At 40.9% G+C, this 143,339-nt stretch overlaps 9 protein-coding genes across 12 annotated transcripts; 4 read left to right on the top strand and 5 right to left on the bottom strand.

Moving 5' to 3' along the window:
* Positions 1–23,413: 23,413 nt before the first annotated feature.
* On the bottom strand, positions 23,414–24,934 carry ascl1b (achaete-scute family bHLH transcription factor 1b). The gene has a single exon (XM_072435398.1). It carries the CDS (start codon positions 24,546–24,548, stop codon positions 23,979–23,981), a length of 570 nt encoding a protein of 189 aa, XP_072291499.1. The 5' UTR covers positions 24,549–24,934; the 3' UTR covers positions 23,414–23,978.
* A 2,708-nt stretch (positions 24,935–27,642) lies between these two features.
* irf7 (interferon regulatory factor 7) lies at positions 27,643–31,893 on the top strand. Its single transcript, XM_072435397.1, has 10 exons — positions 27,643–27,732; positions 27,914–28,064; positions 28,664–28,835; positions 28,902–28,975; positions 29,104–29,155; positions 29,241–29,375; positions 29,460–29,659; positions 30,419–30,620; positions 30,701–30,816; positions 31,427–31,893. Exons 1-10 carry the CDS (start codon positions 27,725–27,727, stop codon positions 31,595–31,597), a joined length of 1,281 nt encoding a protein of 426 aa, XP_072291498.1. The 5' UTR covers positions 27,643–27,724; the 3' UTR covers positions 31,598–31,893.
* A 709-nt stretch (positions 31,894–32,602) lies between these two features.
* phrf1 (PHD and ring finger domains 1) lies at positions 32,603–44,457 on the bottom strand. 2 transcript variants are annotated; one of them, XM_072436004.1, is made up of 20 exons: positions 44,348–44,457; positions 43,736–43,906; positions 43,079–43,195; positions 42,160–42,353; positions 41,996–42,079; positions 41,788–41,921; positions 41,553–41,644; positions 41,290–41,468; positions 40,971–41,094; positions 40,775–40,893; positions 40,511–40,704; positions 40,153–40,269; positions 38,729–38,883; positions 37,270–38,634; positions 36,357–37,212; positions 35,059–36,176; positions 34,701–34,771; positions 34,240–34,374; positions 34,023–34,154; positions 32,603–33,939 (listed from the first exon to the last, which is right to left on the bottom strand). In XM_072436004.1, the coding sequence occupies exons 2-20, from the start codon at positions 43,818–43,820 to the stop codon at positions 33,802–33,804; spliced, it is 5,409 nt and encodes a 1,802-aa protein (XP_072292105.1). In that variant the 5' UTR covers positions 43,821–43,906; positions 44,348–44,457; the 3' UTR covers positions 32,603–33,801. The 2 variants fall into 2 exon arrangements, with proteins under 2 accessions (XP_072292105.1, XP_072292104.1); XM_072436003.1 differs by having other exon boundaries at positions 36,357–38,634.
* A 4,596-nt stretch (positions 44,458–49,053) lies between these two features.
* Positions 49,054–87,810, bottom strand: rassf7a (Ras association domain family member 7a). Of its 3 annotated transcripts, XM_072434498.1 has the most exons (9): positions 87,766–87,805; positions 85,989–86,090; positions 83,942–84,027; positions 75,237–75,409; positions 55,513–55,714; positions 53,557–54,461; positions 51,597–51,759; positions 50,633–50,740; positions 49,054–49,327 (listed from the first exon to the last, which is right to left on the bottom strand). In XM_072434498.1, exons 5-9 carry the CDS (start codon positions 55,613–55,615, stop codon positions 49,296–49,298), a joined length of 1,311 nt encoding a protein of 436 aa, XP_072290599.1. In that variant the 5' UTR covers positions 55,616–55,714; positions 75,237–75,409; positions 83,942–84,027; positions 85,989–86,090; positions 87,766–87,805; the 3' UTR covers positions 49,054–49,295. The 3 variants fall into 3 exon arrangements, with proteins under 3 accessions (XP_072290599.1, XP_072290600.1, XP_072290601.1); XM_072434499.1 differs by lacking the exon at positions 83,942–84,027 and having other exon boundaries at positions 87,766–87,810; XM_072434500.1 differs by lacking the exons at positions 75,237–75,409; positions 83,942–84,027; positions 85,989–86,090; positions 87,766–87,805 and adding an exon at positions 56,451–56,646.
* A 3,065-nt stretch (positions 87,811–90,875) lies between these two features.
* lrrc56 (leucine rich repeat containing 56) lies at positions 90,876–102,705 on the bottom strand. The gene is made up of 13 exons (XM_072435629.1): positions 102,572–102,705; positions 102,177–102,344; positions 101,660–101,747; positions 101,335–101,395; positions 101,135–101,231; positions 100,575–100,772; positions 98,256–98,433; positions 97,961–98,173; positions 97,460–97,527; positions 97,056–97,198; positions 95,874–96,058; positions 95,518–95,797; positions 90,876–91,098 (listed from the first exon to the last, which is right to left on the bottom strand). Exons 2-13 carry the CDS (start codon positions 102,333–102,335, stop codon positions 90,933–90,935), a joined length of 1,836 nt encoding a protein of 611 aa, XP_072291730.1. The 5' UTR covers positions 102,336–102,344; positions 102,572–102,705; the 3' UTR covers positions 90,876–90,932.
* A 10,108-nt stretch (positions 102,706–112,813) lies between these two features.
* On the top strand, positions 112,814–118,523 carry LOC140349218 (GTPase HRas). The gene is made up of 5 exons (XM_072435488.1): positions 112,814–112,975; positions 114,381–114,559; positions 116,804–116,963; positions 117,448–117,572; positions 117,969–118,523. Exons 1-4 carry the CDS (start codon positions 112,865–112,867, stop codon positions 117,565–117,567), a joined length of 570 nt encoding a protein of 189 aa, XP_072291589.1. The 5' UTR covers positions 112,814–112,864; the 3' UTR covers positions 117,568–117,572; positions 117,969–118,523.
* A 3,034-nt stretch (positions 118,524–121,557) lies between these two features.
* On the top strand, positions 121,558–122,678 carry LOC140349217 (tumor susceptibility gene 101 protein). Its single transcript, XM_072435487.1, has 6 exons — positions 121,558–121,662; positions 121,727–121,811; positions 121,891–121,956; positions 122,040–122,203; positions 122,301–122,403; positions 122,479–122,678. The coding sequence occupies exons 1-6, from the start codon at positions 121,624–121,626 to the stop codon at positions 122,592–122,594; spliced, it is 573 nt and encodes a 190-aa protein (XP_072291588.1). The 5' UTR covers positions 121,558–121,623; the 3' UTR covers positions 122,595–122,678.
* A 1,640-nt stretch (positions 122,679–124,318) lies between these two features.
* On the top strand, positions 124,319–129,496 carry tsg101a (tumor susceptibility 101a). Its single transcript, XM_072435480.1, has 10 exons — positions 124,319–124,655; positions 124,924–125,011; positions 125,074–125,139; positions 125,536–125,699; positions 125,765–125,891; positions 126,285–126,342; positions 127,361–127,455; positions 128,134–128,336; positions 128,409–128,648; positions 128,724–129,496. Exons 1-10 carry the CDS (start codon positions 124,614–124,616, stop codon positions 128,811–128,813), a joined length of 1,173 nt encoding a protein of 390 aa, XP_072291581.1. The 5' UTR covers positions 124,319–124,613; the 3' UTR covers positions 128,814–129,496.
* A 114-nt stretch (positions 129,497–129,610) lies between these two features.
* On the bottom strand, positions 129,611–134,065 carry ldha (lactate dehydrogenase A4). The gene is made up of 8 exons (XM_072435486.1): positions 133,974–134,065; positions 132,457–132,582; positions 131,828–131,945; positions 131,571–131,744; positions 131,322–131,495; positions 131,122–131,239; positions 130,664–130,787; positions 129,611–130,587 (listed from the first exon to the last, which is right to left on the bottom strand). Exons 2-8 carry the CDS (start codon positions 132,580–132,582, stop codon positions 130,423–130,425), a joined length of 999 nt encoding a protein of 332 aa, XP_072291587.1. The 5' UTR covers positions 133,974–134,065; the 3' UTR covers positions 129,611–130,422.
* Between the last annotated feature and the right edge of the window lie 9,274 nt (positions 134,066–143,339).

Below are 143,339 nucleotides of genomic sequence, written 5' to 3'. Positions count from 1 at the left end.
ATGCACAGATGGTATTTATTTCTGCAATAAAAACACCCATATCTGTTTAAATGGGAAACATAGGCAAAAAGACTCAACCTTGCCACACATGCTTGTCAATGCCTGATATCGTTAGATTTAAGAAGCTAAGCAGGATGAGGCCTGGTTAGTTCTGATTTTCCCTGAGACGTCAGACTAAAATCACCCGCAATTCAAACAAAGCTGTTTCTGAACCCTTTGGAGCGCAAACAATTGTCTGGACTCTTTGTGAAGCTGAGACCTTGTCGTTTTTGGCTCTGATGTCTGATTTACTCATTGTGAGTGGTAGCAAGCTCTGTAGAGAGAAAAATCAGATTTCAACTCCCGCCTAGATTTTCTTTGATAAATATAAAAAGTAAAGCTGCTGTCTGGAGAAGTAGGCTCATCGACACTAGATTATGCATTTGTTGGGTTTTGATAATTGCTCTTTCAAGACTAAAGCCAATTTCACAAAAAAAATTGCTGTAGGGAATGCCTGTTCATTTTTAATACGGAAATGTGTTTGACTGAAAATGAGTGGGTTAGGGTTAGGTAATTCCAATTCAGCCTTAGATTTGAGCTTCATAAACCAACCTCTATGCAAATGTGCGTACGGAGCAGATACAATGCGGTGACAAGGGTTGTGGGGAGGATTCCTATGAATCAACATTACGTTACATTACGTCACAGAACGACTGTTGGCCAGTAGTTTTGCATGCACTCATTCAGCAGTTATGTGCATTGTACGTCTGTGTCATGTATTTACTTAGTGGACAAGGTGAGGTCATTGAAGCTGAAAGGTGTGGCTTGTTTGGTTATTATATGTCTTCTATAACACGGAAGCTCAAGTTGTTATAGTTCCGTGGAAAGTCCCTTTTCAGTTAGTACGATGCCTGCTTGCTGGTACTTTAAGTGGCAAACTGTGTCTCTATGGGAGGAAAATGCCTTTGAATTTATAATATCCCACATAAATGTATTGATGCACGGGGATTAAATTAAATAATACAACACTTTTTTAAATCATATTCGACAATTTTGTAGTTGCCACATGAAAGCCGACTCTATATGTTGAGAGAACAAACAGAGACAATGGAAATCATTCCCCAAATTAATGCAGAAACACTTTTGTAGCTTTAATAATGTGAGGCTTAATTTATAACAACTACTTTATTCACAGAAATCCACTTCTTTCATCAATCTGGAGCTTTGTAAACCTGGTCAAATATTCTGACTTTCTTCCCTACGCACAAAAACAACCCACAATCTCTGCAAGTCTAAAACATTTGTTAATTGTGGTTGACGCCGTTTGTTTCAATGCAAATTTCCACTCTTGTCTTTTCAAAGCTTAAAATTAAGGGGTACAGTCACACATCTGTTTTTGTCATCTCTGGGCAAAAATCTATATGGTTCACTCAGAAATGAAGGAGAAACTATTTTGAAGTATAAATATAAGATATAGATAATCCTTTATTGTCCACACATGGGGAAATGTCATTGTTGCAACGCAGGTAGATACAGAGGAAAAGGACAGATAACTTATAGGAAGTTTAAAAAACACTCTTAATAGAAGAACTCTTATTAACAACAACTCTTATAAACAAAAACTCCTAATGACAAAACCTCTCATTTCCTTAAAAGGAATGGAGGGGGAAATAAATAAAGATAAAATAAAAATAAAAATAAAAAAACAGCTAGCGTAAGACAAGATAATACTAATAATAATGGTAAGATAAACACTCTATTTTCATCAGTTATATGCACATGAATATGACACTATTGCACATGGTTAAGTCACTAATGTACACATAAAGCACTATAGGGTCTAAGATTGAGCACGAGGAAAAGGAATCTCCTGCTCTCAGTCAAGGCACTCATGTAAGTCAATGGTCTACCCTTTAATAACATGGAAGCCTAGCATATGTGCGTGTGTGTGGAGGTATCCCTAAAAGGCAGGAGGAGGGAATATTCTTGGCCTGCCCACCACTCTGATGAATAGGACTGTGGCTCGGTGCCACAATACCCCTTACTTCATTACTGTCACAGGGAACAGATGGTGCCTTTCAAGCCCAGAATCGCACCCTCGCTCTTTCTGGGGATTCCGTCGCAGTCAAGTCCGATGTGCAAGCAAGACTTAACGAATTCCCCTTCACACATATTAATTTACCGGGTCTGAAAAGCAACCAAACCCAAAATGAGATCAAGAGTACCAGGAGCTAAGACAAACTATCCAGGGCTGATTGAACCAAACACGTAAATAAACAGAAAACGCTCTGCCAGAAATGAAATACAATTGGCATGATTGCGGTTCAAAATAATCACAAGATGTTTGAGGGAATGTTCTTGGTGAGCATTTTTTCCAAAACCAAAGTGGCATCAAAATTCAGGGCAAACAAAATAGGGAGTTTGTAAATAGGTGGTAAACACATTTGCTAAATTAAACATGTAGAATGCCAAATGCCACAACAGATGAAGTCCCAATTTTTATGGTCGGAAGGAAATGGCATGCACATATATTAACTTAAAATTATACTTTAAAATCCCCTGGGATAGCCATGTGGTAGGGAGACATATTAAAAAGGTAGAGCGAATCCTTAATTATTCTCCATGCTTTAAAGCTATTCTTACTACCACTACTATTAACACTACTACTACCACTACTTCTACTACTACTACTACTACTACTACTACTACTACTGAAACTTATAGGTTGGGCTCATCAAAACACTTTGATACAGTTTAAAATCGAGCTCAAGGGAAGGTCAAAAATATAGATTCAAAATTTACGTTCAGAATATGCAAGAATGTGGTTAAAATACCTGTAATTACTGGGTTGATCCATACAAAATTAAAACACTTCCATTCCATGACAAAAACAAACTGATGAAATTGGTGTAGGCAGAATTTGATTATAAAGCCAATGTGACTGTTGCTAGTTAAAAATACGACCTGATATGTGTATCACTCTGAATTTAGTTCTACAAATGTATCATCTGGAGAGGCTCACACTGAAAGCGATCGAGGCGTTCAAATACTTCACACAGAATGGTAGAAGTGTCACAATTGTGGAAAAAGCGAAGAAATCAAACTTGTCTCATTGTTGAAAGAAAAACACAGACGTCCAGTCCACAAATGCACAAAGTGATGCTTGTTATTCAAAAATAAAAAAGTTATTTTGGTTCATTTGGGCGCTTCACCTTAGGCTTCCGCTCAAACCACAATGTCCTATGATTGGTCCTGTCCATTCACAACAATGGCAGTTTCAAAGTTTAGACTCACAACATTACAATAATTTGATCAAATTTACAGATGAATGCCCCAATATTTAGCATAGTGCCAATATTTATGTGTGGAGTAGTTTGTTTGTTTGTTTGTTTGTTTGTTTGTTTGTTTGTTTGTTTGTTTGTGTGAGACTGAGAAGCCTTAGTGCACCTGAATGCAGCTCCACAGTGATACTGTTTGTGTGCACTCTGACCATTCATGGCTCTGACTGAGGCAGCACTGGGTGTAATAATACTCTGAACTCAGCCACTCACTCAAGAATAAAAGTTAACGCAAACATAAATCACACCAGTAATATTACTTTATTAATATTACTGGTGTGATTTATTTTATACACTTTGTAATATTATTTTTTTACAAAGTGTAAGTGTGGAGGAAAGACTGGACTGTCGCCATGGACAACACACAACACACACTGCAGTTTTCAACATGCTGGATTATATTCACTACAGACAAATTGTTTGGAGTCAAGATTAAAATAAATCTTATTTGTGAAGAGTTGGGATCTGGGGTCTGAGTGGAGAGTGTGTGAAGTCATTCACTTCAATTAGCGCTTAGCATATTAATTGCTATAGCGCACACACATATTAATTAGGCACATACAGTATGTCTGTCAGAAAGAATGAGGTCTGTCAGAAAGAATGTCATGCAAACATACTGTAGCTTTTAAAATCAACTGAGGCAGTAAATGGCATCTACTAATAAAGCCTGATAGTTTTATAATGCTGCCTATAAACTATTTATTTTTACATTATAAACTGTATCAGCCTATATATCGGCTATCTGAACCTCCAACTTATTTTTATATCTGTATCAGCCCCAAAAACTCCAAATCGGTCTGGACCTACTCTAAATACATACTCTTTAGTTCTGTCTGCAGAATACAGTGTCAATAAAAGTAGCTTCTTATGGCTGAACTGGAACAAAGAACTACAGCCTTGCAGTTTCCTATTTGTTGTAGGCTGCTACAACAAAAGAGCAAAGAACTGGAAATTTGATCTATTGTAAGTCCACATAAGACTACGTTTGCGGAGTAATTCCTCCTCTAAACCCCACCTGCATTGGGCGCTTGTAAACACCACTGGAACACATCTAACATTATCTAACTGAACATCAGAGATCTGAGTCTTATCTGCAGCAGGAGTGAGGTCTGGGCCATCTTATCTTATTGGTTTAACACTGAGCAAATTGAGGCAGCACACTGGGCCACCCGCCTTCCCAGTTCCTCTGCACTTTATCTACTTTACTTTTATCATATTTACTCTTCGCTGCTGCTGCTGCTATCTGAAGGGAGCCATTAGAAGCATCTCTGTTTGCAAAAGTGTCTGAAGGCGCTCAAACATGGCCAAGAAGAAGAAGTGAGTTTGAGGAAGAACCAAGATTTATCAGGGACAAGAGTTTAGCTGATAAGGACTTAGTAAATACATAGTCCATTACTTTTTCACTAGAAATTGGAGTTTATCCCGAACAGAAGAATAAAAAGTGAGCATTTGGGTCAGATATATGATGTTTATGTTTATGTGGAAATGCAGGACAATTTGGAAAACCTCTCACCCACCTTGACCTTGAACATTCCAAAAAGTGGCTAAATATGCACTCTTCTAACATTTTTGTGCTGGCTGTGACGATTATCTGTGTGTCCTTCCATCTCTCGTCCCCTTTTCACGCTGCAATGTCCAGGGGCGATGTAGGCCTACATGTTGTCTTTTTCTTACACAGAAAGAGTGTATTAAAGGTATAACATTTCCCAGACTTCTCTCAACTTGCTTTCGACTTTGCCTTTGAACTTGGACATGTATTCTGTATAATTTTGAAAATGTTTGAACACACTGTCTTTTAGTGAGGCTATTTTTAAAATTTAGAATAAGTAAAAGAAATACAAAAGCAATACAATGAGCAATGTTGGAAAGCAAATGAACATGCCTGAAAGTTATGGAAATGATGTTGTTTTGAAACTAAGTTTGTGCACAAACATTATCACTTTATTCTACACGCCAATGTAAAGATAAGTCTCCATTTAATATTATCCATAAGAGTTTTTAATTTATTTACTTTTTAATGGGCTTTAAATGAGAGTGGTACTTAATTTAAGACAAGTGAAGCCATCATTCTCTACATTGATTGGGAACTGTTTAAAACTATTTTGAATTGCGTGTTTATTTACCAAGCCTTTTGAGTAGTTAAATTTATATCCTGACAAAAAAAACACATTCGAGAAAGCTAAGGAATATTTGAAGAATACTTTTAGCTGGTTGAGTAACAGAGTAGCAGATAATCTGCATATAAAGAGACGTTATAATGAAAATGGTGTATGTGATTTTTAATGGTGATACAGACAAACTGCACAGATAATAAAGACATACACTAATCCAAGCAGAAAATCCCCAATAAATCAAGTGATTCATCCATAGTCATATGTTAACACATTGGTGTATCTTATTATGCAGACAATGGCTGGCTGAATTGTTGAAGTAATAGTCTCAGTGGGCACCAGATGCAAAGCAACCGTCCAACCATGTAACAATAGCCAGCGGTCAGCACTGTCCATCCATCTGTATCTGCCCCAGTACAGTGCAAACAAACTGGTTTTCTTCTGCCGCCTATTGTCCCACCACTTTCACCGCCTTGCATCAGAGCCAGCACAATGCACCTAATTGATCCAAACTCATCGCGAAAGAGAAGGCTAGGAAAGAACTTTGATGGATTACACAAAAAATGGGTGCAGGATTTCCCCGGCGCACTTCCTTTAGCGATGGACTAGCATGTGAAAGGTTAACTCAATTAATTGCAGCTCGCCTGTGGTCTCACTCCGGCAGCGCGTGATGGAGAGGCGGTCCTGGGAGGTCGCGCCCATAACGACCAAGAGGTTCATGGGGCTACTGTTGTTCTGGGAGGTCGGAGAGGTGAGTGATGTTAACCCCACCACACACAAACACACACAGGAGGTGACAGCCTGGGCCACATTCCAGCCCCAGTGTAACAGAGTTGGTTGTCACTGTAAAGATGTAAGAGGTCAGAGGTCAAAGATACCTGCTATGAACAGGACCTACAGTATCAAGTATAATATACCTTCTAAACGAGAGGTTTTAGTTTTGGAGATATGAGATTTGGAGGTGTTTTTCTTTTTGAGATTTTGGAAATAGTTCAGTGGTAAAAAAAGTCAAATTTTAGTTAAACTACATTTTTGAGCTTTTAATGATGTGATAACTTAGAAAGGAGCACTATGTACGTTTCCAGACCTTCATAATAAAAGTGCATGTTTTTAAGGTATTTTTGAGCAATAAAAACTAATTGTATGAATCCAAATAAACAACTTTTTCATCATTTCATGCAGGCAAAGCAAAAACCCTCCATGGAGACGAGCAGATGACACACACACCCTCCACCAGAAAACGTACATAGTGCATCTTTAATACCAATACATGTGGACGACTGCAGAGAGTTTACAATGAACAAGTTCTGTATTTCACGATTACACAACTGTAAAAACTAAGAACAGCACCTTTAACAACATCTGGTTCAAATGTTTTCAATAAACGCTTTTGTGCATTTGTAGCATGTGGTCATATGCATACAGTCAATAATGTTCAGAATCAGAAAAGGAATATTGCCATTGCCAATGAACAAAATTCACAAACATAGAAACTTGCCTTGGTGCAACATAAAACAACGAACAACGATGAAACGTATATAAAATCAAAAAGGGCATGCATTAAAGAAAAACAATTTGAATCTGCTATAGGATAAAACATAAAAATAGGCTTACTATACACAAAATTCACAGTTAAATTGACATATGTGGTGCAGAAAGTGAACAGTGCAGTGAGTGATTGATTAAATTAAAGTGACAGGTGTTAGGAAGTGTTCACGTGTCCAATGGCAGAGGGAAAGACGCTGTTCTTATGGTGGAAGGTTGTGACTGTAGCCTCCTGCCTGAGGGGAGTGGCTCAAATAGTCCGTGTCCAGGGTGAGAATGATGGATGAAAACTCATGATCGCAGAAATACTCAGTTAACCCTAAATCACATTCAATTGGTGCTTTGTCTATAATACACAGACAGCCATTCATCTTTCCTCAGTATGGGGCAATTTTAGAGTCACCAATTCTCCTGCCACATCCAGTGTTGTATGTCTTGGGAAGCAATAAGGTAATGTGACAGGTAGGATGTCTTGAAAGAACAGTTTCACAATGCAAAGGGACCTTCACCAGTTTGGTCATGAGCGCCCACTGAGCAGAAGCCACAGGCAGCTCATATTAACCAAGTTAGCCTTTCACATGCTAGTGCGCCTGTAATAGAACTGAGCCAGAACCCATTTGTACTGTGATCCATCAAAGTCGCTCTGTCACTCTGCCCATGCATCAATTAGGTTTGTATTGTCTTCACAATATGCAAAAGAACCCAAAGTCATCAAATGGGCCTTAGGCTTTGGTAGCGTCTGGAGATGTTTCAGCAAACTTTTTTTGACACTTTGACAATGTGTGTATTTTCTCTTTTATTATTTTATTTTATTAAAAAGGAAAAAAGAATGTGTATTTTCAACTCAAAATTGTATTGTATTTAATATTTCCTAGTATTTACTAATTTATCGAGAACAATCTAAATCAGGAAAGGTCCAATCTTATTTTTTTTTTATTTATTTCAGTGTGGGTACTTCAAATTAGTATCTGGTTCTGATATTTATTCATCCATCCATCCATCCATTTTCTACCGCTTGGTCCTTTTCGGGGTCGCGGGTGACATTTTTATTGATAGCATCTTTTATCTTAGTATTCTTAGTTCTGTTGACAACACTTCACTAAATATAAAAAATAGCAATACACATTTTAATAACTGGCAAAGGAGTTTACTGACAGTGGTTCGCTGGTCAATATTGCAATGAATGACTTAATTTGTCAATTTTCACCTCTACAGCAAAACATACTGAAGACAGAAAAAAAGAAAAACATATTGTGCGTGTTTTAGCCATCCTGGACTCTGGTCACAACACACACGAGCCGGGTCCTTTATTGGTCATAAAATGCAGACATTGGCGTGCAGTAAAAAGCCGCGGACACCTGCCGCATGTTGACTTCTTTAACTTTATCTCCCATATCTAACCCTCAGTCTATTTCCCCTGATAAATGAGCTCATGTCGGAATTCACCCCTGCCCTGCCACCTTCCAGCCCCAGAGTCCCAGGTGCCTGTTTGCAGATCGAGTAAAGTGCTATGTGCATTTATTCACACATATAGGATCATGTGGTTAATGCTTAAACGTACTGTTAGTCCTTTAGGGGATTGAGCTGGTGCTATAGTGCTGTAGCGCTTGGGCTTTAATACCAAAAAGCTTGTTTGACACAATCTGCCCTAAACGATCATAGAGCTGCTGATACGTGGTGAAACAACCCAATAAACTGCTGGGTCACTACTGGTAAATATATCTATCATTCTAGTGTCAGAATACTTTGGAATTAACACTAAATCTAGCCTCCTAAATTAAAGTTTATTTGAGTGTGGCAGCCTGGACGACAACTCTGCATCAGACGGTAGTGGATAATAATTAGGCGTGAGAGAACACATATTCAGGTTTGTAGTGATGAGGTAACATGGTAAAACGCCCAACAAAGTCAATGTGTTGTGAAGTACAAAGAGGATGAAAGCAGCCTTGGATGAGTGACAAAGGGCTACAAACACAAAAGCATCAGATCTGCCTTAAGACAGACACATCATGTACTTCAAAGTTAAAGGATTATACTGTTAATCTGGGGTTTGAATGACAGGAATCGTGTGTCCCGTGCACAATAACGGTCTAAACGTGGAGAAAAGAGAGCACACATTGAAGTGAAAGGACATGCTTATAAATATTGACATAGTCTGTTGCCTGAAACAATTTTGTGGCGTGCCCATTATTCAAAAAGGAGCAAGGTGAAGACAGGTAAAAACAGACCACCGAGGACAGAAAATCTCCAACATCCAAGGGTACGTTCTGACTACTTCTGTCTACCATATATTGTAGCAAGTATACTTTAGTAAACTGTCACTGAACATCCAGAACGCAGCATGACAAATCCGTGCAACAAGACTAAAGCCGTGTTGTGGTAGTGCCCTGGTCGGTCATAGTTCAGTCTGACAGTAATTGGGATGAGTTGTTACATCAGGGCCTTCGGGACAACTCGGCTGTACCTGTGCCACTGTCAGGGGAGGTCAAATCCACAAATGCATTTTAGAACGCTCCAAAAATAAACATTCTGGTGTCAGGTCCAGTTCCATCAGACACCGTAAGGAATGTTTACGGGAAACCAGTTATTCCAAAGTAAGATGGATTCTTGCAATGATTTTGAGTTCACAAATGCTTGGATCGCTCAATCTGCTACGATTTAGCAAATCTACCAGTGGATTTGCCCGATCAGATCAGTTGGAAGCCAAAAAAAAACCCACAATAAACAACTGTGCTAACAGACCTCCACAGGCTTCAATTGTGTCTACCTTAGCAGAAATATTGACTACTTTGTTTGGTTAAAAAAGGGGGAAACGTTGGCGCAATAAAAAGCTCAAAATAAAGCACTTTGAGAATGTTAATAGGAGCTATAGAGTCAAATCCAAGGAATTGTGATAATTATATGTGTGCCTGCAAACAATTTCAGATAGTTGCAACTGTTGTTCCTTATCTGTACACTGTTAATGTGAACCAAACGTCGCTTTTATGATGTAAATAAATCACTCTCCCTTTCACCATTTTTCACAATGTGCAATTCCCTTTGATAGCTTTTACAGCATTCTTTTAAAAGAACGTTAATGCTGCGTAATTACTTTTCTTACCCATGTGTGACCCCTCTGCCTCACAGTGTGCACCAGGGCTGTTTGCTTACTTATCTCCAAGCACTGCAATTAACAGGGACACGCACCACTCAGAAGCTGCCCACACAGCAGGATTGCAGAGTAGGCAGTAGATAGGGGCTGTTAGAAGGACAATGGACGTCATGTAGGCACATACTGGGACACCAGATAAAAACAGATAGGGAAGATGTGAAAGACCTCCTACTTAGAGACCTGAACATTAGGGAACCCTTCAAACCTTGCATTATTTATTATCTGTCTTCAGTCAATCTGGACATACTTTGGCCTGGTCAAGTTGTTCTGGTTTGGGTTAAGGAATGGGCCTGATATCTAATTCAAGTTAGACAAATAGCTCGACGAGTCATGCAGCGTCTGCAGCGATGCGGTCGCTGCATCGGACTGTTGTGGTAAAGAAGGAGCTGAGTCGAAAGACAAAACTCTCGATTTGCCGGTCGGTCTACGTTCCTACCCTCACCTATGGTCATGAGCTTTGGGTAACGACCGAAAGATTGTGGATACAAAATGAGTTTCCTCTGCAGAGTGGCTGGGAGCTCCCTTAGAGAAACGGTGAGGAGCTCAGTCACCCGGATGGAGCTCGGAGTAGAGCCGCTGCTCCTCAACGTTGAGAGGAGCCAGCTGAGGTGGCTCGGGCATCTGTTCCGGATGCCTCCTGGGCGCCTCCCTGGGGAGGTGTCTCGAGCATTTCCCACCAGGAAGAGGCCCCGGGGAAGACCCAGGACACGCTGGAGGGACTATGTCTCTCGGCTGGCCTGGGAACGCCTCTGAATCCCCCTGGAGGAGTTGGGGGAAGTGTCTGGGAAGAGGAAAGTCCAGAACTCCCTGCTTAGACTGCTGCCAAGAATATGGATGGATGACCTAATTTGTTGATAATTTGTAATAATGACCATAAAATCCTTCAGTATTTGAATCTGCCAGTGACAAAAGAACTAATGTGATCCTGCTATTAAGAAAATACAAACTTGGACCCACAAAGATACTGATAGAAAATCTATTTAATTTCAAATATAACAAAAATTAGAGTTTACTCCAAATGACTTTGTTTGATTTTAACATCTACATTAAAACATGCAAACTAGGCAAACAGTAGCGTTCAGGGATCATAGTTCAGTTTACCCATGCATTGGTTGAGGGATGGATAAAATGCATAGGACACATTTCTTAGCGGAACATTACAATTGTGATTAGCTCTTGCATTGAATTGTTTGTTTTCTGGGAGCAATGTAACCAACATGCCAACCACAACAACAACTGTCCTCTATTTACTACTGGACATCTCCAAATGGGATAACCCTACCATTCCACATTTAATCTCCATAATGTTTCTTGCCCACCTCACTCTAGCGTACAAAGCCGCGCTGATGAGCCTGACTTGAGCCCACTCTTCAGGACCAGTAATAATCTACCTTTAGGAGGCCTGAGAGGTCTGAAGTGAGCCGTAAGAACCCACTTTGTCAGCTTTAACCAGCGCGCAGAAAGAAAAAGTCATAATTATAGTGCTCTTTCTCTGGGGAGAATTTAAATAAAGCTTCCTGGACCTGGGCCCCTATAGACACACACATACACACTCTATTTTTTCCCCTTAAATAAAGAGCCACTAATCAATCAGGGGTTCCCTTAGCTGTGGCTGCCCCTTCTGAATGAATAGAGTGACAGCCCTCAACCTCCCCGCATTGTCAGACAGGACTGATTAGTGCTTGTGGCTGGCTACCTCCGCCACCCGCTCCAAAAGCCCAGAGGTTAAAGGGTCTCCATTTGAGATCGACGAGCTCTGAAAAACTTCTGGACACCTGCCTTTTTTTAAAGTGATGCTTGTCCCCGCTGCTCCTGTCCTCTCTGTTTTGTTCACGGTGCAATTTGAGGGAGAGCGCTCCAGGGATTGAAATGAAGGGTGTGTGGTTTAAGTTTTTTAAACTGGGGGTGGTGCTGGGGGGGCCGGGGGCGAAAGGAGGTGTTGGCAAAAGGCCCAAAGCTGGAACAAAGAGGGGACACTCTTTACATGCATAGCCAGACAGAGTGTGCAGGCCAGTGGTGAGCCAAATGTAAGGTATGAAAGCAGTGTAAGAGTCAAGGATGATCGACTACTAACTTGTTGTGTAAGGTCATCAAGACTGTCATCACGTTGGGCAAATTTTACTTACGCTATACATTGTTAATTTCAAAGAGTGCTGCACAATCAACTATATTATATACGCTGAAATTTTGGTTGAAGTTGTTAACAATTTGCACTTTGAAAAAATAATGTTATATTTTGTAAAATGTCTACTGTGATTGAGGTCCACAACGCAATATCTTGACGCAAGACAATAAACTAAGGGCAATCTGCGGCGTCAAAAGAATCATCGGGCCACCTTGTCGAGCACTAATGAATTGGACTGGCAATATGCTTATAAGCTGCTTAGGTTTTATTGTGTTTACCCTCAATATGGAACAGCGTGCCTGGAGTAAACGAAAGCTATCCCTTTGCAAACAGCCGCAAGATGAGCAAATAAAGGCAATGAGAGGCAAGGGGACAGGTGGATCCAGGCGACACAAGCAGAGCCCTGCACAGCTTGGTTGACATCAGGAACTATGTCATATGCGTGTAAGATGTACAACTTTTTACAGGTCTATATAAAGGTCCTATAAAGATCCTAGAAAGTTGAAATTAGTGGTCTTCAGAAAACAAAACGTTTTCTGAAATGTACATAAAAATAAATGTGAATAGCCTGGTCCCTTTTGTTTTCCACATCCCTTTTCTTTGCATCTTAACCATTAACTCTATTTAACTCTTCTAAACAAAGAAGATGCTCTCTCTGTCCTTTTTCCTGCAATTAGCTTCAACCTCCGCTTCGCTTCCACCACGCCAAAGAAACTAACCAATCCACTCTAAAACAAAAGTACACCCGTCAACAACAGGGCCACGAGGGCGGACCCCCACAACCAACCAATCAACCACCACCACCGACAACAGCAGCAGCAGTATTGCCCACTCCACTGCCTACCACTGGCGACTGGTAAATGCCACTTTGAATCCCTCGCCCCTTTCTCGACTGCCCCTTGAATGGATGTGTTAAGTATTGTGCTGTGTGGAGATGGGGGGGGGTGGAAGGCAAGGATCATAAAAAGCACACCCAGCCTTTGGCCAGATCAAAATAATTAACTGGGGAGGTCACAAGCTAATCAAATGAGAAAGGGCCTCGCTGAAAGGAGCCCTAAATGGTGCACGCTAATCCCTCCTTTACCTTGTCTTATATAGGAGTGAGGGAGGGAGGGGGCGTGGGGGGCAGGGTTGGGCACCGATGCGCCGAAAAGGTTGAAGGGCGATGGATTAGGTGCTGGTTGAGAAGTAAGGGATACTTGAATTTTTTTTTTTTTTGTACATATATTGTACATATATTGACTAGTCTGTTGGTTTAATTAGATTTTAGTCATTCAGAATTGTGTATTTATGTTGGCATGTGACATACTTTTTAATGTATTTTCTTTCTTTCTTTCTTTTTCATTTTTTTCATTGAGATTTTTAATAGCTACGATTAGACTGGTCCTGGATCCCCAGACCGGTTCATTTTGGGGCGTCTCGCTTCAGTTAATAGTTATGCTTATGTCACTCTACGACGTGTTTTGATGTCTCTTTATGAAATGTGTTCGCCATTAGGTTTGGATTTAGTTAGATGAGTTATGCACTGGAAATATAATATTTCCGGTCTTAATGCAAGTGCTATACGTCGATAAACAGGAAACAGCTGATGCTAATGTTAGTTAGCTTTGCTTTGCTAAGTTTGTCGGGTCAACAAATACACATATAATTACTGGAAATTTCACAAGTTCGAATCTGCATCTTCAAAATGGGCTTTTTTGCCATTTGTGCCATTTGTGTTCTATCTTGTCCAATCATCTTGTGCTAAAGAGTTCTGGGAGCCAAAAGTACGACTTGCAACCCCTTCTGGACCTCTTAATGTGCCAGTACGGTGGAGACGCTTTGGGACGGTCCCTATCATTCCAAAGTGAACCAGTTGAAACGTGGCTAATTATACTACTAAATGTAGCTTGAATGTCACCAAAACAAAGCTCTAACCAAATTGCTTTTATATTCCATGCTTTCACCTCCCAATACTTTTGGTTTTGAATAGAGTTGCTATTTTGGTGTCTTATATTCTCTCTTCCGTCTGTGTTGGTATGCAGCATACTCTCTAACTACAAGTGCCTTGGGATAAATTGTGGCTGGGTGAAGTGTCTTGCCCAATGACAAAACCATGCAAATAGTGAGGAATTGGATTTCCAGCTTTTGGGTGAGTTGGCATCCCAATCAACTGAGCTATTGTCTTTCAAGTGGACATACTGAGCTAACATTGCTGTACTTTATTTTATATGCTCCTTTGATTTGCCATTTTACAGAAATACAATATCCTTTCACCAATTCAATCATCCCATGACTCTCGAACCAACATCAATAGATTAAAACAGCTCAAGTCTGTGGTTTAACTTGTGTTTCTAACTTGTGTTCAGCCTAATCCAGCTTGTTCTTTCATGTCTTCAGCTTTCATGACCTGAAGCTAACGCACACCATTCTTCAACATCATAAAGCCAACTTTCCTATTGTGTAAAGCCAGATATTCACAAGATGCATAAAAGAAATATCTAAGTGTCCGCTTGTCTGTACACCTGAGACAATGGAAGAAAGAGGAGCACAGCTGAGGGCGATGCACGTCAAAAGCGCATGAATCCACTTTGTGACAGTGCGAACAGGTTCTCCGGGGGCACGCTGCGACCTGCACAGGGAGGGACAACAGAAACATGAGAAAAAGAACTTTGAAGTATGGTGACCTTTGACGCACAAATAGACAACTTTTAAGGGGACCAGGTCATGTTGAGTGAAGGAATGCACCTGATATAACTACAGACAAGCACGTTTTTAGAAAGAAAAATAAATGCTAAGAAGACAGAAACTGAAGATTGGAGCTGCTGCGCAATTATTATCATACATATAAAAAGGTCCAAAGGATTCTGACATAAATCTGTATGCCTTACTGTACTTTTGTTCCTTTTGTGTCCTATTAAAGTTCTTTTTTGACATTTTCAGAATCAGAAAAGGTTTATTGCCTTTGTCAATGAACAGAATTCACAAACATAGGAACTTGCTTTGGTGATTCGGTGCAACATAAAACAAGGAACAATGATAAAACAACCTATATAAGTCAAAAAGTAAAACAATTCAAATCTGCCATAGGATAAAAAATAAATAAATAGGCTATAAGATAAAATATAAAAATAAAAAATAGGCTTACTATGTACACAAATTCACAGTTGAATTTCCATATGTGGTGCAGAAAGGGAACAGTGCAATGGGTGATTTCATATTGTCCAATTGAAAGCCTTAAAAGTTAGTGTTAGCTTGGTGTTTGGCAAACAAACCCATGTCGCATCATTGTGTCATTGGTTCCATTTTTCAGAAAACATGCACATACTAACATTATGCAACAATTCAACAGGTCAGAAGAGAAAATGTGTTGGCTACAATTGGATAAATATTGTGTGGACGTTAGTATATCTTGTACTTCACTGTTTTTTGTACAATTTTACCATACCCACCCCACCTCTGTCTGAAAAACCTTCCGATAATACACAATGCTGCCTAATTTATTTGAATCCCTAAATTGTCCACTACTCTGCAGCCTTAATTCCCCACCACTCTCCCATCTCGGCACAGTCCACTCCAGCCCCGCACCATCATTACCGTCATCAGGCCCAAATAATCTCTGTAACACAGGAGTGCACCAGCATCTAGTTTAACCCAGCACAATTAGCACATCCGTTGGGTTGAATTACGATGTAAAACGAGAATGACGTGGACAAAAGAGGCAGTAGAGTTGTATTTGAAAAAAAAAAAAAAAAGTGGGGGTCTAAGAGTGAGAGAAAGGGAGAGAGAGGAGGAGAAGTAACAGGACAGGCAGAGATTAAAATTGTTTGAATCGAGTCCACGCTTGGCCCATTCATTCGGCTTTCTGCTTAAATCAGGCCTTTTGTCCGGACTGGCGTAAAGTAGTGTCAATCATCTCGACCTGGTTTTGTAGAATGGGGGAAATTTATTATGAATTTGCTCTTGCACATAATGAGGACTACCCCCTGCCTGCTCTGCACCCCTCCTCGCTACCAAACGCTCAACTAGGACCCCTCCACCGCCTATCGGAACAGTGCAATGGAGAGTGAAGTTAGCAATCTCAAGGCTACTCGCACCCTGGACCAACATCAAAGTGACAGAGACGTCCAATCAGATTTGTCTTACAGGCATTACATGATGAATATGGTGAGGCCGGCGTACAAAAGGGTCTTTGTGTCGCCCCCAGAGCCGAGACTATTCACAGCTCTGCTGCACCCAGCCAGAGTGGAAGTAAATGGCCAAAAGGGTCCCGGGCCAGAAAAAAAAGCACCCAAACTTGTATGACACAATGGAGCATGCAAATGAGTCGCCCCCGCCTCTGCACCCGTCCCTCCAACCCGCACGCTCTCCTCCACACATGAGTTCAGTTCTTTTGAAATGAGTCCGAGGTGCGACTTTAAAGTTTTGGGCTGCACAGAAAACCATCACTTTTTGTTCTATATGCAGTTGAAAAGGAGTAAGGTTTGACGGAAAGAAGGAGAAGAGAGGAATGACAGAGTGTTTTGTCCCTAAATTGATACGTCTGCGAGAGGCCTATCAGTGCGACCAGTGAAAAGTAGAGTTAGTTTAGCAAAACACCAGGCACGCACCCATTCAGTGTAGATCAGTGAGAGTACCAAGAGCGGGCAAAACAAAATACTTATTATCAAGCAAGTGCAGAGACCGGTAGAGGGGAGTAGAGCACAGCTCTGCTCTTTCAGAAAGAAATGTTTTCAAAGATAGCAAGGACACTGTTTGTTTGTTTGTTTGTTTGTATGTATTATTATATGTATAATATTGACATTGGAATTAATAACAGTAGTGCCAGTGAACGCATGCCCAAGAATTCCTTAAAATGAGTTTGTATTTCCTGAAGTCAACAAATAGTTGCTGCAAAGTGGGAGGACATTCATGCAAATAGAATCAAGCACTGAGCAAAGGATTTAGTACAAGGCCAAGAAGACCAACCAATCAACCAACAGGTCACTCTCAGGTCACTCTCAGGACACTCTCAGGACACTCTCAGGTCACTCTCAGGTCACTCTCAGGACACTCTCAGGTCACTCTCAGGTCACTCTCAGGTCACTCTCAGGACACTCTCAGGACCCTCTCAGGTCACTCTCAGGACACTCTCAGGACACTCTCAGGTCACTCTCAGGTCACTCTCAGGACACTCTCAGGTCACTCTCAGGTCACTCTCAGGACACTCTCAGGACACTCTCAGGTCACTCTCAGGTCACTCTCAGGACACTCTCAGGTCACTCTCAGGTCACTCTCAGGTCACTCTCAGGTCACTCTCAGGACACTCTCAGGTCACTCTCAGGTCACTCTCAGGACACTCTCAGGACACTCTCAGGACACTCTCAGGTCACTCTCAGGTCACTCTCAGGACACTCTCAGGACACTCTCAGGTCACTCTCAGGTCACTCTCAGGACACTCTCAGGTCACTCTCAGGTCACTCTCAGGACACTCTCAGGTCACTCGCAGGTCACTCTCAGTTCACTCTTATGTCACTCTCAGGTCACTCTCAGGTCACTCTCAGGTCACTCTCAGGACACTCTCAGTATACTCTCAGGTCACTCTCAGGTCACTCTCAGGACACTCTCAGGTCACTCTCAGGTCACTCTCAGGACACTCTCAGTACACTCTCAGGTCACTCTCAGGTCACTCTCAGGTCACTCTCAGGTCACTCTCAGGACACTGTCAGGTCACTCTCAGGTCACTCTCAGGACACTCTCAGTTCACTCTTATGTCACTCTCAGGTCACTCTCAGGTCACTCTCAGGTCACTCACTCTCAGGTCACTCTCAGGTCACTCTCAGGTCACTCTCAGGTCACTCCCAGGACACTCTCAGGTCACTCTCAGGACACTCTCAGGACACTCAGGTCACTCTCAGTTCACTCTCGGGTCACTCTCAGTTCACTTTCATGTCACTCTCAGGTCACTCTCAGGACACTCTCAGGTCACTCTCAGGACACTCTCAGGACACTCTCAGGTCACTCTCAGGTCACTCATTCTCAGGACACTCTCAGGACACTCTCAGGACACTCTCAGGTCACTCTCAGGTCACTCTCAGGTCACTCCCAGGACACTCTCAGGTCACTCTCAGGACACTCTCAGGTCACTCTCAGAACACTCTCAGGACACTCTCAGGTCACTCTCAGGACACTTTCAGGACACTCTCAGGTCACTCTCAGGTCACTCTCAGGTCACTCACTCTCAGGTCACTCTCAGGACACTCTCAGGTCACTCTCAGGTCACTCCCAGGACACTCTCAGGTCACTCTCAGGTCACTCTCAGGACACTCTCAGGAGACTCTCAGGACACCCTCGGGTCACTCTCAGGTCACTCTCAGGACACTCTCAGGACACTCTCAGGACACTCTCAGGTCACTCTCAGGTCACTCTCAGGACACTCTCAGGACACTCTCAGGTCACTCTCAGGACCCTCTCAGGTCACTCTCAGGACACTCTCAGGTCACTCTCAGGTCACTCTCAGGACACTCTCAGGTCACTCTCAGGTCACTCTCAGGACACTCTCAGGTCACTCTCAGGTCACTCTCAGGTCACTCTCAGGACACTCTCAGGTCACTCTCAGGACACTCTCAGGACACTCTCAGGACACTCTCAGGTCACTCTCAGGTCACTCTCAGGACACTCTCAGGACACTCTCAGGTCACTCTCAGGTCACTCTCAGGACACTCTCAGGACATTCTCAGGTCACTCTCAGGACCCTCTCAGGTCACTCTCAGGACACTCTCAGGACACTCTCAGGTCACTCTCAGGTCACTCTCAGGACACTCTCAGGTCACTCTCAGGTCACTCTCAGTTCACTCTTATGTCACTCTCAGGTCACTCTCAGGTCACTCTCAGGACACTCTCAGTATACTCTCAGGTCACTCTCAGGTCACTCTCAGGACACTCTCAGGTCACTCTCAGGTCACTCTCAGGTCACTCTCAGGACACTCTCAGGTCACTCTCAGGACACTCTCAGTACACTCTCAGGTCACTCTCAGGTCACTCTCAGGTCACTCTCAGGTCACTCTCAGGACACTGTCAGGTCACTCTCAGGTCACTCTCAGGACACTCTCAGTTCACTCTTATGTCACTCTCAGGTCACTCTCAGGTCACTCTCAGGTCACTCTCAGGTCACTCACTCTCAGGTCACTCTCAGGTCACTCTCAGGTCACTCTCAGGTCACTCCCAGGACACTCTCAGGTCACTCTCAGGACACTCTCAGGACACTCAGGTCACTCTCAGTTCACTCTCGGGTCACTCTCAGTTCACTTTCATGTCACTCTCAGGTCACTCTCAGGACACTCTCAGGTCACTCTCAGGACACTCTCAGGACACTCTCAGGTCACTCTCAGGTCACTCACTCTCAGGACACTCTCAGGACACTCTCAGGACACTCTCAGGTCACTCTCAGGTCACTCTCAGGTCACTCCCAGGACACTCTCAGGTCACTCTCAGGACACTCTCAGGTCACTCTCAGAACACTCTCAGGACACTCTCAGGTCACTCTCAGGACACTTTCAGGACACTCTCAGGTCACTCTCAGGTCACTCTCAGGTCACTCACTCTCAGGTCACTCTCAGGACACTCTCAGGTCACTCTCAGGTCACTCCCAGGACACTCTCAGGTCACTCTCAGGTCACTCTCAGGACACTCTCAGGAGACTCTCAGGACACCCTCTGGTCACTCTCAGGTCACTCTCAGGACACTCTCAGGACACCCTCGGGTCACTCTCAGGTCACTCTCAGGACACTCTCAGGTCACTCTCAGGTCACTCTCAGTTCACTCTCAGGTCACTCTCAGGTCACTCTCAGGACACTCTCAGGACACCCTCGGGTCACTCTCAGGTCACTCTCAGGACACTCTCAGGTCACTCTCAGGACACTCTCAGGAGACTCTCAGGACACCCTCGAGTCACTCTCAGGTCACTCTCAGGACACTCTCAGGACACTCTCATGTGGCCTGCACTAAGGAAATGCTTCAAACACATCATAAAGCAAAGCACAGCTCCATGATCTCCTGAGGTAGAAAAACACAAGTGAGGAGGTCATAATGATACAATCACATACATAAAACAATGCATTATTATACATATTTTATTTGCAAATGAAAAATATAAATCCATTTTAGAGACACATTTAGATTTGTGAGTGTCATGTGACCAGCCTCATCTGTTATCCATAAAGACACAGTGTGAAACCAGTATAACAGCCACTTCAGACGGAAACTGATGGAAACTTTAAACCAGAAAAAGGATAAGGGGATATGGAATAATTCATAATCTGTTATTCCTTGACATAATATAATTTCTAAATGTAAAAACGGAGTTTTATTATTAATTAAAGTTATTTTTTTATTATATAAAGTTATTTTTTACACTTTATAGTCCTGTTCTAGATAGTTTTACTGTGTAACAAAATTCGGCGTTAATGTGCATTATACAACAATGAATAATACTAAGAGCAAAATATATCAAATAAAAAGCATGCATAAAATTAAGAATTTTATAAAATAAGACATAGTCTGAGTATATACAGAACAACATTTACAGCTGGTCAGAGAATAGTGCAAATAGTTGTTGATTTATATCATTGTTAAAGTGACAGGGGTTATAAAGTGTTCATGAGTCCAACAGCAGAGGGAGTGAAACTTTTGTGACTGTAGGTTCTGGTCCGGATGGACCGTCGCTTTCCTGCCTCAGGGGAGTGGCTCAAATAGTCCATGTCCAGGGGGAGAAGGGTCAGCTGTGCTCTAACCTGCTATTTTTGTTTTACAATCAATTTATGTTTTGATAAAAAAGATCAGATAAAAGAATACCATAGGTGACATCAATATTATAAGGAAATCCAACATCTACCGTAATCACATTTATTAAATTGAAAACAACTTTCAGGACCAGACAGTCATTTTCTATTTCAACTTTTCTTATTTACAGCCCAACTGGGACTTGCTGAAAGTAAAATTCTTATTTTCTGGACAATATGAGGCTGTATAATCCCATTATAACATGTTATGCCCTAACCTGATGTGACATATATAACACAACAGATTTCAGACACTAGGGGGTGTGGTCCATTTAGTCTGTGTCATGCTTCCCATAATATTCCTTATAAGGATTTATGGGCTAACACCTCTGTAGGCACAACTTAAGGTTGAACCTATGAGGATAAATCCCACAACAATATTTCTGATGTAGAAGCCCTGACAATCCAGAATATCAATATAAATAAAACAGAAACTTAAGGAAAAAGTCTCAAACCACTTTATCAAACCCTTTATATTTAGGTCAAACAATGTATTAAATTGATTCACTCATTTGCCCTCATTATGATCAATTTTCCTCCTATAGATTCCATCTTCTATTCAAACATCAGATTACTTTATTTTTATGTCACTCTAGAAGATGAATTAGTTGTCTGGAGTGTGTCTCAATGGACATTTTAAAGTTGCAATGTTGTATTTTTTATTATATCTTATTCATACACGATAGTAACTATCACAAAGCCAGAGGTGTTTTTTAAATGAAATGTTGTGTCTCCATAAAACCTGCTGTTGCGGGTCATTGGCTGATAAACGTATTTTGCCTGTGATGTCAAAACTTGACAGGCTTGCTGAGCGTTTGGTATAAATATATCAGGTTCAGCATGAATGGAGAGTGGCCCTATTTCTGATGCAAAACAGCAATAAGAAGCCAAAGTGCACTCTGGTGGCTTGGCTCAGGGCAGCACATGACCTCTCCCCACTCTTTTCACCCCTCTGGCCAATTTAGCAAGGTTTGATTCATGCGTAAAAGGCGCACTCCAATTTCCATACCAGATCCATACATCATGACGCATGCGTAAATGAGGCGTATGCAATAGCTGTAGATGGCCGTAATTAACGCTGCCCATGGGCTTTGTCAGTGTGAAAATGACCCGTGGACATAATGACAAGGGCAAATTTATCCCCGTATAAACCGCGGCGCTTATTCATCTCCTGAACGCTCCTCTGCGCTATAGACTCTGGCCTCTGTCTGACTCCAAAGAACACAGAAAGCCCATTTCAACTTGGTTATAATGGAACAGCGGGGTAGAGGTCCACCAACATTGATTTGTCTTTTTGGAGATCCCTATGACGTATGTGAGTATAATGCCAGCCATAATTAATGTAATTTATCACAGATTTGAGAACGTCACTTGCTCATAGAGCGCGCACAAGTACGCGAGTCTCCAGCCAATGGGAAAGCAGGACGCTTTGTCAAAGAGCGCAGGCACGTGGCTCGTTCACACCTGCAGGCTGCAGCAGTGTGTCACCGAGACAAATACGTCAAGAAGAAAGAGCGCACTTGTGGCACACTTTCCGTAGCACCAACACACAGACACACACACACACACGCGCACACACACACACACGCACACGCACACACACACGCGCGCGCGCGCACACACACACACACACGCACATGCACACACACATTCCATTTACGAGCTTAATAACGTGCATTGAGATATATACGTGTTTAAATACATATTCTCTGTGATGCTGCTCTTGTCTAAGCCTTTTTGTATCAACTTGGAAGAGTGTTTGGCCTGTTTTCATTAGATAATATGCCATAATTCGCATGATGAGGTGAAAAGGGGTACAATGCCTCTCACAATGGGATGTTGTGCTCCCCATGCTACAGGGGGTGTGCTTTTTTATTATTATGCCATGACAAACACGGCCAGGGTTGCAAACAGCCATCAAGTGCTTTTTTAATTTTTTTTTTATTTTAGATTCATCAAAATCCACCAATAAGAATTTTAACCTCTGCCATTGTGCACCCGACTGTCCCCGGGCCGTATTTCAAAGTGTCTATGGCCTTTCAGAGTTGGTGAATTGCACCCCTTCCTCCTCCCCTTTCTCCCTCAAGGGCTTTTGGGTAAAAGCAGAGTAAGAAACAATGCAACGCATGAAACGTAATATTAATCTCACCGTCCCCAATGCGCACAAAGCGCTGGAGAAGCTGTGCGTCTCCAATGGTTATTGAGTGTTCAACCCAGCTGCGTAATTTACCCCGCGCACCCAAGCAACTCAGGAAAAGGTCATCTAGGGGCTCTGAATAGAAACGCACAGTTTGCTCAATTACCGTTACTAATACACCCCCTCTCCGACTGACCCTGATGTGAAAAAGCAACCCAGAACCACTGTGTTAATATAAATAGAGTCATTTTATTTATAACAAAATACACAAAATAGATCTGTTAAAATTGTTTACATAGGCTACAGCAGATGGAGAACAAGTGCATACATTAAAGAGTATCTCCGTACCACCTATTTAAAAACTACAGTCTGTCACAGGTAGTAGCTGTATTATTGCTGTTTTGTCACTCACTGGCCACTGACAGCCAGCTCTCAGCACGCGCACCAACGACAGTGACAACCTCGTGTCATGTATAAAAATAAGTCCTCGTGTTAAAGAGTCTTTATGATACAAGTTTGATGTACATCACTTAAGAGTGCATCATCTTTGTTTTATCTCCGTCCCACTGACGCTGAAGAAGATGTCCAAGACTCTGCGTAAAGTCCAGCTCCAGCACGTCTCTGCAGAGCCCGCTGCTGCGTGTGGTAATTGCACTTTTGTCAAACACCGTCCCGCGTCATCAGCTTACTCCCTCTGCAACAAGCTCAGCTTGTCTGTTGCTCCAGGAGGTCTCAGACTGTCCCTGCGCAGAGGGACTGCTATGTGCCACAGTCTTCACAAGACCAACAGGCGCTCAGTATCTGTCAAACCAGGTGGTAAAGTCCAGCAGTTCTTGTTCCTCGGAGCTCAACGGCTCATAGCTGCCTTCATCTGAAGAGTACGTGGAATGCGGTGACTCGGGGTCCGCGGAGTAACTGTTGGACAAAGTTGGCGAGGGCAGCCCGCACTGGAAGGCGGCGGATACTGCATCATGCTCGTCCAGGAGCTGCTGGAGCGCCCTGATGTACTCCACTGCGGACCGGAGTGTCTCAACTTTGCTCATCTTCTTGTTGGCAGCGCCATTCGGGACGTGCTGGCGTAGCGTCTGGAAGCCCATGTTGACCTGCTTGACCCGGTTCCGCTCGCGCTCGTTGCGACGGGCCACTGCCACGGGCTGCTGCTGCGGGATGGAGTAGCCCAGACCGTTGAAGCTCAGGCGCCGCTTGCAGCGCAGGAGCTCGGGCGAGCTGGAGCGCTGTCTCTTCAGCACCTTGTTCTTGCTCTGGAAGCCGGGCACAGTGGCACCGGCGGTGGGCTCTTGTGCCTCGGTGTGTAGGGTAAGTCCAAAGGTGAAGGCACCCTGTGTGCTGCTGCTGGTGTCCATTTCATACAGCGGGGCAAGTGATGCGTGCAGTGAATGGACACAGGGAGAGGCAGAACTGGCAGTGAACAGCTCTCGTGTCCTTCGCGTGGGGACCGTGTGGCTAACTCCAAGTCTCTCTTGACTGCTTACTCCACGAGCCGATCTGACCCAAACTTTGGCAGCACTCCTCTTTTTCAACACGCGCCCCGCACACACCCCACCCACCCCTTTTCTTTTGCACTTTTTTGGGACGCACGCTCTGCGCCGAGGCCCCGCCCCGGCTGTGTGATTCTTGCGCTCGCCGACTCCCCCGGGCCAGGCGCGTGGCTCCGGTAGCTCAATAAACAATCCCGAGCTTTCACTGCGCCGGGAGCACGCGCTGAGCTCATTTACATTCCAATGTCCAAAACTTGCAGAGCCATTGGTGGATTTAAACGGCCTGCCACCGAGCGAAGAGAAAGACGCGTAAGGAGAGGCAGAAGAAGAAGAAAAAAGAAGGGGAAAGAAGAAAAAAAAGGGGATAGAATAGAATAGAAAAGTGAATGGGTTGGTTTTTGAAATGCCTTTTGAATTTGACAATGTACCCCTGGCATATCTTCAAATTGCCAGTGTCCCCCCTCAGCAATTGCACTCCTCCAACTCTTTACACTCACAAATACCACGGACACCACGCGCTGTATCCCGGCTACAAACACTTTGTATAATAAGCGTGTCTGCCGCACAATCACGGCCTATCAGAGCGCGCTGAGGTGGGACGCCATTCATTGGAAAGTAAATATGCTGGTTCTGATATGAGCGCGCGGGGATTTCATAGTCCACTTTGCAAGATGCTGCCAGAGTTAAACGCGCACTGACCCCGACTCGTGTATATGTCATGTGAAGCTGGGTTGGTCTGAAAACATACGTGTTAAAGACGTGCATATGTTATGAAATGTAAGATAGCTCATATGAGACTTACTGACCAATAGGCTATGGTCTCTGTCCACACAAACGTGGTGCTGAAGTTGAATTGTGAATGGTGACCAGGGGGAGGGGGGGAGGATCGGAGCCGTGTGCACAAAATAACTGGTCTCGCGAGCTGCTTATAGAAATATGAAACACTTGCGCTCTCTGCTGGTGAAAAGCAGTCATTACAACCCAAAACAAGCTCGAGTCTGATTTATATTACGAGCAGGTTGAGATGAAAGTAGAAAAAACAGTTTGTATTGAACCATGGTATTTTGACCACCCACAACCATAATATGCAAATCAGGTGTCGCTGGTTCATTCCTGAAATGCTTTCATTTTTGGCTCTTGAGTAGAACTAAAGAAGTCACATTTGGCTTTGTCACACTTGGCATATCAAGTGTTATGTTGCAATAGAGCACAAATCAATGATCAGTCCACTGTTGGAAATATAGGCAACAACAACAGCCGTTCTTCTGTTTGGCCAGCAGAGGACGCAAAACATCATCAAACGTATTTCAGTGATTCTGACATGATGGCATTGACTTTGTATATTTTTTTATAAGGGAATTCCCATTCGAATTTGTTGGCACAACATAGTTTCTTACACAAGTGCCTCCAAGTGACAGTTTGGGTTTCACTATAGGCTACAACAATAAGATCTTTGAAATACTATTTTAAAATCCCTGTCTTAGTCATCACAGAGGCTGTGTCTGATCAGAATCAAACTGTTTATTTGCAACACTTAGCCCATAGACAAGCTGTCATAAACCTCAAAGTTTGTTTAAATAATGATAATCATAATCATATAAAATTAAGTTATAATAATTCAATCAACAAGTTACGATAATATGTAATTATACACGGGAAGGGTGAAGTGCCTTGCTCAATGACTCTGCAGTGGGCGTCACAATGCCAGGCTTTTGGTTATGGACACTCATCGTTTATTCCACAGACGTGTCTAAACCCTGTAATACTTATATGGACTTCCGTGTTTGTCCATGAGAATGGAAGTGAGTGTCTTCCTCAGACTGTAAAGACCTCAATATGACCGAGCTACTTCCATTAGTCCTGAAAAGAGAAGTGCTTTAGCAGGGCTTGTCTCATTTCCCTGTCCAAGCCACGCAATGTATGTAAATTATTTCTGATTTATTCCTTAAAATACACCAGTGACAACCATGTAGCCTGTGGTGTACTGACACAGACTTTGAACTTTTAGAGTTTATTGACCTTAAGCTCATAATAATAGCATGAATAAACAAACAAACAAACAAATTAAGCTAAAAATGGGTCAGGACACCGCGGTTAAGTGCATGGTCTGACATTTATGAGGCGATGTTAATTTGGCCCGCACAAGAAAAGCTCTTGAGCATTTTGCCTTCATTACGGTAATCGGTCTTCCGGCTGACTCCCCGTTAAAAGTTAAATCCAACAACAACAAACAAATTAATGGAGAGTGAAATGAAATTTAGACAAATATACTACATATTCTTATAAAACAACTTTTTTTTTATTATCTTAATAGTCAAATATGCATTGTTCAGATGTGGTTATTAGCCAAAATAATTAGTACCACTGCTGTTATTACACATCCTAAAACAACTTGTTAGAATGAATGCAAGCTGGCCGTGCAATGTGGTTTTTAGATGAAAAGGGGAAACACAGAGACAACGTTAAACCTAGAGTAAAGTCCTGATCAAGGATTTCCCCAGTGCACTCTCAGGCAAGCTATTTTTATGATCATTTAACTGCTTTGTAACACCTGCGGGATTCTAGTTGACTAAGCTGACGGCATTGGTGATTGTGTGTGAGTAGAATAAAGGTACATTTATGACACTATAGTAGTAAAATAAATTACAGGGCTCGTAAATCGTTGATGTTGTGATGTATAGGGCACTTTAGGACAGACAGGTCAAAGTACACAAAAGCCAGAACCGTTCACACACAACCGAGTGTTGTGTGTGAATCTGTGCTTGGTTATTGCTTTTTAATGGAGTGATGAAACGGGAAGGAGCCAGTGTTTGCCTTCACACTTTCAGTTTCAATTTACTATTTTCTACAGTCAGCCGAAACCACTAGAGCGCGCGCGCCCGGGGTGCGGTGGTATGAGGAAGTGAGGCTCCCGTCGACCAATCACAGTCGTCCAGACGCGCACAACAGCGTCACGAGCCTTGCGTCAGAGACACCCCTTTAAATAAGACACTCGGGAAGACGACTGGAGAGGACAGTAGCTGCAAAGGACCAAATAAGAGATGCAAAGGTAGGAGACGTGTGGCTGGTGTTTGAAAGAAAGGGACGAGTGAGGTCTTTGTCTTAGGTCTTAGTTTATTATTGTTGGAATGGAATGTTACGATTGTTTTGATGTCATTATGTTAGAAAATCGCATTATTTTCTTATTCCTGCAGCTTAAGTTTGTCTTTTACTTCCTTCTTCCTCCTCAGTCCAAAGCCACAGTTTGCCCACTGGCTCATCGAGCAGGTGCGGACGGGCCAATACACTGGACTCCACTATGTTGGCCCCAACAGGTTCAGAGTCCCCTGGAAACACAACTCCAGGAAAGATTGCAACGATGAAGACTGGAAAACATTCAAGGTAGTTGCTGGAATCGGTGGCATTAGGAAAGCAGAAAGATTACGAATAAAGACTGGCTAAAAACATAAGATAGTATGCAGTCAAAGCAGCCACAGTGACGTGATCATATAAACTATAAGAGTGGTGCATAGGCCGAGTGGTCTCATTATTCTGTCCTTGGATGTGAGCACCATGCGTAACATGGCCAATGGCTCATGTAATGTGCTCTATAACTGGAAGATCAATGAATAACTTGATAACTTTCCGAGGCTACTGTAAAAGCATTCTCAAGAAGAACTTGCAGTGGCTGTATAGGTGATTGACACATAATGGCATTGCAATGCATTCAATTTATACAGCATTTTTGGACACTCAAGGTGCTCTACATTGCATTATTCTTTCATTCCACACCCAGGGATGGTAAGCTTCTGTAGCCACAGCTGCCTTGACAGACGCGCTCGTGCCAATCTGCACAAGTCATCCTCTCAACCTGGAATAACTCACACACTTTCATATATAGTGGAGGAAGTGACTTGTACAAGGACACAACGTTAGCTCTGGTCAAAGCTGGAGAGAGGATTATCACTACTATAATAGACTGTCGCTTTTCTGTCTGACAGGCCTGGGCAGTGGCTAGTGGTAAAATCAACGAGTTCCCAAACGACAAGGCACGGTGGAAAACCAACTTTCGCTGTGCTCTCAACAACCTTCGAGGTCGATTCAAGCTGGTCGAAAACAACTCCAAGAACACAGATGATCCTCACAAGATCTACGAGATTATTGGCACTGACGGTAAGTAAGTCCCATGGGTCAAAACGTTTTCACTGAATGATACTAAAGTCATGTCGATGGATTTAGGTCTTCTTATGCAGAACTCACAGGAAGACTCTGATTTGACTCCCGACATCTACTGCTCCCCCACTGGCTGTGAGGTAGGCACTCACACTTTCACTTCCGCTGGCACTCACAATAGGAGCTGGGTGATTCAGGGGATTCCTTTCATGTTCATAATTGTGCAAGAGTCTATTCATTAAAATAATGCCGATGCTTTCTTTTTCAGATAAATCTTCTGAACACTTTTAAGGCATTGGATATCAGCAGCAACATGGCCGGTGCGACTCACTTATCTGTGCCGATTGTTCACTGTGGGTTTTATTGAGTGCGTGGCATTAATAACCTGCTGCATTTTTTTTGTAGCAGGAGAAAATATCTGGGTCAATGACGATTACATCATTCCTCAGTCAAATCCTGCTGTTGCTGTTCCGAACTATCCTGCGCCAGCCCCTGCAAATAACATTGAAATTAGACCTGAGCCCAATTGTTATTTTGAACGTAAGTAATGAAATTAATTTATCATTGCAACTGTTCCTTGTCACTACAGTATGTACATCATTGCACTTTGTTTTGTTTTTTCAGCACTGCCCCCTCAATATCAACCACAGCTTCCATTGTATGACCTCGAGATATCCATTTTCTACAGGAAAAGAGAAATGCTAAAGGAGACCATCATAAACTGTCAACTTCTACAACTGCATTACCCACAAGAGACTCAGGAGCCCGATGTCAATCATACAATCTGCTTCCCAGCTACCGACAAACTCAAAGACCACAAACAGGTATTATGACATTACTATATCAGTCATAAAGTTGGTCACCTACAGGTTGAATGATTAAGTAAATAGAGTTTCACTGTTGTGGTCATAGTGACAAACATCATAAATGAGTGTTCAATCTTCCTTCTCACAGTAATCATAAAACAAACAGATACTGTGACATCCCTATATCCCAATGTTGAATCAACCTCTCGTGACGAACAACCGAAGTCCAGACTTGAGAAGTTTCAATGCAAAATAGAGTCTTTATTGATGAGCCACACAAGATGACAGAACACCAACAAGACCCGGACAGTTTCTGCAGGAAAAAGCCGCTGCTCCGACATTTATACGCCATTATATGCCCTCTTGGTTAATGAATACTGGGCCCAGACACGCCCCTCGTAAGATAACCTTATCCTCGAGACTCCTTAGAGATGGGCACGTTTGCTGTTGTTCTGGTTTTCCCCTTGTTAAGCTCCACCTCTGTCGACTGACCTCACCACTGCAGCTCCACAATATGAACTCAACTCAGCTTGTATTGTGACCGTGAGTTCACCCCGCTGGTCATGTCTAGTCTATAACATTTCCCTTGTGGCAGCCCCAGGTGGCATCTTATAGTAGTTTTCAAACTGTGAGATATAGATATAGAAGACTTGCCTACTGCATGAACTATAATGCACAATTACCCTCGATGTTACACACTAATGTTATTATAATGCTTCATACATTTGTGAGGCTTTTGGAAATGCTTCATCACAATTCTGAACTTGTTTTGTTTAGATTGATTTCACCAATCGCATCCTGAACAGCATCCAGAGAGGCCTACTGCTGAAAGTGACAGAGGAAGGTATTTTTGCCTGCAGACAGGACAGGTGCCATGTGTTCGCAAGCACCAGTGATGTGAATGTGGCTCAACCAAACCCCGAGAAACTGCCCCTGAACACGTGGGTGCCGCTACTGAGCTTTGGCAACTTTTTACACGGTAAGGGCAAATAACCATAAAACTAGAGGCAGAAATATTTAGTTTAATTGTAAATAAAATTAACTTTTTACATTCCTCAGAGCTGAAAAACTACAGCGAAACCAACTGCCGCTCACCAGAATACACCATCAACATGTGTTTTGGGGAGAAATTTCCAGATGGCAAAGCTTTGGAGAGCAAACTTATTGCTGTAAAGGTACTATTTTTTTTTTTCCACTTTAAAAGGTGCACTATGCAACATTTCTCTTGGATGGTTCACCGTGTTGATCTGCATAAAGATGTCTTCGAATTGGCTCGCTCTCTTTTACGGTATAGCGTAAAAAATACTTGTATGAAGTGCACACTTCACACTTCATACTGTATGAAGACGTACAACTACAGTAGGTAGTGGTAAATGTACCTTTTCAGTTGGCTGCCGACCGCCATTAAAAGTAACACAACATGTCTTTGCATTACCTTGAATTAAACTTATCCATCTCCAAAAAAGACAAGCAGGTGACCCCAACAGGCCAAGTTGTACAGGTTAGATCTGCAAATGGGCAAGCCTCCTCACAGTGAGAATTCATGTTTTTCAGGGTATTTTTATAGCAATATAAACACATGTTGAGTACATGTTAAGTTTTAGATCATATTTTGCCTGGAACATTTTAAGACTCAAATGAAGAGAACCTTACTTTGTCCCACAATGGGGCAATTCCAGTGTCCCAACGCTCACTTCAAGAACAGCAGGAAAATTGAAAAACATCTGAATGGAGAGCAGCAAGTAGTGAAATTCCTGCCTCATTCTCTTCATGCTTTTGTCGTAGGTGACCCCACTGATCTGCAGGCAATTGCACGAGCATGCTCAAATGAGCGGGGCGTCGTCTCTTCAAAGCTCTAACATCAGCCTGCAGACTTCGTGCAACAGTCTGATGGACCTCATCAACAGCGTCATCGGCCTGCCCACCATGGAGGATCCCGTTAACATGATCCAATAACCACAATAATACTTACAACTCCATAGATGACGTTAGCACTTGACATTTCTTGCAAGAGTTTATAGCACTACACTGTTTGAAAAGGTTTTCACTAAAAATGCGCTATGGTTTTAAAGGTCTAAATGGGTGTGGAATATTTATATGCCGCTCCCGTATGGGAGCCGCAACAGCAAACAAAGCTTTTAGCAGACCAACATAGGCATAAACAATAAATCAAATGTACAAATTAAATGGGTTATCTGTACTGTGTTTGTTATAGTTACATTTAAATGTTTGTTTTTATATACTTTGTAACTTTTCTAGCCTTTGAATAAAGTTATTTAAAAGCATCCACGTCCACTTGTTTTGTTGATGATGTATGTAGAAACAAATCACTGGCGCTTGTATCTAGTGCATTGTACTCTTGATATACATAATAGTACATATGTAAAGTTATTCTGAATATTAAAATGAAAGTGACATGTTTGTTCATAACACCATAACATGTCAAAGTGCACATTATTCAAAAGGACAGTCCAACTGCTGGAGAAACTGGCCGCCAGGAGGCAAACCACTACCATGTTTTTTGGGACAGCCCAGTCGCTCAGAAAAATTAGCCTGAGATCAATAAAGCGCCGCAGAGCGTTTGTGACATCATTGTCCCACTGCATTTGAACACTGGGGCGTACTCCAGGCAGTGGTGACAAACGCCCTCGGGGGGGAAAAAAATGGATGACACAAATCGCACCAACAATAAAGCTGACTGATATTATAGTGGTCATCACAAAATGGAAAAAAAAAGGTACATTTTGACTTGATTTGAAGGACAGATTGAACAGACTGTGGACTCTGGTCTTGTTTTGTTTCTTTGTGGGTTTTTAAATGTTATATATACTTTTATATTTGGGGAAAAATGTTAGCCAACACAAGCTTCTATAGTTTTTTTTTATTGTTATCACTTCCAGAAATCACAACCAAAACAAATTGAAAAAAGTAAATACATCTGACAAACATGAGCACTTAGTTGTAGTTGATTAACAAATAACGCTTTTGCTCGAATAAAACTTTACAATGCATAAATCAAGTGTTTATCACTCACCATACGGCAATTATGACAATATATACAAATAGTAAACAAACAAAAATGATCCAGTTCTGTCAACGACAGATGAGGAGGCTGTAATAAGAATGAGTCTACTGCATTTGATATGAAATGATCCCTAATGTAGGAATGAGTAGTTTTTTTTTTTTTTTTCATTTTTTACCACAACCTTCCATGGCACACACATTTTAAAATCAGCTTCACCATTTTTATGTAAAAAATATAAATATATATTTAGACTTAGGCTGAACATTGAAGCTACAGAATAAATTCTAGCTCCTGTGACCAACCATTTGTGCACTCAAGGATAGAAAGTAAATTACTCAGACCAGTGCAACATGTCATATGTGGACAAGTCATTCCTTATAAACTACAATCCAATTATTTATCAAATAAAGACAGAATCTCAAACATACTAAATTTCAAAAGTAACATTTAATGGTTATTGTTTAAAAATGTAGATTTGAGTGCAACTTTTTAACTGTATGGCAGAAAGTTAAAATCTATTCTGACAAACTAATAAACAAATCTACTATAAAGAATGTGAGTGTCAGTATCAGTCTATCGTGAAGAAAGGTATGTCCTCCCTTTAAACACATGTTTAACAAATGTGGAAGACAAGCAGGCAACAGAAAATGTAGCTACAAGTTATTCAATCCTAGCTGTACTTACGGTCATTGGCTGCAGTTGAGCGACATGGATGGAACAGAATTTATCAAATCTATATTATTTACAAGCAAGTCTAAAACTGCGTTTCCTGATGATGATCCTTTTATTACAAAAGTTGCATATCACTTTCCTTCTTTAATATTTCCTCTTATTGTTGACAATTAGACAGATTTTCTTTTCCTAAACAAACTTTTCCTCTGATTAAGACCCTACCCTCCCACGAAACAACGTAGAAAACCAGAGCTGGCAATGCTCCCTCTCAGTCAAACTTAATGAGTACATCATTAAAAAGTGCCTCTTTAAGACACATGAAACTTAGCTGCATTGCTCCAGCTCTTGGCAGCAACAATCAAAGCTCCAAAACCACTAAAGGCGCTTTATTTGTTCAAACTATGTCCCCAAATAATTTAATGTCACCTGTCCAATATAGCCAAATGGATTCTGTTTCTTACTATTATGGGCTGGATTCCTGGGATTTGCCCGGTTCATCTCCTTTCCTGTACTTTCTAGCATGTTTGTATTTGTCCACATATGCTTTGACTAGATTTCCCACCTTCACCGGGTTGATCTCTCCACTCTTACTGTGACAAACCTGATGGACATAAATTGACAAAACAAACATTTAGGAGGCAATAGAAAACCCTCTTAATATCCTTTAGTGAACAAATGACTTACCTTCTGCACAGCTTTACGCACAATGTCTTTGTACTCGTCCTTGCTGATGTCTCGATTCTGGTAAAAAGGCTTGATTGCCAGCTTGACCTCCTCTATAGCCCTTTCTTGCATGTGAAGCTTCTTTATGTAGGTCTGGTATTGGAAATGACAGAAAATGTATCAATCGATCCATCAGCTTTACACTGTTAAAATCAGCTGCCGTGTCCAAATCTTTTACCGTGTCCTTCTTGAGTAAATCCCCATCGTCGCCCTGTCCTTGTGCTGACAGCCCCTGTGAACTGTCAGACCCCGAGGACCTCTCTTGGTCTGCACTCTTCGACACGTCACCGTCACTCGTTGTTCCGGTTAGGTCCTGTCGAAGAAATGAGGAGAATGCCCAGTGCACCAAGTCTATATGAGGAATATATTGTGATTGCTATACAACTCAAATGTAGATGATTCACTCTTTGCATGTTTTATTTACATTTCTATCACAAGTAGAGTGGGCTATTTATTTTTAAAGCGTTTTATTTGATGATGACATATCAAATGGCATTGTTTCCACATGAGTTTAGATTTCGTTTACTGTGAAATGACTTCAGTGTAAGTTTCATGTTGCCCACGTGACAATATTTTGAATAGTTTTCTCTTAATCAACACTGCCATCTTCTGGCCTGACGTGATATTTCAAGTACTTACCAGAGAGGATGTGGATGCAGAAGGTCTACGGATTCCCTCCTGTTTAAGCTTCAGTTTGTACAAAGCCACTTCTGAAGACAGAAAACAAAAGGATTATACAAGTGTTTTTTGCATTTTTATATGGTAAATAATTTGATCTGATGCTATATTTAGAATGTAAATAGTTTTTAAATTCAATTTAATTTGAATATTGACCTGGACATTGATAGCTTCAGGTGGTTAATCAGAAGTGTAGGGTTTCGCACAGTTGTGTTAAAGTGATATAGGGAAAATATGATTTAATTTAATATTTTGGACCAAACTAATAGATTAATGTTGTTTACGTGATGTAGAATAAACGTGTTGGTTCAGGACTCACTGCTTGATGACTTGTCAGGCTGAGGCCCCACCGGCTCCTCTATATTCCATGTGACTCTCTTCACTTGTGTTTTGGACTTGGGCCCTGCAGCAGCAGCAGGCTCTCCCTCGCTCTTATCATCTTTTTCCTGTTTGGCTGCCGCTTCTGTTGACTCAAACTTGGATTTGACCAGGTCCAGGTTGTCCAACATCACATCCACATTAAAGTCATCTTCAGAGTCTGAAGATTGGTGAACCGCTTCTTGCTTTATGGAATTGGTTTGGTCATCAGTGCTTTGATCTGGTGGGTCATCTGGAGGCGTGGAAACAGCAGCATCATGTATGTCATCGTCAATGCTACAATCTGAAACAATGGGCTTTTCCTCTGGGGATTTTGGCTCCGGTTGATCAGACTCGCACACCTCAGTCTTAATACTGTGAATGTCGTCCCAACATTTGTCTTCACTAACTGCAATAGGTGTGTCCACATGCTCAGTCTTAATGATGTTATCCGTTGGACTACCTTCAAACATATCAAACGTTGCACACTTTTCTTTCTTGATTTCTTTTTTAGTTTTATCCGGTTTGTCAACTGCTTCAAAGGGCTTCTCTTCTACCTTCAACTCTGTTGGTTCTTTCTTAACGACAGAAGATGTTGATCCTGGTTTGTTAGTTTTAGACACTTTTTCAGCTTTGACAGTACAAGTATCCTCTTTTCTCTTCTCTTTTAAGGGCTTTTTGTCTTTATTAGATGATCTTCTGGTCTCAGCTGGTTTGTGTGTCTTGACTTGAGGCAGGTCTTCTCTCGTCTTCTTTCTTTCTCTAGAACCGGACCTGGATCTATGCCTTTTCCCATCTTTTGAACGGGACTCCACCTTGTCTCTCGATGACTGATGGCGGGACTCAGTCTTCCTCCTGTCTCTAGACCGAGATCTACTTCTAGACCTGGACCGTGCGCGTCTCTTGTCTCTTGACCTGGATCTAGAGCGGGATTTGGATCGAGACTTGGAGCGTGATCGGTCACGCCTTTTATCTTTTGAAGAACGTCTTTTCACGTCTGTGTCCATATTTATTTCTTTGCTTTGCTTTTTATATTTCTTCGTCCTTGAACGCTCCCTGCTGCTGGAGGTGGAATACGACCTACAGAAAAGAGACAATTTCAGTGTATTTACTGGGAAGGCATTTAAGACGTTAAGCTTGGTATAAAACTAAAGATGTACTGGTTCAGTCTTACCAAATTACAATCCTACTATTATAAGAAACTTTGTTCATGTGTAGCCAAGTGGCAAACCATCAAAGTATAGTTTGATGCAGACATACCTGGACCTTCTCTTGTCTTTGGACCGTGATCGCGAGCGTCTAGTCTTTTTGGACGTCTTCTCTGGAGACTTGGAGAGGGAGCTGTCAGAGGCTCTGTGAGTTCTCCTCTCCTTTGACCGGGAGCGTCTGGAGGACTTTGCTTTGTCTTTTTCTCGATCACTTCCTTCGTGTTTAGCTTCTGCGCGGTCATGTCTCCGGTCTTGGTCGGCGCTACCGGTGCCTTGTTTTTTTGTCCGTTCAGTGCTGCTGGAGCCCACCCGCTGATCTTTAGAGGGCGCTTTTTTCTTGGATGTGCTCTTCTCACCGATTGAATTTTTTGATTGTGATTTAATTTCAGTCTTTTCCAACTCTTTAACAGGACTGGAGTTGGATAGAGCTGAAGCTGAAGCTCTGTCATCAGCAACATCCCACTTTTTAACAGGACTGGAGTTGGATGTGGCTGAAGCTCTGTCATCAGCAACATCCCACTTTTTAACAGGACTGGAGTTGGATGTGGCTGAAGCTCTGTCATCAGCAACATCCCACTTTTTAACAGGACTTGAGTTGGATGTGGCTGAAGCTCTGTCATCAGCAACATCCCACTTTTTAACAGGACTTGAGTTGGATGTGGCTGAAGCTCTGTCATCAGCAACATCCCACTTTTTAACAGGACTTGAGTTGGATGTGGCTGAAGCTCTGTCATCAGCAACATCCCACTTTTTAACAGGACTGGAGTTGGATGTAGCTGAAGCTCTGTCATCAGCTACATCTGACATTTTAACAGGACTAGAATTGGATGAAGCTGAAGCTCTGTCATCAGCTACATCTAACATTTTAACAGGACTTGAGTTGGATGCAGCTGAAGCTCCGTCATCAGCTACATCACACTTTTTTACATGACGGGAGTTAGATGCAGCTGAAGCTCTGTCATCACAGAGAGCAGCAGGTGGTTCAGGGGCTGGATCTTCTGTCACAGTCTCCTCTGTTTTTATGGGATACAGTCTTTGCTCCACCGGTTGTGCGTCATCCTCCGTTTCTGATTCTAAGAAATGCTTTACAGATTCATCTGAATCAGATTCTGGATCTTTTTTTACAGCAGTCTCGGATGGAGTTGGGCTCTCAATATGAGAAAATATGGAGCCTTTTTTAAATGTGGCATTTTCTGTGCCCTTTACTTGCGATGTGCCTGTTTCCTGAGCAGTTGTGGTAGTTGGTTCATCTTCTGAATGTGGACGCTGCGTTTCAACTTTTACTTGTTTTAGGTCCCACCTACTTCGTGATGAAACTTTTTTTGAATTGGCAGACTCTTGTTTAAATCGAGAACTACACTCTACATTAATGCCCCCACTTTCCCCATCCGAGCTGCCTGAATCGGATTCAGTAGGATTAAAAGGATCATAAAAACCATGGCTGTCTTTGGAACGTGATGCTAGCAGCTTCTGCTTATCCCGGCGTAATTGTCTCTTTTTTTCGTCTTCATCTTTTTTTGTACGTTGTTTCTGTGGCGTAGATCCACTTGGAGTTAGTGGTGCTATATTTAATCGTCTAGAATGCCACGAATTGCCACTTGAGTTAATGCGGAAACTTACAGAGGATGATGATGAGGAACCTGAAGAGAATCTTTGATGGTTGGTATGTGAGGCAGCAGGTGAGGAAGAGGAGAAAGAGCTGGAGAAGCCTGAGGAAGAACCTGCTCCATCAGGTCTGCTCCTCTGACCCTCCGTCCTGCCATCCTGCTGATCCACAGAATGCCGCCGCTCTTTGTCCCCAGCCAGTCTGTTTATGCCCGTTTCAGGCATGCCAGAGTTGCTGCCGTTTGAACTTCCATTCATTTTTTCTCCATTACTATCATTTTTCACAGAGGCATCAACACGGCTCTCTCTTTTGATTTTTGGTATTCTGGGGAGCACAGATACGTCTATCCACATAGGTTTTGCAGGTGCTTTCAGAGAATGAGACTGGGAGAAGACTTTGCTCTCTGAGGAACAACTGTCTCTACATTCTCTTACTCCATTTGTTATCGAACGGCCCAACCTCTGATTTGGCCGATTAAGCTCATGTGAAAAGGCGTTACCTCTGGGTGGGACATGGGAAGAAGAAATTTCACTAGTGTTTAGCGGAGAGCCTAGAGGTGGATATAGTGGAGAAGAGCTTTGGGAGAAATGTGTGTTTAGGGGGCCTTCTGAATATCCCAGTCTGTCCATGTGGTCTGGTGGTTCTCCTGGGCTGGTCTGTGGGCCACCATCTCCAGAGCTACTGCTTCTGCTTCTGTCTGACCTTATTCCGTTTGTTAAACTTACTGAAAGAATAGAGACAGAATTAGTATCAAGTCTCATTGTGGAATATTATAAAATAAGTTAAAATAACCATTTCACCCAGCTCCATGCACTTACTAGGTTTTAAAGCCTTAAGAGAACCGTCACGATTTATGACCACATCAGAACTGTCCATTAAAAGCATGCTCTGTCCAGTGAGTATGCTGCCCAACAGATCAGGTACAGGTGCTGCTTCAACAACACTGCTAGCCTGTGGGATGCTCACAGGCCTCCTGGCAAAACACAGAAAATACAATAAAAGGGTGAAGCTTTTTCCAGTAAGCAAATTGTGGCCATAATTAGCACAATAACTACGAGAACTAGAAGCCATTGCGAACGACTGAAATGCATGGCCATATCCTGTGCAGTTGCCATGATCACTGAATGACGAGAAACGCATATGATCCTCTTCTTCTTTGGTGTTTATGGCAGTTGGTATCCAAGTGTTACATTACCGCCACCTACTGTAGTTTTATTTTTTTAGACTTTATTCTTTAGACTCCCCCCGCCCCCCACTAGTGATGACGTTGCGTCCGTGATGCCCGGTCATGTGATGATATACCAGGGGTGGGCAATTATTTTCCTCCGAGGGCCGTATTCGAATCCAGGCAAGTAGCGGAGGGCCGGCCCGCGATCATTGGTGTGAAAAAAAATAAATCCCAAAAATTAATTATCAAATAAAATGTCACTTTTCTGTCAAATATAAGCTATTGAATCTATTATTTAAGTCATTTCACGTCATATTTATTAAGGATACAAGTGCAGACAGGAAAAAAGGAAGAAAAAAAAAAACTTACTTTTTTAAATAATACTTGAACAAGCTTGGCGGGCCGGATTGAAAGGCCCGGCGGGCCGGATTGAAAGGCCCGGCGGGCTGGATGTGGCCCGCGGGCCGTAGTTTGCCCACCCCTGCGATATACTGTCAAAGCGGAAAGGAATTTCCACCTTGACGGTATATCGTCACATGACTTTTACGGTATAGCGTTTTCATTGTCTTTGGTGTTTTATGGCAGTTGGTATCCCAGTGTTACATCAGAATAGGTTTATTGCCATGTCAGTGAACATAATTCCAAAACATAGGAACTTGTCTTGGTGGTTCGATGCAACACAAAACAATAAAACAATGAACAATTCAATAAACTATCAGATTAAAAAAAATATAATAATAAAGATAAAAAATTGTCTTAATATGTACACAAATGTACAGTTGTACAGATGTAGTGCAGAAAGTAACCAGTGCAGTGAGTGATTAAATTATGGTTAAAGTGACAGTGTTTAAGAAGTGTTCATGAGTCCAACGGCAGAGGGAAAGAAACTGTTCTTGTGGCGGGAGGTTCTGGTCCGGATGGACCGTAGCCTCCTGTCTGAGGGGAGTGGCTCAAAAAGTCCATGTCCAGGGTGAGAAGGGTCGGCTGTATTGATGAGGGAGCTCATGTAATGTATTACGCAGTCAAAGTATTAACAGGTATAAACTGGAAACTTAAAAAGGAATGTACATGTACCTGGAGAGACTAACTGGTCGAGCCACTGGCTGATGAGAACGGAAGGCAGAGTGAGAGATCCCTCGCCTCTTGGCCTCGAACAGCACAGAGTCGTGGCTCCGCTCGTCCTCATCCTCACTAATAACAATGGAGTTTGAGGAATTACTTTTCAGAATCAGAAAGGGGTTTATTGCCATTTGTCGATGAACAAAAAATCACAAAACATAGGAACTTGTCCACTACCTTTTCCATGATAAAAGTTGCAATGTATATTGAAAGCCATCTTGAACTTTGAATTATGCCAGTCAAATATTGAATAAAAATGTCAAATGCATAATGCATGCCACCATATTCAAGTTAAGGCAATAAAACATCGTACCGGTCAGTAAATGGGTCGAGGTCAAAGGGATCTCCATAGATGGACAGCGATGCTGCACCTATGTCTGCCCTCATGTTGCTCAGCGTACTCTCTGACGGTCTGTAAACGGTTGGAAGGGATGAACTCTTCTTGTCCTTGACAATACCAAGATTATTAGCAATGCGACTCCGAGGGGTGGGTGTCTTCTTCATCACCTTTTAAAAAAAAAGTATATTCATTTCTTTCCTGTTTCTTAATATTAATGTATGCTAATATAACACTCACAAGCCTTCTCCTAGATTTTGTCCTTCTCACTCTCCGTTTTCGCCTCTTGACCCCCGTACCGGCTGCTTTGCCATTTTTGCTTCTAGATTTTTTTCTGCTATTGACTTTCCTGCTCTTACCTGAAGTAATATAACAGAAACATAATATATAACATATTACAATTTGTATAATTTTATTTTAGAGTGTCTTAACATACGGCGACGAGTTGATGAAGGTCGTGAGGTTAGATCCCGTACATACACTGCGGTGTTTAGACCTGCCACCACTGCATTTATGGTTTCATCAAGCCAAGTAGATCGAATCATATATGTAGGAGCCAACTATAAGGAAAACGTTTGTTACTTCACAGTATGTTTAGCCCAGGCCAACTTCACAAAAAAAAACCTGCATGCTTTGACTTGTGTTGCAAGTTACAAAACACAACACAGATTAAATGTATATTAACACACAGCCATACACATTAAGCCTGTATATGTTAGAAAGCCATAACAGAAGCATCACGCTTCATGCCAAACCTCCTGAGTGCGTGCCTGGGTGATCCGATGGCGATTAACATTGGCCCGAACCCTCTCACTGTGCTGGGTGCGGGCAATAGCTCGAGTCTGGCCCACTTGGGAGCGAGCACGGCGAGGTGCAGGCAGGCGTGCAGTAGAAGGAAGGCTGTCTGTGTCGCTTGTTTCTGCAGCTGACGCTCCTGAATCAAGAAGACAAATATAATGCATTGTTAAAAAACAACAACACAGAATTAAATCTTTGACAAGAAAGGTTTTCCACTAACTTGATTGACGGTTGTTGGCTTCACATTCTGGGCAAAACCATTCTTCAACTGGAACAGCATCAAGTGGTGGTGTAAGGCAGTCCATGTGAAATCTATAAAAAGCATTGTACATAGTGAGGTCATTTGTTTTGCAAATTGTTTGCAAAAGTCAATTCTCCTAACCAATCCATACACATATGTTTTACGGCACGTTTTGAGGGAAATTGCGTAAGTCAAAGGTTAAGGTAGATATTACCCAGCATCACACCCATCACAGAGCAAAAGGCGGTCTTCACGGTCACTTCCTCCACACACTTCACAGCTCGTCTCCTCCAGGTCCACATCTACGGTGTCCTGCTCACACTGCTTTGCAGGCTTTTTGATGGTGATCTGCAGTCAAACACAAAATAACGCTCTGCACAAATCATATCAAATGTAATGTCTGGTGTTACGAGGAAACCTACCGCTTTCTGAACCTTGCCTCCGAAGCATGTTCTTAGATATATAACTTTGAAGTTAGTCCGGTCTATTGGACAAGAGTTTGCATTCTAAAATTCATATGCAATAACAAGAATTAACATTTCATTGATTTTTGAGCCTGAAGATGAAGAAAAATATTTAAACTTACCTTTGACCATTCAAGGATGCAGTCAAGGCAGAAGTAGTGCGCACAGTTCTCTGGTGTAGCCACAGGCTGTCTGTTAAATGAATGGAGGCAGATGGGACATTTCTCTGCCTCCTCATCTGAGCTCACCTCTGCATCAGCTGAGGTCCCTGCGCATGCCTCTTCCTCCTTAGGATCAACTTCATCCTCCTCTTCATCTAATCAGAAACATAACAAAATGTTTGATGCATTATTCATTTATTTACAAATGGGATGTACAATTGCACAATTATAATACGTGTTAATATATTGTCAGCTGATGTACTGGACCAGAGGAAACCTTAGGCTAATTTACATATCGGCAGTCCACTGGCAGGAAGAAGGACAGCGCACATACACTCTTTGGTTCAGTTTTAAAGTATTTGATTGTAACAACTCTAAAGGGATTCCACTGTGTAGAGGCCTTCACTGAGAAAGCACTTTGTTGTTGTTGTTGTTGTTGTTGTTGTTGTTGTTGTTGTTGTTGTTATTATTGTGTTGCAGCCAACTGAAAAGGTGCATTTACCGCCACCTATTGTAGTTCTACGAAGTATGTGTTTTACGCTACACCTTTAAAAAAAGAGAGGGAGAAAGAAAGAAAGAGAGCTCCGAAAGCGATTTGTCAAAAGTGAATGAAAGTATGGTGCAGAGAAGCTATTCTTGTGGATCATACAGTTTGCAGCGAGGTAACCCAAAATAAAGTGAACTTTTCAAAATGCAAAAGATTCAGTTTGGCCAAGATGCTACAGTGCGTTACAGGCGTTTTTTTTTTTTGAATACAAAATCTTGATGTTTATACAATGACTAAGGGTCTAATTGCGGTACCCCCAGCCTGTTGGGTGATGCAAAGGGACAAATGAGAAAGTATGAACTGACAGCCAGTAGGTTACTGTAAACACATCACCTTCATCATCATCTTCCTCCTCTTCTTCTTCTTCTTCATCTAAAGGTTCGTCTTCTTCATCCTCATCCCCACTTTGTGACTCCACCTCTTCATCAGACCCAGCTTCATCAGAATCATCTAAAGCAGTGGATCAGAAAAATAAAATATTGCCTTATGTTTACTTTTACGAACACATTGTAAATTAACTGGGGGTTAGATAGACATTGGGGTCCATCCATCCATCCATTTTCTACCGCTTGTTCCCTTTCGGGGTTGCGGGTGACTGGAGCCTATCCCAGTGACTTTGGGCCTTAGGCGGGGTACATCCTGGACAGTGTCCAACTTGTCGCAGGGCCAACACAGAGACATAGACATTACAGACAGTTCACTCTCACATTCATTCACTTGGGCCAATTTAGAGTCACCAATTTTGCCTAACACATGCATGTCTTTGGACGGTGGGAGGAGCCGGAGAACCCGGAGAGAACCCACGATAACACGGGGAGGACATGCAGACTCCACCCAGAGAGTGGAGACAACATTATCAAACCTTTAAAAATGTATATATTTAGTACACTATATTGAAGTTATTACAAATGTTATCATTGTGTTCAAATTGACTTATTGCATTCACAAATCTACTGGTATGACAGGGGTAAGGCAGGGGCATGCACATACCTGAGATTGCCCATGCTGCGGCTCTTTTCCCTTTGTTTTTTGAGGACCTGTTGATCAGCTCGTCTTGGCTGTCATCTTCATCCATGGCTGACCATCAGAAAAAAATGTCTATAATGTATCCGTGAAAGTGTGGCCAGCCGATAGTAAGAAAATGTCGGGTCACGTTTTATGCTGTTTGCAAAAACAACAGAACAAGTAAACAAAATATGAAAGAAAACCTTGAAATATCACATTCTGATAAAGCTTGCCAAACAAATGACTTGCAGCCAAAGGGTTCCCTGAAGCTAGCATGTAGCAGTCATCTGCATTAGGCTAACGCTACATGTGTAAACAAAGAAACAAAACCGCAGCCAATAGTGCGATTTTCAAATGCTGTGGATTTATTGAGATCATTATCTCTGCAATATATACACAATGCAATTTAATGGAACCAAATTCTAACTCATGAGAGTGCAGGCGGAACAAAAACGATTAGCAATGTTAGCAACAGCGTGTTTGCTAAATATAGCCACAGGAAAGCCAGAACCAGTGTGTGACCGGCCGTTCAACAAATGTTCTAATTTACCCAATTATTGTTCTATATTGATATATTTAGCGCTTGACACAACCTACCCAAGGGTAAATGATACACTGTAGTTGATCTTGAGTGTAGTTGAGTGACACCACCGGCTGCTGAAGGTAGAGGCACAAATGGCCTAGTATTTTCTCTTAAAGAGACAGCGTCCCCAAGACTGAACTTCATTCAATCTTTGGCTTTACCAGAAAGCACTGTACACGCGTGAATATGTCTATTCTAACAACGCTTATTCTTTATTATAACTATTTGTATTGGCCACAGGCCATTCAATGGGATTTAAACGAGTGTGAAGAATAATGCATTTTATTATTGTAACAAAAAAGACACTCTTTTTCCCCAAGGCTAGGGCCACAAAGCGTTTATTTTGCATTAATTCAATGCAATATTTGTACAATTGCATGAATAATATACGGTTTAGCCAAAGGATGAATGAATTGATTTATTTTGGTTTTCTATATTAAGAAATAAATAAAATATAAATTCCCCAATTTGTTCAATGGCAACCAAGGATTCAACTGAAAATATGAAAAAAACTAGGCCTAAAGAAGGCTACAAGAGCCCTGTGCAGTTATAGGTTTTACCTATAATCTATTAAATTGCATTTATCCTCATGCTTGTCCCATTCTTCACTTGCGCGCTCTATTGCAGTGAACACAATGTTCACTTGCTGTGTGACCTATGGTAACGTTAGTGAGTGATTTAGTGGTCTACTCTACCAACCAGTGCTCGTAATGTTTGTCTGACAATTATGTCTTGGTTTTTTGCCAATTCAACGCATTAATATTAACACCACAGGGATTTCCTGTGATCTGGCAAAAGGCTTATAGGCTATTGTACATTTCATGCAAGTCTAATTCTAGCCTACTTCTAAAATCAGAGTAAAAAGTGTAATGATCACATTGGGGGCCGTTCCTGTGCTTATTTCTGGCGGTAAATAATTGAGCGTTTTGCTCCGTCACCGTCAGGCTGCATCCTTGGTACGTGCACATCTACACTCCGCTCATGGCAACACGGTACACAAGTAAGCCGAGTGTGCCACTTCCAACAGTAGGGGTAGTCTGCTCATAATCCTCTCTAAATGCCCGCTGCGGCGCTTTGTATTACATATGTGACTCTTCACGGCGCATGGATATTTCTATAAAACCTTGTCGCTTTCACGTCACCCACATAAGCGCTGGTTTGGACAGGAAACTGTTAAAAAGAGAATGGTTTCTTCCTAATGTACGACGTGCGAAAATGAACGCACCGCACCCCAACTATAACTATAGAAATAAATCAAGCGTTATGGTTGCGTTAGTCCCGCCCTCGTTCTCGTTGGATTTGCCGGTCACAGTGCAATACGAGCGCTGATTGGCTGTTGCGGGTGCCGGTTCTCCTCTCATTTGCATAAGCAGGACGGGTTGCAGATGCAGGGGAGTGGGCAGGGAAGGAGTAGTGCAAGTGAACTCAACTTCTGCGTCGGCGGAGCTGTCCAATATTCTTTAAATGCAGCAAACTTTAACCGCGCACTGTGATTTCGTTGATAGAAAAAAAAACTAAAACCATTAAGACTCCTGTCAAACTGTGTACTTGCCTCCATCTTCAGTAGTGGGAAGTTGTGCTTTTAAATCCATCCAGAAGACAAACTTGACTATGGTAAGAAGCTCTTTTTCTACTCCAATTATACATTCAGTCTACATTATGTTAATACATTAATTGGGCTGCAACGACGTCTGTGATTTCATAAACTTTTTGTAATTTTGTAAAAAAAAAAAAAAAATGAAGAAATCATATTTAGGCCCATATTCAGTTTTGGTTGTTTGTTGCATAATTGGGCCACCCTATTGGTCTATTTTTTTTTATTCATAGACCTATCAAAACGATGATGTGTGTTTGCAATCTTTAATCATACGCCATAATGCCGTGTGATGCAAAATAATTACGCGGTCTTTTGTTTACTTTACAGACAGTGCGCTCTCATTGTCGCGTCAAACTGGCGCTCGCTGTGATCTAAAAGCAGGTAAGCCACTGACTAACGCACATTGTGCCATTTGCCAGTTCCACTGTGCGTGTGACAGCGGCTAACCTGGTTTTGGGAACACCACGTCCGAACAGCAGCCGCAGCCGGGACCAGACACCTCCAGTAGCTGCGCACTGTACATGAACTCATGTCCCACGCTTGTAGCTGGGACAGGCCTGTTCAAGACGACTGCCCTCCCAGTGGTCCCTCTGTGAACTGTAGTCTACTTTATAATGTGCACATACTGTACCTTGTTGAGGGGCCAGGCGCCTCATGTGCTGCCCAATGTCTGCAATGTCATGCTGTCAATGTTTATATTTCATTTTTATTATAGCTTTATTAAATATCCAGGAAGTAAACATGTATTCTTAATGCCTTTTTATGATAGTGACATATCCCATTAGTCGATTTACTGTAAAGTGGTATTGGTCAACCACAGCTACTTAGTTTGAAATCAGCATTTTGTTTTGGAAGTTTCCTTTTGAATCAGTTATGAAACTCATTAGTCATTCAGCACCATAATTCCCCCGGGTCATGCAGAGTGCCAAATGTAGCCTGGGTGTTAAGTCGTATCCATCCACGTCTATGTGAATGTCCTTGATTTAAATACCATTTTACATTTACAATTTCAGATTGTACTAGTTAAAAAAAAATAAAAAAAACTGTGACCTCAGTCCGTGACCTCAAAAGTTTTCTCATGATACTCAGAGCAGTCAGTGAAAATGATTTAAAATAGGCTATAGCAATATTCTCCTTTGACCGGCAAGTGTCAGTATTGTACATGTGGTGTTTCCCAGACAGCTAAACAACAATCTTAGGGCTTATATAACCCCTGCCATGCCAGACAAGCCTAAATCTTCCTCTCTGTAATCCAATTAAACATAGTTAATCATATCACGTTGTCACACTTGATATGCAAGGTGAAAAGTTCAACATGTGGCACGAACAGGAGGCACAATTTGGAAGACACAAAAGATTTTTTCCAAACTATATTTTTAGAAATCAACCAGAGTCTAGGGAGGATAGACTTGTGGACGTGATGGTCACACTGTGTGGACGTGCACGTTGCAGGGAATCCATAGCGGTGCAATTGTGCCCATTCAACCCTGCCAGGGCACTGTTTGGGTTTCACAGTTGGCAGGGCAGAACAAAACAAATCATTATCACTCATTACGGGAAAGAGTTGGGCTGCGAAATATGGTTTTGATTTCAGTTTTGAAATACATGGTTGTGGGAAACTTTGAAATAAATGAAACATTAATAATGTATTGCATTATTAGCAGCCTATAAACATTCTAAAATGTTTTATATAATGTTATAATCTGAAGTTACCACATCTTATTCTGTCTAGAAATGTCCATTGTTATTCATAATGTAGGATAGATTATATTTATATGTTGAATTTTATTTCATTTTTTTTTTACATTGTAACATGGTTTTGATATAATAAAATGTGTTGTTATTTTTATTATTATATTGTACTAATTTCCTATAGGATTTTTGCCAGATGGTTTGCTTGTAGAGGGTAGGCAAAATTATTCCACCATTTTAATTTCAAATTATGAAAATGATCAGAATATCTTTTAAAATATACAACCAAAACAGGTTATTTTATAGTTTAGTGGTTTATTTTGTTATCAGACCCAATTTCACCTAAACATTCTGTTTTCAATACAAAAAATCGACTGTCATAATTTTAAAATGACATTATGAAATCATCTCACGACGCCCGGCTCATGCTTCCACTGCCTCAGGAGGTTATTGTCTGCAGCCTTTGAGAGTTCATACTTCACTACGATTTAATTAAATAATTAAAAACTCCCTATAAAAGACACAAAAATGTCAAGCGTCAACTCCCAAACGCAAAAGGATTTCTGCACCTGTGTTGCTCATTTTCACATTTTGTCTAAATGTTGAACCGCAACCAAGACATTTACAGGCACAATTTAAAGCATTCCTGATGCATTGTGAAAATATGGTAATGCATAAGATATTGATACTTTGTCAATGCCGAGCACCCGTTATTTGATTTTATATTGCTCAGCCGTACTTACCTGACACAAATTTTTCCATGATATGGCCACAAAAAAATAAAACGGCTACTTTACATAAGTAGCTTTGCAGATAAGAACTGCACAAATAAAACCAATTCACTTTATTTCTGTACCATAGATCTAATTGTTATAATGCAGTACTTAGAAAATTGAAAGCTCTGGTGATGGCCTCTCAACCAACTGCTGGACACTGTTTGCTGCAACACTCATAGTGGTAATAATATCCTGTTGATATATTGTGTTTCATCGGGCGTGACTGAAGCAGATGTGAAGCTAGAATGTTTGCACCATTTCTCTCACATTCACAATCACACTTTCCCCATCAGCCACCTGTGACTTCCATCTTTTTATATACATCCAGAACTGATCCCACCCTCCACAGAACACAGTGTGATACCCATTGGAAAGGCCATGTATATTTCAATAGTGTATTTATAAAACATGAGCTAGGGGTTACTGTAATTCCCGAACAGTATGGTGGTATATTAATCATTTACGATATAAGCGAGGAACAAGGCGGCGGTGTGGGCTGCTGTTTTTATTCCTTCAGTCAAAATGTGACAAAGTGCATTATTTATTAGAATAAATTGTCCATTGTCCAAGGTCTGCGCACTAAGAAGACCCAGTTATTTAGAGAAAGAGAGGTAGAGTACAAAAAAACCTTAAGTTCTATAATGAATTCAGCATGTTACAGTCTAAACACAATGCACAGTTTATTATATTTAAATACATTTATAATTTCTCTAAGTAAAAGTCTAGATTATTTTACATTTAATACAAGTTCATAGCGGTATACAGTAGCAAAACTGTAAATATATTTGTCTTATGTACATACAATAATGTTCATAATGGGTTAAATGCCAAAAAGAAAGTGGGGTTAACAGGTATTGGTGATTCAGTAAGTTTTCCCTTGGCCACGTGCTCCGAGATTTACCTCCAAGACGCTTCTCGGGACGTGAGGACTGTAAGACACACAGAGATGAGTGGGGATGAAGCTCCCTTTGTTTTGGACAAGACCATTCAACACAGACAGAAGAGGCGTGGCCCGTATCCACACCATGCTTGGGCAATCAGAAGCGCACGGCACACATGACCAGGTAAACTCACGTACCCAAGTCTCTGTAGCAAGCACCGAAATGTCAACACACCCCAAAGAAGGTAGTACAAAAGCACAGCACATGTAAACAGTAGAGAGAGAATTCACACGCTAATGCACTCAGTCAGTATAATAAATATTTTTTTTAATGCTGATTGTTCCGAATGTTGTTGTTTTTTTCATAAACTTGCTTAAGCCAAAATAGTGCAAATTTATGTCTCAAATTTCAATAGATCGTCATCAAAAGAATAGGATAAATAAAGCGATTGATAAAAACTGCACAAATTAAACAGTAACATACAGTAGAAAACATATGCTTGATGTCAGAAACATTTTCACACATTTTTTGAAGAGTGAACTTTGGTAAGTGTATGATAAGTATTTATTATGAATTATTTTTGCACCATGGTCTTGCTGCATATGCACAAAATGTATTTATTGTTTTATTTTAAGGGTATAGAAAAATATACTATCAAGGATTATACACATTAATACATAGAGCAAAATACATTTCTGTGTAGGCAGACGAGAACCATGGTTTGACACGCTCGAAGAATAGGACTGCAATACATTTTGCAGAGCCCCAAATGACAGGCTCTTGCTCTTTGGAAGTCAAGTGTCACCAAAGTACAAGGCAATGTATAGACACACCTCTTTGATACAAACAGTATCCATACTTAAAAGGCAAAATGAAATGACATTGGTCTGGTATCTTCTCGTATCACAGTATCAAACAGCAGTACAATCAGAATGTCTGCTACAGTCATTCCCAAAGAGAGTGAATCCATGAAAAGAAGATGCATGTTCTAGATTCAGAATAGGGCTCTGCATTATTCAAAAGAGGGAATGTTGAAATGAAAAGCAGCAGATGTTAGTCCAGCACATCAAAACGTGAGATTGGGGTTAAGCAGAGAGAAATATTTAAAACAAGGAATTTAGACTCGATAGATAAAACGCTGTGTGAAAAAAAAAAAAAAGTCTAGAGACGAGACACGGCGGGAGTGTGTTTGCTTTGAACGGCAAGAGCCTGAGCAGCAGTGAGGACCACCACCAAAAGACCAAAATGAGCCAACCAACACCAGGGACGGGCGGGATAGAGGAGCGGCAGTTGGGGGGGTCCTGGGGCGGGGCAGGAGAGGAGCAAAAGGCTGGGGGTCTCACACATACACACCCTCGGGATTCAGGCTGGACACTAGAGGGTTCTGGAGGTTTCGAGGATGGCCCAGGAACTGTTTGGCGGTGGGACGAGGCGGGGATTCTACAGAAGTGTCACTTCGGCCTAAGATGGGAGAGACATCGTTAAAGAGACGACAGTGACAGAGAAATAAATATTATGTGTATTATCTATATAAACTCTTCAAAAGATTGTAAACAATAATGTAATTTCAATGGAGAACACACATCACATTATCACAAAATGTGGCTAAAAATATATAGTTACCTACATGAAAGCAATATCAGAGCCTAGTTTAAATACATATATAATTGTATAATACATTTTTTGTGATAGATTATGGTAGACACTAAGCATTTTTGACAGAAATAGTTAAGTCATCGTATCTACACATTTAGTATATACTTTTCTTTTGTGAAGCTCAGTCGAATTAGCTTAGAAAATACATCCTTATTATATATAAAAATATAAATATAATAGAAAAGCAAACTAACTGACATTTTGTCCCTGGAAAATCTGAATTGTTTGTTCTAGAATTTTGAACATAACAATTTTAAGGATTTATGTTTATTATAATTTAACTACTGTACATATAACTGGCTAAACTAACAATATTACAATTGTATTTAAATTAATGTTGGTATTTAAATAGAGTCGTACAAGGCCAAAAAGTATAGAACCTGGATCACTCAGATTGAATCATTTTTATCAAATATTTGCAGCCTATAGACTTCATAAACTGAACACATACAATATATAAGGGCCTACAATAAATAATAAATAATCAGTGTTACAGGCAATGTTTTTGCCTGTAAAATTATGATCAGAAAAATTACATATACTGTAGTACACAATGGCTTTGATAAAGACCAGTTGTCAAACACTATCATTCCAAACATACAGATAAAGTATCCATAAACTGATGCAAAAGTTCTTATCTGTGAGAACGTACAGTCCATACTTGCATGCCTGTGCGCCTCCTGGAGCAAATGTGCCAGTTCTAGCTGTTCGAGTTCACTGCGGGATTGAGAATGTGCCGGTAGGACCCCCGCCTGCTGGATGAACTGCTGCAAGTTACACTGCCTCAGCTCCTTATTCAGATCCTCCAGCTCGTCCTGCTTGGCCTGAGGGACACATGAACACCAGTATTAAGACTTCCACGCTTCACAGGACTGGAGATTCTTTTCCCTCACATATCACACTCTGTTGGCTTATCCATTCAGTTAAAGCTCACAAATAGCTACTTCTGATAAGATTTTCTGAATACTAATTTCAGGATACATGTTCTAAGGCTTAGTATTTCTGAGTAAATGAAGAGATAGAGAGAGAACCCAAAAAATGATACAATTTGAAAAGTTAGTACAAAGTGTGATTACAAGCTGAAAAGCAGTAGTCCCAGTGTTAGTGATAGTATCAGTGAGAGTATGTAACAAATACTTACTGAGGGTGTATCAAATGTAATCGTTACAGATGTTTTTGCTTCTGCCTAATATTATTGCACAGTGTTTACTTCCCATTTTGTGTGCAGTGTATCAGGCCGTGAAGTTGATGCCCTAAAGAGCTTGCATAGTTTGACCACATGGTGGCAGTAAAGACAAACGGAACCACGCCTAAATTGAGACCCATCAGTTTCCAAGGCCTTTGGGCTTTAGTAAATCTACGGTCTGGCAGACCATGTGGGACAATAAAGGAATATCTTATCTTAAGTTGTCTCTCTTCCCCTGATTCTAGCAGTTTCTGAGCTTTTGAAAAGATGTACAACCCCATGCATTTCCTCCTCACACAATAAACTAACCACCTCCCGGAGGACACCCAATTCATCAGCTCTCATTATTGGAAATTTGGACTTAAAGGATTCCCTGCAGAGGAAGAAGCACCACCTTCACATGAACAGATTAAACAAACAAGCCAGTCAATCAGTCTTAACAGCCTATCCATTTGTGTTGAATCAATGTGTCGGCCCACTGTATCCTCAGCCAGCGTACGTGTGTAATTAGAATTGGACTCCCCGACAGGCTGCTGAGACGCCTCACACCTGCGAGTCTACCTCCATTAGCCTAATGACAGGAAAGCTGCTCTCATCAGCCCTCACTTAAACAGCCTGTCGCCACCTCCACACATCAGCATAGACCAGTCAGCAACCATTCTGTTTTGATTATACTGTGTCTTTATGTTGATAAAGAAACAAAAGTGTCTTATCGCTCCAGGCAAAAAATGTCTTGGTGGCAACGTCTTTAACTGGTTTAACTGCTGGGTGATAAACCCTTCACAGGTGCATGTTACGGCATGCTGTTGTGAATGACAATCACATCTTTGTGCTAAATCCGACTTAATGTGGCAGCAAAAAGCATTGAGTGACAATTACATAGACCCTCCCTGAGCCCCTCAACGTGCAATGAATCAGTTCAACCTAGGAGTTGTCCATCTCCATGAGCGCGACACAGTCAGCTAATGGGCTCATCATTGTAGTTTTATTACCTCTACTGCTAATTTGATTTTACATGAAGCTAGGGAGAAAGAAAAAGTTTGTGAATGAAAATGTAATGGATGATGAGGAAACTTGAGGTTTCAACTGGGTTAGGCCTTTATTGATACAGCCACAATAACAACCACCAAAAGTAAACAGACAATGATGCCACAAATAGCCAATAATGAGAGCATAAGTGACGTCAGTTTAGGATTTTGTTCTGATGCTATAAATGTCAGTTTTATATACAATAACAACATGAAATACTAGATATTTAATACATTAATAGGTCAGTGTAAAAATGCAACAAAAAGTATGTGCGATTAGTCTCTAGAGTAGTGCGTCTGCAGACACAGGGAGGAGAGGGTGTAGTGTGGGTGTGGAAGTGGGCCAGTGCTGCACAGGGGGCTTGTTTAAGTCTTTACAGTCCTTTCTCAGTCACCTCTCCTCTTACCTGCAGCAGAGACTCTGCCTTCCCCAGAGCCTTGTCAGTCTCAGACAGTTGCTGCTCCAGCTCAGAACCCTGTCTGTCCTGGTTCAACAGCTCTGCTTTCACAGCGTCCAGCGAGTCCTCTGGTGAGCTGGAGTTTGCTTGTAGCTGGCTCTCCCTCTGGATCTCCTGCTCCAGCTGATCGGAACGCACTGAAAAGTCATGGAGTCGACGGCCACAGTCGTCCAGCGTAGAGTGGAGCTCCCCCAGCTTCCTCCTCATGCCCTTCTCCCTCTCCAGCTCAGCCTGGAGCTCGTCGTCCCAGTACTGTTCATGAGCGAGCTCTGCTTGGTTCCTGCGCATCACCTGCTCCAGATGGTCCACCTCCTCCTGGACACGAGCGTCTGATACAGGGGAAGGGCATGGAGAGGTGTAGGGGCGCTCCCATGTGTGGGACTCCCTCTCCAGGACTTCCAGCTGGGCCTCAATGGCCCTCAGTCTCTCCTGCTGCTGAAGAACCCTCCGGAACACCTCCTCTTTGGACGGGCCCACAGGAGGAGAGGGCGAAGAGGGTGTAGGTGAGGGGGAGGCCCTTTGTTCAGGGGAGTCTCTGGGAGACCTCTTAAGCTGGTTGGCTTTGGTTTTCGGAGAGGTGGAAGACGTTGTTGGCCCCAGGTTAAAAGTGAGCGATTTCTTGGGCTGATTGCGTTTCAAAGGTTCTGGCTCCCATTGTCTGGGCAGAGGTGTTTGTTTGTCCTGTTTTGAGTTAGGTCCATCACTGGTGCTGGGGCCAGTGCGCCTTAAGAAGAACTGAACTTCACTTCCATGTTGCCCCAGCTTGGCCAAAGACTCCAGGGGTTTGTCTGTGGCCAGCAGCTGCCGCTCTGTGTCCCTCAGACGCTGAATGAGAACGTACCGGCCTGTCTGACCTGTGGACAGAGAGGACAATGGGTAAACACAAATAAACAGATGCTGTGTAACTCAGAATCTGCAGCAGAACAATCAAACCCCTCCCTCTGGACTGGAGAAAGTATTGCAGAGCAAAGCACACAACAGACACATTATGATGAGGCAGATATCTCAGATATCTCTGAGCCGAATAAAAAGCCAATGCATTAGACATTGCTCAATGTGTAAACATTTTGGAATAAACTGAATTTTCCACGAGGACTCTGAAATTAGGACAAGTCCTCCCTTATGACTCAGTGAAAGCTGCTCACTCATGGAAGGAGGAGAGTTCTAAATGTGGAGTGGTGTTGTTCAATACTTTGGTAAACAGACGCTAGACTGACCCTCACAATGCTGACATGATTTGGGTCAGAAGAAAAAGAATGTTGAAGGTGAAACAAGGATATCCTTTTTGTGCAGGTTTTTGTGAAACCTATGATGGATCACACGGAGCAAATGCCATAGAACCGAGCACACGTTTATAATTGAAGTTCTGTACATTAATTGTCTTGATCTTTTTTCTTTGTTTCTTTTTGATTCGCTCTCCCGGTCTGTCCCACGCTAGCTCTCTAGAACATATATTGCAGATCTGAGTGCTGTTACAATACACTTTATCGGGGGAAATAACTAAATAAACTCATTCTTACAATCCTTCTAACAAATAGAAATTTACAAAAAAACGTTGGGTTATGCAGCTTTCCAGTTTTTTGGTTTGGTACAGATTTGTGGACCTCTAATCGTAGAATGGAAGTTAAACGAGAGTTCGAGAGCTAACACTGACCTAAACTTAACCAAAACCCAGCCATATACAGAGATTCACTTTAATCTAGAAAGGATGTGGCCTTGATATTGATTTTACATTTAATGAAATTCAACATACCTAATTTTCATTGTATTGATTTGTTCTTTGTGGTAATGCATCAGCACAAAAGGAAAACTCAAAAAAGAATAATAAATGAATATAATACAAAACAAATAATACTGTGTGAGAAAGAGCAGAGCAGTAGAAAGAATGACATCCATTGAACATACCAATAGCCTGGGCCAGTGCAATGACCACATCCTGGCAGGACGTCTCCTCGGACAGGCCACACACCACTCGCACCACTCCGTCCACCCACACTTTGAGCTCCATCTGGGACAGGGAGGGTTGGCCCGGGGCGCAAGAACAGGGGCGTCAATACAAGTCAGTTCAGCTCGGCTCTGTTCTGCTCAGCGCTGCATGGCACTGATCCTGCGCAAGAAATGAGCAGAGCGAGAAAGAGACCGTGGTTAGAGCAAGATCAATCATTACACACATGACGTAATCCGAAACCTCGTTGTAAAGCTCGACAAAAGCGATACGTGCAAATTGTACTCTGGCCTATACGTCAGTTCGAATACCTGTTTTTACACTAAACAAAGCTGACGCAATACAGTCAACAATGAGAACACCGCTTCATTTTGCATTACCAACCGCAGAATGGCTCGGGAAGACATATTTTTGTGTGTGTCTTCTAGTTTGTTTCATGCCTCTAAGGTATCTTGTGAACCTCAGCACATTTAATGCCAATCTGTAACCCAATTAAACGCAGCGCTACCCCCCGTTCAAAGCAGTTATGATAGCTTACAGCCGAGGGGAACGGACAGCGGAAAGTGGAACAACTTGCCAGTGTTTTGGAGAAGGTGCTTGTGTGGTTGCAGTTATGTTGCTGTCACTCAATGGGATGGACAAAGGAAGTAGCCTCACACACTTTTGGGTAAATGGATATCAGGGTTTTTATCACAGCCTTGTTCTGCCTCTCCTTTTTACGGCTAAAAACAGGGTAATAAAATACTGCAGTGCTCATAAAAAGTAGATCGCCTTGGGCAGCGCTAGGGTTATGAATAGTTCTTGGCACGAGGATGAGAAAGTCTGTAGCCTGCGTGGATGAAATAAAAGACAACTCTTCATCCCAAAGTTAGACAGATGGCCTGGTCTTACTGTTCACTTGACAACAGGAGATGCCTCACAGCTACGGAACCCTCTCTCACTCTTGAACCTGGCTCTGCTCCACTAGCTGCGGTGGTGGAACGCATTGACTTCACGTGGCGGGCCAGAGGACTTCCTACTGTGGATCTGACAAAACGTTGACCTCCCTTCGCCTCCCCCCGTTGCCTCACCCCATGGCGCTGATGCTCGTACTCTTTACTGGGTTTTCAGGGATGTTTAGAAGCCAAAAAACGAATGCAAGTTAGAAACAATCTATGAGATGGCAACAATAATACACCGAAGACTATCTTATATAACAGTAGTGCATGAGAACTACCTGGGATTTTAAAAAAATCAAAAAAGTAAGGAAGTAAATCGAGTATTGTTTGAAGCTGTGTTATCTTGTAGGGCTGTAATCGACAAAAACAACAGAGAAGAACTGACACTGTGACACATATTCTGATAATCCCAGTAAAATAATTAGTCGGCTAATGAAAATTTGGTAAACGAAGACGCACAATTAATTAACTAAAGGACTACAGCTCAATTATCTTCAAATTCAAATTAATATCAGAATCAACACGAGTTAACACGCCGCAGAAGGTGGAAAGGCAGAGAGTGTGTGCTGTATTGCCACAGGTAATTAGGTTGAGCTATTTGAGGAATGAGGAAAGTGGACAATTATTTACTGCATCTGTCTTATCTATTTGAAGGGAATGCTATAGAACTGGGCCTTTGTGAGTGAAAGTTTGAAGCAAGCACAAGTTAAATGTGAATATGACAGGATTTCCTGTTTTTCTAGTTATGACATCATTTGGTGGGATAGTACCTGTGGTAAATATCTGTCATAGACAAGTAGCATGTTGTCAAAAAAGAGTCTTATCAGTTCCATCAATTCCATCCAAAATACCTAAATGAGATGAGCTTTGGCTCTTTTGTACAGTATGGTTGCTTGTTAACGTTGAATTACCTTACATCTGCTGCCAACCAAGAAGTAAAACTAAAAACCACAACGAAAGGTTGTTAGAAAAACTACCATAAATATAAAAATTATTGAATTGCGTAGTCGAACTTGTGCAGCTATTCAGAAGAGCTGTATCTCTTTAGTCGTTTTCAATTTGCCTGACCAGCCATTCCCAACATGTTTTGACAGACTACTTTACAAAACCTGAGGGTCTGGGATCCAACCCAGTCGCTCCAATTTCCAAAGGGAGTGATTGACAGGCGGATTAACCAATCAGACAAACACATTGTCCGTTCATGTCTAAACAAACATGGTGGATTACTAGGAAAGGATAAAAACAACACTGACTGAGAAACGTTGCCGACTTCTGCTGAGTCAACAAGCGACGCACTAAACTCTAAACTCTGTAAATGTGAGGTAAATAAAGTTATATATTTTGTTCTGAATGTTCTGAAAATATTTGAAAGTCTTCTTATTTGAGAGACACGTGACACAAATTAGCGGCGGTGGTTGAACCGGTTAATGCTGGAGAGTTTTGTTGACGCCCCCCAATGGTCCGAATCCAGACCCTTACGCATTCAAACAGAATGTGGGCGGGGCTGGCGGGTCAGGCAATCAATTGGTTGATTGACTGGCGGGTCAGGCAATCAATTAATTGGTTGATGGTGTCTTAGTTTACCTAAATATGCATTTGACAACTTATTATTTTATTTACCGGTAGATAATAAGGATTTATATGAGACAACAGCAAAAAGAAAACGTACTAGAGTGAGTTAGCTGAAGATTTGGGAGTTTTTACACGTGTGACTGAAGTTTTGTCACATAAAGACCCTTAATAGTTTTGAGATCTTATGACACGCAGCCTTTTCAGTCTAATCGATCGACAGGGCTTTCTTTAGACGCCTACACCCCTACAATTCAGTCCCGGTCGGACATAAAGTATGTGAGTTCTGTTATTGAGAATTTAATAAGATTCCATTCACATGTATACACAAGTATTCTAATTAAATACCATTCAATTTGTTACAAAAGTATGCTTTCCATTGTTTAGAATTATCATTATTATTTATTTTCTAATAAGCGAACCTCCTAATTCCCACACTTGTACATTAACAGCGCAGTAGTGAAGAATGCCAGTCCCCCATGATGCTTTGTGCTTGTCCCTCCTGAAATGTGATAATGTGCACGAACAGGAAACAAACAGGCCTGCAGGAGAGTCTCAGGTTTCTGTCTATTGCTCTCTCTCTCTCTCTCTTTCTCTCTCTTTCCCTCCCTCCATTTCTCTGTCACAGTCAACACAAGGCTGGGAACGAGACATCCTGATCCGTGTCCGTGGAGTCTGGAGTCGCCCGCAGCCCCGCGTAACAAGGGACCTTTAACTCAGACTGAAACGTCATACTTGGAAAGCATATCACCAGCTTGTGTCAGAGCCCCTTGTGAGTAAAGGTAACAGATACTCACCGGAGGAGAACGCCGCAATTGTAACGTCACGTGCGCAACTTCTGTACACATTGATGAAACGATTTGCAATACAGCAAGAATCCCACTGGGGCATGGTTAATTAAAGTTTAGCAAATTAACTAAAATAAATTGTGCGGATGAATTTTTCATTCGGTTGCACCCCCCAAATGTAATTTCAAAGTGCTTCGTGAAGAATGTGGCGGTTTTAAATGAAGTGCAATGGAACATATCCGTCTTGAATGGACAGGCAGTTCTCATTCAACTGATTGCGTGACCTGTTGTTTACCCCAAAAGTTTAATGGGACGCCCTTTATTATTGTCATCCAAGCATGGTCCATAGCACAGGAAATAAAACAGAGACACAAACTGACTGAAGTATCATTTTTCCATTTAGGTTGAACAATACAAGTGCTAGGAGTGTGTAACACATGTTTAGTTTATTCTTTTATTCTTTCTTTTTTTTAAAAGGACACGTATTCTCATATTAAAAAAGAGACGATTCACACCAGATTAAGGCAAAGCTAGTTTCCACCAGCACTTCCACCAGTCACAACCAAAAACTATAAGCGTCTGTCATTTTCATATCCATTATTGTGCAAATGAGTGCAGTGACAAATAGTTTATCTCCTCGTGTCCATCTATTCGCTTCCAACTGCTTATCTTTCAGCGAGTTTATCGAAAAACTCCTCGTGAAATTAGTTCCAATCTTCGAGGCTGAAAATATCTCACATAGAAGCGAGGAAAATTTCTGGGCCCAATTAATCAAAAGTTTTCCAAGAAGTCTATGACATTATGTAAGCATTCAGCAGAGTTAACATGCAAATAGTGACGAATCATTTGCACATGTTGAGAGGACAGCCCGGGTATACAAATTAGGGACTTAAACTTTACTAGTTCTGTCCATGTGACAATCGCCAAAACTCGTAGCCATTCACCGCAGGCAAGAACCGGTCCCTTAAAATAGAAACTCACATCCCAATTCCCACCTCCTTTTGCCCCAGAAGACCCAAGGCACTTTTGCTCGGACTGTGTTTCAGAACGCTGCATGAGTAATGGCCAAAGATATAGCATTTTAGAGGCTGTCTGAATCATTCTAGTATCTAATATCCAATTTCAAGTTTATTTGGGATGATATAGAAGAGGCGCGGTAGTGTTTTGTGTTTTAAAGGAAAAGAACTTCTGACAAAAGCATAACATTAACATTTCTCTCATTGCACTATGACCTGGATGATGCAGATAACACAGTATATTACAATCAAATGAATTATAATACTGTTTTTTTTTTTTTTTTAATTTAAAGCAAAAATCTTAAATCTTATAAGACCAGCAAAGAGATGCTCTTAGATAATCTACCTCTGTCTAAATTCAGGTGTTTATATGTCTTTTAGGTCTCTTTTGTTAGGACTTAAATATAATAATGACTGCCTAAGCTGGTTACACTGGTTAGACTTTGAGTGTCCAATTTATAAGATTGAACTTTTACAATTAATATTTCTAGAAATACTGTAGTACGGTAACTCTACTCTGTCATTTGCACTTTTTTTAATGACAGATTTTGAGTATTTTATTCTTACTGCTGATACTGATACTTAATTTAGCTTTTTATTTCTGAACACTTTCTTTCTTCGCCTGGTCAGTCGTACGGTAACTCCACTTATCAATTCTTTTTTTCCCTTGAATGCCTGTAACGAAAAGACTTACCCCAAGAGGATGAATAAAAGTAATTCAAATTCTGGAAATGTTATTGCTTTGTCTGGAATGTTATCTATCTCCATGGAGACAAGCAGGTGATGCCACCCAGCCAAGTCAGATCTGTGGCGATTGTGGAGACAATAAGAATGCTTGTTTTTTTGAAAGCATACTTAAAAACATTAAAAAGAAAACATTTGTAGGCATTAATAACACTTCCTCAGAGACAAGCATGTAGTGGACTCTCCAGAGAAGTTACACAGGACAGTAAACTCTATATTAACCTTTAAAAACAGGGAAATAAACCGCAGCAGTGCATACAAAGTGTTATATAATCTCTTGAGCTATGAGTACAGTCCAGGTTTCTCCGCATGTAAACATCTGATGGACCGACGGAAAACTGACAGTGAGTAAGACAAACTAAGTAGCACTCTGTTGAATCATTCTTGGACTGACAGATGAAGAGCGAGTGGACGTATTGGAGGAAGGAGCAGGATGTCTCCCCGCTCATCATCCATCCCGCTAACCCCCTCTGCGTCTTTCATCACCCTGTCGCGGCCTTCCTCTGCCTGCCATCCCCTCAATAACAGGCGCGGATAGGAATCAAGGTAGGGGTGGTTAACGTCACGCTCCTGGGGACACGCCGGGCAGGATCTGACTTGTCTCCGTGGCCCTGTGACTGAGCCCAGTGTCAGGCTGCGAATAGACGGAGCGATTTAGACAGGGACGAGGAGTCGAGGAGGACAGTGAAATATATATATATGCTATATGTCAAAGTTTAGATGTTTACTGAAACTAAATCAAAGGAATGATGTGTGAAAGTTAAAGATGGAACCTTGAAAGACCTCTTTTGAAAGTCTAATTCAAGGGACACCTTTTAGTTTCGAATTAAAATATATTTTTCTATCATAAGGTGAATTTAGCCCTGCCACGATAATTAGTAGACTGAAATATTTTCAAATAAATGAAAGATAAAACAACATTTTTGGGGGTCAATATTCATCGTAAGGACATTTTCTTTGCTCAAGTGGGTAATGTTTTCTTAAAGTATTGCAGTACGATAATCATAATCTATGGCTCATTATATATACCATTTGGCATTTAATTGATTGTATATTGTACATTTAATACAGTGTTTTACAGGGATTATCAGGCTTTAAGGTTAGATAGTTCAGGAGTTTCAATGTGAGCCATTATTGTGATATTTTTCTGTATAAACAACACATCGCACTGACTTGAACTGCGTCTCATTTTCAATTGACAACCGCAAACTGTGAATGAACAGTACTTTCGTGTCATCCTGTAATCTAAACAGGCCACGTTTCTCCACCGGTGTATCGAATACAAATTGGACACTTGTTTGGAATGCTACAGTAGCCCTGGAGGGTCACGTTGTCATCTAAGAGGCAATTGGAAACAAGTCAGATGGTTATTTTCGTTCTCTTTGTTTGCGTGCCGTTTCTCCAAATCTGACAAACTAATGAGAAACGGAAAGAAAAAAACCTCTAAACAATAACCAGATGTCTTTTTTTTTATTTATTTTTTCACGCTTCCAATATATTTTCCCTCCTGCGACCGATTTACACAAAGCACTTTTGTTTCATGACAGGGGAACGGCTAAATGGCTTGACGTGAAGTGTTTGCAATTGTCAGCAGATGTTCCATTTAGGCCGTATCCTTACAAGAGGTCACCGCAGCCTCGCGCCATTACACTATCTCTGCGGACACGCTGCTTCGGGAGACAAAAGCTGACAACGTGACGTGACCCGGAGCTGCACACACACAAACTGACCCCGCGGTGAAACGCCTTATCATATCGGAGTGGACAAAACTGCTCCTATCAGCGTGAAAACAGACGGGCAGATAGAAGCGTCTGCGAGATGACGGGGAAACAATCAAAACAGTTGTGCCCTCTCTGGCTCTAAGCTCAAGGTTGGCACGGACAGTCAAGCGCGCTAAAAGCCAGTAACGCGCTGGCACAGAGCAGCCGGGTGTCGCTGAAGAGACATCATTGCCTCACTTCGGGTGGATTTTTGTGGCCCCTGGCATCGCCGGGTGATTCCACTGCCCAACCTTTTATAGGCATCCATGTGTTACGAATAAAACGAATAAAACAAAGATGGTTCCTTTGTCGGATAACACGCCTACTCATTTGCCTTCACCTTTTTGGCATTTCAATTTATCCAGCACTTTTGTAGCGGTCTGCCCCTTGAGAACAACGCGCCCCACTTCTCTTCTTTTAAATTCATAAAGTAACATTTATCTTTTTTTTAACTGAAGCACTTTTATTGACAGACATCTGCATGAATTACCTACGTCCTGGGGTGTATTCTTTAGCGGAAAGGTGTCGTTTACAACGCAGACGCATTGCCTCTGAAGAACAGATGTTGCAGGACAATTATCATGAAAAGTATCTCTATATATTGTCGGGCTTTAAATTTCACGTGCAAGCAGAAAAGACATTACAAGCAGGGGTTTTGGTGCCTGCGGTTACAAAAGCAGGGAGTGGTCCGTAAGAGGCGCGAGGAAACCGGATCAGACATCAGACGAGCTTCAAGCGGGGCACCATATTACACGCTTTTGACTTTGCAGTGTAGACGTTAACTCTGTGGTGGTGGTTTTGTTCATCAATCCAACGTTTTATTGGGTATGAAAAGGCAGTAAAAAAACAACAAAACAAAGCGTCCCCTTTATTGCTTGTATATGTTTGGTGTAAATAAGGAAATAAAACCTTTTCTTTGCAGCTGTTGGAAGTTATAATTTACCGTAAAACATGCTAAATTTGAACACGAGTTTACATTATGCTAAACAACGATACAAAAAGAGCTGATTCAAAATAAAAAATGTCATGTTGTAAACTTTGAAATAAGGGTATAAGTTGATAATTCTGTTCTTAACATCTCGTTTTTCCTGTTTTTCCTCCTTCTTTAATTCAACCTCCGAATTCTTGACTGAATCTTGAAGTATGGACCGAAATGTTGCTCTTCCATCAGTCACTGCTCTTTTGACATGCTAATGACAGCGCGAAAGGAGTCGGAAATACTTTATAATTAAAGCCGCAAGCGGCAATGATCGGCCCTCGCCACGCCGCCGCCGCCACGCTGCAAGAGGAGGGGGCGCTAACGCGCCCCAATTGTCCTTTTATTACGCCTACTGCTGAATCTGTGACGCTGTCACATCTTCTCCTCTTTATTTTACCATTCAAAAAGCTATTTTATTTTGAATTCTTGGCAAAATGTACGGCTTTGCCGCACAGAGACCGTGACTTTTTGAATAAAAATGTGGATACCTTTTGATGGTCCTGAAGATGAGTCTCACCAAATTTCAGGTTAATAGGGCTGACGCCCTGGGAGGAGTTTGTGAAAGTATAAAGTGTAAACACGTTCTGGCGATTTCCCCATTGGAATAACATGGGAGGTTTTGGTCATCGCTACGGCAAAGCCATAACAATTATGACATGGGTCTCATTGACTTTTTTGATGGGGATGCTAAAATTGAGTTGTGTGTCAAATTTCATATAATTTCGCAAAACTAAACATTTAACCTCCATACAAAATCTGTAGGGGGCGCTGTGGATCCAAATTAATTTATTTCACTTCAAGCAGGTTTAGGGCAAAGAGTTTAACAACTGATTCTAATTTGACGCAATTCAGACTTTATCTGCGCAAACGGCAGAAATGTTAAATTTGGGAGATTTCTGAAATTCTAGCTAAAGTTTGCGGCTTCGCCGCACAGAGACCGTGACAAGTATCAATGTAATTTGAATAACTTTTGATGTCCCACTTCACCAAATTTCAGCTTTTTAGAACCAACGCCCTGGGAGGAGTTCGTAAAAGTACGACATTTGGAAAAACTCCGAGTCATGCTTAGCCATTTTTGAACCAATATGGCCGACATTTGGTTGGGCGGACGGCGTTGCCGTAATAATATTTTTTACTTCTCTTGTCACCAAATTTCATGATTCTACGATCAGATTTTTTTTAGGGTCATTTCCCATCTCTCAATGTATTTTTGGTACATTTGGGGGCGCTGACGCGCCAATTTTTTTATTTTAGAAAAGGGAAATAGCCAGAATGTAGAGAGGCACGATTTTTAGAGATGTGCAAATTTTTGTGACTTTTTGTCAATGTTCACTGGGTGAAAAATAGGGGGGTTGGTCCGAAGAAGAAGAAGAAGAAGAAGAAGAAGAAGAAGAAGAAGAAGAAGAAGAAGAAGAAGAAGAAGAAGAAGAAGAAGAAGAAGAAGAAGAAGAAGAAGAAGAAGAAGAAGAAGAAGAAGAAGAAGAAGAAGAAGAAGAAGAAGAAGAAGAAGAAGAAGAAGAAGAAGAAGAAGAAGAAAGAATAATATTCCGATGCGAAAACAATGTTTCCCATTTTTCAAATATCATAAAGCGAGCGCTTTCCTACCTCATGGTGTGGGTCCCTGGTCACTGACGGGTACTTTCGTTAATTTTGAGTGGGCTCCGCCCACTTTGTGTTTTTGGCCCTCTTTACAGTAATAATGTTCAATTTTTGCATTACATGCTTATATGCACGGAACATGCAAGAGATGGGGAACGTATTCGTGAGCTACTTAGCGCAAATGAGTGCTGTCGTCATCCCAATGTTAAGTGCTCGTTTAGTGCGCACTTTTGCACGGGCTTCGCCCGTTTACAACGGTAATGTTCCATTTTCCTACTACTAATTAGTATGCACGGGCCGTGCGTGAGTGAAGGAGTGCGTTAGTGAGTGTTTGGAAGTGGGCGAGCGCTTCGCGCTCGATTTCGTGCGCACTACGTGCGCACTTTCGCAGCCGTGCTTTGCACGGCCTTACGAGATTAATAGGCCTCTCGCCAGCTTGTGGCGCTCGGGCCTAATAAGCTTTGGTCTTGAGATTTGCATATGGGTTTTGTCAGAGCAGCTTTTCCCATTGTAATAACTGGCTCATCCAAGTGTGAAATCTCAATGAGAAGGGATCAGCCGCCATTAATACAGGGGACACGGTTTGATCCAAGGACAAATATGTTTGTAGGAGTTATTCCAACAGAGTAAGCCGAGCCAATATAATCTTTTTAATTGCTAATCTCAAGCTGCAGTTGACACCAAAACAGTTTTAGTAGTAAATAAGAATTAACCACCAACCAAATTAAACTAATATTTCATTCAGTGCTGTATTTTAGCAACATGTCTTACTCTTGTTGTTTCAGAAGCTCTTAGGCTGGCACAGTGGTGGCTAAAAAGTGACAGAACAATTTATGCTTACTTACTTATTACTCAAGGAGATGTTTTTGTCAACTTTGGAGCATCAAACTAGACTATTCTTCAGTCAAATCTTAAAGTTGTATTCCTGGTGTACGGTTTTTTTAATACAGTTAACGGCTGCAAGAAAAAAAAGCACCTTTTGAACTCATTTCATTTTTTTTTTTTTTATGGGATAAGTGTTTTTTGCCATATTAGCAAATTAGCATTATGAGCTTTAGAAATGTATACCAATGAGAAGTGAAGATGAAGACATGCACATTCTGAATATTCTGCAACTTTAAGTAAATAAAAATGATACAAAAAGAGCTGATTAAACATAAACATTTAAAAAAGTTACATTGTAAACTTAAAAGGGTATAACGTGATGTTTCTGCACTTTTTGATATGTTTTACAGACATTTGTGTCGAATGCTTACACCTCAACTAATAATGTTTGAATCTATTTTCTGTTTCTAAGGCCCTGAAACAGTTAGTTCCACAAACTGCTGCCACTTCCCTGACCAATAACCTACATCCAGTCTGTTCACACATCAACCATACAAAATGTCTCGGCCACAGCCAGGTTCTGTTTGAAGTAACATCACACAACGTTTAGGAAATCAATGTCCAATCTTCAGCGTTCTTCACCTGTGGCTGTCACTATCGCTGCCGTCACGCTCGGTAAACTATATTCCCGTGTGAAATTCCACAATCCACAAATCACTGCGCAGCCAGATGGTAACCTGGGTCAGACCATGCCAGACAAGGTGAGGGAAATGGAAGAAAAGAAAAGAGGTAGTAAAACATATTGTTCTCATATCAATGACAAATCTCACTTGGCATACTTTAAGGTTTCACTGAAAGGAAGCACACACCCAAACAAGCAAGAGTTTACACAGCTATGACCTATTCATACAAAACCTGTGTTTATACTCCAGTCGTGGAATGCCAAATTATAAGCTTATTCATCCAGTTTTCAATGACAGTAAGGTTGATGTAAGTGCACATTCTCCAGGCAGACTACAGCCATCTCAAGACAATCAAAAGTTTTCATTCATAAGTCTGCACTACCTGTCATTTGAGAGGATATTCCTGTACTGTATGCTTATTCTGCAAAAAATTACAATGTGAAAAGAAGAAGAAAATAATATTTTCCGAAGTATAAGTCGCACCAGCCAAAAAATGCATAATAGAGAAGAAAAAAACGTATATAAGATGCACTGGAGTATGAAATGCGGTTGCAAGTGTGAAAATAACAAATAATATCACATATAAGTCGCTCCGGAGTATAAATATATAAGTATAAATATAAGTATAAGTCGCACCCCGGCCAAAACTATGAAAAAAGCGACTTATAGTCCAGAAAATACGGTATATCACTTTAAAAAGAGACAAAAATAACATAAATCCAGGTTTTCCGGGTTACTTACCGATGAAAGTGAATAGCCGGCTCACACATTTGCATTCCTTTGACCGGTGCGTAGATGCGTGTGGATTACCAACGTGTTAGCGCTGACTCACCAACCACAGAGGCCACAACGAAACAAAAACTTCGCAAAAGGTTCCAGTTCAGAGACGAGCGCTCTTGGCCGTCCGGGGGCTTAACGCCGAGCACGGAAGTTGGCATTGTTGGGCATGAAAGCTGTCAGCCGGATGACGGGCACCCATGTGTAATTATATCTTCCCAACCTGAGTCAGCGAAAACCTGCCACGGAAGGAGAAGTCTGCCCCGTTCCCAGCAAAAAAAAAAAGTCAAACGCAGCAACAAACCTACTGGATAATGCACACCTTAAGTAGCATCAAGTAGGCAGCTGGAGACTGAGAGTGACAGGGAAACATATTCGGGTTATTACGCTGCCGAAATACTATTCTCCAGCACTCAAAATACACACCGAGACAGTCTGACTCAAGTATAATAGTGATGTTTAAGAAAGCCACTAATTTAAAGGGAGCAATTTCCAGAGAGTGCGAGTTTAAATTAGTGGGCTAAAAATGACCAGGACATGTTATTTATAGTATTTTCACTTGCAGTTTAAGTTGTTTTCATATCTAAGTTTAGAAAATATGTACTATCCAGCAAACGTAGCATAAGTGGGTCATCCTGTAAATGTTTGGTGCCATGTGTGAAGGTAAAACAAACACATTCAAAAGGCGGATTTACCCTTAACTTTCAAACCTTATTTACCGGTAACCTAAACGTTTACGGCTGTCTATATCAGATAAAGTCAAAAGTGTAAACGTTGCTCTGTTTATTGTGGTGTATCAAAGTCGGCCTGTCCTTAGTTTGGTTCATTCTTCATTGTATACATATAAAAATGAAGGTTCAATAGAGCTCAGAATGTTCATTAAGCCTAATGTTAAACAGATTGAAGTTTTAGGATGCTAAATACAACATTTTGTTTGATTTATTTACCAGTAGTGACTCTGCTAATGCATCTCTATGGAAGTTTTGCACTGCTGCCAAAGTAACATGAAAACTCGATGAGAAATGTACTGTTGTTGCAAGAAATATCCATTCATTCACATTATTTGTTAAGCTTCCATATTAATCTTAAAGCTTTAAGTCCACTTGACTGACAACAATCAACTTTTCATCCCTATAAATACTGAGCCACAATAAACAAAATCTGGTCCAAAGTTTGACATCTTCTCTGTCAATAAAAATAAACAAAAGGTAAATGTTTCTTGCGCAATAGCTTCAAAACATAGTGTCATTATTCAACACCAAAGACATCATTGAAAGTACATCAGATTGACATGGTTCGACGAGCCAATCCAAAACAAGTAATAATGATATTGCTCGACGTTTATGGATGATACGTTAAGAGATTTTTAATGGGCCGTGCTTTCCATCGGAAATTGTGACATCAACCATCAAATCCTGCAATGTGAACGCAACCTATTGTGAGCTAAAGGCCTATTTTAGGGACTTGGCCAACGGCAGAATTTTCGTCATTTTTTATATACAAGAAAAGAATGATGCAATATGCAACAGAGTCCTTGTCCGAACTGGAGGGAACGTCGCCATTAACGTGCCCAGGGGAAAATGTCAGCGTGCGTACATTTTTCTGAAAACGTGATTGCAAGTATCGGTAAAAACAAGGGCGGGGGGAAAACATCTCCAGTTTACAGTGAAGAAAATACATCCAAGTTCAGTGTGAGGTGAAGGCAGTTCTGGAAACGGGAGAGCGCAGGTGCACATTCTTGAGCAGGGATGGACATTGCTCAAGAAATATATGACTTCAACTAAACATATAGCTGCTGTGAATGAATATTTTTTTACAGATCAAAGTAAAAAGGCCCAGCGAGCTTTCTTTTTAAGACATCTTTCTGGGGTCACGAACACGGCATGGGGAGGTCAGCGGAAAACAGCCCGACGCGCTCCTGTTCTCATGCTGTTTTTGATTAACTTTGAAACTAAAACCTAAATTCCGGACGGTGACATTCCTTGAACCGCTGCCAGGGAGTTGAGACACACAAAAAAGGTGCCACGGGCTGTACAGATTAACCTGTAACTCCACGGTGAAGGTCAAGTCTGAGCTATGGAAAACAGCTCCTCCCACACGCACACCTGATATTTACCTAGGGAGTTCGTACATGCTCGGCCCTTGGAGAGGAGAGATCCAAGTAAACACGGAGTGAAAAGAATGGCGTTTTGGTGCGTAGGACCTGGCAGTATCAGGTCATGTAGACTGTACGAGAGATAAGATATTGTCCTTCGCTTACAATAAACCTTAATCATTCGACAAAAATGCAGCGGTGTGAGAATTGACTGGATGTTCTATGAGACATGCTTGTGGAATGCACACAGAGAGCTACGAGCGATACACACTGTTTATAATAGGTTTGTAATGTAAAGGAAGACTAATGTAGGTCTAAGTCAACTCATTGAGGTTGATCATTATGCATTGATCAACTTTATGGATCTGGAATACATTTTGAAGCTTAATTTAGGGATAGAAAGCAAGCACATTATTGAGGATGTTTAATCTGCATCCATCTGCACTCAATTCTGTTTTGACATTCCACTTCAACAAAACAGACAAATGTGGATTCAAGTGTGCTTTTGATACACAAGATGGAATATGAAATGTTCTATTGTAAGTCTTTTGCGTGGGTAATGCTGTATCTTTCTGTTCAGAGTAGCCGAATACCTTACATTACTTTTTGTTTTTCTTTATTGCATAGATATGAAAAGCAAATTAATAACTCCTTGGAAGAACACAACACATGACCTAATAACAATAACACTAATCTTATTGTGCACACCGTGTTGTTTGAACAGCAGTTCTTGCGGTATCTCAGTGCTAATCCCACTTGGAAAGTTAAGGGTGGAATCTGTTTGTGTTGCATGTGGCTCTTGAGCTGCAGAGAGGGTGGGCCTCCGTATCTGTCTGATTTATAGGTTTGACGGCAAAGTGTCTCACACAACTCTCCCCCTGTCATTACTCCGAGGAAGACTAACGGCCCGGGCTCTCCACGGGGGGGACGAAGGCTGCGTGGACATTCGGGACGGACGGGGCTGATTTATAGTGGACTGCCTATATCCAAGGAGCGCTCCTCTGGGACATTTAGGTCTGGAGTCAGATCACCAAGGTGACGTGTGGCGTGGAGACAAACATACACAAGAAGCCATTAGCACACATGTAGATTAGAGGCTTAGTGGTGTCGGGGCCGCTGTTGTGGAGTTTACATTTGAGCTAAGTGAGCTACCCCCATGGAAACCGCACTTAAGCAGAGACGAGATGGCACAGCGTTTGTTCAGGGCCGGATGTGGAACGACACCAACGAGATTGAGACGGACTTTTAGGGTTTTCATTGCGTTGTACCACATATTCTTTCAAAATATTTCAAAAACATAAATATTGTACAAGCTTAACAATTTTCAAACATGTTTTAAACACATATGATGACTAATAAAATGTGCAGTATCATTTTAACACATGTAAAAACCAAATGAATTTTAAAAAAACGATATTCACTGCTAAACTTACTTAAAATAGTCTGTAGAGATCTAAGTGGAAGGGAATGCAAGCTTTGTACCCCAAGAGGACCAATTACTTTACTGTCTACTAAAAGACACCCAATCTCTAAATGTAGAATAACAATGTACGCGGTTAAAAATGCCAATATGAAAACATTGTAATTTCGATTCAACAATGAGTTCCTCCTCTGACATCTTCCGCATGTATAATCTGTCTGCAAACACAAGTGAGAACAAGGACCCCCGAGACTCATGAGATTTAAGTGTACAAGTTATCTGTCTGAAACCTGAAGCAGTCGGTGCCCCACATTTAGAAGGAGGAGCAGCAGCCTTTTGGAACAAGGCCCAGGTTTGAGTCACAGAGCTCATTTCTCAAGCAGAAGAGAAAGAGGTAACGTGACACTAAAAATATGTCTTATCTGCTCATCGCCATGAATGAAAGGCTTTGGACTTTTTGTTGATGGTTTTTAAGAAACAATGGTAACGTGCTTCATTCGGCAAGTATAAGCTCTGGTTGTGCTGCACTTTCCGTGTAATAAATATCACAAATCACAAAACTATTTAGAAATATACAATGGAGTTCAACATTGACCATCGACTACTTTGTTCATTTTTCCCATAGACCTTCCGAGAAAAAAAATACAATTAAAAGTTTTAAAGCTTGCCAAGGGGGTAAACAGCCATGTAGTAACAAATGACCTCAATAACTATAATTTAGTCTAAAATAACTTTATGAAGCATTAATAAAACAATTCACCCAATTCTCAGTTTTAAATGTGTTTTTAGAATAAAAACAACCTTTGTTTGGCTACTAAACAGCTGCTTAGCCTCTGTCATACATTTAAACTCTTAACATTTTTGAAAAGTCTTGGGAGAAAATGAATGTGAAATTTACTTCTGGAACCGCAGCAGGCTTCGAAGTAAGCGGGACTGCTGAGCGCTCGAAAATTATATTCTAATTTGAGTATGACTGAATCAATCCAAGTTTAATGTCACTGAGCTACATAGATTTTAGGAGAAGCCTTTCCCTCTAAACGCAACTCCATGCTTAGCAACATGTGCGTGTGTTTGATGTGCTTGATCAAACACATCTATATTCACTGACAGGTCGAGCATCAAGCATCTCACGGAAAGGGACAGCTCTGTCACACACGCCAGCCTGTCGTCTTCACCAATCTTCATCCTTGATTTCTGAACTGAGACGCACATATTATTCTTTCTCTCTTGTAAAAGTGTTGGATCATATTCAATAATAAAACATTGTGCTGTTAGCTGGCTGTTCAAGTCTTAAATAACTAAAATAACAAGAGAGATGTATTATCAGCTATTCCTCTCAGATATTTTACCATTGTTAAAACTTAATCTTACTGAGATTCCCTCACTAGATTTAGCACCTCTGAGTGAGTATAGGAGCAGACATTTTGTTTGTGTGTGTCTGGCGTCTTGACTCCCCTCTTGGCCCATGTCCGGAGCCCTTGATGGAGGCACCATGTTATTTACTGCTCACAGAGCTCTGTGTGCGGAGAGTCAACACAGCACGGCTGGTTGAGCAAGGGAGCAACCTGCTGCTCATTCGCACAGTCACATGACCATCCCAAGGGGCTGGCAGTGATGTTTACAGCAATCAAATCACAAGTCATGAAAAAAAGTGAGAGACCCCAGAACAAACAGTGAAACAGACATCCAGGACATGTCAGCAGAGTGGAAGACACAGATGACCGAGTGAAGTTATATTTTTGATAGCGTGACAGAAAGATCACATCTATTCTGGCTGGAGGAAGTTCACCCTGACAGGACGTGACAGCGCTCGCTCAGGTGAACTTTACAAACACGCATCCGAGAGGTGGAAGGGCCTTTACATGGGCCCGCTCCGACGAGGTGGTATGATTCAGCTCTTGATGTGTGCACTGGGCTTCACGCTATTGGGACTGTGTGGTGTTCAGTGACCCACGGCAGACATTTTCTAAATCAACCCCTAAAAGGCTTCACTCAAGACAAAAACAAGTGCAATGCTTCACACAGTCTGCAACAAAGCGCTCCCTGAAGGCTAAGTCTGAAGAGGGACAAAAATATGTGCAGGTCTCTCTTAAAAGCAACAGCTAAAACGAGTGCGCAGTGAAATTCCTCCACTAAATCCCCTGCTTCCTTCGGGTAATTATAGGCTCCTGGAAGACAAACTACAGGTCTGCTGTGTTTGTCTTTGGCTGTGCGGGTACAACAGGTGACTTACCTAAAAGGCCGGGCTCACAGCCAATCCCTGTTTTGCTGTAATTCTATAATTCTGTATGGACAATAAATTATCATACATTTGCAATTCAAAAACTAATTCGCGCCCATATTTATGTAGCTAATGCAGTACTAGTTCATTTATAGAAATACTCGATTATATCCAACATGGCTTTTAGTTTGGGTTGGAAATCAGTACAAACTAAACTAAGTTCCAGATTATTTATTTATGAACCATCAACCAGCCATATTCAAGTTACTACAACTATAAAACAAATACTTTACTTTTAACTTGCGCACTATGCCAAAGTTTCAAAAGAACATCCTTGGAAAAAAACACACTCCATCTAATATAATGTTCTGCCATGTTTACTCCTGTGGGGGAATAAGTAGTTTGCCTCAGTCAAAATTTTGTGTGGAAAGATTTATGGAAAATAAGATTTGATAAATTGAAAAGTGGGCTGAATTTGGTTTGGAAATGGGCTGCCGGGGGGAAAATGAGGTAGCCGCTTTTTGAGGGATGTGAATGTGTCGCGGAGAGGAGCGGATCAATCTTTTTATCATTGACGGAGGGAGTTTAGTCTTAATGGACCCGATCGGAAAGCAGGAATTTCTCACAACACAACAGACTGGTCGAAGGGGCAGGGAGCACACCAACTTCACCTCTAATACATGTCAACATCATTTAAAGACAAGGCTTTTTTCAATTACCTCCGGGCCTGAGCACATTTGCCGTAGTCTGGGAACGCTCCTGATAACGGTACAGGAAAATTAAGTCACAGCAAGGAGACAGACTCCCCCCCCATCAAACATCCCAAGAGTTATCTCCCTGGGCTTGGACAGACTTGCATGTGACACAAGAATAATAGAGTATGTTCCCAGAGTGCGTTTGTTTGGAGGGGGAATGACATTAGATGGATTTGGCGCCTTACAATCAGCTTTTGTCCATGTTTAAAAGAGGGAAACTAAAAGAAATATCCCAAAAACATGATGAGAAGTGAAGCTAAGCAAACAAGACTGGAGATATGGTTAATGGAGCCTGTGGTAATTTGCTGTGGGGATTTCTGGAAATGCAATATGAACATTCAACATTCGACCACTAGCACTAGTTACTTTTACATCAATAAAGTAATACAAGGACAGTCAGTATTTGTTTGTATGGCCTGATTATTATGATGTTTTGTTAGCCACATTAACACACACAAACAGACTTTTAGAGGCCCAAATGCACGGGACAGGAACGAAAAAAAATTAAAATGCATGGCTTACACTGTGGTCCAAAGAAAGAAAGAAAGAAAAATGATCTGACAAAGTCCATTTGCTGAAATGTAAGCAAGAATAATACAGTTTTGTACATCTGCCTCCTGACATTTGTATTGTAAGCCAGGTAAGAGTATTCCATTTCAGATAATAACATAAAAACCCTCATGCAGCTCTACCCTTGAAGACAAGCTGTTTATCTTCTGGACTAAATTGGCTAATTACTAAAGCTGTAGAATAAATCAGTGTCGAGTTCAAGCACCGATAAGTTGAAAGTGCAAGTTGTAGTTCAGTCCCTTAAAGTCATCTGTTCTGCTGACACTATCTCAAGACAAGCAGCACCTAAACACACGATAGCACATGATATATAACTGCTCAACTCCCTCAATGGACCCGGTAAAGAAAATAATCACTCCCTGCGCTGGGGGTGGTGAGGGGGGCGACTAATCAATGCCTCTGATTGGACATTCTGTTAATGAGCTCAGCGTTTTCCCCCTATCTTCCTGACAGATAGCATGCGGAGAAAACCCTAAGTAAGATGCCAGCCCATGCATAATGATGAGTCAAATGGGCTTAAGAGCACTGTGGAGCATTAGACATGCACGGCACCCGGCAATGGAGAAGTGTAGAGCGGCTGGAGAGGGATAGAACACGCACCGAAAGAGAGCGAACTTTGTCCATTAATTAATCTTTAATCCTGCGCCGGGTAAAGAGAGACGCGAGTGTGACGAATACAGTAACAGATAGCCAGCACTTTTCTCTGACGTCTCTGTGTATGTGATGTTTGCGAACTCAAGAGGCCAGATATGTGAGACAAGACAACGTGTTTTACAGTTTAAACTATCTGAGGTACTGCGCAGAAGCTCTAGTGTCAACAAGTCCAAAGTTACCGTATTCGTTCTGACAGATAAGAAGTTGGACAGCGTAGCACACGGGAGAGAACGTTCACACAAGTCTGCAATTAAACCACACACATTAAAAGTAAAAGAAGTTGTGTCTCACCAGTGATCTCGTCCTCCTCGTGTCGTTTCTAAATCCTCACCCTGTTGTCTCTCTCCGGGCTGAAACCTTCACTTGTGACGAAGCCGCCGAGCCTGTTATGCCGCTCCGCGTACACAAGAGTGTGTGCTAACAGGAGCGTGCTGGTGCGGCAGAGGTCAGAGGCGGTCGGGCAGCTGTGGGAGAACACACAGTCAGTGGAAGTGGCTGTGAGGGACGTGGGCTGCTCCGTGTCGCGATCCGTCCGAGACACACACACGGGGCTTCTGGCGGCGTCGCTGGCTGCCTCAGGAATGCACTTGTGCTGGGGTTGTCTTCACCAGCAGCCGGAGATCTGAGAGACTGAGAGCGCTCCCTTCCTCTGCTCCCCGCTGTCTACAGCCCTCCTCTCTCTCCTCCCCCCTCCCCGGGCAAAAAGAAACACAGCCTCTCCCACTCTCTATCTCCACCCATTCTCTCCGTACTGACAGATCAGGTACCTTCAGCTTTCAGGTTGGAGTATCGTTTTTCTCTCTGTTTCGTGCTGCCTTGATAAACTGTGTTACATAAAGTTTGCTCTATAACATATTAAAGTGTATAACCAACAGTTACTGAGGACTGAGAGAGCATAGACCTACCCAAGGTTTATTACCACAACAGTATAAGTATAACCCCAACTAAAATATCTGAGTTCAGGAGTAAATACACTGATGAACAATTAAAGAAATGTATTTTAGGAAATATTACTCAATGTCAGGGATCCTATTACTTTTCTGGATTTACCACAATCATAATCTGACAATGGAAAAAAAAACTCTCCATAATTATACTACTAATAACAAGATCATTTAATTATTTTTAATGTAATGCGGCCATAGTTAATCATCATTCCCTCTAAACCATATGGAATTTGCTTTTCTTCCCCTGAAACTTTCTGCGGGGTATTTCTGTGTTTGCACTCACACTAACCTGAGGCTATGAGCTTCACTTAGCCTGTGGCCTGCTGTCATAAACAGCTGATTACACAGGCTGTGCTGTCAGGTGACTCTGTTCCTCTTCCGTGAATGAGCTCATAGTGTAAATACACAGGTGCAGTGGTGGTGTGTGGACATGACAGGACAACACCCGTGGGACGGGGACAAAACTGATCACTAACAAATGGCTGAATAATTACCCACAAAACAAGGTCAGGATCCTGAAATGTCCCGAGGCCCCTCCCGTTCAAACACAGCCAAGGCATGCATGACCAATGGGTTAGGCACAATGTGTGGGAATCCCTCTTTTTAAACACACAGCCTCTGTACATATCCTTATACCCAAACCAAAACCTGAGCCTCTTTCAGATTTGACTCTCCCCCAAAACTGTGAAGCTACAAAGCAGCAGACACACCCGACCAACTGACCTCAAATTCATGCAAATGCAGATGGGAAAGATATAAGATTGTTTTACTGTAATAAAATACCGTTTAAGATCTTTTAGTTCTTATCAGTCCAGCAGCTATTTCATGTTCATTGTTGTGTTTTTTCTTGGATTTATTTGCATGCAAGTTAGCATTGTGCACATTTTGAGCAACTTAATGAGGATATGAAGTCACTGCCCACAATGACACACATATAGTGCATATAATTACATTTCCAAAATGATTTCTTGGAATAATTCCCTGAATTTGATCAATTAAGTCAAACAAAAGTAACAAATGAGTCCCAAAAGCCTGTGGTGAGTCAGTACCGTCCCTCCACAGTGTTCATAAAGCTTTTGGCACATCCCAGAGATGTGCAAGATCACAAATCAATGAAGCCACGCTAAAATAAAGAGGGCGTAGGACAGAGCCCCAGGAGGCAGCTCTCAAGGATCCAGAGCTACCGTGAAAAAAGCATGGTGCCAAAGAGAGCTGAGAGTTTAAAGGTGCAGCTAGTACACTTTAACAGACTATTAGGCTTATGTGGAACATATGTCCCATGATAAATCTGCACTTTATTTCAGGGCTTCTTGGTGTGGTCCAGGATCGGACTGAAGGTCAATGGGCATTAAGATGTTCTTTTGGCCCCAAAAGACAACGGGGCATGAATCAGACTGAATCTATTGTTGTGTTTAGTCGAGGATTATCAGTAGAACGCTTCACAGACACCTTCCAGGCATTCCTCAGGGCACCTCCCACAGCTCTGTGCCTGCCACGGCCCACCCTCCCCTGTCAGAGCCCACATATCATCCTCCTCTGCTGGGTGACTCAAGCATTCTTCAACCCCTCCTTCGCTCTCCTCGCACCCTCCTCTGCATTGACACAAGACAAAAGAGTATGAAAACCTTTACTCTCAAAAGAAAACCTTCTTCAAATGTAACATTTGGTGACAAGTACCCTGCTATGAATGAAGAAATAATTAGAGCTATAAAATCATACTTTGAACAGGTGGAATTAAGTCTAAGAAGTACTAAGAAAAACACAGAGAAGAGTGGGCTCTCACACTTGGCCACTGACTGCATTGGTCTGGCTAGGGTTCAATAGGTTGCAGAGGGCAGAGGGAGAGTGGATGGCATGCTGATGTGACTTTGTTTGCCTGGATGCATTAAAAATGAATAGCATTAAGTTGCTGGAGAGACTCGCGCTTCCTGTATTCCCTCCTGTTTATTTATTCAGGTTTCACTATAAATATAGACTTTAACAACAGGTGGATGAGATGTCAGTCATGATTTAAGGCACAATGAAAGCAGACAAACCAGAGCTCTATTTTCAGACTTACAAACAAGGTTCAAATGCTGAACTTAAAGTGACGTTGTTTGTGCCAAACAAGCCTAAGTATAGGTTGTCTATTTCATTACGGTCACAGCTCCAGTAGTGAAGCAGTGACAGTGGCAACATGGCTTATGGTAGCAAAGGTAATTGCACTGTTGAGACATAAATATAGCACATCCCTCACCAAGACACTGGGACTTTTGTTTTCTTCCCAGAAACTTGGCTCTCTGGATGATTCATGTTTTGGAAGCAAATGCCTGCTACTATATCATCATGTTACAAATAACAACAATGAAATGAAAAATTCACTGGTGAGGTGAATGAGAGGACGAGAGAGCAAGCACAAGCGTTTTCAACATGGTACTCTGTTGTAAGTTTATACAACTTCAACACAACTTCTGACAAACTCCATCTGATGAGCTTTTAGCAGCTTCCAAGTTTTGGCCACAGTCTGACACTTTATCCATCTTCCTCTTATCGCCACTTTTCACAAACAGTCCACAGATACCTCAAGCCTTTTATCACCACTCAAAAAAGTTCAGTGAGACACATTAAAAATAAATATTGTGCTTTTGTCTGCTATATAATTATATTATATTTTGGAAGTTTTGTATCCCTATGCTGATCTACAATAAAAAAGACTTCCAGATTTACACCTGCCGCTCTGCCAGACCATGTTGACAGTCCCAACTATGGATCACTACAGTTCACTTTTTAAAGTTTTTTTTTGTGCCAAAATGTTGTGTTTTTATTAGAGATCAAACCGTACAGAACAGTTAAAGTACAGAGATGGGCTTGTATTCTTATTCTGTATTGAATTCTTGAAGCAATGGCATGCATGAATCACCATGAATACAACTTTGAATGGGTAAAGTAAAAGGGGAAACAAATATAACTTATAAGACCTTGTAATTAGAACATACAGTATATTTGGATCTCCCCGATAAAACAAAACAAATCAGATTTAGTTGAATAAGTAAAGCTGGTGCAAATGAACGCCGTCACCAAAGCTTCACGTTAGCAGGAGAAAGTAACTGATGAGCTGAGGGTCTCAGCTGTTCCCAGGCTTGAGGAGGACAAAGCGGATGAAATCTAACCCGGGTCTATGTGAAAACGAACAAGAGGGTACAAGCATACGGACAAAAAAGCAGTCAAATTGTGAAAGATTGCTTAAAACAAAGGAAAGTGAATGCACAGGAAATGTGGGATTGTGACGAGCGAGCAGCCAGGTAGTGTCAGGTCCAAGGTCGGAGGTGAACAAAAGCTTTGCGAGCCCCACGTAGTGCAAAAAGGAGGCCCCTGGATGTGCTCACTGACGCCTGCCCTGTCTATCACTACTAGTAGGCTCCGTTAGCAGACACACTATTTCACAGACTAATGATAACGGTTGTATTTTAAGTCAAGCAAACATCTGTAAAGGTGATGATGGCCGTGCTCGTCTTCCTCAGGCTTATAAACATGACATGAGGGGTATTTTCTTATTTTCTTACATTAAAGCTGGCTCAGGGGAACTGCACCTGGCATTAGTATGCATCTCCACATGTGTCTGAAGTGGATACTTGTGTTCACATCCTATCTATATGCAAACACTTTTTCTTGTGAAGTGTGCAAATGGCTCTTTTAGCGTTGCCATGTCAGTGCTTATTGTGAATAATTTAAAATATAGAAAAAGGATGTTAAGAGCACCAGTGCACCTGGACCTATCGATCTTGCAATAAATAAATAAATAGATAATAAAATGCTGTCTTTCAATCCTTTAAATTCAAACCCTGAGTCAGTGTAGTGGGAATACATAAGGTATTTACTTAAGATTGGCCGATTGGCTAATAAATCAGGCTGATATTTGGACTTTTTTGTGTATCAACTAACAACCTTAAATATTCATCTCTATCAACCGGCTGCCCAAAGATCCACATAACACTTTAGTGCAAATAAAGCACAGCATGTATGAGTTTGTAGTAAATTCAAATTATGTTACATAACTCCTACGTACTGGCCCAAAAATATCGCCAGAGTTTATCAACAGTTTCTATGGATTCTAGACAGTACTGATGGTCTAGAATCCATAGAAACGGCATCAGCCATGAAAACAAAAAAACCCTTTTGGCCATCCATTACATGCTGGATCCACACCAAAGCCACACATTTGTCCATGATACAAAATCAAACAACTTTCAATCCAATAATCCTTTTCATAATCTTTGTACTCATTTTTCAGTTTTGCCAAGGCAAGAAAAAACATAACAGGTTTATATAAAGTTGTATAGGCGCTTTCAACCACTTTAATATGAATGAGGACTGCTTCCAAATGTGATCTCCCACCTGTCCTTTCAGCCTGACATTCAAATACGGTTAATTCCACACATGAAAAGCCTTTAGTGTCTTTTATGAATGCTTCCTTTCAAAAGTTAAACGGCCCCTTCAAGTTTTATCCGGGCATAGCATTTCCCAACCTCTTCGCAGTGTGTTATTTGCTCTGACAGCATTATAATCTAACACTTTCTTCAGCTTCCAAACCAAACAATGCACAAAATGATAGTGTGGTCTTCTCCAACGGCCTGTGGGAACGCCTAGCAAACACCTGTGGGCAACAACAGTAGTTAAGAGCGTTTACTGTACCAAACGTGTCATCTGTAGCCCTTTGAGGCTTCACCGGATCAAAGGGAAGCTGTGGTCCAGGTACAAATCGATGCGAGCAACAGTCATGCCTAGTAAGCACAAACAAATATGTATGCATGCATGCGTACGATGGGCAATGATGAGACAGGAGCATAATAGTTGAGATGCAGAACCTCCATCACAATAGCCATTTTCTCTGCGCTCAATATATGCAAAACACATTCAAGCACGCACTCTTAAAGACTAGTTGAATTTTAACAAGCCGGCTAAGACAGGCCTCTCCGTTCTTATCAGGCGGGAGACAGTTGGAGAGCCCGCTGGAGTGGGCGCAAGCGGGAGCCGCAATTAATGGCAGATGTGTGTGTCGAGGAATATGCCACGTTACTAATCAGTGCTCAGAGACAAAGGCCATATGTGTGCCAGTCTGCTCCCCTCTCCAAAGCCCACCCCTCCCCGTTCTCTCCGCGACGGTGTGACCCCATCAGCAAGAATGTCGGGATTGTCATGTCAGCAGCGGTGACATCATGGCAGGCCCGTCACCGGCGACGGCGGGGGATCGGCGCGGCTTTCCTCCTGGTTACATCAGCCTTTGTGATAATAACAAGAGGTGTGGGGGGGTTCAAAGTGACAAGTTCGAAAGCAAACATGGCTTGGGAGTTCAAAGATTTGCCATGACAAAATCGTGTGTCAGGGTGTGTAATGTAATACTAATAAATCATATGTCATGGTTATTATGACAAATGCTTCTCTGGTAAGCCCATCCCCGCTTTAGCAAATGACCTTGTATGATACCTGTAGTGATCATCGAATTCATTCAACTTTGTTCCGAGCTACTACAACTCCGTCCACTGCTCACAGAATCGGCAAAATCAGAAAGTGGAATCATCATCTAGACTGAAATTGTCCCCATAGTTTCCCTCAAAACTTGAAAAAGCACATTCTGGATAACAACTGTTACATTAAATAGTAATACTAGTATAAATGTGTACTGTGTTTTCCGGACTATAAGTCGCACCGGAGTATAAGTTGCACCAAAAATGCATAAGAGAGAAGAAAAAAAACATATATAAGTTGCACTGGAGTATGAAATAAGGTTGCAAGTGTGAAAATAACAAATATTATCACATGTAAGTCACTCCGGAGTACACGTATAAGTATATAAGTATAAATGTAAGTATAAGTCGCACCCCGGCCAAAAGTATGAAAAAACTTATGCACGGTGCCACTTATAGTCCGGAAAATACGGTAGGCATTGTTGAGGAAACAATCTTGAAATCGGAAGCAGCCCTGGGTGGTCTAAAGTGAAGACGCCTGACAAGACACGCTTTATTGTTTACGAACAAGATGTGGTCTGAAAGAAACCTACACTGAAACAACAACCCCGTGCACGACAACATAAAACAACATAATGAGACCAATTTGTAAAAGAAGCGTAACTAAATTCAGCCTGTGTTGGCGCAGACATGCAGCGCTTTCATGTCTTACTTAAATATGCGCGGGTCAAGTGTCAGCGAGCAGATGCGAGCGTGTGCATTTGAACACAACCAGGGGATCCTCCGGGCCATCAGACAGAGTGCACCTGAGGGAGGGGCGGGGAGCGTTTTAGGCCGTTACCGTGGAAACCAAACACACTGAAGAAGACCACCTGGTTAATGGAGCCCTGGACAGCAGTGATGAGAGGGCAGCACTTCATCAGCCAGCAGAAGCCAAACTGAGGGCCATATTGTACCTGGTTTGGTAACAGGAGAGAACTCTATGCTGCAGATGTTCAGTCTATCAAACAATCCTCATCCTTTGTAAGTCTAGCGATGAATGAGGATATCGCCTGAGGTCGAGAAGGTCCCGGGTTCACCTGCCTCTCTGTCCTTCTGTCTGCAGTTTGCATTGGTCTCCCAGTGTCTGTGGAGCAACTCCAAACTGTCCATTTGAATTAATATACCGACAACGCAGGCGAGTGTTGTAGACTTACGATTTCTGACCCGAGGGCACAGATGATTTCAAAACTATACTCCACCCTTAAATGTTTTGTTCAAAGAATATTGCAAAACTCAGCTGTCAAAAAAACGGAAAATTATTAAGACATTAAAGTGAGTTATGAATCTCTCTGGAAAAGGCACATCTTATCTTGTTCCAAATTGTCCAAAGATTGTTCACAAGATAGAAAAACTCTATGACTCACGGCAGGAGGAATTAATACATTACTTTGGTCCTCTTGAGATCAGAAAGTATCCAAAACCACAACGAAGAGCTGCAACCACTTTTATCATGTATTTCTGGAGGAAAGTATCATCAAAATGTAACTATATGGGCCAGGTCAAGAAGGTGCTAAGCGATGTTTACAATGTCCGCTCTCTCCACTGGCTCCCCATCAAGAAGCGCATAAACTTTAAAATACTCCTCCTCACCTTCAAAGCTCTTCACCACCTTGCCCCACCCTACCTGTCTGACCTCCTCATCCCCCACCGCCCCACCCGAGCTCTCCAATCCTCCTCCTCTCTCACCCTGACTGCACCAACATCCCGACTCAAAACTTTTGGCGACAGAGCATTCTCCCGAACAGCACCCCGACTCTGGAACTCCCTCCCCCAGCCTGTCCGCCACTCTCCCTCACTCACAACATTCAAATCCCGCCTAAAAACATACCTCTTCACCCAAACCTATGACCTCCCCTACCCCTAGCCTCCTCTACCCCATTGCCTACTCTTCTACCCCCTGTTACATCCCCATCTTTATCTCTCTACTTCTTCTGTCTTGTTCATTTTATCTGTATATAAATGTGTATTGTACGTGTTGTCCCCCCCTGTCTGTAAATACCCCCCCCTTTTTTATTATGTTCAGCGTCTTTGGGTCTTTGAAAAGCGCTATATAAATAAAAGTTATTATTATTATTATTATTATTATTAATGTTGTCTCATATAGAGCAACAGAAACTGAGATGAACTGACTACAATTCTAATGCTGTGCTTCGGTTGGAAAGACAGGGCCAGATATGTCTCTTTCCTCATTAAAGCTGCGATAGTATTATTATTAAAAAGCTAAAGGTGCTAAGGCTTACGTAAGGTAAATCAATCCAATTACAAGTAATCTGACACCAAGCAATTATTGAGTTTAACATTAAGAGTGAGGTCAGAATGTGCACGGTTTATGTATTGATTTGATTTTGAAAGCACGTTTTATGCATTGCAATTGCGGAAACCATGTGGCGTCTCCATATAGGGCTTGTGACATTTAAACTGCAAACTATAAAAGCAAAAGGTTAGATTAGATTTCACCGTTTATGTCAAGACACAAGACATTACTTTGCTTGCACCCAAGTTGTCCAAGTGGAGAGATACATGTGCGAGGCAAAAGCACAAAAAGCCATTAGCTCCCGCTCACCTCTGAAGGCTTGTGTGACCGGCCGCCTGTTGAAATCAGATGATCAGTGTTTGTTGTCGGCCGCGGGCTACCTGATCCAGCCGGGCCTGTGTGGAAGAGACAGGCCAACGCAGAGCTGAGGGGGAGGAGGGAGCGACAAGGGGCAGCTGAAGTGGTGCCGCCATTCCCCGTCGCCCCGGCAACCAACGCGCTTTCAAAGAATTCAGCCAATGGCAAACACCCGCAATTGTGTCGGGACAAAGGGTCACATGACTGCCCCGCACACCACTCCCTGCGATGGAAGTGAGGGAAAAGTGTGGAGTTTAAAAGGGGGGGGGGGGGCTACGAAAACAACTTTTTGAGAGATTTTGTGCAATAAAATAACAATTCTTGCATAATTCTTTAAACATTTATGCTTTAAGTTTTCCTTTGTGGGTATAAGTGCCTGCCACTTTCTATCCTATTAAATGAACACAGTGCAGAGGGTTGAATAATTAACAAATCTATCACTCATTAATTATTCTAACCAACTACTTTAGTGTTTAATTCTGTTATTTTATATTGCAGCTCGTGTATGTTGATTTAGAAAAGGGATTCTCTCGTTTTAGTGTTCTTGTTGTTTTAATATGATAGTGTTCTTGTTGTTTTAATATTGTTTTAATATGATTGCAATATTTTAATTTGCAACACAATATATCGCCTTTAAAGTCTAACTATTATAAGTGCACTTTCAAGAATGTGTCCCGATGTTGTTCATTGCCGAATAACACTGATCCATTACTTGAAAAGAATGAGATAATGGATAATGGAAGGTTTGTTTACACATCACCCATCAATAAAGAAAGTCTCCTAGAAAAGTTTGTGAAATATCCACAACTTCATACATTACTGCATTAAATAGAAAATTCAACCATAACAAACAAAAAGAACCCAAAATGGTGCCAAAGCAGAAAGAATAAACATCAGATGGAAGATTATTATGAAATAGAGTAGTGATAAAGATTTCCGACAGTACAAGAATTTTAATTTCCCAGCTCTTATTTAGAGAAATGTTCTGTAGAAGCCATTCATGTGTTCATAACTGACAATGGAAACAGGTCAGGAGGATTATTTACAGAAATAAACAAAGAATTTGATGTTACTTCCTTGCTGGAGTTCCCCATAACAGGTAGCCACAGCTTATTTCTGCTAATGGGACAATACTACATGTACCGGTATGCTGGCACACCCAAAGCAACTACACAGGAAATGTCTTTTACAGAGATACAAAAATGCAGTTCTGTTTGTATCTGGCATTACATGTTGGTATTGTAAATAAGCATAATGTTTATAGTCTCTGGTGAATGAAGATGTTTGAGTCAAAAAGGCAAAAACAAACATTCTTATTATTACAAATTTGAGCTGAAGATTCACTTTTGAAAGGCCACAGATACACATTTTATTGAACTTAAGCAAATAAACTGTGACTAAAAGGAACCTTGAAAATTACACTAAGCTTACTGGTACTGAACACTTACAGGCTTGTGGATGACTAAAACTGTGTCATGATGAGTTTGCATTGATATATGGAATTTTAACATGTCACTAGGATGTCAAGATTATCCGATTAATCGATAATTGTGATTATTTAGGTCACAATACAATCGTAAGAACCAAAAAAAATAATAATTGTGACAATTTTAGAAACAAAATTTTGTATTTTTGTTCAATACATAGCCCATAAAATAGACCTAAATGTAAATAACTTTTTTTTATCCTGCTTTTTTTGTCATCACAAGTTTAATTTTGTAAACCTGGTCACAAACTTGAGGAATAGTAACATGTTAAGACCACGGGAATGAAAGATTTCCCTGTTGTCTTGTCCTGAATAATTGTAAAATAAGTAAAAGTGATGTGATGTTTTTTCTCACAATAATTGTAACACTAAAATGTGCACATCCCCACATGTAACGTGCACTGATCACAATCCTCGTATACTCTATGGCCTTAGTGTGGGCTTTAGATGTAGCACACACAAACACATTATGGACAGTGATTTGTTTTAAAAAGTTAAAGAAAAAAGGAGTACCTGTGTATTAGCTCTCCTGTATCGGCTTGTCAGTAGATGAAAGGCACATGCTACAGGCTTCAGGCTCATTCTTGTTTTTTTCTTATCGATGAACAGTCTGACCTGCACAATCAACGTGACTCACTTAATTACATCAAGATGAAATGTGGTTTATATTAGTATAATTAAATGCAACAGGCTTTATTGACTAAATAAAAGCACATCGTAGATAATCACAAGGAAAAGAGCAAGTAAAAACAAGTGGAAGTCCAAGTGAAATCTGAAGGCATTTTAGAAGGAAGTTTCATCCCTCATCCTATAAGATTCAAGAATTAATTTGAATTCATAGCTCTACAATGACTAAAGCTAAGGCACAGAGTTCAGACATAAACAAGCTTGAGCAATTACTGTCGCACAATAATTCAAGTTTTGCTACGTTAATAATACAAATTCTACACTTTATTCCACATAGCTGCCAGCAGGGGGTGACTAGGCTCATGCCAAGTCATAGTTATAGCTCTCTGGACATACACTATTACAGTATCAGGATTTAAAACTAAAATGTAAGGGGTTTATAAAATGATTTCAATGTCAGAAAGTACATAATATGGACTTTGCTTTCATTCTAACCTAAACATAACATGGTACAAACAAGTGCAATCTATTTTACAGTAATAATTTGAATCTCCAGCATTTCACTTCCTGTGTAGTCCTTACCATATTTATTTGCATGTCCCTGAAAGCCCAGAGCCTTTAGTCACATAATAGGCATTGGTCAGGGGATGATTTAGTGTGGTGGGGGTTTAGATTTGTTGTGTGGGGCTCTTGGCTGTATCCAAATCCTTTGTGAGCTCTGGACCCAAGCAGCTCATGAGTCACTGCAACTTTATGCCGGGAAAAAGTTAAGCAACATTCACATTTTTTTTTAGCTGTGGAATAACTTTGTTTTAGTTGAGAAATATCACTTTCTGTTTGTAATAACTGAACCTAATCAAATCATTGAATACCAGCCTTAAACGATTGAATGATTGAAAATAGGCAACTATAACACAATAGACTATAAGCCCTGGCTCTGTGCCACAGAATCTAAAGGATTCTGAAATTGTAGATTGGTTTGCTTAATGATGCGACTGTTGTGGTCATTGTGTAACTGTGCATCATGTCGTTGAACGGGCCCTTATGGCTATAAATCTTAAGTTGTTTAGTTGATTAATCAGTCAATAGTGTCTTAGTCAACCAACATTTATAGAAGTTGACTAATTATTTTATTTAGATTGAAAGGCTTTATATGGTAGAGCAGCAAATGGGAGAAGATATGGAGAGAGTTAGCTGAAGATCTTAGAGTGAAGTTTATAACATACTTCAAGTGCTTTTCTGTATAATAGTTCTATATAAATAGTTGTGCTGTTGTAGTCTTTTGAGTGCAGTTTGAGTTGGATACATGAATATACTTTCACAACACTTTTTGTCGACTTTGGTCGTTTGGTCGTTTGGGCATGTCGACTACAGCCCTACTACCCATTATACTGCTACCACATTGTACATAGTACCGCCTACTTAATTACGGGGTAATAACCATGTACTTACGTTGTATTTGTGCAAAAATATTAAAATCACTACATTAGCCATGCATTCTGAACACTAGAGTAAGTTTCCACTCCTCCCGTGGCCCGCGGTGCGAGCTGCAGGTGCTCCGCTCATCTCTGCACTTGTTGCTCTGAGACTTTAGACTTTAGCGGTGAATGACTTGGCCCTGTGTTAACAAAATAGAAACAACTTTGCAGTTGTCACAACTTACCAATGTCATATGAACAAAAATAGTGGAGTTGTGGAGAGTTGAAGCTCCATCATCGTTGTTTAGGACCAGAGTTCGCACATTCCTCGACAATGATTCCGGAACTGCGAATGTGCTCGACTTCCGCTAATCTTTCAAATTAAACAGTTTTTTTCTTTTTACTCTGAAATTGGTAAACTAGTCTAGTGACCATGTTACCATTGCAACAGGACCTTTTCAGTAGAAACATTTCACCAGGCTCTGATCTCCCAATAACAAGGATTGTTATTGAAATGAACGCAGGCAGCTCCCCCAAACCCTCCTCTTTGTCCCTGAGACAAAGACAAAAATGATATGATCTTTTTAAAATAAAATGCTTCATCCTCTGGGTCTATGTGGGTCGCATAAAAAAAAGTTGCAGAAAATTTGCATAAAGATTAGCCCTTAAATCAGCACATACACCAAACTATCTATTCTTGTACCTGAGAAGATTTTCGAGGATCCTACTGAAAGATTTGTTGATGTATAATTTCAAGCCTTGTTTGTTAAAGGAAGGTTTTAACTCAAACAATAAGGCAACAAGATCTAGTTTACTCAAATATTATTGTTTGTATCTATAATGTCAACAAAACAAAGCACAAAATTTAAACCTGGCTTTATCTATCTTTCAGACTAATTTGTCCCACGTATGTTACATTTTGGACATTTTGCACTTGTAATGTAAGTCCACTTGTCTATGTACGTAAACTTCAGTAGATGTCTCAAACTGATATCTACAAATTTAAGATAAGATAACAAAAAGATAATAAAAAGAGATAACTTAGAAATAACTCTTATAGTCTTAAAAATCTCTTATTATTATCTCTTGTTTACAGCTGATGTTTTGCCATTGACATGCAGTGTCTCGCCTTAAGGACTTTCTATCATAAATTATGTGTGCCAAAAACATAAGTTAGACTGTAAAGTAAGTATTGTAATGGATTTAGGCTTTGCTGCAGGCCGCCTGAGATACTGAACTACTGAACAAGCCGAGGAAAGCAGATCTGCATAACAAATATCTTCAAGTGTTAGTTTGTGTCCCGACTTAAAGGAAAGATCTACATTGTAAGATGTGTCATATTTTGTTCTGACCTTGAGCATTGTCTGCAGTTTTTATGCTTTCAAACAAAAAGCAGATTGCCTCTGCGTCTAAGGCAAGTCCCAGAGTCTTGTGTAGTTAGCTAAATGTGTGGCCTTGAAAACTGATTTAACAGGAATTACAGCTAAGCACCAAAATAAACCGCAGACTGTTACCTAATGTGAGAAATCCCAAAATGATATACAAGATCAATTATAGACAGGGTAAAAAGGTCAAGGGAAATGCATGGCGTGGATACAAAACATACTTTAGCCACTAAATGTTAGTAAACAAACAAAATATATGTTTTTTTGCTTAACTTAAGTCATATTCTAATTTATTGACTAGTTAAAAATTTGAATACAGTGAATACATTTCTATTTTTCATATTTTTCCTATTGAGTGACTAGGCAAATTCAATTAAAATAGAAATTTGTGAGAAAAATAAATCACATTTCTTTTCTTTTTTTAATAAACACTTCAAAAAACACATGAAACAGAAAAAGACCAGAGAGAAAATGAGAGAAAGATACAAAAAATATATAAAGTGAAACTAAGGCACGCCAAGTCCAAAACTCATTTAGTCCAGAGTCTGTCAAATTTGTCCATTTTCAGATTTTTCTTTTTCCATTATCCGTATGTCAATCGTCCTGTCATATTTCAATATTTGCTCCAGACATTTCTCCCTGAGCTGAAAGATGCACGGCTACAAACACCAGTGCATTCTTCTGTTACTGTATTTTATCATTGAGCGATAGATACAAATGTACATTAAAACTACTTCAGAATCACTGGGATGGCACGCTGGGCACATTAATCCTAGCAATGCGTGGTATTAAATGTCATGTCTGTCTGCACTAAACTTGGCATCTATCACAAGGCGGATGAGACTCTAGTACGAACGCATAACGAATCACTTTATCCCTCTTTGTTTGCTATTATGAACTGCATGTCTTCGATGGGAGAGTTAAAGTGTCAACACAGCAGTGAGTTATGCAGGCCAAACAGTTAGTGGCAAACTGGCAAAGGGAATGTTCCTCCCAGCAGGATCTTCCACTCACTGAACAAACAGGGCCTGCCTCGACCCATAGTACAGGTATTTCCAAGTACAACACTGAGTAGCACCAAGGACCCAAGACTCAAGTCAAAACAAGCTGGATGCTTCCTCTGACGCGTCAATCAAAAGTAGCACTCCCAAAAGAGCTATGTTATGTGCACGTGTAAATATCAAATGCCTGTACACATCTTTTCACACCCTGGAAGTCAGAAAATTATAGCCTTCATCCACATAAAAAAATTATACAGTAGAAGCTTGAATGGCACTTTTCCTGGCACTCAAAACGCCTTGGGGCAGATAGACAAAAACATGGCAGGCATTCTGCGCCAACAGCCCTGAAGGCCTTTACTTGACGCTTTTAGTGGACATTCAAACATGCAATTTGGGTGAATAGTCTTGCCCAATAACATTTACTGATGCCAGAAGTGGGACTGGAACTGACATTCTGCTAATCATCTTTAAGCAATGTAGGGATTTTTCACAAATTCCAGGCGATATTTATTGGTTTTACATGAGGAAGCCAAGTGGAAAAAGGTGAATAACATAATGCGTATAAGTGAAATGATTGAGTGGTTGATCCCCTTAACGCAGCGCACAAGAACATACAAGTGGAAATATTTAAAAACTTTCAAACGGTTAGTGTGAGGGAACCTGCTTGGTCCCGCGTGACTCTCCATGTACTGTACACAACATGTGAAGACAACAAAGTACGTATGTTGTAATGTTATAATTCATGTTTGAACGAGTTGTGAGGGTGGCTGACCTGACGTGATTTTACTCTTTATTATGTTGACTCGAATACAAAAATAATTTAGGTGTGATTTCACAGCTTTCCATCTCTATACGTTGCAATATGTTTTTGGAGTTGGCATTTTGTTAAAAGTGTAGCTAGAATAAAAATGTACGACCGCAACTGTACATTAATTTAATCACAAACAAGCACTGAGGTAATGGTGAGAAGAGTTACATAATTCCAAGGCCCCAGGGAGAAGTCCTAAAGATGGAGCTGTCTTGTGGTCAGTCAGGCTGAGAGCGCCTCCTGCTGGCCTCAGGGACACGGTGCGGGTAATGTTTCTGCAGCGCTGCACTGGCCGTGTGGGGCCGGGCGATGGGGGGTCTCTCCACTACTTTACTTAAACGCAGGTGGTTTCTAGATGCTGCACAGGGAGTGACTTTGTCCGCACTGAAAACAAGAATTTGTTAAAAAAAAAAAAAAAAAAAAAGTAAGAGTCAAATCTGTAAAAGAAATCCGTTTTTTTGTTTGTCGATTATTTCAAATTTAAGTTTAACGTCAGAAAGTCTCCACCCTTTTCAGAAATTGAACCTTAGACGTTCTTACTGTTATGCAATGTCCCATGACCCATTTTTATTTTTAAATAAAAAGGAATAATAAAACACATAATAAATTAAATATATGGTTAAATAATATTAATATCTATTAAGGACATTTGGAGCCTATTCTGTGGGGTTGTTCTGCTGATTATTACACTCACTCTGTGCAGAATTGTAGAATAAAATAAATGTTAAACTAATTAACTGAAGGGGCACTATCTAAGTTTTTAGGTGGAGGGTTCAAAACCTTTCATCAACGTTGGGTATTACTCAGTTACATTTACTTAGTTACATTTATATGATTAAGTTTTAAATGGAGAGCATAATTTTACTCCTACTTGACTAATATTTAGTTTGAATAAAAGTTTTAGTTACTCTTCCCACTGAGTCCACAGGCGTAAAAAGCTTTACGCTTTTGTATGTTTCTTATAACTTATTTGAACATTTGTGTTTCTTGCACTGCTCCTTCAGATCAACTTTTTCATATAAAATTGCCATAGTTTTGTGGACCTAAGTTTTGGCTTCAAAATATAAAGCATATGCAAAATCCAGACCTGACTTAAGTAGTTTCTCTAAAAATACTTTTTGAATCCCTTTGTACTTAGTTATTTTGAAGTAACAGTACTCTTACTTGAGCACACGTCGTGGCTACTTTATCCACCCTGTCCTTTCATTCTCCGTGGAGATGTGGTTGTTTTCCCTGGAAAGTTCCACAAAACGGCATAAATCTAGCAATATAATTTTATAAATGAGGGATAGATACGTTTATACCATACTGTGGAACATTTCAAGCAAAGTAGCACAATTTTCATGGTCTGGTCTGGTCTACAAGGAGAAATGTAACAATGATTCTTGTCAAACTAAACCAAAGGCGACACGAGTAATGACGATGTGTAACTGGTGTGTAACTGGTGTGTAACTGGTGTGTAACTGGTGTGTAACTGGTGTGTAACTGATGTGTAACTGATGTGTAACTGGTGTGTAACTGGTGTGTAACTGATGTGTAACTGATGTGTAACTAGTGTGTAACTAGTGTGTAACTGGTGTGTAACTGGTGTGTAACTGGTGTGTAACTGGTGTGTAACTGATGTGTAACTGATGTGTAACTGGTGTGTAACTGATGTGTAACTGATGTGTAACTAGTGTGTAACTAGTGTGTAACTGGTGTGTAACTGGTGTGTAACTGGTGTGTAACTGGTGTGTAACTGATGTGTAACTGGTGTGTAACTGGTGTGTAACTGATGTGTAACTGATGTGTAACTAGTGTGTAACTGGTGTGTAACTGGTGTGTAACTAGTGTGTAACTAGTGTGTAACTGGTGTGTAACTGGTGTGTAACTGGTGTGTAACTAGTGTGTAACTGGTGTGTAACTGGTGTGTAACTGATGTGTAACTGATGTGTAACTAGTGTGTAACTGGTGTGTAACTGGTGTGTAACTGGTGTGTAACTGGTGTGTAACGTGTGTTAACTAGTGTGCAACTAGTGTGTAACTGGTGTGTAACTGGTGTGTAACTGATGTGTTAACTAGTGTGTAACTGGTGTATAACTGGAGTGTAAATAGTGTGTAAATAGTGTGTAACTGGTGTGTAACTAGTGTGTAACTAGTCTGTAACTGGTGTGTAACTAGTGTGTAACTGGTGTGTAACTGGTGTGTAACTGGAGTGTAACTAGTGTGTAACTAGTGTGTAATTAGTCTGTAACTGGTGTGTAACTAGTGTGTAACTGGTGTGTAACTGGTGTGTAACTGGTGTGTAACTGGTGTGTAACTGGAGTGTAACTAGTGTGTAACTGGTGTGTAACTAGTGTGTAACTGGTGTGTAACTGATGTGTTAACTAGTGTGTAACTGGTGTATAACTGGAGTGTAACTAGTGTGTAAATAGTGTGTAAATAGTGTGTAACTGGTGTGTAACTGGTGTGTAACTAGTGTGTAAATGGTGTGTAACTGGTGTGTAACTAGTGTGTAACTAGTCTGTAACTGGTGTGTAACTAGTGTGTAACTGGTGTGTAACTAGTGTGTAACTGATGTGTTAACTAGTGTGCAACTAGTGTGTAACTGGTGTGTAACTGGTGTGTAACTAGTGTGTAACTGGTGTGTAACTGGTGTGTAACTGGTGTGTAACTGGAGTGTAACTGGTGTGTAACTAGTCTGTAACTGGTGTGTAACTGGTGTGTAACTGATGTGTAACTGATGTGTAACTAGTGTGTAACTAGTGTGTAACTGGTGTGTAACTAGTGTGTAACTAGTGTGTAACTGGTGTGTAACTGGTGTGTAACTAGTGTGTAACTGGTGTGTAACTGGTGTGTAACTGGTGTGTAACTGATGTGTAACTAGTGTGTAACTGGTGTGTAACTGGTGTGTAACTGGTGTGTAACTGGTGTGTAACGTGTGTTAACTAGTGTGCAACTAGTGTGTAACTGGTGTGTAACTGATGTGTAACTGGAGTGTAACTGGTGTGTAACTAGTGTGTAACTAGTGTGTAACTGGTGTGTAACTAGTGTGTAACTGGTGTGTAACTAACTAGTCTGTAACTGGTGTGTAACTAGTGTGTAACTAGTGTGTAACTGGTGTGTAACTGGTGTGTAACTGGAGTGTAACTAGTGTGTAACTAGTGTGTAACTAGTCTGTAACTAGTCTGTAACTGGTGTGTAACTAGTGTGTAACTGGTGTGTAACTAGTGTGTAACTGGTGTGTAACTGGTGTGTAACTGGAGTGTAACTAGTGTGTAACTGGTGTGTAACTAGTGTGTAACTGGTGTGTAACTGGTGTGTAACTGATGTGTTAACTAGTGTGCAACTAGTGTGTAACTGGTGTGTAACTGGTGTGTAACTGGTGTGTAACTGGAGTGTAACTAGTGTGTAACTAGTGTGTAACTAGTGTGTAACTGGTGTGTAACTGATGTGTTAACTAGTGTGTAACTGGTGTATAACTGGAGTGTAACTGGAGTGTAACTAGTGTGTAACTAGTGTGCAACTAGTGTGTAACTGGTGTGTAACTGGTGTGTAACTGGTGTGTAACTGGAGTGTAACTAGTGTGTAACTAGTGTGTAACTAGTGTGTAACTGGTGTGTAACTGATGTGTTAACTAGTGTGTAACTGGTGTATAACTGGAGTGTAACTAGTATGTAAATAGTGTGTAAATAGTGTGTAACTGGTGTGTAACTAGTGTGTAACTAGTCTGTAACTGGTGTGTAACTAGTGTGTAACTGGTGTGTAACTGGTGTGTAACTAGTGTGTAACTGGTGTGTAACTAGTGTGTAACTGGTGTGTAACTGGTGTGTAACTGGAGTGTAACTAGTGTGTAACTGGTGTGTAACTAGTGTGTAACTGGTGTGTAACTGATGTGTTAACTAGTGTGTAACTGGTGTATAACTGGAGTGTAACTAGTGTGTAAATAGTGTGTAAATAGTGTGTAACTGGTGTGTAACTGGTGTGTAACTAGTGTGTAACTGGTGTGTAACTGGTGTGTAACTAGTGTGTAACTAGTCTGTAACTGGTGTGTAACTAGTGTGTAACTGGTGTGTAACTAGTGTGTAACTGGTGTGTAACTGGTGTGTAACTGATGTGTTAACTAGTGTGCAACTAGTGTGTAACTGGTGTGTAACTGGTGTGTAACTAGTGTGTAACTGGTGTGTAACTGGTGTGTAACTGGTGTGTAACTGGAGTGTAACTGGTGTGTAACTAGTCTGTAACTGGTGTGTAACTGGTGTGTAACTGGTGTGTAACTGGTGTGTAACTGGAGTGTAACTGGTGTGTAACTAGTCTGTAACTGGTGTGTAACTGGTGTGTAACTGGTGTGTAACTGATGTGTTAACTAGTGTGCAACTAGTGTGTAACTGGTGTGTAACTGGTGTGTAACTAGTGTGTAACTGGTGTGTAACTGGTGTGTAACTGGTGTGTAACTGGAGTGTAACTGGTGTGTAACTAGTCTGTAACTGGTGTGTAACTAGTGTGTAACTGGTGTGTAACTGGTGTGTAACTGGTGTGTAACTGGAGTGTAACTGGTGTGTAACTAGTCTGTAACTGGTGTGTAACTGGTGTGTAACTGGTGTGTAACTGGTGTGTAACTGGTGTGTAACTGGTGCAGACATAGTTAAGTCATATACAACGTGTGTGTTTCATATGGTCAAAAAATATGGGTTTGATAAATTAGTGTATAGTTTTTTCAAGAGTTTCATTTTGCAAAGGAGCTAAGGTGTAAAGGTGACGGCGCCTTCATCAGAACAGTGCACCTTTTATGATATGAGCTTATAAAACAGACTAAATCCGTACCAGGGGGGCATGGAGGTCTGCGGAGGAGGTCGAGGTGTTCGAGGAGAGACTGAAAGCTGTACATTTGAGCCCCTGAGCCGCAGGACGTCCTCTTGTTCCTTGTCGTTTACAGGTGCTGCAGCTAGGTAGCGCTTTATACAGTTAAGTTCCGTTTGGAGCCGACGTGTTCGAATCCCTGGAGCTTTGCGAACAGCCTGAGACGCAGCGCTGGCGGGGGGAGAAGGTAACAGCATGGAGTCAGGAGAGGAGATCTGAGCCCCATCAGAGGAATCGTCCATGTCTACAACACAAGCACAAAAGAGAAGTAAATATTAAGTCTATTCAGTAACCAGTAAAGCAGTTTAATACGTGTTGACCTGGTGATGGAGACTGGAGCAAAGAATCTGGTGAATGCTGGATCTCACTGCACTTCTCATCTTCTTCATCAGAACTGGAGTTTCTGAAACCATCAAAACAATCTTCTTCCTCGTTGTCCTCTTCATCACTGTGTCGAATTGCTAAAATCTGTGGAAGCTTTTCTGTTTTGATTGCATGGAGTCGCCTGGAAAATGATAAAGTAGTTTAAGATTGTTTCCTGTTTAAAAAAAAGTCTGTTAAATTACTAAAATGAAATACTTTTCCAGTGAAAGGTCTGCTTATTATTATTACCTTGCCTGGAATATTCCACATTATGACATTAAACTTTTGCTATGGAGACAAACTGGCGATCACACAAGGCCAAGTTACAGGTCTGATCTGTGGAGAGGCGACTCCGATCACCACTACATGTTTTTCAAGGATTTCTTTCTCTTTTATTTATCATAAAAACACACATAATTGAAGAAAGACATATTTTAATGCAATATTGTGGAACATTCCAGGCAAAGCAATACAATCCCTATGGAGACGAGCAGTTGGCGGACGACCCCGACAACGACGACCAGAAAAGTTGCACCTTTAACATTTCAGATTTTTTTACTCTTACAAAAGACTTCAAGCTGAAAACAATAGATAATCTTACATAACCATTTAACCAAGAGCAAATTAGCTAATAGGCCATAACTTTCCATGGATCTTACAAAATAATATAACTGAAAGTGTAAAATATTTTAGCTTATTTTCATTTTAAAACGGCGCTAAAACGCGGTCAAATAGCGGCGCAGTTTCAGGAGCCGCGGCGCGCGGCCGGCACAAAAATCACATGGCTTTTTTGGCTGTGCGCCGCGGCACTGCAGACACTCCCTCAGACACTCCCTTTTATTATAGCAATTGCAAAAAAGCATTAACCATAGAAGTGCATTTTCAAATTTCAAATTTTCAAATTATTGTATTGTCTATTTTTTCTTGCTGTGAGGCTAAAACGCTAACCGCTGTGTTGATGTAGACCAAGTTGACAAAAATAATTGACTAATATGATGTACAAATAAATAACATATATAAAGCGTTATATTAGTTGGTTTAGTTGTAATAGATCGGTAGTCTTGGCTCTGTGTTTGTTGAGAGTAAAGATCAAATGTACAACACGGGTGAAGTGAGGAGGCCATTAGGTGAGGTGTTACCTGCTGTGTACTTTTCTCCACGCTCGAAGTTCAGCAAACACATCACAGCGGCCTTTCTCATCAGGCTCCTCCTCATCATATGTGTGCTCGGGGACGTGAATGGGCAGCTCCTGCGGTGTGAAGGTCGAAGTCGTGGGTGCCGTCTGTACAAAGCACACAAAAGATTACAGTACATGGCAGGAGACTGTGTGCAATTTCAGCACTATGACTAACAATGCTGTACTAATGGAAGAATGGACATGCAAACAGTCCGCTATAGGTTTTGGATTACATCATTTTATAGGCATATCTAGTCATTTAATTTAATGTGGGGCAGGCCAATTTACTACTGTTAATATGCAGATGTCTGTAAAAACAGAATTGAGCTTGTTTTATGATGAGATAAGAAGTAATGTTCTCCAGACCCGCAGTTTTTCTCGCCGCGCTCGAATAGCCTGGGCAGGATTTCCACAGAAGAAGACCTTGGTAGATCCTAAAAAAATGAACACAAAAACCTTTTTTAAAATGGCTAAACAACAGAATCTCTAGTGTTATTTTTGAACAATGCTATTTTGTTTAGCTTTAGACTAAATCATTTTGAGAAAACGTGGTTACTATTTATATCAAAATAAACTAAATGATATTGCACTGCTTCATGGAGACCGTCATGCAAAAGGACCCAACATGAAAATAAAAACTCAAATTTTAAAAGTATGTTACAGCAACCACATGTGGATAACTACAACTGCACTATTTCTGTTGCAATTACTGCTTCCACTATTACTTATCGCCTAGCCTTGATACATCAAATTGAAAATATTCCCGTAAAATAAGTTTCACTCCGACTGTTGACCAAATGACAAGCAGGGAAACAGTTTCATCTCTGCTACACTTGCTTGGTTTCAGCTTTACACCGTCTAACTAACCGTGGGTGAGGGTGCTGCTCTCTGAATCTTCTGCTGCTAATCCCGAGTCTGAGGATCCCGGTCTGGACCCAGAAGGGGAGAAGAGTTCTACTGCTGTGGAGGGCCTGGAGCCAGTGAGGGGTCGAGGGCTTTGTGATGAGCGTGGTCCCACACAGGAGAGGCTGGTGGAGGGGCGCCGGGCTGACGGGGGCCGGCTTAGAGGAGCTGATTTGTCTAGAACAACATTAAGTGAGCCATTAATCACAGTTATGAAAAGTATGTATTATAAAAGCTAAAATCATTGCCACAGGCGCACCATAGTTCGTATCCAGGTGAGTCGAGCTAGCGTCCTTGATGGAGTTTTGAAGAGTTTCCCAGTCCTCTCCCATGGTGCGGCTGCAGCTCAGGCCCTCCTCCTCCACCCTCAGGTTGTCAAGGTAACGCAGCTGTGGGACCAACTCCCGCACGGCTGCTCTATAGCTGTAGTCGTCTGTCTGGGAAAAGAGAAGGGGAAGAGTGAGGTGAAGAAAGTGAAAGTAACGAGTAGCATTGAGTACTTACTGTATGTAGTTGCTGTGACAATAGACATGTGTTTTTGCACTTTTAAACATGAAAAAATATAAATGACAACGTGTTGCTGTAATGAGTTTATTCGGCCACAAGGAGGATCAGTAATGAAACCAATTGTTTTAGTGTATTCTTGACTGTGTGTCAGAAAATCCCTCTTTAATTATCTAAATCTGCCAATTACAATAGAACTTCAATCTTAGCATGTGTTATAATTAGTTAAAGAGTAAAGTTGATGAAAATATTGTTTACTATTTTCTGTAAAAGACAACTGGATATTTAAGCCTGATGCAAATCTACTTGACTAAAGCAAATAGATGGAACATTTACAAGCTCACATGTTATGAATACATGTTGATAATAGATTTTGGCTTGTACAGATTAATAACCAGAACCAGTGAGAGCACTTTGCACTCAGCTCTGATCTATTCTCTCCACAATCTGCAATGAGAACTGGACTGGAGTGTGGTGAGGAAAACACAGTAAATCACCCAGCGACTATGCAATCAAACGAGTTAGGTACTCATGCCCTGCAGCGCACAGATGCATGAATGAACGAAAGAGCTGGAAACGAGGAAACTAAAGGAGAAAAAAAAAAAGAGGAGTAGAGGGGGCCGTGTGACAGGAAGTGAGTGGATGTGTCTGTGTGTGCATGGCGAGTTTGGCAAAACCCACCAGCCTCCACCACTACAAAGCACAGACCTAATGCATATGCAGCTCACCATCTTTCTTCATTGCCCCAGATTCCTAATTAATGCTTAGCTGGTTTAGGGGGGAAGTAAACACAGTTACCGTGGACAGAAAAATCTCTACAGAAGATATACAGGTCCATGCTCAAAGTATCTTGGGTTATATAGTTCTACTCGCTGAGGGGGGTTTATACAACTCTATGAAAATTCACTGTTTTAGATAAATGTTGTTGAACGATATCAACTGAAAAGCCCAAAGTATTAGTTTAGCCTAAGTATGTTCTATGCAGCAAATTTAATTTAAAAAAATAACCTTGATGTTTGTGGGTTTTTTTTGCCAGGCGTAAATGGAATTATTCTGTTTATTATAATATTAAAGCTACTCATAAAAGCAAAATGGATCCTGGTTTGTAGCCTAAATGTTTGGGCCTGATTTGTTTATCTTTCATATATAACAAGTATTCAAGTAAAGTCAATAAAAAGGTACAAAAAAGAAGGGAAAAAAGTATTTAAAGTATTTTAAAATGTTTTCCCTATAATATACCATAGCTGTACTCTTGAGATTAACCTCTGAGAATGACATAACGTGTGTGACGTGCGGTGCAAGGATGTGTTTGGTTGTTGCCGTTTATGCCTTGCGCTCTTTTCTCTTCTTTTGTATGTGGCAGATGCAGAGCGGCAACATCACACTGATTTTTTTCATGTCACACCAAATGATTATTACATTTGTTTCATCGTCTACAGAAGTCACAAGATCTGAGCCATATAGCATCGGACAGATTGCCAACATTAACAAGACAAACATCAATACATATTTATCTTATCCTCTCCTAATTTGTATTTTACATATTTTTATGGTTAATGGAGATTTATTATAGTATGAAGGTCAGCTGGTTCCAAAAAAATCCAATAACTATAGGCCTTGAAACCCAGGCTAGCATCCATAGAAACTCTAGCTCCACTTTTCCAGCCCACCCCCAAATATTCTAGGAATTAGGCACCATTAAATAAGGATGCTCATAAACCTAATAAAATCAAACAATAACAAATACAAGTGTGTAAATGTATTTAAAACCTCATAGAATATAACTTTGTCCAGGTTCCTCCCACTACTCGAATACAAGTTTGAGGTGAATGTGTGATTCTAAATGCCCTCTACTGAATAATGTGTGAGTACATGTCCTTCTGCTTTGCGCCAGCTCTGTAGTTCTCCACCTCCCAGTTTCTAACATTACTTACTTACTGCTACATAATCCAGTTTACCGGGATCTCGTACAAAAACCAAAGAACGAGATGCATGAAGATACGCAGCATTTTTCAATTACCTTTTTGGGTCAGACTGCTTAAACCTCAGTTTCACCTTAATACTTGTGTTTTACCTGGGGTACAGTTGGATATGGGCTCTTGCATATGGGGTTTCCATCCAGAGACAGATTCTGGAGCTTGGAGCATAACCCCAAGAACTGGATCTGAACCAGGTCATCCACATCATTCCCCTCGAGGTCCAGGATGTGCAGGTTCTCCAGCATGCCAACCTGACTCAGGTCTGACACTCTGTTATAGGCCAGGTACAGCTCCTGAGAGACCACGACATGGCACTTAGCATTCATAGCAGAGAAGAGTAATTTAAAAGGATAACAGATGACAGACAGGTGCATACTATCTATCTACTACGCCATCTGAAAGCACCTTGAATTGTGCTTTTCAAAAAGAAATGGCCTTGCCTTCTATAAATAAAATATGTACTGAATGGAGTTCTGTAGGCAAGAGTTATACCTAACAGAAGCAATATTTTCTGTTTACACAAACAGTATAGTTGTATCTGAAGGTTAAAAGGTCTTATACTATGCATTAGTTATGATTTACTCAATAATATAACCTCATGCATTCCACTAGATAGAGTTGAAAAGTGTTTTATTTCTCCCTTTCACCAATGTACCTTGAGAGTGGATAGTGATGAAATGCCATCCAAGTCTTCGAGACAGCAGCGTGGCATCCACAAAACCTGCAGCTGAGAGAGGGAACTTCCTAAGTCTCTGTAGAACCACAGAAAATGACAGATTTAGCTTTGAAGTTTTGACATTTTCTTTTACTCTGAACAGAAAGAAAACAAATATTAGTTTACAGACATCAATGTACCTGATTGACTTTATTACACTATTGTTCAATTTGAGAAGTTCCAGGTTGGGCAAATGTGCACCTAAAACGCAAAACAGAAATGGTTGAAATGGCGACACAGATGGAGTACTGAGGTGTATGACGTCTGTACTCTTAAACGTGTACTGACAAGGCTCTCTCTTAGTCTAAGGATGTTGTGCAATCTGGGGTTTTATGTGGACAAAGACAAGCAACGATCCAGGAGATCCAGGACTTAAGTCATGGTAAGATTTTGTAATATAATTTACCTGTAGCATTCTACGTACTGTTTTATGAATAGATATATAGTTCCAATGACTTTACTTACCAAAGTTGCCCAGTGTGTTGTCTTGTGTGTTTATGCACATTTCCAATGAGGTCACCTCTGAAAGTTCCTGCGTCCCACACAAGAACTCCTGGAAACATGAAAATACATTAAAAAAAACATTACAAAAAATAACTAACTAACAAAAAACATTTAGAAATGCTCACGATACAGATTGTCCCACGTTTATAAATTATTGTGATGTTTAAATGTCTAAAAAATGCATCTGTTTTGTTAGAAATATCCTGCTTTTACCGTCAAAGTATTGGCTTTAGAACTCATCATTGACAAGTAACTAGCTTGATTAAACTTTGATTAATTGCACAGCCCTAGTAATAAATGCGTAGGTATAAATGAGACGAGAGTGTTGTTAGAATTATTATTAATGAAAAAGCTAAATTCCTACATTAAGTGCTTGTTTACTGTGATGTGAGATTTGGTGGGTCATAAACATGAACAACAACAACATAAACACAGCAGCGTAACACAGATGTAAGTAAAGATAGATATCTTAACGTGCCAGTGTCTCTGGGGTGAGGTAGGACTCAGAGGAGATCTCCAGGTCTTCACAGGGTCGAGGGGTTGGGTTGATTTGCCCTGATCCACTCAGCTCAGTTACCAAGACCCGAGCTGTACCAGGGCGGACCCCCTGAGGCACAGAGCTCTGGGGGATGTTCATGTCTCACATCTGCCTAAAAATGCACACAGAATGAGTTCTCTTATGTTAACCCTAATCCATTTAAGCCATTTCAATCCCAATGAATGATGAAACCAGATCCAGTTGTGTTGTTTGCCTATTTTGAGTATGTATAAACAAATTCTAAAGTCGAAACTAAATGTAATGAGTGAAAATTAAACCTATTTTACCTTTAATGAACAGAGGTTAAATCACCAAACAACAGCGATCCCAAAAACATCCCGACGCTTGCAGAAAAGCCTGTTTCCAGAGGGGAAAGTTTGGTTGACAACCGCTGTCCACTTCCTGGATACCGCCAGACCCGCTTGGCCTTCTGGGACTTGTAGTCACACTTGTGAAAGCCCATGCCCATACGTGTAAACCTCAACACGTGAAAATTATTATTAAAACGTGACAAAATACTCCAAAAGATGAAGAAATAAACGGCCCTAAACGGAACGAAAAATCCCTTGCGGTAGCCCAGTGATGCGTTTACGTGATCCATGATTTCACGAGATCTGAAAACTCAAAGGCTTTCTAACGTAAACAGACGCGCTATAATAACAAAATACTTTGTAATGCATAACGTCACATTACAACTTCACTTGACACCATACGTACACGCAGGATAACCAGATACCGTTTGAGACAACAGCCGTGCGGCGCGCGCGTGAACCGGAGTTGCGGCAGATGTGTGAGTCTGTCCGAGGTCCCGTGAACGCGGCGGTGACATGCACGGTAAACCGGGGCGGGTCGTGGTTTGATAGAACTGGGCGTGGGCTACACTCGCTGTGTCGGTCGGTCCTCGCCAAAAGCACATTGTTCAACGCGGGCGATTCTTCTTCTTCTTTCCCCCCCCCCCCCACAAACACAGACATCCAGCTCGTTTCATTTTTTTTTTATATTCCCGGCATTTTTCTGGGGTAAGCGCTCCCGTGGCACAGGGACGCGGAGGATTGCCTGACACGAAGCGGGATCGCGCTGTTTCCCCGCCGCCGCCGTTGTAGCAGCTTGAGAGAGGCAGCAGACTTCAAGATTTCCTCTCTCTCTGTGTGGCAGAAGAAACACGGCGGCTGTGTGGCTAATTACACCCGGGATTGTTGTAAGTGTGATTTGAACATTTCGCGAATTCGACCTGTGAGATTACGCACGTTTATGACGCAAAGACACCGTGCGCCTTTTCCTGTCACATCCCCTAATATCATCCTCCTAATGAGCTATTTATACGGGCACCGACCACCGCCGCTATGTTATGGTGGGTTTTGTCAGATGTTTCCGGAGTTTACCGCGTGTTTTTCACCCTCAAATAGCTACACGAAAGTCAATTAATGTGTTTAAATGTTTAACACAAAAAAACACGCACACAAAACGTCGCTTTTGAGTTGTGTTTTCTTGAAGACGCACACACACACACACACACACACACACACAGACCGTGGGTGACGCCCCGCCACTCTTGGTATAAACTGTATCACTGCGGAAGTTAGATTACGTTTACTTACGCGTTTTGGCAGCCGCGTCTTGCTTTCAGCTTCTTTTACTTGTTGTTTTCTGAAGTTTAATCGTGTGTGTGTTTTTTTTAAAGTGCCTAAATCATTCTTTCAATGTCTCGTCATGTAGAGTGTTTTATTTTGGAGGGCACCCACAGCAGGGTTTCCCCATCCAACTACAGCCACTGCAAAAAAAAAAAAAGACAAAATGCACCAGCTATAATTGAATTTATTTGGTTCATGAACGTGTATCTAGAGCATTATTACCTCCTTCTATTCTTCTGATGGGAGTAAGTTCTGCAGTTGATGCCATTTCGTACAGGATCATCTCTATTTACCTTGGCTTTACCTTGGGAATGATGTGCTTTGTCCGTCCCAAGTCGAAACGTATTGGAATTGACTTCACACTGAATAAAAAGGCTTAGCTCGCGGTTGTGGTGACCAATATAGAGCCCGAATATATGCCTGCTCCGACTTGCTTCTTGAAATACAAAATGTTCTACAAAACTACACATCATTTCCAAAGCTTTGCCTCCTGACTTGCCTCCGATTTGGAATTGTCATATCCGTTTGTAGTCGGGACGTCACGATTGTTCGGTTTATCGATAATCGTGATGATTTCAGAAGCAAAATTAAGTGGTTTTCATTCAATCTATAGTCAAACAAAAATATGAACTTCTTTTTCTTTGGCTGTTTTGGTCGCATTTGCTTTATTTTGTCATTCGGACGGTCACAAAGTGGAGAAATAGTAATGTGTTGGACTGGATTTCACACAGTCTCAGCAAATAACCGCGGCCAATCGTTCTCACAACAATCATAATGCTCAAATTTGACGTGACGATGGCATTTTAGTTTGTGGAGGTTTTTGAGTAAATGGCTGTCTCGATTTCAAAAACAGCTGGACGATGCACAGATTGGAGGAGAGGACTAGGGCGCAGGGTTTGGGGGTGTTGGGTGTCCAATGATTAGCCTGGTGCGCTGCTCTCTGGCTGGCTTTTGTGTGGAGGTCAGCTGGCCTTTTCATCTCTGCTGCTGCTGCTGCCTCTCCCCGCACACAATACACTAAAAGGACGACCCAGAGCAGAAAAGGTCACGCCGACTCTCTCATCCACTGTATTTACCACCTCATGACGCACGCGGAAACACGATCACGCTTATTTTGTCACGCGATAATGTGCGAACAAATCTGGAAATGGTTTAGGACTTATGATCCTCCTCAAGATAACGTTTTGGTATTCGCCCTGCCACACTGGAGTCCATTTGAGATGTTTGTGACGTGTCATAGCTGCTTGGATGCACTTTCTGGAGAGGGGAGGGGGGGGGGATGATGTCAATGGGCAGTGGATGAAAAGGGGGGCTATCGAGGCTCTGTGATGGGTCTTGGAGTCTCGGTATTGGAACAGGAAACCTCCCCAGAGAGGGTCTCCTTACCATCATCGCTCCATTAAAAATCTATTATCTCTGCAGTGGTGCTTGTGGCCGTACCAGTATCGATTCTTTAACCAATTACTCCCTACAATAGAAACCAGAATGTTGAAGAGAAAGGCGTTCTGCTCTAAGGTATGTTTTTTAGAAAGGAGATTTAAGTTGTCCCCACTTGGCCTTGTTTTGGCTATAGGGTCGATATTAACCCAAATCAATATCTCGATTATATTGCGATTATGATATTTAGACATTAATAGGCCATGCCAACAGAAATGTGTTAAAATTTGTCTTTTAAATGTATTTAGTTTAGGTTTAAGTATCAGACAAATGTGAAAAGACTATGTAATTATACCTGCAAAAGATACCTGTGTTATACCTGTGAAGAAATAACACTTGCTACTCCTTTTTTTCTACAAATTTTGCTGCATTTTTTACAATATGCTCAATATACGCTGAAAATGTAGCTTATTTTCCAAGCAAAATTCGATATATTACCCACCTTTACTTTAGACTCTAGTTTTATTTGAGATACAGTTGATTTTATATTGACATAAATTTATTTTTCTGCCACTTCTCTTCCTTTTGATTGCTCTGCCGTGATAAAAATCTACCACTGCTTGCTTACGTTTCGCCTGTTGCTCACTTGCATCGGCACTCGCGCGCCCAAACTTTATGGTAGAAAGTTACTTGGTGTGGCTTTAAGAAGGAGGCTACATGACCCACTTGTCTTGTTAAATTATTGTGAGTGTGAAGTGCTCATCTCCGCCGCTAGTGTTTTCTGTCCCCGCGCTGCTCCTCTCGCTGCTGTGGACCTACACCCTCTGTAAGCTGTCGTGTAACATTACGCTCCGAGTCCAGGCAGGGTGCTAGGGTTTCAAAAGAACTGCTAATTTCCCAGGCGTAAGGTGGCAAGCTATAAATAACTTTAAAAAGAAGCGTTCTGCAGTTATGATCGCAAGGAGGACAATTCGCCAAAAGTTCTTCGGAATGCAGGGCTGGCCAATACGGCAAAAATATGTATAATTTTCCTCTCGCGATTTCTGAAAAAAACAAAGAAATGGCTTTTAATATTAATTTGATGAACTTAAACAAGATCGGTGTCATTGAATAAAAAAATGTAATAATATAAAAATAATATAAATTCTTCCACACTATTGAATGGACGCTGGGTGTCATTTAATTGAGGACAAACAAACGACTATACATATTAATGCAACCAAATACATTTTCAGTCTTGTTAAGAAGCAGAACAGTGTAAAAAATCTCAGAGTGCGTTTACATGTGCACGAATAACATGGTTATGATCGGTTTTGTGCGTGTCCATGTCAACACAGTATCCTGATTTCAGTTTCCCAGTTAGGACAGTATTCTGGTTATGAGAAACCGGCTTATTCTTACTGGGATATTAGTTCGATAGTATCCAGAATACTGTGGCATGTAAAGGCAGTATCCGGGTTTCTTACACTGCTGCTGTATGTGCAAACTCAAGAATTTGACAGAAGCGGCTAATTTCCCAAAATGATGTGATTGGTTTAAATTACTTGTTACTTGTTGGCCTCGTTTTGGAGTTGTTTACTAAAATGTTGAAAATGTATATTTGTTTTGTATTGTGTAATGTGCAAGACATAATGTGTGAGCTATAATCGGGTTTAGTTATTCCCACACAAACAATAGTTATAAATTATGATTATATGATGGCTCTCTCTCTGATGACAAAAATATGATTTGTGATACACTGCTTGGCATTTTATGTGTTCGGAAACAAAATTGCCAAGATTTTACATATTTGGGACTTATAAATAAAAAAAAATGGACAGAGCCAGGTTTAAATTTCTTACGTCTTTTTATTTACACGTTGGATACAAAAAATCTACAGAGGGAAATTGAGTTTTTAACTAAACTAGATCGGACTGAAAATTGAGCTACAAATTCAAATTTTGCCTCATTATTATAGTCAAAACGTTAACACATTAATTACATTTTAACAAATGCATCTGTTTGATTACAAAGATGGTAAAGTTATATAGGAGCTACTTAAAGGCTGATCTTTATGTCTTTGTGAGAGAAAATGGTCTTTGAATGTACAATGTTCCAAATAAATCTATGGATGAAGGGGATTCAATGAAACAATGAAATCTTTAGGTGCAGATTGGACCGTTTTGTTGTCTATTTTTCCTGTAGCGTCTCCCCTTAAAAGAACAGTTTGGGATGAGCTCTGCAGACAGCGAGCCGGTCTGAGAGAATGACAGCTTCTCAATCAATGATTCATTCTCTTCATCTCCATATGTTTCTGTAGATTTTTAATTGTGGCATGTCCCATTTCGAAGTGTTGACGGGGCTGTTTCCCGGTGACAGGCACAACGGATTAGCATCTTAGAGAATTTCAAGCATTTGTCATTTACGGAATTAAAATGCCATGATTCTTTGGAATAAATCTCTTGTCTTAGGTAAAAATAACGTCATTATGTTGTCACAACGAGTCCTTGAGACAAGACTATAAAGTACAGTATGATGCAAAAATGTAGCTTCTCTTATTTCACACCCCTTGAACAGCTTTCAAATGAAATGGCATGATCATGATTTACAGTAATGACGCAGGATCTGCGTCAGAACGCCGTTTGACCAAAGGAAAGTACAACCGTAAGCGCGACTGACGTCATGAACCAGTATAAAAGTGTTTTGAAAACCTTTCACGGCAGTTCCTCAGAATAATGAGAGAGGAAAACAAACTATTTCATTTGTGAATAGCACTAAATGGAACGCATCGTGACCTTGCTTCAGACGTGTACGTAAAAGCCTTAAATATGTCTTTTATACCAACATTTCAGTCTGTATGATTTAAGAAAAGTAATTTAGCTCCAACTGCATTTCCAAATCTACTACTATTTCTACAAGTTTTATTTTTTCGCAGTTGAATTGGGCATATATTGATTTAAAGATTAGTGTTCCTACTGTTTCTAGTGACTATGTGGAAGTTGTCCAGGCTGAGGAGAACGGCGAGTCATCATCATTCAGCATTACTAACGTGACATTACTCGGGCAGGGCTGGGCGCAGTTCAGGGTGAATTGGAGGACGGGGTCATTAGGGTTGGGGTGAAAAACATCTAATCGTGAGCTCATCCTTGTGGAAATCCTCTGTTTTGGTGAGATATTGTGATTCAGTGATTCAGTTTTAACGTAGCGTCGTGCTCAAACTGACACTTTCCCCACCGACTCCTCTCATTGGACAGCCATGATTGTGTTTTGAGTGAGTGACAGGTGGATTTAACCACGTTCAGGAGCAGCACATAGCTTTAGTTGTTTTCCGGAATATAAGTCGCACCTTTTTTCATAGTATAGGCCGGGGTGCGACTTATACTTCTATTTATACTTGTATACTTATACTCCGTAGCGACTTATATGTGATATTATTTGTTATTTTCACACTTGCAACCGCATTTCATACTTAAATATGTTTTTCTCTTCTCTTTTTTTGTTCTTTTTTTGGCTGGTGTGACTTATACTCTGGAAAATACGGTAGTTTGTGAATTGTTGAATTGAATTTAAATTGTGATCTGGCTCCAACAAAGCCGTGTATCTTCCACCGCTGTTACACTGTTCAACTACAGCTGAAAGATTGTCTGTTTTTTTATTCATTTTTTTTATTTGAAACTTCAATCCGAACACCAATCCGTATTAGATTTAATGACAATATTTACAGCATAACATTACTTGGATTCTGTTGTAGAAGGTGGTCTGTTGGTGGTGCAATATATCTTCACTTTCACTTTTGTGTAACTGACCGTGTGTCGGAGAATTTGATACGGTTTAACTTTTACAAGTCGAGAAGCACGAGGTCCTCTGCCTTTCCCACCAAATTCTACAAGGAATTTGACTTATTTCTCTCACGTTGGGTGTGCCCCCAAATTCCTCCACTGTCCTACATTGCGGCTGCCTTGTATCAGAACTTGTACTTGTTCAACCCTCTCTCGGTCATTTCAGTGACTTTTTGAAATAATGTGAATAGCAAATGTCAAAAATGCTTTATTGTTTTTAAGTTATTAGTTTAAGCCAATGTTTTACAACCTAACGTCTGACTATTTTATTTTTAATGTATATTTATTCATGATGTTGTTTTATGCATATATTTTATGTAGAGTGCTGTTGAACTGTAGTTATGAAGAATCAGATTTTTAAGGCTTGTTGAAGTCTGTGAGGTTTGAGGGACCAGGTGTCAGACAAAATTATTCAAAGAAATTACAATAAATGATATTCTGATAAGTAATTAACACTATGACATGGTACAACATGGAACTGTGCTGTTTTGAATTGAATAAATATCCATTTATTTCAAATAATAATAGACTTGGGTCTAGTCAGCCAATACACTGTCTAAAGCATGTTGTTTGGACTTTGACTGCATTAATTTGATTTGAACTAAAAGTGTGTTGTCTTGTTTATGTTGTTGTTTTGTTTATGTGAATTAGATATTGAAAGGTCAGTTATTCACACTTTTCCAAAGTGCTACTGGGACATCCCTGATCACACCATCTGTACAGAGCGTTCAGGTCGCTCCTTTGGCACAGCTGAGCTTTATTTCTTTCTACTGTCCCGTATATTTACTTTGAGTGTGCTGGAAAGTAACATGTTAGGCCTTCTGATGTTAAAGTACTACTGGTACTGATAAAGTATTTACCGGTATCTTTTGATGACTGGTGGGTCTAAATCACTACAGAAAGGGTTTATGACCTACAGCTTTTCCTCAAATAAACATTTTTCAATGGAATTTATGACCATTGTAATTATGACTCTGTTTTTGTTTTTCTGTATTTATAATAGTTACTTAGAATAAATATGTATCATTCAAGTACCAAAAAAATCTACTAAGAATTTTATTTTAATCTTACTTTTTTTTTCAAGGTTAAGTAAACAATGCAGCCACGACTTCCATTATAAATTCTAGTTTGTATACGGTCAGTATACAACATCTAGAAAAATACATTTCACAATGGAAAAAGCTATACCAATCAGATATATAATGCTTTTATATATCCTCTAAATGGTTGAATATGGACTTCATCCTAGTATTTCCCATTAGAATAATCAACGGAATGGCCTAATGCGCTTAATAGTATATTATTATTATTATTCATTATCAGATCAAGTCTGGCTCAGTCTTGACTCCTGAGCGACAAATCTGCCACATAATGTTTGAATCTGACCAGCCTATAAGACTGTGTGGTCTGAAAACGGAGGTGATTTTCAAGAATCCGTCACCAGGAGCATTGCCTGGAGACAAGATATATACAGTGTAACCCGTTACCTCGCCCCTTGTTCAAATTCAGTCCAGATGTCCATCCCGAGCCGAAACGCGTGCTCGTTCAGTCCGCTCAGTGCAGGCAACGCAGACGACAAACCAAACATTGTGTCGGATCATGTGTGCTCCTGCGATGCTGGTGAAATGCAGTTAGACTCAGTGACAGATGGTGCAGGTTAGTGTTTTTGTGTTTTTGAGCACACGTCAGGATCAGTGTGTAAAAGGAGGTACTATGGATGAATGAACTGGTCATGAACTGTCCCTCCACTAGAAACTGTTTGTAAGCTGTCTAGGGTGGAGTAGGTTACCGATAGTTACAAGGTACAGTATGTGCTCAGTCACTCGCTGTTCAGAGCCATGTTTGCTTTGTCTTTCTAGTTCAAGATCATTTTAGACATTTGTTTAATTGTGTCACTTTGGGGCTGTGTAAAATGGCAAAAATAGGACGGTTGCAAGGAGGTGAAAAGTTTAATTTACAATTTTAAAACGCAGTAAGAAATCAAATAAAAGTAATCAATTTTGTGTTTTGTTTTTGTTTACAAGATGCATTTCATATAAGTGACTTTTTGTGTGCGATATGAATATTACAGCCTTTTATTGAATTAAATATCATCTAAAATAATGTAATCTATCCATTTTGTCACCATTTTCCACTTCTTATTTTCCTTTGTTTCTTTTTGAACAGAACTAATGACTATAATCAGTTTTGTTGTTTTTCACTGTATTGCATTAAAGGTAAATAGTAACATAATAGACGAATAATCATGGCTTTTAAAGTAGCGTAAACTACTTGATTTTACCTCTTTTTTTGTATTGGTTCATTTATTCCACTTTTGTGATTCTAGCCCAGCTTAAAAATTAAACTAACTTGTTCTCCTCGTCAGTTGCCTCAGGATGGTACGGGATTCCCAGTGATTTTCCAATGAGCTCAGGCCTCAGAAGTGACCACACATGACATCAGCCGGCTCTGTGTTGTGTTGTGTTGTGTTGTCTGTGTGCGAGCTAAAGTTGTTCCTAAAACACACAATGAGGTCGACAGTGCCTCGTACAAACGTGAGCAGATTTGTTTGGCACGAAAACGGTGACATCTTGTCGTTTTCGTTCATCACATTCAAACACAAGGTCATATTTAGGTTGATGAGTTTAACATGAATTTGCTACAACTTGAGTCACGAGTTGCCACCGTATTTGGCTGGAACGTCCATATGGTTTCTCCGTTTACTGATTGAGTCACTGTCACTATGTCAAGAATTTCACTGGCCCCCGGTGTTGTAGTGTGAGGGCGCTGTGTGGCCGTACGCCGCTGCTTTCTGTGGTGGACTCAAACGAACGAGCACGTTTGAAATGTCTGTTTTCTGTGGCGTTCTTGCGTTTGGAGTGGGCAGAGTAACAGAATTTAACAATGGAAATCATTTTAAAAACTAACAAAAACAAATCTAAAACCTTTGTAGGGCCGTAGGGTTTTAGTTGTTTTAGCTTTAGTACATTTTCACTTAATATTTTATTGGGAATATCAAGTATTTATATGAATAACGGCAGAAATGAGAACGCATTGGAGTTTTATTTAGCCTTTTTAAATATTCTGAGTTATTTCTCTGCAGTTGTCTGTTTGGGTCAGATCTTGGACATACAGCCACACAAGACGATATAAATTTGCATTATTAGAAAAATACAGATCATTTTTCATCAACTCTATGAATTGTTCTAACATTTTGTGCATTTATAATGACATATTTATTTAATCTATTTCCTTTCCACATTTAAAAGACCTGAATTCAACCATGGTCATTTGGTGCAAAAGAGAATACTCTTCATTATGAATAACAAACTCGAATGGTAACATTAGCGTGACATGTGCGCTTATAGGTTAACATCCTTGCATGAACCCGAATGATGATTACCCTTCTGACAATGCCGCACCCTTCCTCTCTCTCTCTCGCTCTCTCTCTGAACTTTCCTTTTCTCTCCTCTTTCTCTCCCTCTCTTTCCCTCTCTCTCTCGCCCATCATCATCCACTCACAGCTCAGGATGGGAACATGGAGTACCTTCAGCACATTTTTCACATTCCCCTCTGAGGGTCTCCACCTGGCCCCCCCCCTCCATAGACGCCACACTAACAAACGCAACAAATATGCCCCCCCCCAATAACAGCGATATATGGCCTTTTAGCGCCTCTTCACTGCCATTGAATAGACTTTTTGTTGTCTGTGGTTTTAGTCGTGATATGAAAGAATTTGTCATTGTCACTGGGCTAACTTGAACCTCTTTCCCTTCTTTTCTCCTCTCCAGTGGTGGTTTTGCGGTGAGCGGCAGTGGCAGAGATGACCGAGTATAAGCTGGTGGTAGTGGGAGCAGGAGGCGTGGGCAAGAGTGCACTCACCATCCAACTCATCCAGAATCACTTTGTGGACGAATATGATCCAACTATTGAGGTATGACACCAATTCAGCAGCTGGGTAAATATTTGCCTTTTTGCGTGATAAATGTGTTAATTTGATTAATTGAACGCTGGTGTTATGAGTCTGCAAATGATTCTAAAATGGTCATTCTATATTTTCCTGGTCCGTCTACTAGAACTAGCTCTTTCTCACCACGCCTGCCTCTGGCCAGACAATGTCCTTTTTGTGTATTTGCATTCCTGGCCCCTGTGCTCTAACAAACAAAGGGAGAGCACTCCATGTTTTTTGTAGCTGCACGCTAGAAGACTGAGCGTTGGGTCTGATACCGGCCCTCCTCTGATCTCATGCTCCGCCCTACAGGATCAATGACAGCAATCACCTCAAATAATGAAACCTTTCTAGTCTACTATAGGGCTACACAATTACGGGGTTAGAAAATCCTAAGCACTATATTGTAGGTCATGATTAAGGCGTCGACGAGCTCCTTTATCTCTCTATCATGGAATCAGACAAACACCGATGCTATTCCGTAACAAAACGACACAGAAATATCAGACATTTGTATGGCAAGCTTGGGAGAAAACGCGGGGACTGATCACGCAAGCTGTGGTAAGCAGCCTGCGTGATCCTCCTGCGTCTCACCCCGTTTTTTCCCATGCTGGTTGGTTTTATTAGATATTCTGGAATAGGCGGGTCACATTTCTCATTGGTCAGCTTCACATCAAGGCACTTGTTTTACAGCTGGTATTTTTCCTAGAGATCAAGCCTTGGGTAAACGTTACCCAAACTCCTCTGGGCTGTCACCCCCCTAGGGTAAACATCCTTTGGCCCATCTTTACGACCCCTTCACAAATGCAGTTTGTCACACACCCGTTCTTCTCTTAGACTAATGATGCAGATAAAATATCACTATTATGCAGATAAAATGCATCACAGAAATATAATCATATATTCACATTTTATCACACTCTCCCAGGATAATTTAATAGTTTTTGGGGTTTTCTCTCAATTTATATTCCTTTTATATGTCTTAAACTGAAGATTGTGTATTTCATTTTTCTGTTGACCACTCAAATATCTGTGAAACATCTAGTGGTAACGCATTCAATCTCTGTCCAGATATGCACGTAAAAGCTGAATTGACTTAAATGAATTGGCATACAAGGGAACAAGCGGTAGAAAAATGGATGGATGGAATTGGCATACAGTATAATGTAGAATTGTAGTTAAATGAATTTCTTTAAATACCAAGTAAACAAGTGAAAGTGAAATGTATATCAAAAGTAACCACGGTTCTATGAAGCTCGGATGACAGCCATAGAAGATGCTTTAATAACTGAATCATCATCATGCCAAAGAATGATCATTCAGTGCTCTGGCGGTCAGTAGGGACGATTATAGAAATGATTGTTCATAACTTTTGTCTGTTTTCCCACAGGACTCGTACCGGAAGCAGGTGGTGATTGACGGGGAGACGTGCCTGCTGGACATTCTGGACACAGCGGGTCAGGAGGAGTATAGCGCCATGAGAGACCAGTACATGAGGACGGGGGAGGGCTTTCTGTGCGTCTTTGCCATCAATAACACAAAGTCATTCGAGGACATCCATCAGTACAGGTGCGGGCAAGAGATCGACCCCAAGCTTAACGATAATGATGACGGGAATATGCAGGCGCTTCATGAAGGAGTGTTGATTTTTCTCAAGTCCCAAAGTGCTATAAAGTTCATGTTTTAGGATTTTACTTCAGTGGGAAATGGAAAATGTTAGAGCCAGGGTTCAAATCTCACCCCAAAATGTTGTTGTTGCACCAATGGGCAAGACACTTCATCTACTTTGTCAATTCATGTCACAGTATGTGGCTAACTGTGACAGGAAGGAATAAATTAAATGATTGTAGGAAGAAAATCAAAGCATACAAGTCACAAAATAAATTACACGTCCAACAAAGTTGGTTAATAAAAACCTAATCAAGCCACAGTTTTCTAATGTATAAATCTATCATTTCCTTTTGATTAATAATGTAACTTTTTTGATTATCTGTTTACACAAAAGGTCTTAAGAATCAGAATCAGAAATGGTTTATTGCCATTGTCAATGAACAGAATTCACGAACATAGGAACTTTCTTTGGTGATTTACGAGAATGTACTGCCCTAAAGTGAAAAGTAAAAACGCTTAAACGTGTCTAGTGCTGGATATAGTGAATTCAAAAGCTTTTAGCAGAGTTTGCCGTTTTGCACTTGCACTGCTGTCAGGGACTCCCGTGGTCTCTGAAGGGAGAGCTGTTTTGTGCACATTTACCTCATGCAAGTGCCAGCTCCCTGCAGCAGTCTGGTGATGTCATGCTGTAGCGTTTACCGTGACTAAAGAAAGCTCAGCCCCCAACTGGAGGCTTCAGAGTTGCTGCCAAGGGAATCGATCCTGACTCAATTAGAAGATTTGGGCAGAGAGGTAGAGCACGCCCAAACACAGACTAGAAGAAATGGGGAAGGAGGTAAACCAAGGCAGAGTTTAGGGTACATTTGACTGCTACGGCAAGTTGCAACAATCCCACTTCGTAAAGAGGCTGCATATTACCTTTGTGGCCTACTATTACACAGCTTTGCATGGACGTTGTTGGTTTTTTTTAGCACTCTTTTGTTTGGCCCACTGTCAGGCTTTTTATGGAACAGCTTGAGCACTGCTGGCAGGGCAGCAAAGGAACACTTGTGAAAGATTTTGAGGTTGAATGGAAGAAGGGGAAGCCTGCTTAGTGAGAACATTGTAGTTATTCAAAAATCGTTAAGGAGCTCCGAGCGGTTAGTGTTTATAAAGCCGCACTGCACATAGTTTTCTTCCAAAAGCAATCATTAATCATTAGGAACATGGATTGATTCATACTGATGATGATGATGATTTTTGCTAACGATGTCAATAAATTGCTATGAAAGATGAGCATATAGCATTAAAAACCTCCTTAATTAAAATGTACATATACATTTCTTGCTTTTTTATTTATATTATTTGGCTATGGAGTTAACATTTATATCCTTTTTTAAATTGGTGTTTATGGCATGGATTTTACATAGATTGATAGATCCTGATTGAATATGTCACTAAGTGTTTGCCAAATACGTTTTACATTTCCTTTAAAACAAATCCAATGTTCTCACTGCCATCGTAGGCTGTAAATACCTGTATTGCTACCCCAGCCGGGAGTAGCCACAGTGTGCCTTGACATCACTTTAGCACAAATGCGGTCATAAACGCGTCTCCGAGTGGCACTGGCTGCAGATGGGCCCGGCTCCCTCTGTGTAGTGGCCAGTGCATCATGCTGCCGTGCTGTGGCTAAAGTAGCTGATGGATTGATTTGACCCTCTCCCCTCCGCTCTGCTGTAGTGATGAGGTAATGCTGCTAGCTGCCTGTTGTGCTGCACTCCCTCCCTCTGCCCGTCTCTCCGCTCCACTCAGTCAGCAGTGCGCCATCAGGGCCGCCTCCTCGGGGTCCCAGTAGAGCGTGGTTCTCCTGCGGTGCCTACTGTCAGTGCTGCTTTTGGATCCAATAGGTTTCTAAAGAAAACAATATGGATGTTCCACAGGGGGCTAACGGCAATATTTGTAGAACCAACACCTGACAACGGTTTGAAGTAGTGGTTTACCTTTCCGCTTTTGACCCATCCTTCCATGCTGCTACTTGTCGGAGCACACTTTGAGCCAGAATTCAGCTTTTTGTTCCTTTTTTTGTGTGGAAAGCGCGCATACAAGTTTGCCATGTTTGTTGCAGTGGTTTTTATTCATTTATTACTTTTGTCCATCAATATCACAGTAATGATAGTCATGCCATGTCAGCAATGTCAAACCATTCCTTTGTTTCATTTTCAGAGAGCAGATAAAACGAGTAAAGGACTCCGATGACGTCCCCATGGTGCTCGTAGGCAACAAGTGTGATCTCCCAGTGCGTACTGTGGAAACCAGGCAAGCCCAGGAACTAGCCCGCTCCTACGGCATCCCATACATCGAGACTTCGGCAAAGACACGGCAGGTAAACAAACGGCCACACATGCTCTTACATTTTTCACAACTCAACAGTGACGAGAAAAATACCTTCAAAATGTATTTAGTTATAGAATATTGACTACCTGCATTAAAATGTAATATATTAAAGAGTCACAATGCTTTATAACAACTTGCAATGTTTGTTGATGCTGGGAACATTTCATTGTACAGCAGAGTAGTGAGTCAGCCAGGTTGGCGTGGCGGAGGAACCATAAAAACAGCCTCTTAAGAACATGTTTCTTAGCTCCCACTGTCTCTGAATCACTCTGCACATTATGATGTTACAGGAAGGGGTAGCATTTAGCAATCAGAAGAGTAGATGGACATTAAATGATTTTTGATTACCGGTAATACTCTGAATTGAGTATTACCATGGCAATGTTTCCTCCTATCAAAACCTTTTCAGAATAATAGATATTATTCAGAATGCTTGATTTGACCTTGGCTAATTGGTTTATTGCTTTATGCAGGGAGTGGAGGACGCCTTCTATACACTGGTCCGGGAGATCAGACAGCACAAGCTGCGGAAGCTGAACCCGCCCGACGAAAGTGGCCAGGACTGTATGAGCTGCCGCTGTGTAGTGTCTTGATGCAGGTGGGAAGCCTTTAACAGGAAATGCAGTATATATACTATAAATAGTATTAGGACCTGGTTTCAAGTATCTCTCTGTATTGGGTTCCTTGTAATAAAACTAAGCGCTTTTTGTTCTTAAATTGGAGACAGTAACTTGTCGATTCAATTAAAGCTAACAAGATTTCTGTCTTAGTCCAAATTTCTAACCTGGTTAATATTTAACAGAATTCTCATCATTTTAAATGGCAAAGAATGGCTTGTCCATTGTAGTTTGGCCATGACTATACGAATGGTTAACATACTTTATATGGTTAGAAAACATGTGGATCACCCTATACAACTCCTACAACACTATAAGAGGTAATAAAACCTTTTATCACTTACTTACTAAACTAGCTTTTCTCTTTTTTTCCACAGCCTATGGTGCACATTTAGAAGACTTGCAATGGTTTATATTGGCAGCATGGACTTGAAGATGAACGCTATAACACAATGGTAACTTTTCAAAATGGAGGACAATGATTGGATGAAGGGCTGTCAGACCTGGGAGAACTTGGACAGTTGCCTGAATGGTTAGCTTAACTGGCCTGCTGCGGACCTCTATTTTTGGACCGCCCACGACCTCACGAGCAACACCACTAATGACTCTTGTCAACTCCAATGTATTCTCACTAGTGAGTGCCACAAGTTTCCTGCTAACTTGTTGTTTTCAGTCTCAACACTGGTCTTTAAGGAGGTATCTCTTACTCCTCTTCCCTCCTCTTCCTGGTTGCCTACTAGAACGAAAAAGGATTTGACTGGAATAAACTTTAAGTTGCTCCATTGCCTCCTATGTTGGCACACTACCTGTCTTTGTTTTCTCCCCCTGTGTAGTGCCTCCTTCATTCTCGACACAAGGAATGGAAACTTCAATAACAATGACTATGTTGGTTGTTGTTTTAAGTTAGCCTTGTGGTAAAAAAAAAAGAAAAAGAGATTTGAAATGGACCAGTTTATTAACAGAATGTCCCAGAGCACTGTGTGAGTAAAAGTTGTTTTTTTTTTTAGATTGTACCTCGTCTGACCCTTTAATAATCAGTCAGTCATAGTAAGAATTCCTTTTGAGGTGAGTTATGTTGATTGGAGATCCTCTTTGTTCTCAATCACAAAGCTGCCTTCTTCTTTTTGTGGAATTGTAATGGCAAGTGTATGTACTTAGAATCCGGTGCAATAGATCGAGTTCCCTTGTTTCCAGATCTTAATCTAATCCAATCTAATATTTTTTTGCTACTTGGGTACAGTGTATGAGGCATCCCGAAACAAGCCTTTTGGTTTGTAAAGTGAGGCTTATTTTGTCCTCTCCTTGGCCTTTTCCCTTGCAAGATCACCAAAACAAATGATCTGCCTGTGCGTTTATTTGCATATTTAATTGGCCTTGGTTTTTCTGTTTCTCCAGCCTTGAGACTGTATATTATCTTGCATAGTGTGCTCAGGAATCAGGGTCCAGAAATGTAGCCTTTATACAATCCTGGGTGTATTGGTAAAATGTATACCCCTTTAGTCTACTCTTTCTGTCGCAACATGATCTACTGTGCGCAGGTCAAAAGGTAAAGGATGTTCTGAGGCCTTTGTTTCTTACTATGGCCTAACTAGTGCTCTCTACTTAATGCCCGATTGAAGACTGTTTACTTTGCCTTATTAGTTGGCTCGTTTGTACCTCATGTAAGCAGCAGATTCTGTGGATTTTGCTGTCTTGTTTGGTTTATGTTTGTGTGTAACTAAAAATTGCAGAATTATGATGAGATGTGCTCTATGTAGAATTTTACAAGAAAACCTCACATAACACTAAAGTGAATTTTAATAATGCTAAGATGTTATTGTTTAATGATGATTATTATTATGATTAAAAATATATATTTGACCCAATGATGGGTTTTGGAATATCTACACTTTTTATGGAAACTGGTACAAACTAGTTGGTCATCATGGCTGAATTTTTTTTTTTCAAATCAAATCTTATTTTGTGCAAACTAGAGATATGGATTCCCCGTATAACAAACTTTCAACATTTCATGGCATTAATAATGAGTGTAGTTATTATTGTAAGCGCTTGAGTTTTGTTTATTTTCTAACTGGCAAAGATGAGAACTGTGAATGTCTGTAAATAGTGTTAAAAATTGCTCCAAAATATTAACAAGGTTGCATTTCTTTTTCCTTTTTTTTTTTCACTTAGATACTTACTTTTAGATATGACATCCTCCAAATAAAAATTTTACCCATTGTACGTAATGATTTTTTGTTGAGAAGAAGAAAGGATTGATTAATGTCCTGGAAGTTCACATCCATTTCCAATCTACCACAAAGCTATGCAGAATTATACTCTTAGAGGTGCAGTGTCATGTTGTCAGAATCGGCCAACAAACATCAAGTATATGTTAAAAATAAATAAAACAACTGGCACGCATGACACACTTTTGGATTTTGCACAAAGATGCTCTGGGTCCGAGGGATATTTGTCCCTTGTTTATTGTGGATGAAGGTGTGGAAGGACTATGTGAAAATGTCAACTGTTTTAGCTATTTAAGATGTATATACTCTTTACAGATGTGGCAGTAATAAAGATGTAAAGATGAAAATTTATTTTGTCCTTTTTTTAAAGACCTAAAGTCCGTTTTCTTCTTTCTTTTTTAAAATTTTAACAACGCTTAATATTTGCCAGAAGTTGAGAAGTGCACATTGTTACACGTTTATGTTATAGATGTTCTCAATGATTTGCTGCCATCTAGAGGCGGTTCTCATGTGTTGCGACATAAAGGGGTTTATTGTCTTGTTTGGTACAATAAGACAAGGGAGTGGCACCAATGAGTGATCATGGTACTATTGCAAATGTTGGTTTAGTCATCCCGGGACCGTTTATATTTTAACCAGAAAACCATTACCAATAATACAATAGTCATAATAGTTTGAAGAGGTCATTACCCAAAAAGAGAGTACATAGCCTACATAATACACATGACTGCACAAAACATTGGATGCCAAATAACTATTTAAACACTACATCAATATGCCAAATATGTTTAGTTCCTTTCTCAATGGTGAGCAGGTGAATCTATTTGAGAGTACATAAGTACCAGTACTATTGGTCAGCGAAGAAGTGGAGAAAGTACTTAAAAGCATTATTTTAGCTATCAAAAATATTTAGGCCTCCTTTTTACTTTTGAATAGTTGTATTTGTGATTTTGTTTTATTTGAATTATCACAATGTTTAAAATGATACTGTTTGCAGGAGAAAACATAATTACAATAAAATGGTTAAAGGCAGATGCTCCAATATAGGAATACTAGGTTGATGTCATGCAGGATTTCTTTGTTATGAAGAAACTGACTTTAACTGACATTAAAACTAGAAATTGAGAAATTTGAGAGGATATAGAAAGGTTGGTTTGACTGTATTTAACCAATAAGACCAGAATTTATTCGAGAATCGGTTTTCATTCCATGGTATTTGTTTGCTACTGATATTATGTAATGCCTTTGTTTATTTTTCTATTCTTTTCATTTCCCATGATGTGGGAATGCTTAATTGTAAACTGTATGTTTATGTACCAGTATATTGTCATACAAAATTAAAATATAATTAAATAAAAAACTAGATATGCAAACAAACGTGTCACTTTCTGTTTGTACTATTCATAGCTTAGGTCGGTGTAATCCCTCATTCGTCCAGGCGTGTTCCATAGTAGAAAAAGCTTCAGTTGTAGTCATCTGGACTCAGCTTTTTCTACTATTCATAGCTTAGTTATTTTACTTGATTAACTATTATAATTCAGTGGCATACATAAGTAGTTTTACACATCACACTTTCTGTATATGGGTATATAACCAGTTTATCTAGGTTACAGTGAGACGCCATAGTTGTTTCTCCCTGGTCTACATGCTGCTTTTAGGCTTTCTGATGTGTACCATATGTCATTGGCCATAAATAGTCATAAAAGTAGTTAGATGTTTAACCAAAACTGCAGACAACATTGCCCGTGTTGAGTTCTCTGATACACAAACTGGAGAAAAGCTGAACGTTTTTTGAGCTGTAATCATGTCATCTAAGCAGAAGATTAAATGGATGCTTCCAAAGGTGAGACAATATTTAAATAATAAGTCATTATGTGCTACTGAAAGTTAATAGTTTAATTTTACAGACCTACCTTCGGACAGTTGTTGCCGAAGACATAGACACAGCATTGCGTAGTTTTAAAACCCTTACGCCTGAGATGAATAAATATGGTGAGTAGATCTTTTTGAGTGTTATATGACTGTTATATGACTGATGTTGTGTAACTTACGTTTTTTCATTACTGTGTAGTATACAATGACGGCATCACCAGGGATTTGATGTGTCTATCTGGAACCATTTGTACATTATATAGAGGTGAGTATTGTTTTTAGCAATAACCTTCGATCATAAGTTAACTGCTCCATTATTATTTAAGTTATTTTGTTTTTGTGTTCGAGACAAAACTTTCAACATCCCGGTGTGTGTGTGGCTCGAGGAAGGCTATCCTCAAAGTGCTCCTATTGTGTACGTCCGACCTACCAAAGAAATGATGATTGTTAAAAGATCATTTGTTTCCAGTAATGGGGAAGTCCTGCTGCAATATTTAGAGGAGTGGCAACCAGTAAGAAATCAGTAACCCAATTGTATTTTTACTGTACCGTTTTACTTTTACTGTACTGTAATGAATCACTGGTGTCTTGTCTTCCCTCTCCACAAAGGGGGAATGTGATCTTGTCAGCTTACTGCAGGTGATGGCTGCAATGTTTGGGGAGTTTCCACCTGTTTGCATGAAGCCATATCCAGATCCTGAGCAAGCATCATGTAAGTGGCTATATGCATCTTGCAATATTACTACTTCTGTACTATGCCTATGTCTGATAACAAAATACATTTTAGGTTGGTTCCTGTTCCACAGAGATAATAACATTTATTCCAGACCAGATGGACGCTCATATCTCTTTGTACCCAAAGACGATGGCCAACCTTTCAAAGATCATGAAACCAACTGCTAGACTAGTGTTTTTTATTATTAATATAATCATATCATTAGTATTCCTACTGTTTCTCTGAGTTGTCTTGATTAAACAAATAAAATGATAGATATGGTGATTATTTATTCAGCTCAATTCAAACACCTGGCTTTTTTTACATGGTTCATGGTTCCATGGTCGCTCACTTGGCACTAGAAGAGAGTCTAACACCGGCCTGTCGGTGATGTGGTCTTGAAAGTTGTGACATACTTAAGTCAGGTCAAACTGGAGTGGCGTCACTGCTTTGATGACCTGAGGCTTAACTTAATGGAATGGACTATAGTCAATGCTTGAGACGCCTTTTGGAAACTCAAACTTAAGCCCAGTGACTTTCCCTCACTGGTTCTGCCTTAGAGAAGGTTTTGGGACAAAATAGGGTGAATATGTGACAAAAATTAAGATAAGCCTTTATTTGTCCCACAATGGGAAAATTCCAGTGTTTCAACACAAAGTAGGCACAGAAGTAAACAAAAATCAGATAACTTATAAAAACACTCTTATGAAACTCATAAAAAACCTCTTATACTATATAATGAAAATAGTGACACTCTTATTTACAGCTGTTATATGAACAGAGTATATTGACAAAACAGTATTACATATGAATATTACAGTATTGCACATGATTATGAAGATGAGTGACACATGTTCAGGGCTAACAGTGTTTGTTGTTGAGTTTGACAGCAGCAGGAAGGAAAGACCTGTGAAACCTCTCCTTCACACATCGAGGGTGGATCAGTCTCTCACTGAAGCTGCTCTCCAGAGCGGACAGAGTGTCCTGCAGAGTGACTCATGGTCCAGCATAGATGTGAGTTTAGCCAGGACCCTTCTGTCCCCCACCTCCTGCACCGAGTCCAGAGCACAGCCCAGGATTAATATGTAGACTTGGGTATTATTGTGAGTACAAGCAGTCGTAGGTCGACTAATAGTGTTAAGACATCAAGGACTTGAAATACAAAGCATAGGACTTGGGAGTTTACCAACTTGTGACAAGGTAAGGACTTGATCCCAACTTTGCTGTCATCTAAACATCTAAACATAAGGGGAAGGCATATTTGTTTGTTACGCCTACTTACATGGCTACAGAGCTATTAAAAAGGAAAGAAAAAGTGAAAGGTAATAATGCTACTATCATTTCTAATTATTTAGTAGGAACTCAATTTATCTTATTAAGATAAGATAAGATAAGATAAGATAATCCTTTCATGTCCACACAAGGGGAAATTCCGTTGTTACAACGCAGTAGAAACAGGAGGAAAGGACAGATTATAGGAAGTTTCAAAAACACACTCTTAATAGAACTCTTATGAACAAAAACAAAAAAACTCTTATTAACAAAAACTCGTCGTATAATATGGAATGGAGGGGGGAAATAAAATAAAATAGATAAAAATAAAAAGATAAAAATAAGATAATAAAATGTTAATATGATAAAATATAAATAAAATAAAATTAAGTGAAAAAAGCTAGCTATTGTTGTGTGTTACGCTATATTCCAAAAAGGAAAAAAAAAAAAAAAAAAAGGAGAGAGAGAAAGAGGGAAGAGAGAGAGAAAGGGAGAAAAGGAAATCGTGCTCCTTCTCCTCAAACACATCTAAACAGCATCAAGACAAATAAAGCAAAAAGACAAGCGTGTACATCAAAGCCTGATCAAAGCGCATCAGCTGCGCTTTCAGAACTGTGCCGGATGTGACGTAACAGTTCACCGGACGCCGTCAAAATAAGCCGGAAGCTCCTGTTGTTGACGATTGGACATTTTTCGCGGATCGTGTGCTTGGACTTTATCTAATTACATTTGATACAACTGTCTATTTACAACGAAGTGGTCATAAATACACACAACAACCCCGCACTGTTGCCGAGCCCAAAGCTGGGCTAGCGTACGTTAGCCTAGCATCAGCTATCTTACTGCTAGTTAGCCTTAGCTTGTGCCAGTCAGCTAATTCAGTGAACTCTTAACTTCGGAATTTTCTCACAAATAACACACACCGATTCTGAACCATGGCTGTTGTCAACGAGGGCTCCCTGAAGAAAATGCTTAAGGTAAGCTTTAGGAGTTCAATCATGGCGGGGGTGTGACAAACCAGGCTAACATTTCCTCAGTTTTGGAAACACAAAAGAACGAGTTATTTCCTGGATAAACAATAATACAATTGTTCAAGAGCATTATTTGATCATGTTACCACACTAATATCGTGACGTTATGTAACATCTGCTAATAATATTTACCCTTTTCTGTTGTAATACATTCATTTGCATTATTTTGACGTAATTATATTTGCATTAAAATGTTATTCTTTCTCCGTTCCAGCAATATAAATACAGAGACTTAACTGTTCGGGAGATTATTAATGTCATCACCAATTACAAAGACCTAAAGCCATTAATGGATGCATATGGTAAGAAACACAATATTGCAACTGTTTTGCTTTGTAAATTAACTTGTTTTCTTGCTTTGTAGTGTTCAATGATGGTTCATCGAGAGATTTGATGAGTTTGACTGGAACAGTTCCTGTGAGTTACAGAGGTAATGCAAGTTTCCATTGTTTTTTTAATGGCCATCTGGTTAGATAAGAGAGCACTTTATTGCCTTGAGAACGTCATGGGCAACTCTGTGACTGATATCATACATGATTTAAAATTAGAAGATATCTCACAATTTTACGACTAGTCAAATATTTATAGAGCATGTCCAAGTAACATACAATATGTCTATCTCACCGCCAACGTGTCTAAAACACTTTATTTAGATTTACCTTTTATGTTTTGTTCTTACAATTATACTGGAACTCTTTGGTTAATTGACCAAATCATTTTTAAAAAAAAATCTCTACCATCTCTATTTTCTATTAGTATGCATTGATTTAATTTGTGATTTAGTGCAACAATTTAATTTTCCCTTTGACTGTCTCTTTTCCTGTAGGTAATGTCTACAACATCCCAGTGTGCTTATGGTTGCTAGACACATACCCCTACAACCCTCCCATTTGCTTTGTCAAACCTACAAGTGCAATGATGATTAAAACTGGAAAACACATTGATGCCAATGGCAAGATCTATCTGCCTTACCTTCATGAATGGAAGCATGTAAGTAGTCATATTTACTGTTTATATACTGAGGATGAGGAAATTGACTTGTACTGTGTCTCCAGCCTCAGTCAGACCTCTATGGCCTGATCCAGGTGATGATTGTGGTGTTTGGAGAGGAACCCCCAGTGTTTTCACGTCCCACCACACAGGCGCCATACCAGGCCTTTCAAGCAGCTGGACCTCCTAACCGTGAGTTCAACAAAAGATGAGCTTATCTCAGAAACTCGTATCAAATTCTTGAAGAATAATGCAGTCTAGTTTGCTCCTCTTTCATAAAAATAATGCTTCAGAATGTCTGTCATATGGTATTTTTTGTCAGTTATAAGGGTTAAATTGCTAAATGTAATTTCTTTGAAAATGATTTTAATGTTGTGAGATTCTCTCCATCAAGGGATTTAACCATGTATAACCAAGATATCTTAGGCAGTTTAAAATGTTAAGGAACTATATAACTATATATAATTATGTATCTCGACCTCAACACTAGATGGTGCTAACACTATAGGTTATAAGCCACAAAGCTTTGTAATTGTTGCAAAATTGCTCCTATCTAACAGTAGACTTTTATTCTCTTGACCTTAGCTTCTTACATGCCTGGAATGCCTGCCGTCTCTCCTTACGGCCCAAATCCCAGCCCAGGGTAAGATGTTTGTCAAAGCCTTTAATACGCACACAATGGGATATTTACCTGTGGTCTTTAGATACTGGTGGTGACAAAGAGTTTCTCAACCACTGGTTTTGCAACATTTACAGCAGGTATGGATGATAATCAAAATCAGAAAGGGGTTTATTGCCATCTTCAGTGAATAGAATTCACAACCTAGGAAGATGCAACAAGGGATGTCAATATTAACTGGTTTGTCATTTACCATCATTATATAGGTTATTTGAACCTGCCGTATCCCGCAGAAATGTCTCCAGGCGCAACGCGAGGCATGCACACGTGTGTGTCGAACGGAGCCCACCGTGTCCACAAGACTGGTTAAACGCTCTGAACGACTGGTCAGATACACACGGGGGTCTACACTAGTTATGGGCAGCGTGCGCACACACGTGTGTGTCGCCCTAAGCCCTGTCTTGTTTATAATGATTGCCTATCGTAGTCATATCTGTGGCACACTGAACAACCGGCCCGTTACACACGGAGGTCCACACTAGTGAGAGTCAAGCGGGCTACAGTCAGCACGAGTACAGTTGTTTTATGTCGCTGCTTCATGAGTTTACACAAGGCAGAGCGAGAGGAACCGCTGATGGCTCTGGAGCGCAAAGCAGCTGCTCAGCTTGAGCTGAAAGCCATGGAACACAAAGGCTCAAAGAAGGAGAGAGAGGGCAGAGGAGAATATCTGCTGTAGTAAATGGTAGGCAGGTTAATTGTTAAAAAACAAATGTGAATTTCCTCTCACAGGAGTATTTGCAAGTTTAAACATAAAAAATCAAATATTAATGTTTCCTTTCTCTTTGATGATAATTGTAAATATTCATAAAATTGCGATATTTCTCCTCATAATAATCTAAAATTTCATATCGTGACATCCCTAGGTGCAACATGAAACAATGAATAATAATAGTAGCAAAATATATCAAAAAGAGCATATAATTGTCTAATAAAAAAGACGAAAAAAATATTAGTGTTAATTTTGTAATCTCTTTCTTTGTAGAGGCTATCCGGGCTACCAGTATCCAGGAGGAAACTCATATCCAGCCTCTGCTGGCCAAGGACATTACCCCTCTCAGACCCCAGTCTCAACCGTTGGTATGTATAATGTGTTATGCAAGTTTTTTATACTGAAGCTTAAGGGTTAGTTCATATTACACCTTTTATAAACATGCAACCATTCCCGTGGCTACACAATAGTTGATATAAAGACGTTTCTAAATTCAATCCCACCCGTATTTATTATGGTAATAAAGGTTATGTAAGTCACATGATGCCACACCTTTCTTAAATCTGTTGCTCTTTAGATGACCCGTCCCAAGTGCTGATCTTTTCAGTGCAACATTATGAACCCCTGTATGACTTTGGTGTTCTGAAGAGCAAATTAAAGGTCATTGGTGTAACAAGAGTGGGGTGCATAAAGGCCAAAGGGGAGACGGGTGTAGGGCTCTCTGTACACCCAGCTCTGTCCTATATTTAGTGTTGTTACAGTCACACACAAAGAACCACACATCATGGCATTTGTTAATGTTCTATTTAAATCTGGGCTAAATTTGATATTTGATATATAAAACTTTGTTCTCAAAGTTTAGAATGTAGGGTACATGATAGTGTGTACATTTACACACTGGCGTGGCATTTTTTGGACGGTTATTATTTTGTAAAGGGAAAAAAAAAAAAATAGTGGTATGATATGCAATTCAGAATCACTAATAACATCTTATAAACAATCTTAGATTATTAAATGCTCTTACTTTACATTTAATTTGTCTACAGGCCCAAACAGAGATGGCACAATTGGGGAGGACACCATTCGGGCATCTCTGATCTCTGCTGTGAGTGATAAGCTTCGCTGGAGGATGAAGGAGGAAATGGACAGAGCCCAGGCTGAACTAGATGCTTTGAAAAGAACAGAGGAGGATCTAAAAAAGGGCCATCAAAAACTTGAAGAAATGGTCTCAAGACTTGACCAGGAAGTGGTACGCATGTTGTTTGAAATATTGAACTTTTCTTGTGTGTCTTTGTTTATGTCATTGTCATTATTTCTCCAGTCTGAAGTGGACCGAAACATTGAGCTACTGAAGAGAAAGGATGAGGAGCTGACGGAGGCCTTAGAGAAGATGGAGAATCAGTCAGAAAACAATGACATTGATGATGTTATAGTGCCCACTGCTCCACTCTACAAGCAAATCCTGAACCTCTACGCTGAAGAAAACGCCATTGAAGACACCATTTTCTACCTGGGAGAGGCGCTGCGCAGGGGCGTCATAGACTTGGAGGTTTTCCTCAAGGTGCATTATCTTTTCCCAACTTTATAGTTCAGACTATCCCCAAACGTTGCTTATTATTTGTCTTCTCTCTTGCAGCACGTTCGACTTCTTTCCAGAAAGCAGTTCCAGCTCCGTGCCCTTATGCAGAAAGCTAGAAAGACGGCGGGCCTCAGTGACCTTTATTGACCCACACTGACAAAAATATTTTTTCTTTTTCTCCTGTCCTTCTCTGTATTTGGAAATTTTATATACTTCAACCATAACAATGTCATTTGTTTCCTTTTGTAGTAAATAGACGTAGAGATGTTTTATCGTACACGCTGGTATTTTTTGGTGTTGGTGTTTTACTCTTTGTTGTGATCCCACAGCAAAAAAGGTGTTTGCTGTGGGATCACATTAAAGCTGGAACGACACCTCACAGACAAAAGCTGAAGTCATACATTTTATCAGGCATGTACAGTATCCAAGGATGTTTTTACGTCATATGGAAAACCGTACAATGACTGCTTATGGCCCGAAACACATTATCGCTAGAAAACTTGTAATTACTTTTTACTCGCACCCATAAATATTTTGCAAGATTATGTGTACATCTGCTGAAAGAAACATTTATTTTGTGTGCTTCTACTTTTAATGTTTCATTTCTTTTCCATGGTGTCTGTCTTTGAATCTCTGGGATCTGTGATGGTACACGTTTTAACTATTGTATTAATCCAGACGATATTTTATGGACTGGTTTGAATTAGCCTTTTACTAAATGCACTTTGAATTGTATTATAGAGCATCTGTTTATTACTTTCTGACACCCATACGAAACATTTATATTTCTCTACATTAATGTCAATCAAATAAAGTCTCTGTCGTAAATTGTTGTTCGTTTTCATGCATTAGTTCTGTACGACAGTGTTTGGTCTGTCCAGCACGAGCCGCTGCACTGGGCTGAGTCAGCTGCTCCCAAACAAACACAAAGAGACAAAGGCAGGTCCTGTAATTCTGGCATTTATTTGATGTCACAGCAAAATAAACGTTGGATGTACAGCTGCCACCACAGGTACTCGGATCTGATTAAAATAGAATTCTAATGCAACATCAAAACATAGAGCTCAGTATAAACAAATAAATACCATCACCATCAGCGACATTTTACCTGAATTTGTACCTTAACTCTGGGGTGTTTATGGTGCACAGACAACACCTTTTCAGATTGTTAACCATCTCAAGATTATCTGAGCTGAGTCTTTCCGATTGAATCTCTTATCTCTGCGTTTTACACTATCGAGTTAAATAATTTGTATGTATGGTAGTATAGCTGTATCAGTGCACTTAAGGTTTACTAAAAGTAGAACTTCTTGATGACCTTCCATACTTTCAGCATCACAAGGACTGGCCCAGTGATATGCAGCGGTTTTATGATTGAGTGCAGAGGACACCTTTCTCACAGAGAATGGAATGTCACCATTTTGTGGTGGATAAAAATAAAACAGAGATTAACAATGGAAATGACCAACTGGCAACAACCACATACACAAAAATACAATCTAGAAGCAGGGAGTGCAGCAGTATAAACAGTACAGTGACATACAGTAACATACAAATACAGTACACAATAATGTTTTACGTTGAGTTAATTTCAGTCTTGGAAGGAAAAATGTGCTAATAGGGACATGAAATTAATGACATGAACTGAGAAACGTTTATAAGTACTAGACACCTTTTGATAATTCTGGTCTATTGCAGCTGTTGCATGGTCACTTTTAGTATATGTAGGAGTGATCTGTGGCCAGTAGAAGTCCTCTCACAGAGTAAGCTCTTTCTGTACTCCCCACAGAGTCTCGGCACTCTTCCTCAGCTGCTGCTCCTCAGCGGGCTTCAGGGTCATATTGATCACATCAGTCAAGCCACTGTTACCCAGGACACAGGGTACGCTCAGGAAGACTTCCTCATTGATTCCATGCATGCCCTGATGGAGAAAGACAGTGTGAGTGTTGGTTTATAGCATAAGAAATATCAGAGAATAATAAACAACATATATTTACCTGGACGAGGGTGGACACGGGTTGCACTTTGTGCATATTCTTTACGATGCTTTCCACCAGGTCAGCCACAGACAGACCAATAGCCCAGGAGGTGTAGCCCTTCAGCTTGATGACTTCATACGCTCTGTGGGTCAGGCATAAATATGTCTTAAACACATCCTTGCCACTGTCCTGTATAATACACTAACAGACTAATGATAATAACATTAAGAATTAGAGAAGATTAATGGCTTTGTGCACAATATTGTCAGCAGGGGTCAGCCGGTGAAACCATGTGATGTGGCAGTCTGCCAGTCTTGACAAAGCAATATCACATTCCTCACAGGGGTTGGTCTGCTACTATGGGGTCTGTTGTACTTGCCTTATATGGTGCCATTTTTATTGTTAAAACCTTCACAGATCTGGATACATTTCATAAATGCTATACAATTGCTGTTTAAAACAAACACTGCACTCACCCATCAACTACCAGTTTGTGAACTTCTTTCCAGTTCTCACTGTCAGCTTCTCCTCCCATATTTGGATTCAGTGATTGAAGTGACACTCCAGCCACATTAACGCCGCTCCAGACGGGCACTAAGAACAAAATACAAACCTATTACAAACCTATTACATGACCCTGAGTGCTTAAATAATACCATTTAACAGCGATGCATACCACTGGAGTCTCCGTGCTCTCCAACGATCCAGCCATGGCAGCTAGACGGGTGCAGGTGAAGCTTCTCTGCCATGAGGTGGCGGAAACGAGCAGAGTCCAGGTTTGTTCCAGACCCAATGACGCGGTTGCGGGGGAAGCCACTCAACTTCCACGCCACATAAGTCAGGATGTCAACTAATAACAGGAAACACTGAATGATTCGTCTATTCTCCGAGATCGTAACACGACTTAAGTTCATGTCTTTCAAACCTGGGTTGGAGACCACCATGAGGATGCAGTTAGGGCTGTACTTGACAATGTTTGGGATGATGAACTTAAAGATGTTGACGTTGCGCTGCACCAGATTCAGACGGCTCTCTCCCTCTTGTTGACGGGCTCCAGCGGTAACTACCACCACTTTGGAGTTAGCGGTCACACTGTAGTCTGTTGTTAAAACACAACAAATGTAACTCAAATGCGCCTTAATAGACTAAACCACATGATTCAATCTTTCCTCCTATTCCCACCTTTGTCAGCCACAATTTTGTGGGTCTTCAGGAAGAGGGAGCCATGCTGCAAGTCCATGACCTCACCCTTGAGTTTGTCCTCCATTACATCAACCAGGGCCAGCTCATCGCACAGATCCTGATAAACAAACAATATTCAATCATTAAGAGGCAGTTGGTCTTTATCATTTTGTAGTAATTGTTTACAGTCTGGAGTATTTATTTCTTGCATAGTTTTGACAGTTCGACCCAAAGGGGAAGGGCTTGTAGATATGCTTTGTCATGGTTACAAATTCAAAAAGACCATTTTGAGCACGTTGCTAGAAATATCTTATGATACATTGTAATAAAGGAAAATAATAAAGAGAAATACGTATAATAATAAAGATTTGATGAGGAAAATGTAGCTGAGTTTTATGTATGTAAGAAAAGAGCAGAGCATAACTAACTATATTATATGCAAAGAAGGTGCAATGAGAAAATACAAGTGCAAACATTTACTTAATACTGACTAGATAATCTTATGAGAGTCAACACGTTTGCAATGCTGGTTCATGAAGTGCTCTCTTGAATCACACTGGCAATCATTTTAGCGCAGATCTCTCTTCGCGGTCACTTTTAGGAACATGGCGCCATTGGCTCTCACCCACCTTGAGCAGAATGCTGATAGCGGAGGCCATTCCCACCATGCCAACGCCCACAACTGTCACTTTGTTCCTGCTGCCAACGGCTTCCTCCTTGGACACATGGCTGATGAGCTTCTCCTTGGTGGACATCTGCGTGATAAAAGGCGGCAGGTGTAAGAGAAAGAGAGGGTCACAGACGAGAGAGAGAGAGGGGGGGGGGGGGGGGGGGGGGGGGTTGGTGAAGACTTCTCAACAGCAAGTGGGGGAAAACTTCACAAAGCTGACACACAATGTACAGTCAGAATTTCCCTGCGTTTCATCATTACTACACAATAGACACCGACCTTGGTGTAACCTCTAGCTTCCTGTCATGTGATTTCCTTAAAGCTATTCTAGGACAGTTTGTTCTCTATAGCGCCATTTTGGGGTTGTCCATTTCAACTACTCCCTGTGATGTACCACTATTTCTGCTTCTTGGCACAGCAGACGGTCCCTCCTGGCTCCCTGCTGTTACGTCATTGTTACAGCTGGTCCTGTCGCAGTGGAGCTGACCACAAGCTGCAACAAATCTTACTCTCAAAAAGGATATTACCTCAATATGAGAATATGTTGACCAGGCCAGTCTTACCTACACATCCCCTTATCCAATTATCCCTCTCCTACAAGTCAACTTAAAGCGTGCACTAGATTAGGGCACGCCTAGACAGGGCACTAGACAGACTTCCTGAGGTGATGTGCCAAATAATGAACACAATGTTCTTTCACTGTAGTAGGCCTGCCACAACACATTACTATTGAAAATATTACGATAATATTCAGATCAGATCAATCATGAGGAATGTTAATGTGCAAACCTAATAACATGTATCCAATGGTCCACAGAAAATGAACACACAATATAATACTGATGATCAAAAATATTGTCCTATATTGAACCTATTGAAGTCGATATAATAACTGAAACTCAATCAATAGTTTCAGGATTTAATGAGTGGCTCCTGCAGGACCTTGAAACCAGTCTGCCCCTGTGAGCCAGTGGTATTAAGCAGACATCTGAAATCTGACCCCAGATGAGCCACCACCAGAGCTGCACCGTGCCCACACAGTATCAAATTCTGCCATTGCAGTTCAGGCAGTTCAAGCACCATCACCAGAGCAAGTGGATCAAACAGGCCACGAAGCTGCACTTGTTACATCAGCACATCCAGGCAGAAAACACCACATAAAACCAGGCCATAGTCCATAATACAGAATAAAATGGTTCATCATCGTCAATACAACTCTATTCTATTTCATAAGGATGTCAACTCTTGGTTATTTAATTTCCTGCCAACAAAACGGCCCGCCCTCACGCGCTTTGGCCGGCATCCCGTTTCCACCATTTTTACGCCACCTCAAATCAGTCCATTCCGCAGACGCATCCAGCCACATCCCATTCCATCCAAGAACGCGCAAACCATGGGAGAAAAAACACGCACAAACGGATCGCGGTAACGTGGGCAACACCGTAAACTGGGGGAAAGACAAAGACGCCTTCTTACCCTGACAATCTGGTGGGTTCCTTCTTTAAATAGCGAGTGGAATGTGAGCGTCTGGTCTGGACCGCGCAGCAGAGTCCGCAGAGTGCAGCCGCGCGTGGGGAGCGGAGCCCTATTTAACCACGGCCCTGCCTCCGCCGCCTACGTCACAGGCGCGCAATGAGCTGGAGAGAGGCGGCGCGTGCTCCGTGTCACGTCCACCAACCCGCAGCGGCGGCGGTGACGCGCGCGCGGGGACCGGGGTCAAGCAGCATCCTGCCGGCGGCTGGAGACGCGCGGGCAAGCGGCATCATGCACTCCCCGGTCCCAAGCATCATAATGACGCGCTAAAAAAACAAGGATAACGGCATAAGATCTTTATTCTGGTTTATTCTGGTTTATTCTAGGGTCCAAATAAGGCGTCACTTCCATCAGCGATCGTGCAAATACTGCGCGCTTTCTCCGTGCGCGTGTTTCTGCGGCATGTTTATGATGTAAACCTGGGGGAATAAACGAATACACCTATAATAGTCGGTTTAGTTGATGCGTTATTCGACGGGCAATGACGGGTCACATTTTACAACGTACGTGCGGAAGGGATTTTCCTCTCATTTCCGAATTGCGCACTGTGAGTAATAAAGATCTAACGGACGTCTGTCGAGGGGGAGAAGAATGAAACCCGGCCGCCTCAGTTTTCGCGCAAATGTAAGATTTTAGTCGCAGTGATTCTGATTTTAACACACGTATAGGAAATTCCGTGACATACATTGGAAGAGGGTGCCATTTTACGCGAGGAGATGAGTCACGTTGGATAAAATGATAGTTATATAACCCTTTAACCCAAGTCTGTGGCTCCACCTAACGGCAGTTTTATACAATTACATGGCGGCAACCGCACATTGCTTATAATTAATATTATTGTTATTATTACCATTATTTTGTGGCATGTGCAATAATAGCACACCCCACCCAGAATGGCATCTCCCGAGTACATTGTTACTGCAGTGTGGGACTAGGGCGGGGCTTTGTTACAACCTGATGCAACAAGACGCACATCCCCTCTCTTCATCAGGTGTCTACCACAATATGTTTTCAGACTTTGCTGAAAGGTGCTGTTTATTTCGTCATGTTTAAATGTGTGGCGTTAAGCGTATCTAGCAGGTGCACCTTTAAGCTAGGACTAATATCGGTAAAGCGCATTCACTTCGAAACTGGCATCACAAGCAAATGGCATTGGTTCAAAAAACAACACTCACAACAGCAGACAACCACACACACGCTACAATACACACACAGAGTCGCAGAGTTCACAGTCAGTGTCTACAAGAAAAGGTCTGTATGCCTTTTCAAAATGGGTTTCAGAGCTGCTTTTCCTCGAATGGAGGAAGACATCATTCCAAGCCTAAAAGCCTGGTTTAGGTGTGTAAGAATGTTCCAAAAGTTCCCCTTTGGGCAGCCGCTCCCGTTTGAATGTACGGTACAAACGAACCGACTTAATAAGCCTGTTCGTTGTTGAAAAGTGGGACAGTCAGAAATAAAAGCGTAATTCTTTGTCAAGAGTTTAGGCTATAACATTACCAAATAAAATACAGAATGTAGGCCACATTAGCTTATTAAAAATGTTGTCAAACACAAGGTGATAAAAGTAGCACATCTTAGTTGGCTACTATATATTTTATTATTTGTTTATGGATCTAAACTTTGAAAATTAATAAATATAAATATAGCCTATTAACTTCCTTTTAGCTTAATCGCAAATATTGTATGGTCTATTAGATGATATATGTTCTTCAAGAAGACATAAATGTATATATATATCTATATATTTCTAAGCTAACTTAAAAATACTAGCACCAAAGCAGCATCCTGAAAATCTAACTGTTCTGTCAGATCCAGGGTTTGACATGGAGAAGGACGCCCCTCACCCACTAATCCTCAGCACTCCCCAAAAGATCTGTGTTGTTTCTTTCACTAAACAGACAATAGTTCAGAATAGGCCCAGCTGCAGTGTCTCTTTACACGGTGTGTGCTGCCCAGCTTACCTGCTGCTGACCATCTGACCATCTGGCCTCTTCAAACACTCTAGGCCAACTCTCACTCAACCGATGCAAATCCTGCAATGCCCCTAGCTTCTAAAAAATGTTGAGAAAGAACTAGAGCATAATTTGTGATGTTGCCATGCATGTTTTCCATCCTCTTTCAATTGTAATGTCCCACACACAAAAAAAAAAAAGAGTATTAAAAACATAGTTTGTCCAAAATACATTAATTATACAACATTTAATTGTAACAAAGTATATAATATAATGGTTGATTTGGAATGGATCTAGCAAATACATACCTGGCCAATAGCCTAACCAAGCTTACATTTGGTGAAAATGGCAGGGGGCATAAAAAGTTATATGAAAAAATATTATATTAAAGGCGCAATGGACGATTTTTCGGCGATTTGAGAACGCAGGCGGAAGTGCACATGCGCACTCCCCGTGCGGACTGATACAACACACACGTGCGTTTGTTTATTAGCGCGATGGATCGCATCGCATCTCTCGTCATCATTTTGTCCCGTACACTGAGGGAACTATATTATGATAGATCAATGCGCTTAGACACGCGGAAACGTGCTGCTCATGGGGACGATCCGCACGAGGCTGCAGGTGAGCGGTAGGTGCGTTTTATGATTGATACGCAGATGATGATAAGATAAGATAATCCTTTATTGTCCACACATGGGGAAATTTCATTGATACAACACAGTAGATACAGAGGAAAAGGACAGATAACAGAATATAGGAAGTTTAAAAAACACTCTCAATAGAAGAACTCTTATAAACAAAAACTCCTATAGACAAAACCTCCCATTTCCCAACAAGGGATGGAGGGGAAAAATTAGGATGTCCGCCGGGATAACGTGACGATCTCCGGGTAAGACGATGGTTTTCCGCAGTTTCATGAGTTCCTCCTTTGTATAAACGCACCAGCGCCGATCCATACGGCGGCTGTGGCCGAGGAGCGCGGTGGGGCGGGGGGGGCTAGCTCAGAGCTAGCGCACATCACGACGACACAACGAAAAACACTCAATAATCCAGCAGAACAAAGTCGAAACAAGTTGAATTAAGCGATTCCAGCGCGTGTCCCGATCGTACAACTAAAGTAGAAAAAATATTTACAAAATACAAAAGATAAAGCACATAAGTGTGAAAAAAGTGTGAAAAAAGAGCGGAGCGTTGCACCGGGCTGCCAGCTGGACCGGCGCAGGACTAATCGACAGTTCACGCCACTAGGAAATAAGACTCAGATTTGGGCCAAAAAATCGTCCATTCAACCTTTAAGTATTATGGATTGTGTGTGGCCGAGCCACAAAATTTGTCCACCACGTTTTACATTTGACCTTTTGAATGTAACGCAACAAATTTAGTCATTCAAAAAAAGTCCTTTAAATTTGCACAAACCTCAGTTTGGTTTACTGATTTAAAAGACCACCACCATGTCTTATTCTTTTACAGTGATGACAAAAAACTCCAAATGTTATTGCAATGACACATTGCCATTATTCTGAAATTTGAAGGTGTTTAACACCTACTATTACAATTTTGTTGGGCGTTTACCCAAACAAGCTGGAATTTGGTAAACATTTTCTTTAGGAATGAGCCATCAAAAGTTCCCAAACACAGTCCTGGCATCAAGCTCTGATCAACATGTGCCATACTTATAACTGCTACAATGAATACATACATTACAAACACTAATGTCTAAAGAATACTTAAGTCTAGTGGGTGGCGTTTATGACCACCAACCGCCATAAAACACCGAAGAAGTCGTCTAAAGAATAAAGTCTAAAGGCTCCCACAATGCGGCGACGAAGTTAGATTTAGCCCATTCATCGCTAATCGTATCGGTATGAGTTCCGTGGTGAAGACAGAGAGATGATCTGTTCCTCTTCTTGACCTCTAAAAAGGCAGCACTTGTTTGCCCACTCTCGGGATCTTTAGACCCATCAGTATAAATAAAACACATAATCAGAAAAGTCTAAATGGGGGTATTGTAACTTGGATACCAACCGCAATAAAACACCAAAGAAGAAGCATAAAGTCTAAAGTCTAAAGAAGTTGGCGGTAAAGGCACCTTTGCAGTTGGCTGCCAGCCGCCATTAAAAGCAACATCAAAGACTGAGGGAGCGTTATTATCGAGTTGAGCATCAACTATATTGTAATAGTGCACTGATGTACCCAAAAATACAATAAAGACATTAACATTTCTTCAAACATCTCAAATTAAGTTTAAAAGGTTCAGCTAATTCTGCCTAAAGGCACTAAAATGTAAATTAGGCTAAGTAGCATATGTACTAACTGTCCCATTGTGCACAGCTTCTCCTGCGCCTCCTGGAAGTGTGACACAGCTTAGTGGATCCACTGTATGATTCGAGTTTAGATGTTATTTAGCAGAAACAGTGTCAAAAAAGGGTAAAAGCTAATAAGCGCACTAGTTTCAGAGAATAGGCTCATTATAAAGAGGAGAAAGGAGAAGTTTTTTGGGGGGGGACAAAACTAGATTAACAAACCCATGACTGAACAACTATAGGCTGAATAAAAGGCAAGAAAATAATAATTTAAAAAACCTTAGCACGGCATGAAATGAAGGAAAACGTTACCATATTAAAAGTGCCCACATGGAGGTTTTAGTTAAGCAAATCGCTCCAGAGCTCGCCTCATTTACCCCGGCAGACCACCACATGGCCTATTGTGACATCAATCAAGATGTTAGCATTAGAAACAACGGAGACAATGCATGTCTACAAAACAAGCAGAATTACAAAGGAAGCTTTACTGAAATGTGATCACCAATTGTGTTCTTATACAGAAATGGAATCCAGTGGTCTTGGCTAATGCAGCAGTTCCCAATCTGTATATAGAGTTCCCCTTGAGTCACGCTCCCCTTGTCTGGCACCAGAAAAGACATGAAAGCAGCTGCACACAATTCCCCTAATTATAGACCCTATTCTTAATATAATAAATACTTCACTCCAAAGTGGCTATGTTCCACAGTCCTTCAAACATGCAGTCATTAAACCTCTTCTGAAAAAGCCTAATCTAGATCCCGACCTATTGGTAAACTACAGACCTATTTCAAATCTTCCCTTCGTCTCTAAAATCCTTGAAAAAGTTGTAGTAAAACAGCTTTGTCGCCACCTGCAGGACAATAACTTATTTGAAGTTTTCCAGTCAGGGTTCAGAGCCCACCACAGCGCTGAAACTGTACAAGTTAAAGTCACAAATGATTTGTTATTAGCCGCTGGCGATGGACTGGTCTCAATCCTGGTCCTGTTGGACCTCAGCGCAGCGTTTGACACCATTGACCACAACATTCTACTGCAGAGGTTAGAATGTGATGTAGGTGTTGGAGGAACAGCCCTCAGCTGGTTTAAATCCTATCTATCTGATAGGTTCCAATTTGTTAATGTAAACAAGAGCTCCTCACCATGCTCTAAAGTAATTTACGGTGTGCCACAGGGTTCGGTACTCGGTCCAATTCTGTTTACTCTTTATATGCTACCATTAGGCAACATTATCAGAAAGCATGGCATTAACTTCCACTGCTATGCAGACGACACTCAGCTGTATTTATCAATGAAACCTGATCAGAGCGATCAAGTAGACAGACTTAGTACTTGTGTGAAGGAGATAAAAACCTGGATGACACTAAACTACCTGCTTCTTAACCCTGAAAAAACCGAGGTCATTGTGCTTGGCCCTAAGCATCTACGAGACTCTCTATCTGAGCAGATAGCCACACTGGACAATGTCAGTGTAGCCTCCAGTTCTACTGTAAGAAACCTTGGAGTCTTATTTGACCAGGAGCGCTCATTTAAAGCTCATATAAATCAAGCTTGTAAAACAGCCTATTTCCATTTGCGCAATATAGCCAAAATCAGAAGAATTCTTCCTAAAAGTGATGCCGAAAAACTTATCCATGCATTTGTAACGACTAGATTAGACTAGGCAGCGTGTCCTAAAAGCTCCATAAAAAGCTTTCAACTGGTTCAAAATGCAGCAGCAAGATTACTAACAGGAACAAAAAGAAGAGAGCACATTACGCCAGTGCTGAAGTCTCTTCACTGGCTCCCCGTCGAGTCTAGAATCAAATTCAAAATTCTACTCTTGACCTACAAAGCCATAAATGACATGGCCCCATCCTACCTCAAAGATGCTATAGAACCAAATCATCCAAACAGAGCTCTTCGCTCTCAGAATGCCGGCCTTCTGGTGGTGCCAAGAGTCTCTAAAAGTACAGTAGGAGGTAGAGCGTTTAGCTACCAAGCTCCTGTGTTATGGAATCAGCTCCTGTCCATGTTAAATATGCTGACACAGTCTCTTCATTTAAGTCCAGGCTTAAAACGTTCCTCTTCGAAATCGCTTATGGTCAGAGTAGTTAGGAACAGAAACATAAACCCACAGCTTCAGCTACGCTGCCCTAGGAGTAACTATGCTGGGGGAAGTATGCCAGCTTGAGCACTATCCTCTTCTTCTTCTGACTACTTATGCTATCAAACAATATTTATTTTTTGATTCCACTTGCAAACTGTTTACCGCCTTCTTTTCTTTCTCTCACTCCTGAGGACCTGTGGACCCAGATGCCCCTCCCCTGGTGAAGTGGTCCCTGCCCTGTGTGGACGGTCCCTCATCTGCCTGAGGAGTGGGTCCAGCTCGCCTCCGACGGTCCCTTATCTGCCTGAAGAGTGGGTCCAGCTCGCCTCCGACGGTCCCTCATCTGCCTGAGGAGTGGGTCCAGCTCGCCCCCGACGGTCCCTCATCTGCCTGAGGAGTGGGCCCAGCTCGCCTCCGACGGTCCCTCATCTGCCTGAAGAGTGGGTCCAGCTCCAGTCTCCTCGTGTCCGTTTGTCCGTCTGTGAGAGTCGGATCTCTCCTTCACTGGAACTCCTCCAGGTTTCTACGCTTTTTTCCCAAAGAGGTTTTTTTTGTAGTTTTTCCTGGCCGAGAAGGAGAGTCTAAGGACAGAGGACCCTGGGACATCGTCCCTCGCCACCACAGACATTGTCTGACTTCATCGCCACCACAGACATTGTTGATTCATTTCTCCCTGTGGCCCTCAGAGGCAACTGTTGTTGTGATTTTGGGCCTTACAAAAATAAATTGATTTGATTTGATTTGACACAATATCTAACAATGCATTTTATAGTAAGTAGAGATAGGACAAAATAGCCTTTATTTGTCCAACGTAACATAAGGCGCTGGTACAGCTGGCAGCCCGGTGTAAACGCTCTCTCTTCTTTCTCACACTTATTGTGCTTTATCTCCTATATTTTGTAAATATAGTTAGTATATTTTTTTCTATTTTACTGTACGATAGGGACACGCGCTGGAATAGTTTTTTAATTCAACTGTTTTTGACTTTTTTCGGCTGGATTTGAGCGTTTTTCGTTGCGTTCGTTGTGTTGTTGTGACGTGAGCTAGCTCCGAGCGAGCCCACCAGCCCCCCCCCCCGCGCCCTCCGGCCGCGCTAAAGTACGGCGTGTCGTCGGTACACGTTTATATACACGTTTATATACACGTTTATATGAAAGAGGAACTTCACGAACGATCGGGACACGCACTGGAATCGCTTTAAATTAACTTGTTTTGACTTTATTCGGCTGGATTGAGTGTTTTCGTCGTGTCGTTGCGATGTGTCTTGGCTCCGCCCCCCGGCTCCGGCCCCGCCCCCCGGCCGGCGCCGTACCGCGTTTACACAAAGGAGGAACTCATGAAACTGCGGAGAACAGTCGTCTTACCCGGAGATCGTCACTTTATCCCGTCGCAATACTGACCTAACCTAATACTGATGTGCAATTCTGTCGTATGTGCAATTGCTGTTGGAATTCATGTGCAATTACTGTGAAATTCATGTGCTGTCGTGACACATATTCATGTGCAATTACTGTCGGGATCACATGCAATGGTATTTATGTATTTATTTGTCTATGGGAGTTTTTATTTATAGGAGATCTTCTACTGAAAGTGTTTATCAGACTTCCTATAAGTGATCTGTTCTTCTTGTATCTACCTCTGTATCTGCCTGCGTTGCACCAATGAAATTTCCCCATGTGGGACAATAAAGGATTATCTTATCTTATCTTATCTTAACAATGGGGAAATTCTAGTGTCGCAATGCACACTAGAACAGCAGGAGATACAGGAGAACAGCAAGATACATACATGCTTCCAATTTAAAGCATTTAGTCTAGCCAGGGAGGATCAATACAATAAAAAAGCCTGACAATATGGCAAATTACTTTTTCCATACCCCCATGGGTTATTACCACAGTTAAGGAACCACAAATCTAATGTAATGTAATCCACCTCTTTATCTTTCATTCTTTTCTGGGTTAATACAGTAAAACCAGCTGCTACACACTAAATCACACATTACACTGAAAGTATTTGTGTTCCCAAAATAAATATAACACAAATATTTAGAGTTAAAATAAGACCAAATTAATCCAACTTTGAGAGATTCTGTTTTAAAGTGTGTTGCCTATGGATACAAGGACAAACAGCCATTTTTGGCTTGTTGAATGGAGGCTATACTATAGACCTACTTCCTGTTCCTGGTTTACCACGAAACCAATCATCAATAATCTGCAAATAAGTCACTCAAAAATATTCTCGACACAACGTAAAGCACGTGGGGATGTTTTATCACTTAACAATCAACTCTTTTGTTAAATCATCTTTTGTGTTTGGATCGTAAATACATGTCAAACGTGCATGTTACGCCACGCACGCGCAGACAGACATCTCACACATCGGGCCGAGACATTTATCACCTGCGCTCGCTTACCTTGCGGTTCGACAAGAAAAAAAACCGGCTTCTTTGTCATAAAACTATGTCCACAGACGGAAGAGCGCTCGCGTTCATCAGATTCATGAGATAAGGTCAAGTCACGCACAGCACATTGCACAACACCGCCACCTGTCGACGAGACTGAGCAGTTGTCTTCGCGCAATAGACGATCTTCCTGGTTATGCCCAATTTCAGATCTTTGATGGGCTTTCTCACTTGTTTAGATGAGGACAATGATGTCAAATTTTACAGATCTATTGTCAGGAGATCATAGGGTAGCATAGAAGGCCTAATGTAGATCTTCAAACATCAGTAAACTACTCTATTTATTCAGTTTGGGGGATCTGGCTAACAGTAAAACAGTTTTATGAGCACAAATGACTCATATTAGTCATTACAAAAAGTGAGAATACATACAAAAAGTGAGAATACACAAAACAGGTTTCATTAGAAAAATGTGTCGAATCAATAATTCATGCAGGCTGTTAAGATTTTGACATCGCCAGAGGAAACGTGACCTCGATTCTTTCATACTGAACCACATGAACA

This window comes from Eucyclogobius newberryi, unplaced genomic scaffold, assembly GCF_026437365.1.
Source record: "Eucyclogobius newberryi isolate DKJ021-1_F unplaced genomic scaffold, fEucNew1.0.hap1 SCAF_7, whole genome shotgun sequence".
NCBI lineage: Eukaryota > Metazoa > Chordata > Actinopteri > Gobiiformes > Gobiidae > Eucyclogobius > Eucyclogobius newberryi.
This window is presented reverse-complemented; position numbering and strand designations above follow the sequence as displayed.

Bases quoted from the DNA above. Each gene is read 5' to 3' on its own strand.
- ascl1b (XM_072435398.1), bottom strand. From the start codon at position 24,548: ATGGACACCAGCAGCAGCACACAGGGTGCCTTCACCTTTGGACTTACC.
- LOC140349218 (XM_072435488.1), top strand. From the start codon at position 112,865: ATGACCGAGTATAAGCTGGTGGTAGTGGGAGCAGGAGGCGTGGGCAAG. The intron at 112,976-114,380 runs GTATGACACCAA...GTTTTCCCACAG, and splicing joins AATATGATCCAACTATTGAG to GACTCGTACCGGAAGCAGGT. The intron at 116,964-117,447 runs GTAAACAAACGG...TGCTTTATGCAG, and splicing joins CTTCGGCAAAGACACGGCAG to GGAGTGGAGGACGCCTTCTA.
- rassf7a (XM_072434499.1), bottom strand. From the start codon at position 55,615: ATGGAGCTCAAAGTGTGGGTGGACGGAGTGGTGCGAGTGGTGTGTGGC. The intron at 54,462-55,512 runs GTATGTTCAATG...CTCTGTCCACAG, and splicing joins TGCACTGGCCCAGGCTATTG to GTCAGACAGGCCGGTACGTT. The intron at 49,328-50,632 runs GTGTGTATGTGT...TGTGTCTTACAG, and splicing joins GTCCAGCCTGAATCCCGAGG to TCCTCACGTCCCGAGAAGCG.
- tsg101a (XM_072435480.1), top strand. From the start codon at position 124,614: ATGGCTGTTGTCAACGAGGGCTCCCTGAAGAAAATGCTTAAG. The intron at 126,343-127,360 runs GTAAGATGTTTG...CTTTCTTTGTAG, and splicing joins GGCCCAAATCCCAGCCCAGG to AGGCTATCCGGGCTACCAGT. The intron at 127,456-128,133 runs GTATGTATAATG...ATTTGTCTACAG, and splicing joins GACCCCAGTCTCAACCGTTG to GCCCAAACAGAGATGGCACA.
- LOC140349217 (XM_072435487.1), top strand. From the start codon at position 121,624: ATGTCATCTAAGCAGAAGATTAAATGGATGCTTCCAAAG. The intron at 121,663-121,726 runs GTGAGACAATAT...TTAATTTTACAG, and splicing joins TTAAATGGATGCTTCCAAAG to ACCTACCTTCGGACAGTTGT. The intron at 122,404-122,478 runs GTAAGTGGCTAT...AATACATTTTAG, and splicing joins AGATCCTGAGCAAGCATCAT to GTTGGTTCCTGTTCCACAGA.
- phrf1 (XM_072436003.1), bottom strand. From the start codon at position 43,820: ATGGATGAAGATGACAGCCAAGACGAGCTGATCAACAGGTCCTCAAAA. The intron at 43,196-43,735 runs GTATGTGCATGC...CCACTGCTTTAG, and splicing joins CGCAGCATGGGCAATCTCAG to ATGATTCTGATGAAGCTGGG. The intron at 41,645-41,787 runs GTAATATCTACC...TGCTTTTTATAG, and splicing joins TGTGATGGGTGTGATGCTGG to ATTTCACATGGACTGCCTTA.
- irf7 (XM_072435397.1), top strand. The intron at 28,976-29,103 runs GTAGGCACTCAC...TTTCTTTTTCAG, and splicing joins GCTCCCCCACTGGCTGTGAG to ATAAATCTTCTGAACACTTT. The intron at 30,621-30,700 runs GTAAGGGCAAAT...TACATTCCTCAG, and splicing joins CTTTGGCAACTTTTTACACG to AGCTGAAAAACTACAGCGAA.
- lrrc56 (XM_072435629.1), bottom strand. From the start codon at position 102,335: ATGAACATCCCCCAGAGCTCTGTGCCTCAGGGGGTCCGCCCTGGTACA. The intron at 98,174-98,255 runs GTGCGCCTGTGG...ATGTTGTTCTAG, and splicing joins TCACCTGGATACGAACTATG to ACAAATCAGCTCCTCTAAGC. The intron at 96,059-97,055 runs GTAACACCTCAC...ATCATTTTCCAG, and splicing joins TGGAGAAAAGTACACAGCAG to GCGACTCCATGCAATCAAAA.
- ldha (XM_072435486.1), bottom strand. From the start codon at position 132,582: ATGTCCACCAAGGAGAAGCTCATCAGCCATGTGTCCAAGGAGGAAGCC. The intron at 131,946-132,456 runs GTGGGTGAGAGC...TTTGTTTATCAG, and splicing joins CTATCAGCATTCTGCTCAAG to GATCTGTGCGATGAGCTGGC. The intron at 130,588-130,663 runs GTAAATATATGT...TTTCTCCATCAG, and splicing joins CCGTGTCCACCCTCGTCCAG to GGCATGCATGGAATCAATGA.